The 144,179-nt window shown below is 38.2% G+C and overlaps 1 protein-coding gene and 1 non-coding gene across 2 annotated transcripts; one reads left to right on the top strand and one right to left on the bottom strand.

Moving 5' to 3' along the window:
* Positions 1–35,731: 35,731 nt before the first annotated feature.
* On the top strand, positions 35,732–133,762 carry DKK2 (dickkopf WNT signaling pathway inhibitor 2). The gene is made up of 4 exons (XM_049786955.1): positions 35,732–35,953; positions 127,648–127,798; positions 129,057–129,212; positions 133,025–133,762. Exons 1-4 carry the CDS (start codon positions 35,732–35,734, stop codon positions 133,273–133,275), a joined length of 780 nt encoding a protein of 259 aa, XP_049642912.1. The 3' UTR covers positions 133,276–133,762.
* LOC126028931 (small nucleolar RNA U3) lies at positions 99,678–99,889 on the bottom strand. The gene has a single exon (XR_007502605.1). It is a non-coding gene; the product is annotated as a small nucleolar RNA U3 (small nucleolar RNA).
* Positions 133,763–144,179: the final 10,417 nt, after the last annotated feature.

Below are 144,179 nucleotides of genomic sequence, written 5' to 3'. Positions count from 1 at the left end.
CACATATATCTTTTGAATATTTCATGTATATTTTCTTTAATGGTGTAACTCTCTCTATATTCTTCTACCATGATGTTTCTATCCACTTTCATCTTGTCTTTTCTTTGTAAGCTGTTCAATAAGGATTGTTGGTGGAACTGTCCCTCAGTTTGATGCCTATGATTGAACTATGTCATGGAAATTGCTGGTCTTGTTTCTATGGCCTCCAGATGCACCAATAACGCTTCATGGCATTGATCCTTCTTTGCATAGACACATTAAAATAGGAAAACACTATACCTACAGATAAGTTCTTATCTAATAAATCTCAGTACAATGTACCTTACACCCTGAACATTGATAGAATGACCTGGCACAGGCCTCAGAGGAATGGGCATCCTCCATTCACGCCAGAACCAGGCAAGCTATCTACGAAACATCCAAGGTCTTTTATAGCAACAGCTGGAAGCAGTCCTCTACCAGGAAAGACACTACCAAGGGTCTGACATCGACCTCCTAAAAAGAGACTTCCGATTACACTGAGAAGACTTGACAACAACAATGACCTGCTCTACAGGACATGGTTCTCTCTAGTGCCCCTTAAGTGTGAGATGAAACGAGAGGATGCTCTGCACCATCCTGACTGCAATATGGGATATGCAGACTCCAGGACCTTTAATACAGAAGCATGATACCAACAACAGAGACTATGTGAGGAATGAAGGTGTATTGCCACTACAGACGATGACTTGAATTGGACAAACTAGTTTGCCTGGAGCCTAGAGTCAGTCCTGTGCCAGGAAACTTCAGGGGTAGGGTCTCCTTGTATTTAGACCATAATTTTTCTTTCCATGTCTCTTATATTTTGGTGGGCCTATGCAAACAAATGCCACTCTAACACCATTTATTACTACTTTCCCTTGACTCCAATCCTTAAGAAAAACAACCCACTAAAACTTTTGAGGTTAACTTAAACTAGTAAGCATGTGCATGGAACAAGATAAATGTACTTTGCCCTCAATGTTTAAGGAGTTACATAAGTCTAATCTCTTTGGATTATATTGTGTGCTGCTAAGAAATAGTATGTAATACAACTGGGGATTTGAGGGACAAATTAATTGTATTGTACATGGGTTCAGTTTTGTTTTTCTTAATTTTCTTTGGTTGAAAGATCAAGGCTGGGATATCATCGATGGGACTACCGAGAATTCTGCTTATGGGTGATTGGGCTTCCACTGTAACTTTACCCTGTCCTCTCTCTTTGCATCAAAAAAAAAAAAGAATAACATAATGTAATGTATTGACAGCTAGGGATGTGACTCAGGTAGAGTATATATGCCTTTCATAAGGAGGATCTTGAATTCAGTCATGGTACTGTAAAAAAGAATGATTGGACCAAATAAAGTTTTTTTGCAGCTAATAAAAAAAAATAAAAATAAAAATAAAAAATTTAAATAAAAAAGAGGAAAAACATGTGGTATCTATACACAATGGAATACTTCATGGCAGTCAGAAATGATACAATCAGACTTTGAGGCCACGTGGATGAACATCTTATGTTAAACGAAGTAAGCCAGAAGATGAAAGATAAACACAGGATGATAGCACTGTTATGAAGCACATAGAACATACACCATATATACAACTAATACTCAATGATCAAATAACAGGGTTTAACTGTGTAGAAACTTCAAACACTGTAACAGTCAACATATACTGGGGAGTAGTGCCCAAATCACATGAAAGAGGAGCAACACAAACTCTTGACTACACATTATACCATAAAGAAATTAGCAACAGCAAAAACAGCAGCGTGGAGAGAACAGGGATGTAATCAGCCCTTTACTACAAAGGCCCATAATAATCTCTTAGGGATCCTATACAGGATTACAGGTAAAAATTATCATGGGAAATTACTGACTCCAATGGAAGCATTTCAAAATAATATGATTTGATGCCTTGATCTTACTATATCTAAAATAACTTCTCAGCTTTTCTGTCCACAGGCGTTCTTGGATACAAAGGGTGGACAAACCAAGATGCCATCTTGGGCTCAGTAACACGAGATACCATACCCAACTTGCACTACAAGAATGTCCCAAGAAAACACTTTAACATACACTTTATCTCTAAGTTATTCCTTCTTCTAGGATTTGAAGCATGTGACCAGTCAGACCACTGAAGCAGCAACTGTGACCTACAGAGTTATACTACAGGGTATACTCATTGAACATATTCAAGCAAACTAACATTCCTTTGCTCTTCCATCCTCTCCTCTCACTTTTTTCTCTTCTTTTTCTTTTAATTATTTGCTTTTTTCTCCTTTTCTGCCCCTTCCATGTACTTCCCCCTATACCCCTGTTAGAAATATGACTATCCCTTCACCCCTCAATCCCATCCAGATTTCCCACCTTATTAAAACTCTTCACCCTCTGTTCTTAATCTATTAGGCATCAACACTGGCCCCCTACCCCAACGAACCAGTATCCAGCACCAAAAGAAGGGACACCCACTCAAACCCATACCTCATCCCCGGCAAGAAAAGACAACCAACACCCCTGCATACTCACGTGGTGGGGCCCTTCTTACCAACTCTTCCTAACACGGACTGTTGCTTGATACCTACTTAGCTCTAAAAGGACTCCCAATGCAAGAACTCTACCCAACACTCCCTGCCACAATCTTTTGCCAATCAAGAAGGTCAGGGTGTGTGATGAAAAGGCACCCGGGAACCCACACCCCACAAGAAAATTTCAAAAGACAATGGGGAAACCTATAGTTCCACCATAAGTTTAAGCCCTGTATAACACTACCTCTTTACCTGCTTTCCCAAAATATAAGGTAGTCTCCTGCATCACTTTGTTCCTTTAATTACCTTTTTATTTCATTTTTTTAAATTTTTATTAAAATATTTTTTTCTTTATATATATGGGGGCACATATATTTTTATCTCTATTTTTATCTTTTGTGGGTGGGTGACTTGCTTCTGTTTTCTTATCTTTTCACCCCCAAGTGCACCGGCAATATAATGTAGCACCATCTCACCCTGCAAAGGCACACTAAAAAGGGGGGTAAGGTTATGTTTAAAAACAGGCTCTTATCTACTAGGGATAAAAACTCATACTTTTTTTTTTTACAACACAGGGGCATCTTCCACCTTGAATATATGTCATGTGGACTCAACTTAGACCCCAGTTGATTAGATGCTGACCAGTCCAGCCTGAAACCCTGGATCCCAGGCATAGAAATGACACAGTTCTTCACAACAGCTACAGGAACCAAATCCCATCTGGGACATCCTTAATACTGCTCAAACACCAACATGGCCGAGCTCTAATAAGATATCCAGACAACTAGGAAATTGGGAACAAATTGACCTAATAGTAGGTTACCCTTCTTCACCAGCTAACAATGAGACAAAATAAGAAGACTTGTCACCCTTTGGTCTGTGCAAAAGCCAAGATCACGATCTACAGATGACTGACTGATAGAACCATGACTGGGCAGTATGTATCCTGGGACCAAGAAAAAAACACTAGTCTAGGGTTTGACCTACGACCTGCATAACAACCATGATCTCTAATTCCAGAGGTATGACCGAGACAGTAGCAACTGAATGGGTCTTCTGGTAACATAACAAAAGATGCTATCCCAGGCTCCAGCCTAGGATCAGCACAAGGACCAAGACCACCAAGACCACAAAAGACAGATTATAATGACACTAAGGGAACAGAACTTCTAGAACCACAAAGAAAGACTTCACCATAAGTTCCATCCTTGACATGTGCAGAGACGGAGACCTCTAGATGCAGAGTCCTGATTTTACCACCCAGGATGGAGCAGAAGTCTCCCATACACCACAAAAGCACCAATGGGAGAGTAAATGAACTAGAAAGAAGTCTATAGTTGATTCCATGACAATATACTCCAAGGGTGGAGAAACCCTGTATCTCTTAGCCCAAGGAAATTCTTTTTCGAATGACTCCAATGTTTACTGTGCCTATGCCGGAGGGGGGGGGGGGAGAGACAAAAAGCACAAAATAATTTTTTATCTATCTAGCTTTTGTTGATTTCTTTGATTTGGTGTGGATATTGAACTGGTTGTCTCTATTTTTATTTATTTATTTTTTATTTTTTATTTTTTTATTTTCTCTTCTGTTTTGTGCTCTGTCATGTTTTTTCTCAAGTCCATGGCAAGTATGTGGTGCCTATCTTTATTGATGTAGTGCTCACTGGATATTTTATTTGGTACTTCTTTTTATACTGATGTGCTGTTCCACCTTCTTTTTCCCCTTCATCTCTCAAACCTAGGATGAGAGCCTCTAAAAGGACTCCACCCATTTTTGGCATATTTGATTTTTACCCCATTTTATTACTTTTCTCTTTTTCAAACAAAACCACATAATCTTAACTATCTAGTCCCACCTCCCAGTTAGAGGGGGATATAATGGAGGTACCATGACCAAACAGTTAAAAGATCACTAAGTATTAAGCTAGGCACAGAGGGAACCACTCATTCTAGAAGCCCCAGAGGTGAAGGTGGAGGTTATGGGAGGCAGGACGGGAGCAGAGGTGGAGGGAGACAACTCGGTGGTGGGAATTCCCCTGATTCAATATAAATATGTACCTAAAATATTGCTGTGAACGATATGTAAGCCACTATGACTAAAATAAAAAATTATAATAAAAACAACAAATTTTGTGCATGAGAGCATTACTGATAATATAACCACAGAATAACAGTAAAAATGAAGAAAATAAAGCATCAAAACAAAAAATCAACACAGAAAATACAAAGTTAAGTTTAAATGATTATATAAAAGATATCTTTTTAATTTTGGGGGAAGAAGTAGAAAGGCTAATTTCTGGGGATGTCTTAAAGATATAATTATCATGATTTGTTGAATGGTACAGCTGAGATGTAAGGAAAAGAATCTTTAGAATTTTAAATTTTGAGTAAATAAAATGATTAAGAAATCAATTAGAACAGAACTGGAGAGATAGTAACAGCATTAATGCAGTCTTGCTTGGTGCTGATCTGGTTCAATTCCCAGATCTTCCTAGAGTGTCTTGAGCAGAGTCAGGTGTGGCCCATAAAATCAAAAACATAAAAGGTATGATTTTTATTAACTTTATATTTATATTTAATAATGCTTTGTCTTCAGATTCACTAAGAAAATACAAGTATACTAAACTGTACATACACAGAGTTTCCAAGTATAGACAGTGGTGTGCCAGGTAAGCACCTTCACCCATATACCCATGATCCCAGTTTAACCCCTAAAACCATATGACTCTTTTCCAAAATGACAAAAAACAAGAAGATACCCCTGGAAAATATTAGTAAGCTTCTTATAGGAATGCAGAAACCAAAGACAAAAGGTAAAAATATAAAATATTTTAATAGCACCAAAAGGGCATATTTTAAACTGTAGTCGTGTACATGTGTGCTTACATGAAGTAGTATTAAAAATTTAACTCAAATTAAACTATAAAGCAAATATCAGACTTGGGATGGGAGCAATGGTGCAGCAGTAGAGCCTAGCACGCAGCTGATCTAGGACAGACCGAGGTTCGATCCCTTGGTGTCCCATATGATCCCCAAAGCCAGGAGTGATTTCTGAGCATCAAGCCAGGAGTGTCAGGAATGTCACCAGGTGTGGCCCAAAAACAAACAAACAAACAAAAAAGAAAATATCAACATCTATGGAAAGATAAATAAATGCACACATTCTACATTTCTTGACAGTTTAGGAAAACATAAATTTTATCCCCTTTCACGTAGACATTCTGAAATATATTCCAAATGATTTAAATGACACTTTTCATCAGAATTTTAAGTTATTAGCTGAAAATAGTATAAAAGGTTCATAAGAAAAAATATATATTGTGTTGCTATCACATTTGTGACTCTGTTTAAATACTGATTTAAGAATTGATCAGTACATGGCCTGGTACTGAGTTCTCTGTATTAATCTAGATGGTAATGCAGGGGTCATTCCTGGCTCTGTACTCAGGGGACCATTCAGAATGCTGGGGATGAAATCCAAGTCAGCCACATGCAAAATGAAAGCCTACTTGTGTATTATTTCTTCAGCCTCTGTATATAGCCTTAGAACCAATACTGAATATATGTTCTGTGACATATAAAAGACATATAATATGACACATAGAATAACCTTTTTATGTGATGATTATGTGAATTTAAAACATAAAAGCACAAGATTCCCTTTGCTTTCTATGCTCACCACATTCCCTCCTCAGGTAACACAACTGTGTGGGGGTCATATGACTGGAACTGTACTGTTATGGTTTCTAGGTGACCTAGAAACTGGCCTCACTATTTTAATAAATTTTCTTATATATGAATCCACATTGACATAGTGTTTACATACTATGCAATCAATAAACAGCTATTAAATTCCAGCAAAGATAGATGCTTTATTTTCATGACTTTCACCTCCTTGTCTAGAACATCATCACAATACGATTTAAGGATATACTAAGACACACATTGGAAGTTGATGTTTATTAGAGGAGAAGGTAGTCAGAGATATGTGGAATGTTATGAATTATGAGAAACACACTACTTTATGAAGGATTCAGACCAGAACTGTGAAAGAGAGTTAAAAAAGAGCATGTATAACAAAAGGATCTTCCTTTTAGGTGAAGCATTAAGTTCACAAATTTCAGTCTATGATTATAAAGAAGTACATGTTGATACTGGACCATAAAGATATCAAAATCTCTAAGTGGAAACAAATATTTGGGGAAAAAATGTAACAGAATTATTTAAAGAGGAAAAAAAGCACTAGAAAAAACCCAAAATGTTGAGTTTGAAAGTAGAGTCAAAACAATTGAGGTATTTTATATCAGACCTGAATTCATAAGGTACACAGAGGAAAACCTAGGCACAACTCTCCATGGCAGTAAAGCTAAGACATACTCAAAGATGAAATTCCACTGACCAAGCAAGCGGAGCAAATATAAACAAACAGGACCACATTAAACTAAGATCATCTGTGCCTAAAAGAAGACAATGACCAGGATATAAATACAATCCATGAAATGGGAGAAATTATTTACCTAGATGCATCTGATAAGGGGCGACTATCCAAGATATATAAGCATTAGTAGAACTTTTTATTTATTTTATTTTAAATTTTATTTATTGAAACCATTATGATTTACAAAGTCCTTCCTAGTTGGTTTTCAAACATACAGTGAATCTGGGCCAATCCCGCCACCAGTGTCAACCACCCTTTCACAATGTTCCCCAAGTGCATCCCATACCACCGCTTCTGCCCCCAGCCTGCCAGTATAACAGGCCCATTCTAAGTTTAGATTGTTAAAGTTTAGGTCTCTGGATTCCATTGTTGTTGCCATTGCATTGCATATTTAGTTCATCCCCTTTTATTTTTAGCACTACAAATGTACCTGAGACTGCATGTACAATGACCCCATTTTTTCATATTTGTGCTTCCACTCATTTTCCTTTCATCTCTTCTCTATACTCTGGGGCCAAGGGTATTCTAGAAAACTTTTATTTAGAACATTCCATTTTTCCATGCACTTATTCTAAATATCACATATAAATGATATGATTCTTTTTAATCAATATTTTATTTAAATACCTTAATTACAAACATTATTGTGCTTGGGATTCAGTCATGTGAAAACACACCCCTTAACCAGGGCAACATTCCATCACCAATGTCCCGAATCTCCCTCCACCCACACCCACACCCGCCTGTACTCTAGACAGGCTTTCTACTTCCCTCATTCATTCACATTGTTAAAGTAGTTCTTAATGTAGTTATTTCTCTAATTGCACTCATCACTCTTCGTGGTGAGATTCATGTAGTGAGCTGAAACTTCCACCCGTACTCTCTTTAGTCTCTGAAAATTATTTCAAGAATGTCTTTTATTTTTCTTAAAACCCATAGATGAGTGAGACTATTCTGCATCTATCGCTCTCCCTCTGACTTATTTCACTCAGCTTGATAGATTCCATGTATATTCATTTATAGGAAAATTTCATGGCTTCCTCTCTCCTGACGGCTGCATAATATTCCATTGTGTATATGTACCACAGTTTCTTTAGCAATTTATCCGTTGCAAGGCATCTTGGTTGTTTCCAGAGTCTGGCTATTGTAAATAGTGCTAAAATGAATATAGGTGTGAGAAGGGATTTTTGTATTGTATTTTTTGTTCCTAGGGTATATCCCTAGGAGTGGTATAGCTGGATCATATGTTAGCTCAATTTCCAGTTTTTGGAGGAATCTCCATATCGCTTTCCATAAAGGTTGGACTAGATGGCATTCCCACTGACACTGAATAACTGTTCCTTTCTCTTCACATCCCCATCAGCACTACTTATTGCCATTCTTTATGATGTGTGCCAATCTCTGTGGCATGAGATGGTACCTCACAGTTGTTTTGATTTGCATCTCCCTGATGATTAGTGATGTGGAGCATTATTTATCTGCCTTTTGGCCATTTGTATTTCTTTTTTGTCAAAGTGTCTGTTCGTTTCTTCTCCCCAATTTATGATGGGGTTAGATGTTTTATTTTTCTTTTTAAGTTCTGACAGCGAATTGTATAACTTAGATATTAGCCCCTTATCTGGTGGGTATTGGGTGAATAGTTTCTCCCACTCAGTGGATGGCTCTTGTATTCTGGGCACTGTTTCCATTGTGGTACAGAAGCTTCCCAGCTTAAAATATTCTCATCTGTTTATCTCTGCTTCACTTGTTAGGAGAGTGCAGTTTCCTCCTTGAAGATGTCTTTAGTCTCAATGTCATGGAGTGTTTTACATATGTGTTGTTCTATATTTATTATAGTTCTGGGTCTGATTTCAAGGTCTTTAATCCATTTGGATTTAACCTTTTTTCATGATGTTAGCTGGGGGGGTCTCAGTTCACATTTTTGCGAGTGGCTAGCCAGTTGCGCCAATACCACTTGTTGAAGAGGCTTTTCCTGCTCCATTTATGATTTATTGCTCCTTTATCAAAACTTAGGTGATTGTATGTCTGGGGAACATTCTATGAGTATTCAAGCCTATTCCATTGATCTGAGAGTCTATCTTTATTCTAATATCATGCTGTTTTGATAACTATTGCTTTGTAATAGAGTTTATAGTTTGGGAACGTTATGCCTCCCATCTTCCTTTTCCCAAGGATTGCTTTAGCTACCCGAGGGTGTTTATTGTTCCAGATGAATTTCAAAAGTGTTTGATCCACCTCTTTGAAAAATGCCATAGGTATCTTTAGAGCAGTGGTCCTCAAACTATGGCCCGCGGGCCAAATATTGTATTTGTATCTGTTTTGTTTCTTCATTGCAAAATAAGATATATGCAGTGTGCATAAGAATTCGTTCATAAGTTTTGTTTTTACTATAGTCAGACCCTCCAATGGTCTGAGGGACAGTGAACTGGCCCCCTGTTGAAAAAGTTTGAGGACCCCTGCTTTAGAGGAATCACATTAAGTAGTTGTTGGAGGCCTGACCCTCATAGGATGTATTGAAAGCTTAAGAAATAGTTGAATTAAGCAAATATAAATAAATAGTTAAAATATAGGTTATGATAAAAAGAAAAAAGCATAAGAGAGAAAAATAAAGAAAAAATAATTTTAAAAAATTGGGCCAGTGCCTTGGAGAGGAAGGTTTTCCAATATCTAGGCACTTTATCAATTGCAGGGGTGAACTTTGCTACATGAAGCTTTCAGGGTTAGACTGTGGCTAGAGAATTTTAGGATAAGCATAATTTTCATGTCTCAAGTACTAAGCAATATGGTAGCAAGCACTATAAGAGGTGCCTACCCTTTATAGTATCATCTGCATTGAGGGTCTTGTGCATCGAGGTTCCTTTCCTAAAAAGAATCTGAAAGCATGGGATTTTTGATATAACAGTAACATATGTTGAATTAAAGAAGAAGAAAGAAAAAAAGGAATGATGCAGAAGGAAAATAGAAAAAAGAAAAAAGTGAAGATAATGAAAAGGGATAATAGTAATTTGCATAAATGAGTGGGATGTGTAACAGAAGTCTGTGGTGCACAGTTGTCTGTTCCAGTGGTCTCAATGGTCATATGCTTTAGGCCCTAATAGAAGACATAGTCAAAAGGAAATGGGTAAATTGGAATATTTTATTAAGACATTGTCATAATGAGCACTGTATATGGTATCTAGTATGATTGAGTACCGGGTTGCAAAATTAGGCTGTCCACCCTATATCTTCAAGAATCCCTGTGGACAAAGAAGTGGAGTTAAGTCACTTGCTTTATCTACAGATGGCACTGGTTCAATTCCTGCCACTGTGAAATGATCTCTGAGCCCTAGTAATGAGTAAGTAGCCCCAAAACAGAGAAAAGTTAAAATGCATGTATTTTATCTAGTTTGTCATTTACTTACACGGAGCTCTATATTTCTTATTTATTCAGTATAAAACTCCATCCTCTTTGGAAAAAAATAGTGAGCAGTGTCAAAGTATGTGTACAGTGCTGATTTTGACCCTCTTCATCTGGGATCCTAAGTATCAACGGGTGTGACTCACACCACCCCTCCCCCAAAAGTCTAGGCTATACTTTGAGATTATGTTGACTTTAAATGACATCTATTGACTCTTGATAGCTGCTGGTTTCATCATGTTCCAATGCTAATCAGGGTGGGATTAAAAAAAAGTGAAGCAGAGAACGAACATTTGTTATTGATTATGAGTATGTGTCAGATATGTGTGTGGGAAGAAGGGAGGGTGAATTGGGTGTAGTTGTGTGATTTATTAATAAGAAACAGTTTAATGCAAGAGATCTCTAAAGCTTGGCTAATTCTGAAGCCAAAACCCACACATTCTTCACTTTCCCCAGCTTTCGAACCAGTCCCCACACTCAGCACAGGAACTGGAACATGATTCTTTGAAAGCAAAGCCAATGTTTAAGAAAAAACCTGAAATTGAGCTTACAGCACTACATATAGAAGTCATACAGGATGTTATTTTAAACTCATGCAGAAACGTCAGTTCATTTGATATCTTTGTTACATGCAGGTCTGGAGAAGTCATGTTATACACATTTTTGTTTTACATATACTGCTATAGGTAATTTTCAACTGGTGGGGGAAGTTTCATTCCTCAAAGAGAATCTTTACTTGGAGCTTGGTAAAAGGAACACAGTATGATATTTATTTCCTTCCTTTAAGACAAAATGTATATTGAAAATCTATGGAGGGGTCATGGAAGGAAGATTATTTTTTCTTTTGGTTTGGGTGAATCACAAAGCAGCAATGATTATGTAATATAAACATCTTTCTCGTTATATTAATATACTCACTTCCTCTCCTCTGTACATGTCAAAGATTCAAACACAGGTTGAGCCAGAGATATGCACAATGCTCAAGGTCCACAGACCTGACAGTTTGAATTTTCTCTTTTTGCTTTATTGATAGTTTTATCTGACTACTTCTTGACCATTAAATCAGATATTAATTTGTTACCTTCTACTGATTAGCAGCATATGAAAGGGAAAAGGAGAAGTGAAGTTTGGGGAGGGTGTTGTTTATTTTGGGGCCATATCTGGCAACACTCAGGGGTTATTTCTGGCTCTGCACTCAGGAATCACATCTGGCAGGTTCAGGGAACCTTATGGGATGCCAGGGATCATACCCAGCAAGGCCATATGCAAGGCAAAAACACACTACCTGCTATACTATTGCTTCAGCCCCAGTGGAAAGTGAAATTTTTGTTGTTCTTGTTGTTTTGGTTTTTGTGCCACTCAGTGATGCTCAGGGGTTACTCCTGACTATGCATTTAGAAATTGCTCCTGGCTTGGGGGACCATATGGGATGCCGAGGATCAAACCAAGGTCTGTCCTGGGTCAGCCAGGTACAAGGAAAAAGCCCTACCACTGCACTATCACCCTGGCCCAGGGAAGTGAATTTTTATATGAGCTATATATACCCATGTGCAGAGTACTCTGGAAATTATACATCTGTTTTGTATTAAATAAATTAAAATTAACTAAAGTTTTATCTCTGCAGATATATAGAGCACATTTTGGATACAACAGTAGATAAAGTAATCCTTGAGCATTCCCTTGGAGCATTTTCAAAGGAAAATAAACAAAGACATTAATAAGTTTACATATAAAGAATAGAATTAAGAAAGACACTAAGCAGCATTCATGGCTGGTCCACACAGCCTTCCAAAGTGGCTTCACCACTTAAAATTTGACTTTGTCTAAGTGAAAGCTTAAATAGCACACCATGGAAGTTTGAGTCTTCATTTCACAAAATGCTTAAAGACTTCATGTTAAGAGTGTTATAAAGGGGCCGGGAAGGTGGCGCTAGAGATAAGGTGTCTGCCTTGTAAGCGCTAGCCAAGGAAGGGACCGTGGTTCGATCCCCCGGCGTCCCATATGGTCCCCCCAAGCCAGGGGCAATTTCTGAGCACTTAGCCAGGAGTAACCCCTGAGCGTCAAACGGGTGTGGCCCAAAAACCAAAAAAAAAAAAATAGAGTGTTATAAAACATGAAATTGTAAATTATTCCTTTGTATTAAATATTTATATTCTTATAGAAGAGACAATATAATGGCTCCAGATGCAAACACTGTGAAATTCTGGGATTTGACCAGAGGCTAGTCATGGAATCATAGGTACCTGCTGTCCCTGCAGGGTGACACTGACATTAAAGTAAATAAGATGTCCCTGGATTGCAGAACTCAAACCATGTTAAGGAAACAGTGACTGATAAGTATTTAGAAGAAAGAAAATGTGTCAAAATAAATATCTTTCCTCTTTTCTTGATAGGAAGCAAGTTGTTTTGAGGGTTTTCTTGGAATTGGAAAATAGTAGAGAGGAATGTTTTCATGTTTCACAGCATATTTTGTATTCTTGCAGGTTAAAAGAGGCAAACAATTGTCCACATCTAGGCAGGGCTGGGCAGCTCCAACACCATGCTGGGCAGTGACCTATTTAGAAATCAGTCTGTCTCCTGAATTTAGGTTCTCCAGCTCCCCACTAAATCTGGTGCCTATTTAGTCATAAGGTTTCTGAGAACTAGGCAAGGACTCAGGGAAGAAGCTGGCAGGTAGGCACAGGGTCAGTCTCAGCCCAAATGGCAGCTGTTTTGCAGAAAAAGGAAAGGCAGAACTGGGGCCAGAGAGAAAGCAGGTGGGAGAGTGCTTGCCTTTGACTTGAACTACTGGGCTTTTATCCCTGGTATCCTAGATTGTCCCCAAGAATTACCAGGAGTGATTACTGTGTGGCAGAGCCAGGGGAAACCCTGAGCATTGCCAGATGTGACCCAAAAACAAACCAAAAAAGAAACCAGAACTTACACTCAGAATTCCTTGGTCACCTTGCTTCAGACTAATTTGCAGAAAACGTCTCCTGTATTTTCTTTCTTCTCTTTCTCATTGAATTTAATCTTTTGCTTTTGTGAGTCTTATGAAGATTTGAAAATTTATTTTCATCTATAAACTGAAGATAGTTAATTCCACTTGCTAGGAAGTGGTAAACATCTATTGAAAGAATGTTTCTGTCATACCATGAAATGCCTGGTACAGACATTCCATGTGAGAGCATCAGGTCAGAGTCAGGCTGTCTCTGTGTACTTGGGAATATTCTGGTGCACATTAAGTTTCCTAACCTGTAGAAATGTGATCCTGGCATACTCTATGCTTTTCTAGGGTGGTGATAAGTAGTTGTCCTTCTAATCTGAGAGCCTCCCAGTGGGAGAGCAGTGTTTGGGCCAGTTAGTAGCCCACAGGCCTGCCCTGACCCTTGAAAATAGGTACTCTTAAACCAACATATTTTACAGGGCTAGGGGCTAGGGTGCAAGAAAACTGTGTGGATAACTGGAGAAGACACAGAGGAAATAGTAAATTTGATTTAAATAAATTTCTATAAATGCCCTGGTTATTAAGATTGTTTGAGTTCTGGCCTCCTCTAATTATCACGACTCTGACCCTTGGCCTTTCCTTATTTTCAGCCAAGAAATCAAGTAAAACTTTGCCAAGATGATTCTTTTTTATTTTTCCAAACCAGCATTGAGAAAGATGTTGTGAAGATTCTGTAATTCTCCACAGACTGCCCCTCCTACCCCGAGACTACAGAGGGACTAGGTCAGACCTGTACTTGCCCACTGTGACTGTGGAGATATATCATATATGTTTCTCTCCTCTGACCTCCCCACCCCCTCAGCCTGGTACCAGATTCCTGGCTGTCTGGGTGAGTCAGTGCTGTGGAACCTTGGACCCTGATCATTCTTATGTGGCAGTTACATACTAAAATGAATGTTTGAATTTTCCTCTTTCTCTTACTTTTGTTTTACATGAATAAAGTTATATGTGAAACATGTCTGCAAGTCCTTTTTCATGTGTTCACTATGTGGCAAGGACGCACTTTTGAAGGCCTATTTTTAAGTGAAATTGGTATTTTTTATTCTTTTTAAACTCTTGGTATTAAGGGGCTTGTGCTTCAAATGTAGCTTTTAGTTCCCATTTAAAAAATTTCCTGCCTGTTCTACATTTTCTGATGTTTTCCTACTGAGTGCACTGAAGTTACTTTTTCTGAAATCACTATGGGTTCTATTCAGTGGATTAACTAGAGATTATTTCAGGGGATTCTTAATTTCTTACTAGTCATTAAAGAGGTTAATAAACTTTTTGTGTGTAGGCTCTGAAAATTTTCAACTTTATGCCACCAAGAAAATGCAAACTGAGAGCGCAGATAATGAAGAGAATGTGTTTGACAAGAAAGATAAATTTGAAGTTCTTTCAGTCTAGTTACCTCTATAATCTTTCTATCTTGAACACTGTTGAACACTGTTGAATACTGTCTCCCTTGTCTTATTCATTCTGTGCTTTCATCTTCTGAACTAAGTTACTCAATGCCTTGTCAGTACACCTTAAAGCAGAGATTATTTCAATGTCCCATTTCACTAATCAGATCCTAGCCTAGATTTTTTTTGCTTTAGTTTAGAAAATTTTTATGTCCTAATGTATAAATATATTCAGTTTGCTATGGTTCTTAATTCCTCTGTTTTAGAAAATATTATCTCTATAAATATCAGTATGTTTTAAATTATTTTAATGTCTTGAGATTTTATATCCACTGAAATATCAGAAAGTGCTTCATTTTTTCTAGTTGATAGGCCAATCCTGATGTCTTTACATTTCCTTTTCCTCCTTGAATTTTTCCAGTACAATGAACATTTCTAAACAATTATCAGAGTAAGTTTAATGTCTGGTTTATTTCTAACATCTTTGTTCAGTTTAAGCATATGCTTACATTACATACCAGTGACAACCAGAAAGGTCATACTGTCAGTTTTCATTTTTGAAAGACATACTTTAAAATGTTCAGTGAACCTCTTAAGATAGTAATACATCAGTTAACTCGATACAAAGCAAAATTATTTGTACTTAAAGAAATATAAATGTGCTTAAAGGAACATAAATTAAAGTATAAATGATTTCAATCATTTTGATTTGCCAGTGCTCTTACATTAGTTTACCTTGTTAGATTTACAATATTTCTGTGGTAAATGAACTATTTTTATATTACTTTCTGACAAAGAATATTTAATCACTTCAAAGTCAGCCACCCTACTCGCATCATCTCTACAAAACTTCACTATAAACTAGAAGAAGCTTTCACATCAAGTGGCAGTGAACCCAGAGATCCTCTAAGCGACCTGCTCCTAAAGGGGCCCAAGTTCTTGGGATCTGAAATATAGAATGATCAAACTCAATGCCTGGGCCAATCAGGAAAAGTCAAAGTCCCTGAATGAAGCGGATTCAACAGGAATACGGACCTAGTCATTAAGCAAAATTTTAGCCTTCAAAGAAAGTGGGACTTACAAGTAAATCAAGAGAATAAAATGGATTATAGTTCCATTTCACATCAAATTATCAAATCTGAAATATGTGAGCAGTTTTTATACATCCTAAGATAAAAATTAACTTTTCCAAGTTAACATATAATTTCTTATAGAAAATCATAAGCACCTTTTCCCATAATACTTTTTTCCTGCCTGCTAATGATTCATCAGTACATTCTCAAAGATTTCCTCTTTCACCTCATCGAATGCTAGTATATTTTAAATTTTGAAATTGATTTTAGTGGAAAGTACACTAACCATAACAAACCATAACTGCTAACCATAACAAATTTTCTGGTTTTCCCTAAATTAAAATTTCTGGGTAGTTTTATTTAGTCCAGTCTCATAATATTTTATGTATTAGTACTTTTTTGATAGTGAAAACACCCCAACAATAAAATGGTCTGATCTTAGGGAAAATTTTCTGAGTCTCATAATAGGAATCTCTAATCTCAGTTGTAAGGCATAGTTCAAATCCTTGTTAGTAATCTATTACTGTGGGAAACCATATTCTTCGACATGTCCTCTTTTGTGTCCTCTTTTGTGTTACAGTTTGTCAAGAAGAGACTACCTCAGTCCTCCTGGCACTAAGGATCTGCTTGAGAGGCTGGGGAAAGAATTATCTCCTGAATTGCACAAGTCTCAGGTATGGCTTCACAGGAGGTAAGAGTGGAAAACTGAGGGGTGCTTGTAACTCCACAGCAGAAAACCAAGAAGTTTACTTTGAAGGAGAAGGGCAGGTGGCACTGACAGGTCTAAGCAAAGATAACTTAAAATTTACACATTGGCTGCTTCTGTTCATTCTGAACTCCTGTGATCACTTGAATTACATATTTGTATTTTATTGATCACTAATTTATGTGGTCAAGGGTGGGTAAACAGTAGTTATATTGTTTGTTTATAACGTGTCTACCTAGACATTATTCTGCTCTGATAGTATAGTGTTTCACACATGGGATTCAACAATCAAAACCACCATCTCCCCACTCAGTGGCATGATCAAAATGCCCCAAGATGACCTCTTTGTATAAGGGGCGCCCTCCCATGATGGGAGAGTTGTACCCTTTTTTGTGACTTCATTGAGTCTTGTGGTTTTTCAATCTGAAGTTCACACACATGTCCCTCAGAGCAATTGTATCGTAAGGCACTTAGGGATAATGACTAGTATTGAAGCAGTTTGCAAGTAGGGCAGAGTCTAAAGAAAATGAAATAATAGGTGGTTTTGTTGTCAGAGAATCAAAGATTCACTTGGTTTAACATCACAATTTTTCTTATGTTTCTCTTCCAGGAGTAATATTCATAAATAAAATAGTGATTATTTATGCTCTGCACAGTCTTGTCATTCTTTAACTTCAGTGGAAAAATTGATTATAGGAAGAAAAGATTTAAAAATCATAGAATTTTTTTTCAAGATGTTAAAGGAGGTTAAGGACTTTAGGTGCCTAACAAGGAAAAAGATATGCTAGCTACCCAGTGTTTTAACTATGAGTTAATCAAAAAACATATTTATTACAATTTGAGATCATGAATAATTAAGTACAAAAACAATCTTTTATTGAAGTGATTTGCTGATAAATATAATTAATTTTATATTTAATACCTTTTATGTGCCAGGTGTTAATGTAGGTATGACAGCTACATACAAACGAGACCAAAAGGCCTCACCTATACTAAGAAACAGGAGGACTCACTGTTCATTTATACATATATAGAACTGATAGAGACTACACAGTTACAAGGACCATGCACAAATTATATATGGAGTAAGTTAATAGAAGTAATGCAAGATATATTGCGAAGTTTTCAAGTCTAGATTAGAGGAATGAAATTTGGGCAAAGGCTGGGAAAGACTGAAAGAATGAGCTGTGAGCAGATACCAGCCACTGAGAAGTTTATAGGTGGAACCTGTCTGGGTATGAACCACAGCAGTAAAGGTGCTGTGTTAAGATTGATTAACAAGAGAGAGAAAATAAAAGAAATATGTCAAAATATGAACTCATTAAAATTAGTTATAACCTTAGAAGTTCTGTTTTGATATTGCATTAACAATGCAATATATATTATATTACCATATATTATAACATATTATGTGTTATACCCTAATTATATCACTTACTCCATAGTTTAAATTTCTTCAATTTAGAGTTGCAACATTAGGATCTTTTTTTATTTTAGAACAATATTCTTTAAAATGTGCTCTCCTCGTGATATAAGGTGTTGAGCTGTTCTATGTGACTCAGTGGAATCACAGCTGACTATACAAATAAAAGTGGGTAACTGCAAACAATCTCCCTCTAGTGTCCAGGAAGAAAGTGTGAACCTTTCTTGAGTGTAGTTTGGTGGAAACAACTTAAGTCAAGGGAGGGAGTTCACTTGGGGCCACACCCAGTACATTCAAGGGTAACTCCTAGAAGTGCTGTGGGACTATATGAGATGCTAGGGATCTAATCTGGGTTGACCTTGATGCACGCACAGCAAATGCCCTGCCCACTGGCATATCTCTCTGGCCCAGGGATTTTTTTATAAATATATTTATACATAAAATGTCTTGTATAATTTTTTGGACCAGAGTGATGGTACAGCAGTAGGGTGTTCTCATTGCATGATGCTGATCTAGGACAGACGGCGGTTGAATCTCCGGCGTCCCATAAGGGGGTCCCCCAAACCAGGAGCGATTTCTGAATGCATAGCCAGGAGTAACCCCTGAACGTCACAGGGTGTGGCCCAAAAACCAAAAAAATAAGTCTTGTATAATTTTTGTCCCACCATTTTTCTCAGCCTAGTCTCTAATTATAGAAACACAGTTTATAACTTCTTCAAGACAAAGTGAATATTTAGAGTATAGCATAACAATTTGCTTACTGTTTGCTGAGTTAAACACAGAAATCAGGACTGTGGAAGGAAACCACATGCTGATGCTCCCAGGTCAGAGTTTCTCCATTATTAGTTTCTTTGACTGGTGAGTCTGAGAAATGATGGTGTCCTCCTCATTTTACAATGAATTTTAGGTGTTGTGAAAGGGAAGAGCCCATGCTTTGCATCCCAGGTGTGGCCTCAAAACAACAAAAATGTGTACTTTATTTTAAAACCAGATATTTTTGCCCCTCAAAATCCCTAGATTTTGAGTTCCTGCTCAGGGTTAATTAGATGTTATTACTTTAGTTTTATCTTTCAACTCAAATATAAACAATATTTATAATTACATAACTAAAATAGAAATACAATTTTTTAAAATAGAGCTGCAAATTCTAAGTCTTTTGTAATAAAATGATAAGTTATCCTTTCACCTAACACTGTTTCTAGTCTGAAAAACTTGTGCACACGCCCACCCTGTATTTTCCTGCACTTTGACTAGGAGGTTGTGCACCTGCTGCTTCTCTACCCTGCTATCATCATTTTATCAGAACTACATCTCTTCTCTCCACCAATCTCTCACCAGAGAAAGACAATACCCCTACCCAAGGATGAGCTTGCCACTTTTATCAAGAATACACATAGATTTAGAGGACTATTTGTATTGCTAATTCCAAGCATCCCAGGATGAGCTTGTTGGCCTGATTGGGCCAGGAACTGGCCAGGGGTGCAGACTGGGGAGTAGCCTGACCTTCAGGAGGCCTGACTTACAGGATTCACAATTTAGAACTTGCCTATCCCACATCAGGAGACAGGAAGCAAGTCCAATCTCCTGTTCACGAAGTGTCCACTCTGTGGCAGGCATCACTGTCAAATCTCCCTCCAGCTGAAAACTCTCCTCCAGAGGTGCTTCATTTGCACCTAAGTTGTCCCTCAGACCTCCTCACCTCAACTCTGTTTTTCTGGCTTATACAGTTGTGCTATGCTGCCTTGCACTGGAGTCCCTTAAAGCACAGTGAGCCAGGACACAGTGTCTAAAGTGTTAAGAGTGAAATAAAATAAGACTGTCAATCTGCAATGTTTGGTGGGAAAAAAAATCAAAACACGCTTGTTCTAGGTTCACCTCTCAGGCAGGCCAGTTTGAGGCAGTGGCACCAAAGCCAGCTAGTCACTGAAAATATGTCTAAGGCTAATTCCTTGTGACACCATGAAAAGAGAATGGAAGCCATGGGCTCTGTCTAGCTTTTTGGGCCACACTTGGTGGTTCTCAGGGCTTACTCCTGGCTCTGATCTCAGGATCTCAGGATCAATCCTGCAGAAAATTGGGGACAAAATGGGATTCTGGGACTGGACCTGGGTTAGCCACATGCAAAGCAAGCACCCTACCCATTTTGCTATGGCTTTGGCCCCTAAGAATGACAACACTGGGGCTTTAACAGAGTGTAGTAGAATATTAAATGCTATAATTAATATGCATGATATTGTCCCAAAGTCAAACTAGCTTATCTAACAAGTTTTTCCTTAAACTTAGTTGTTGTCACTTCTATTTATAAAAATTTAAACCCATATATAAATCAGTTTTTATATAAAATATATTTTATATATAATATATAAGTATATATTATATAAATATAAAAACCTATATATAAACATATAAAAATAGAGATTAAATATAATGCATTTATGTAGGACACTCAGCTTCAATAGTTATAATTCATGATCAGTTAAGTAGTTCACATACCAAATTAAGTAGGTTTCACATACCAAATAACTCACCCTATTCCTTGACTATTTTGAAGCAAATCTCAAAGACTCATCTTGCAAATATTCAAGGACATTTCTTTAAAAGAGATACTTTAATTTGGGCCTTATTGTCTTTCAGAGTAATAATAACTGTATAACATCTAAATAGTAATATTTAAAATATTACTATTAAAAGAAACTTTTCATTTAATATTAGGATAGGGTACAATATATATTGTCTCCCCACCATATGTAAAGATTCACTTAAAGTTATCAGTTAGAATGATCTCCTCATAAGTATTTTAACATTTTGTGGTTGTTCAAAAAGAAAATAATATCTGCTATACTTCGTAGATTATATGATAGAATATCTGCTAGACATATACATTCGAGATGATATGTTCACTTGGCTAAACAGGTTAAAGAGTTGGACTATGTTAAGCATAACTATTTACAAGAACTTTCAACTAAATTTGTAAATGGATGATCACCTCATTTGCACACATAGAGAAGGAGTATCAGGTAATCTATGGATGTTAAAAATATCCCTGGCATTGCAAGTGGCTGCAGCCTGACCATTGGCTATGGCTTTTGAGACCAACCCCACCCAAAAGCATCTGCAGAAGCTATGTGATAGGAGGTGATCTCGCAATACCCAAAGAGGGTGGAGCCAGAGGAGCCCAGCTGCTCCACTTTGCTCCACGGACACACACATGTCCTAGTTTATGAACCCTAGCACAATATGTGGAGAACATCACACTAAGGTGTGACAGTGGGGGGGAAATGCAGGCCAACCCCATGCATAGAAAATGAAGATGGCAGCTCTGATGGCAGCTCTGATGACCCGAAGAGTGCCAACCATATATTTAACCTCTCAGGTAAGGAGTTTAGAGACAAATATGAAGGATATTCATAGAAGTCAAAGAAAGGATAGATTATGCTGAAAAGTCCACAAATAAGAATCAAGAAGAAATAAAAATAGAAATAAGAAAATTCCAAACTAAAATAAGGGGACTGAAAAACATGCCAGGCAAAATGAAAACCTCACTGGAAAGCTTCTTCCACAGAGTAACAGCAGCTGAGGACAGAGGTACACAACAACTCTATAGAACAAAAGAGAATGGAAAAGAACCTTAAAAAATCAGCTCAGTTGTGGATGATAAATATAGGCCTCTGTAACTAGAGATCTTGGTATTTGCACAGGTCATAGGACAAAGTCTAGGATAGAGTCTTTCTTTATGATTCTAGAAATTCTGTTCCATTATTGTTGTTGTAATCAATCTTCTGTAATAAGTGGTCTTGGTTTTTGCTCAGATCCTCTGCCGAAGCCTAGGTATAGAGTCTTCATTATGGTTCTGGAAGTTCTACTCAGTCTCAGGTGTCAAAGTCGGACCTCTGGAATTAGAGATCTTTTTTTTTTTTTTTTGTGGTTTTTGGGTCACACCCGGCAGTGCTCAGGGGTTACTCCTGGCTCCATGCTCAGAAATTGCTCCTGGCAGGCACGGGGGACCATATGGGATGCTGGGATTCGAACCGATGACCTCTTGACTGAAAGGCAAACGCCTTACCTCCATGCTATCTCTCCAGCCCCTGGAATTAGAGATCTTGAATTTTGTACAAGTCTGAGGCTAAAGCCTAGGATAGGGTCTTTCTTATTGGTCCCAGGATAAGTTCTGCCAAGTCATGGTTGTCAAAATCAGTCTTCTGTAGTTAGCGCTCTTGGTTTTTGCACAGATCAAAGGACAACATGTCTTCTGATTTCATCTTACCGTTACGTGTTGAGATAGAACAACCTGCTCTTAGATCAAATTGATGCCATTTTCTCGTTGTCAGAATGTCTTATCAAAACTGGTGCAGGTTGGTGCCAGAGTGGCATTAGGAATTTCCCACGGGGAGTTTGGTTCCTGGTGTTGCAGGGAACTATATTGGTTCTACTTCTGGGGTCTGGGGTTCAAGATCTCTAGTTACAGAGGCTGATTTTATCATCCACAACTGAACGGAAAGTTTCCTGGCACCATAAAAAAGACCTTAGGGTGTAGTAATGAGCATGTACAGAGCCAGTAGTTGTTCCCATGGCAGTATGCTTTAAGGGTGGAGAATCTCTGAATCTCTTAGGCCAAGGGAATTTTCTTTCTTATTTTCCTAATACTTACTGTGCCTATGCAAAAAAGGGGGGTGGGGCAGGGAGCACAAAACCTTGCCACACCAGAATGCCTCCCTTTTTTTTGTTTGTTTTTTTTTTCTTTTTCTCTTTTTCCTTCCTCTTATTTGTTCTTTCTATTCTTCCTTTTTCACTCTTGTGGCTATTATTTGTTGATTTGGTTTTTTGTTGTTGTTGCTGGGTGCTTTTTATTCTTTTGGTAGTTACTGTCTTTTCTTTATTTAAAAAATGTTGCTTGTTGTTTTTTTATGTTATGTTTTTCTTTCTTCTTCTTCTTTTTGTCTTCTAAGAGCAGAACCACACAATTTGAATCATCTTGTTCTGCCTCATGAATTGAGGGGGCAAATAAAAACTAGTGGTACTGGGACTAAACAGTCATGCGAACATTGAGTGGAAATAAAAAATGATCAGACTTAAACAAACCCAAAGACAACAGAAATATAATTGATACCCCATCTACAACAAGCTATACACAGAGGGAAACAGTTACACTAGCACTCTGGGGAGCAAAGGAGGGAGGTATGGGACACATGCTGGGAAAAGTGGTGGAGGGAGGACAACCCTGGTGGTGGGAATGGCCCTGATTAATTGTCACTATCTACCTCAAATATTACTGTGAAAGATTTGTTATTCACTTTTTGTCACAATAAAAATTATTTTAGAAAATTCTTAGGAATATTTTTAATAAAAAATATGTAATTTCCAATTACATAAATACAAACTTATGTAACAAACATATGTAATAAACAAATCTATTATTCTGATTATGCTACTAAATGACCATCTGTTTCTCCCACATCAAGTTGTGTTAATAAAATCTATATGGCATTATGTTATGAATAAAAAAGATCAGGCAATGTAAAAAAATTCTCAAAGAATGTAAACAGATTAAAATAAAAATCTTTAGGGGCCGGAGAGATAACACAGATGTAGGATGTTTGCCTTGCATGAAGCTGACCCAGGACATATCCAGGATCGATTGCCGTCATCTCATATATTCCCCCAGCCTGCCAGGAGCGAATGTTGGGCACAAAGCCAGAAGTAACCCCTAAGCAATGCCAGGTGTGGCCCACAAGTACATTTTTGTAAATTAAAATAAAAATCTTTGATAAACTCAAAAGAAACAATGTAACAATCATTGGAGGCCCAGAATCCCAGCAAGAAACTCTCCAAGAAGAATCAACAGTCAAGGACATCATTACAGAGAAACTCCCAGAGCTAAAGATGGCATGCAACCAAATCCTGCTTACCTGAAGATTACCAGCTAAAAGAGACTCAAAGAAAAGCAGTCCAAGATACATCCTAGTTCAGTGACAAATCCCAGATAGAAATAAAATACTGAAAGCAGTAAAATCAAAAAAGGAAAATACATTCCAAGGAGCATCCTTAAGATTAACAGCAAACTTGTAACAAGAAACCCTCAAGGCCAGAAGGCAGTGGTGGGTAATAATGATAATCCTCAATGAAATGAATACTGCATCCAGCCAGACTCACTTTCAGGTTTGAATGAAGTATAAATAGCTTAATAGATAAAGAACAGCTCAGAAACTTTACAGATTCAAAACCAGCCTTTAAAGAAAAACTGAAAGTTCTTTAAAATAAAACAAATCAGGGGCCAGAGCGATGGCACAAGTGGTAGGGTATTTGCCTTGTATGTGCTAGCCTAGGATGGATCGTGACTTAATCCCTCAGCATCCCATATGATTCCCCAAGCCAGGAGCTATTTTCTGAGCACATAGCCAGAAGTAACCCCTGAGTGTCACCGGGTATGGCCCAAAAACCAAACCAAAACAAAACAAAACTTCTAAAATAAAACAGACCAAAATATACACCAAGCTTCTACAAAAAGATGACATCAAATCCTAATAAAATTATATCTCTCAACATCAATGAACTAAATGAACCAATTAAGAGACACAGAGTGGCAAAATGGATCAAAAAGATGAATCCAACATTCTGCTGCCTCCAAGAAACACATCTGAATAGTCAGAACAAACACAGACTCAGAATCAAAGGTTGCAGGACAATCATTCAACAAACAACTCCCTTAAAAAAGCTGGAGTGGCCAAATTAATATCAGATGAAACAAACTTTAGACTTAGAAAAGTTATAAGGAACAAAGATGGACATTTCATAATAATCAAGTGATATGTGCAACAGGAAGAAATCATACTCCTAAACATATACACAGCCAATAAGGAACCAAAAATATTTTAAAAATTATTAACAAATTTAAAAGAAGACTTTTATAGTAACACATAATAGTGGGACCTGCCACCTCTTGATAGGTCAACCAAGATGAAACCTAACAAGAGTATACTATCTCTGAAAGTAGAAATAGAAGAAAGTGGATATATAAGTATATATATATATGTATATATATATGTGTGTGTGTGTATGTATATATATATATATATATATATATATATATATATATATATATATAGTTCTCCATCATTGGAAAACTGAATACACTTTCTTCTCCAATGCATATGGATCATTTTCGAGGATAGATTGCATGCCAGCTCATAAAACATAATCTCATAAAATCAAAGGGATAGAAATTGTACAGACTACTTTCTCAGATCACAATGCACTGAAATTATAAGTGAGCTACAAAGGAAAACAGAAGAAAAACTTTAAAACCTGAAAATTAAACAGCTCACTACTGAACAACCAGTGGATCAGAGAGGAAATCAAAGAGGAAATCAAAAAATTCCTGGAAACAAATGCAAATTAAGACACAAATTATCAGAATTTGGGGAAGAAAGCAAAGGAGTTACTAAGAGAAACATTTACAGCTTTGGAAGCATACCTCAGGAAGGAAGAAGGAACCTACATAAAGTTACATAAGTTAATGACACAAATTATAAATTTAGAAAATGATCAAAAAAAAGAGAAACCAATTATAGGAAAGCAGAAAAAATAACAATTTTTAGAGCAGAAATTAATGAAGTTGAAATCCATAAGCAATTTGAAAGATTGATGAAAAAACAGTTCTTTGAAAAATAAACAAGATTGATAAACCACTGGCAAAACTCACAAAGGGAGAGAGAGAAACTTGATAAATCAGATTAGATATGAAAAGTAGGATATTACTACAGACAAAACAGAGTTTCAAAAGATAATCAGAGAATACTCTGAGAAACTCTATGCCACAAAACATGAGAATCTAGAAGAAATGGATAAATTCTTGTACTCTTATAATCTTTCAAGGTTGAATCAGGTTGATCTAAGATATCTAAACAAGCACATCACTATTCAGAGAAAAAAACAAACAAACCAAAAAGCTCAGGCCCAGATGAATTCACTGACAAATTCTTTAAAATCCTTTAAAGAGGAACTACTACCAATTTTTCAGGATCTTTCAGGAAATTGAAGAAAAAGAAACACTTCCAAATAGTTTCTATGAAGCTAATATTATCCTGATACCAAAACGCGACAAAGATGCTCCAAAAGAAAGAAACTACAGACAAATATCTATGATAAACAGAAATGCAAATATCCTTAACAAAATACTGGCAAATAGGATCCAATGCCTTAGCAAGAAGGCCATAAACCATGACCAAATAGGTTTCATTCCAGGAATGCAAGGATGGTTTAATGTAAGTCAAGTCAAGTAAGGTAAGTCAATCAACATAATATACCATATCAACAAAAAGAAAAAAAAAACTATATGATCATAGCAATAAATATGGATAAAGTAATCAATAAGGTCCAACACCTATTCAAGATAAAAACTCCCAACTAGATGGGAAGAGAAGAAAAATTTCTCAACATAGTCAAGGACATCAACCACAAGCCAATGGTAAATATTCTCAATGGGGATAAACTAGAAACCTTTCCTCTGAAATTTGATACAAGACAATGCTGCCCCCTCTCACCACTTCTATTCAACATAGTACTGGATGCATTTGCCATAGTGATTGGGCAAGAAAAATATATCAAGGGCATCTAGGTAGGAAAGTCAGAGGTCAAGCTCTCATTGTTACAGGTAACATAATACTATATTTAGAAAACCCTAAAGACTCTACCAAAAAGCTTTTAGAAAAATAGATTCATATAACAATGTGGCTGGCCACAAAATTAACACACAAAAATCGATGGCCTTTTTATACACTAATAATGATAGGAAAGAAATGGACATTAAGAAAGCAACTCCATTCAATTAGTGTCACACAAACTCTAATACCCTGGAGTCAACTTAACTAAAGACATGAAGACCTATACAAAGAAAACTACAAAACACTGCTTCAAGAAATAAAAAATGACAAAGGAAATGAAGACACATGCTCTGTTAATTAACATCATTCAAATGGCAATCCTCCCCCAAACATTGTACAGATTTAATGCAATTCCTCTATGGATACCCATGGCATTCTTTAAAATAGTAGACCAAATCTTCTGAAATTTATTTGGAAAAATAAACACCCATGAATGGCTAGAGCAACCTTTGGGAAAAGGAATATGGGAGGCATCACTTTCCCTAGCTTTAAATTGTCCTACAAATCAATAGTAATTAAAACACCATGGTATTAGAATAAAAACAGACTCTCAGATTAGTGGAATAGACTTAAATATTCAGAGAATGTTTCCCAGACAGAATATCAATTAGTCTTTGATAAAGGAGCAATACAAAATAGAGAAAGGACAGCCTCTTCAACAATGGGTGCTGTGACAACTGGTTAGCCACATGCAAAAAAAAGAGAACTCAGATCTCCATTTAGCACAATGCACAAAGATCAAATCTAATTGAATTAAATACCTTGATATCAGACCCGCAACCATAAGGTATATAGAAGAACATTTAAATAAAACACTCCCTGACATCGAGACTAAAGGCATCTTCAAGGAGGAAACAGTACTGTTCAAATAAGTGGACGTGTAGTTAAACAGATGGGACTATATTAAGCTGAGAAACTTCTGCACCTCAAAGAAAATAGTGACAAGGATACAAAGGCCTTGCACAGAACAGAAGAAACTATTTACTCAATACCCATCAGATAAGGGGCTAATAACTAAGATATACATGGTACTAACAGAACTTAACAAGAGAAAAAGACAGCTATCCTCATCAAAAAATGGGGAGAGTAAATGAACAGACACTTCCTTAAAGAAGAAATACAAAAGGTGCATGAAAAAATGCTCCACATCTGTAATTATCAGGGAGATGCAAATCAAAATATCTTTGAGGTACCATCTCACACCACAGTAACTGGCACACATCACAAATAACAAGAACAATCAGTGCTGGAGGGGATGTGGGGAGTAAAAAATTCTCATTCACTGCTAGTAAGAATGCCTTCTAGTTCAGCCTTTATGGAAAACAATATGGACATTTCTCAAAAACACTGGAAATTGAGCTCCTATTTGATGCAGCCATACTACTAATAGGGATATGCCCTAGGCACACAAAAACACAATACAAAAATACATTCTGCACACATATAATCATTGCAGCGCTATTTACAATAGCCAGAAGCTGGAAACAACCCAGATGCCCGGCAACAGATGTGTGGCTAAGCTGTGTAATAACACAATGGAATACTATGCAGCCACCAGGATAAATGAAGTCATGAAATTTTCCTATACATGGTTGGGCATGGAAACTATTATGGTGAGTGAAATAAATCAGAAGGAGAAAGACACAAAATAGTTTCACTCATCTCTGGGTTTAAGAAAAATAAAAGTAATAATAATAGTATCCAGAGACAATAGCAATTGAGGCTGGAAGGTCCCGCCCACAGTATGAAGCTAACCACAAAGTTCAGTTAGAGAAATAACTACACTGACAACTATCAGGACAGTGGAATTGAATGAGAAAAATAGAATGCCTGTTTGAGTGCAGGTGGGGATGGGAAATGTGGGGTGCTGGTTGTGGGAATGTGGTATTGGTGAGGGGGTTGTCCTTTTTTATATAACTAAAACCCAACTACAAACATGTTTGTGATTACAGTGCTTAAATACATATATTAAAAGAAAAGAAACTCTCCTGGGCATCAATGCTACATTTGAGGGGGAAATGAGAAATATATTCATATTATAGAATTAAGGAGAGTTTAATTTTGATTAATTCTATTTACATGCTAAGACCATAATTACATAATAATTTCATATCTAATAAATTTGTGTACTATGTTGGTGTTGAAGAACAAATTGACTCTATTTTAGAATATAAGTGTTGCTATGTTTTAGGGCATGTTGTAATCTTTAGACATACACAAATTTGCACACATTTTTTACATTAATATCTAATGTAGTATTTTGTGGATAGAAAGATAACCAAAATTACTAAAGTAAATTTGAGCTTGTTTTAACTCAGAGTTTTAATAATTTAAAAAACTAATTAGTCAAATTTTTGTATGTTAAAAGTGATTTCATTAGCAGAGTGTGATATCAGATATTCCTCTTTTTTCTACATATTTATTACTTCCTTGAATTAATTAAAGTTATTTAAGTTTCAAGTGATTATTAATTTACTAAGTAAATTGAACAAATCAAATTAAATGAATGAACAAATTAAATTAGTAACAGAATAAGTTGCTATATCACTTCCTTAGATCTATGAGTTCATTTTTGTATCAGATACTCCTGTATTTTATTGTTTCCATCTTCCACTAAGAAAGTACTGTTGTTAAATGTAGAAATGACCTTATCTTCTTGGTGAATAGTTTACACACTATTTTTGTTCCTGGGCCTAGTGGGATCTTGATGATTACATTCAGATTTAGACAACAAGGTTCTGGATCTTACAGGATTCACACAGAAGATAGAGGAAGTTAGGGTCATTAATACAGGCAGAGGCAAAATGGTAGCTGGAAAAATCAAAACAAAGTGTTAGATTTCATCTCCCACATTAAGTTTAGGAGCTCTGGTAGCCTGTGCAAAAATATTACTTTCTCCAAGTTTGTATCCTCTAGAAATCTATATGTAATGGGCAGATTAATAACGTAAAGTGTTTTTTCTTGGGTTCTACAAAGGAAAGATTGTTGGATACTGCTAAGTGACCAATTCTATTTTTCTCAATCACATTCCACATATTTCTTCTGGGAGTGGGAGGCTGGGTCCATACCTGCTGTGCTCAGGACTTACTCTTGACTCAGTGCTCAGGAATCATCCTGACAGGCTTGAGGGACAGATGGAACACAGAGATTGGACTCTAGGTCAGCTATGTGCCAAGCAAGTACTCTTTCTGCTGTGTCATAGCATCAGCCCTGCAGTCCATTTGTTGCCATTACCTGGCATCAGTGACAGCAAATGATAGTCTGCTGCATGGGAGCAGTTTCTTGTTTAGTGTTAGTGTAAAATTGGGCTGAAGGTTGTTCTAAAGGCCTGGACTAAGAGATAAAAGAGTCAACACATCAGAAGAAAAGTACTATATGAGCCTTCAGAATACTTAAGTAAGCACTAATTGGTTATGGCCATGTATTCAAACTTCATTACCTGTAAAATTCCTAAAGTTGACTGTAATTTAATTGACTTTTCATAGTTCACACTATTTTGGAGCAGGGGAGCCTTTTCCTGCACTATGTAAAGTCAGAATCTATTACAACCTACATCCCATTACCAACTCAACTCAGTTCTAATTGTGTCTACTTGAGAAATGAACTTTTTGTTTCAAATAGTTTTAACTAAACATAATGACATTTTTCCAGGAGGTGCAGAGATAAGATTTAGGTTAAGATGTTTTGCTGTGTATGTCATCAGGTTAGATCCCTGGCATCACATATGATTTACATATGAATGTCTAAGCACAGAACTGAGTAAGCCATGAGCATTTCTAGAGATGACCCACAAATTGAAAATGAAAAGTTTTGCTTTTTAAATTTTTAGTATGTGGCATAGTTTTAAATGCAAAACAAATTTTTTTCTTTTGGTTTTGGGCCACACCTGGTGGTACTCAGGGGTTACTCCTGGCTCTGGGCTCAGGGATCACTCCTGGCAGTCTCAGAGATATTATCAGATGCTGGAAATTGAACCTGGATCAGCATGCAATGCAAGGCAAATGCCCTATATATACTATTGGTCTGGCCCATAAAATGGATTTTATACTATTTTTTGTCATCAGTTCAGAGACCTGACCCAGAACATACATGACTTGACTAGGTGCCATAGGTTAGCTTCATTTTTTATCCTTAATGTAATTCATTTTTAGTTCCTATTTTGGTTGCTTCTGCCAGATTTTTTAAGTTTCCCCAGTTGAGTAATTCTTGTTTTGGATATAGTCAGCAATAACAACAGAGTAGAAATAGTACATCTTATTGTTACATCTATAAGATGTTTAAAACATTCCAACACCCTCAAATTAAGAGAGCAAGCAAAATAGGCATTACAAATATGCGTGCTAGAGCTTTCTAGAATGAGGTGCTGTCAACATGCAATGACTTTAATTTCCTAGTGGGATTCCTCTAGAACCCTGGAGAAAGAACAGAGTTGCTCATCAAGATTTCTTGCAGTGACCTTTACTGAAGAATCAAATATTTCTTCTTTTATTATCAAGTACATTTCTGTTTCAAAAACGAATTTAGAAACAGTTTTCCAGAGTACAGCAGAGAGAGTCGTCCTGTCACTTTGAAGAACATGAATAGGACCAGCAGAAATTGTACACCAGGAAGGTCTGGTGTTAAGAACATTGGCATGGGGCCAGAGCAGTGGTGCAAGGAGTAAGGGCGCACGGCTCCCCCAAAACAACAACAACAACAACAACAAGAAAGGAACAAGAAAGGCAGTTGTGTCTGATTTCAGTTTCACCCAAGGCTATTTACATGCATAAGAAACAGTACAAGTATATCTAAATTTCTGGCTATATTATTTGCACACTTTTTTTTTTGTTTTGGTTTTTGGGTCACACCCGGCAGCACTCAGGGGTTACTCCTGGCTCCACGTTCAGAAATCACTCCTGGCAGACTCAGGGGACCATATGGGATGCTGGGATTCGAACCACCATCCTTCTGCATGCAAGGCAAATGCCTTACTGCTGTGCTATTTCTCCGGCCCCTATTTGCACACTTTTTATTACTTGGGCTCAGGTTCTGGTAACATTCCAGTTAGTGATTAATTCTCTTTCATCTGGCAGGTACTGAGAAAAGAATTAATGCATCACTGATTATAAAATAAGGCATTGGCCAGACAATTACTATGTTTCTGATTGATTTTTCTTGTGTGTTTCTGTGTGGTGCACAGAACAGTGAATATATGCCTCAAGTCTAAGGAGACTTTTATCTCTCTGACTAACCCATGTCTATGGGATCAATGCTGAGGAGATGTTTAAAATTATGGCAAGGGATAAATAGTAGAAATAATTTTTCATATCAAGAAATAAAGCCTTTCGCAGCTAGAGCAGTGACACAGTGGTAGGGCGTTTGCCTTGCACATGGCTGGCCTAGGATGGACTGCTGTTCGATCCCCTGGCTTCCCATATGGTCCCCCAAGCCAGGAGCAATTTGTGAGTGCATAGCCAGGAGTAACCCATGAGAATCACCAGGTGTGACCCCCCAAAATAATAATAAAGCATTTTTAATACCAGTAATAACTTTATTTTTATTTTTTTTGGTTTTTTGGGGTCACACCTGGTGACGCTCAGAGGTGACTCACAAACTCACTAAGCACTCACAAACCACTCCTGGTTTGGGGGACCATATGGAATCCCGGGGATCAAACCAGGTCCATCCTGCATTGGCAAGCAAGGCAAATGCCCTAGTGCTGTGCTATCGCTTCGGCCCCCTAACTTAATATTTTTGACAAATTATTTAAGAATGCAGGTGATACTTGGTACTCTTGCTCAATTGGCTGAGAACAAAAACATGAAACTTTCAGGTGGTCAAATATTTTTGGAGAATGACTGGGCAAGAAAATTAGATGACCTGATTTAACAAGGAGAGGACAGTCCCAACAGCTGCTCCTAAAGCCTTCAGCATCATCACAAGATAAAGATCCTTCTTGTTCTTACTAATGACCCCCACTGGTACAATTTCTTTAAGCTAATCTTCATTTTTAGGAATCTTCTCCGTTTTTAATTCCAAAGCAAAGGTGTGATTTAGGAGGTGAGAAAAGAACCCAGGAGGTTGTTAATGCTTTTATTCCCAGTTCAATGGATTTGGAAACTGCAAATCCCGTGGCAGCAACAGAGCCCAGCAGAATTCAGTAGTGGATGAGAACAGTAAAGCTTGTAGTAAATACTCTCAACAGGGGCTAGAGGCTGATTTCAATGAGGCAAGTCTCAGGTCTTGACACTGGACTGCAATGCTGTCCCAGGAGGCATCAAAGCTTACAAATATGTGGGTGTATTTGTACAGAGACCTATACAAACTATTGGAGGAAGTGGCTTCTCAAGCAGGGAGTGAGAAAATGGGAAGAAAAGAGTAAGGTGATGAGATGGAAGGAATAGGGGATTCAGAAGCAATGGATTCCAAGCAGTCATGCATAGCATTTACCGTACTCCCTCCTGGAAGTGTTGCTTTGGTATATTTTCTCCTTAAAAAGCTATTGTCACTTTTTTTTTCTCTTCTTTTCTTTTCTTTCTTTATGTGCTCTGCCATGTTTCTTATCTCAAGACCCTGGTGTTTTTTTTTTCTTTTCTTTTTTTCTTTTCTTTTTTTTTTTTTTTTTTGTGGTGCTTATCGTTATTGTTGGAGTCCTCACTGGATATTTGACACTTCTTTTTGTACTGGCGGAGTGTTTCACCTTCCTTTTCTCCTTCGTCTCTCAAACCGATGATGAGAGCCTCTAGAAGAATTCCGCTTATTTTCGGCGTATTAGACTTTTACCCCAGTTTATTACTTTTCTCTTCTTCAAACAAAACCACGTAACTTGAACTACTTAGTCCTGCCCCCCCAGTTAGAGGGGGAAATAAGGGAGGCACCAGGACCAAACAGGTGAAGACTACTAAGTAGTAGGCTAGGTATAGAGGGGACCACATATTCTGGCAGCCCTGGCGGTGAGGGAAGAGCATATGGGAGGTAGGACAAAAACGGAGGTGTAGGGAGGACAAATTGGTGATGGAAATCCCCCCTGATTTTATGTAAATATGTACCTAAAATATTATTGTCAACAATATGTAGGCCACTATGATCAAAATAAAAATTATATTAAAAAAAGCTATTGTCAAAGGCATAATCTATTTTCTTTGTAGAGTATGGAATTTCTATTTCAGACATCGCAAGATTATGACAGTGACCCAAAGAGCATGTTTGTGTGCATTAGTGTGTCCTGCATCATATAGACTTGTGTACTGGTGGTTGTACCTGTTTCTGACAGTCTTACAGAGAACATTTGAATCATAAATTATATTAAGTTTTACCTCCTGTGCTCGCCTAAGATACAGTTCTGTATGTTTTCGCATTTGCTTCCATTGTGACCTTCACTTTATATAGACCGAAGGGTGTTCGAAGTGAAGAAAAACAGCAGTTGCATTTGCTGAAGAGTCTGATGGTCAGAGATAAGTAAGCCCTGGCAAAGTCACAGCACCGAACCTGCAGTCACCGCATAGTCCTGCTCAGCTCCCCTGGAAACCCATCTCCGGGCATTGTTTTTAAGAATCACAAATAATGAATCTCCCTAATCTAAGGTAGATAAATCGAAAGGAAGATAGATATGGCAGCTAATTCAAGTTTTAATTCACTCAGGCTGTGTATTAACAAGCAAATGATGATGAATAGTGGCTGAGAAGCCTTGGCTAACTTTCGTGCCAGAAAGAGGGATTTACAGATGGAGCAGAGGAATACTCAAAGCTGATGTTTGAAGGGGGAATCCCGCTGTGCATGCTTACTTTGGGCCCCTGAGTCCAGGGGAATGAAGAGATGCTCTGCTTCAGGGTGCCTGGACGGGCATGCTGGGGACCTGGAAGGTGGAGAGCAGACAGCAGAGACCCAGGCGCCCAGTTCCTGCAGAGCTGCTGACTTCTCGGAGCCCTGGCAAAGCCCTGAAGAATGTTGGAAACGCAGCAACCTCAAAGCACCCCTCACTTTGGAAACTTAACTCAAGTTGCCAAAGCTCCCCCAAGTGAAGAGTCCGTCTCCAGAACTTTCCCTTTCATGCCCTGCCGCTGGCGCCACCCAGCGCCTCGCGGTGCCCATCACGCCCTCGGTGCTGCCTGGAGGCGCGTGGGCGCTCGGAAGCGCAGGTAGGAGAGCCCAGGCTTCTCGGAGGCGGGAAGGTGAAGAAAGCGAGACTGACAGGGGCCCCTTCCCCGCTCTTCCCTGACAAGGTCTCCCCGGGACTGCGGGGCTAGCGCTGGCGCGGTCGGAGCGATGGGAGAACACCGGGCGGCTACGTTCGGAGTGGACCCGGGGAACCACTGGACGCATGAGGGGACGTGCGTGTCGGTATCTTTGACCGGGAGTTTGGCGAGGCCCCAAGCGCAAAGAGCGAAATGTGTCCGGGGCAGAGAACAGGAGCACCTGCCCCATCGCAGAGACCTCCTTGGGGTGTTGGGGACCCTAACACTCGGCACCGCTTCGCATCCCCTCCGCTCGGGTCTGCTGCGCGGAGCTCCGTCCTCCTGCGGGCCGGGCCGGGCCGGGCAGGACTCGCCGGCCTCTCCCCTGGCCGCTTCGCCCGGGCAAGTGGCCCGCACAAGGGGCAGAAGCGGGAGCGGATCCCGGGGAGCAGTGGCGAGGGAAGGGGGATGTTTGCACGCTGTCGCTCAGGAATTGGGGGCGGAGGAAAAGCCCCGCGGTGGGAAGCTATAAAAAGCATCGGGCGCGCGGAGGGGCTGGAGCCCAGGCCGGTGCCAGAGGGCGCGGGGCTGTGAGTGCGGTGCGGCCGCTCCCGGGCTCAGCCCCCAATTCCTGAGCTCAGTCCCGCTCGAGAGCTCAGTCCCGCTCCCCCAATTCGAGCTCAGTCCCGCTCGAGAGCGCAGGAGGGCTGAGGGTGGGAGGCGGCAGCAGCGCGCAGAAGCTGCTCCGCGGAGCCCGTTCCCCCGCCCGGCACGCCTTCTTGGCGGGGGCTTGGCCTTGATTGCTTCAGCCTGCGAACTGCCCAGACGAGGATCAGCCTGGAAGACGCGCTCCAGGTCGGAGGCACGCGTTCCCACGGCGCTGGGGCCCCCGACCCGAGGGTGCCAAGCCTGCCCGCCCCTGCGCCCGAGCGAGGGGTCCCTCGGCGGAGACCACCTGCCAGGCGATGGCGACGTGGCCGCGGGGCAAGGATTCCTGCCGCTGCCTGGTGCTGCTGGCGGCCCTGCTGCTGGCCGAGAGCGCGCAGCTGGGCAGCGCTCGGGCCAAACTTAACTCCATCAAGTCCTCCCTCGGCGGGGAGACGCCTGCCCAAGCTGCCAACCGATCTGCTGGCATTTACCCTGGACTGGCTTTCGGCGGCAGTAAGAAGGGCAAACACCTGGGGCAGGTAGGCACCCCCGTCCCCGTCCCCGTGCTGATTGAAGTGTTAGGCTGGGAGACTGGCACAGCTCCGGGGCGGGTGATTGCTGGTCCCGGGCCCCTGACCCTCGCTTCAGGACCTGCCCTGGATCTGGCTCAGGGTTCCCTCCCCGCGACACTGAACACTGAACTCGCAGCGACTTCTGTGCACTAGTAAGCGTTGCAGGCATATGTGATCTCACAGCCCTAACTCTGAAAGGCCGTTGCCTCCTTTCTGAAAACAGGGAAGTGGAGGCACAGCATGAGGAGTGTGAGCAGAGGAGCAGGTTCCAGTCTGGGCCATCCCAGTCCCCAGGGCTGTCCCCTTTGAATGTGCTTGATGACTGCTAGCTTTCCCATTTGAGAGAAGCTAGGTCCCAGGCAGAGAAATTGCTTAGGCGCCCATTTGTCACCCATCCACCAAATTGCTCATTCAGGAAGCTAAATGACGAAGTGACAGTGACTGTGGCAGGGAAAATGGGAGCAGCATTAGCAAACGGGACACTGGGGATATTCGTGGGAAGAAAAATATGCAAGTGGCTGTGTCCCAGAATGACAGGCGGGCACAAAACAGCCAGGAGGGGGCCCAGAACCTCTACGGGAGACCAGCATCAGTCAAGCTGGCCATAGTACAGCACCCCACACTCCTGTCCACCCAGGTGCCTCTCCTGGCCTCACAGCAGTGTTCTGGGGTGTCTCTGAGCTGCTTCTTGCTTCTGCAGTTGTCCTTCCAGCTCTGGGTGGCTCTCTGGCTCTTCCGCGAGACTGGCAGGGCTTTGCCCCCTACTGCTCTTCTGGAGAACAGCTTTATTGCATAGAAAACTTCCTGGGCTTTGAAATAACCAACAATTAAAATATCTCCCCCCCCCCCCAAATAAAAATACAAGGAATAAGAAAAGGAGTGCGAAGGCAAGGAAGATTTGCGATCTGTGTAAAGGAGATACCGTGTGCAGTAGTTTTTGTCCTTATTCTGGGAAATCGTCTGATGTTGCATGAGGAAGGGCCAATGATTCTCTAACAGATTCATCATGAGATGAAGCAAAGTGTACGCTATGGATATTCTCAGTCCAAACATCAGGCTTTTTCCTAATGCTCTTCAGTTTCTACCTTCACAATTGTTTGAGAGCTTCAAGGGCAGAGAACTGGACCCAACCATCTTTCAAGGCTCTTTTGCATTCCAACACCTGATGTTCCACAGCGTCCTTTATGCCAGCACTCTTTACTTGTCATGGGGTACCAATGTATATCTTACATTGAGGGATGTGCCCCAGAACCAAATCAGCTGGGTGAGACATTATTATCAGCATATGAATGAGTAGGAAATATGTCTTTCGGTCTAGTTTATAAATATTCACTCTTTTAAAAGGTTACAACTCTGCATGGCTTTAAAATTTTTTATTCACTGTAAAAATGAGATAAATTTATTTTATAAAATAATCATATAATCAGTGCTCAGGGGCCATGCAGTCAGTGCCAAGGATCAAACCCTGGGACACTAAGAATGCATAAAGGTTATCCAGCCCTCAAATTGGTTTTATTATGCTCCCAATCACCCATTAGTCCTGGGAAATACTCATTTCTGTTTAGTAGTACTAGACCCTTACATTTTGAGACTGGGTTTGTGAAAAAGAAGGGGAGAGAGCGAGCATAATAAGTGTCATATTAGCTGGAAAATGGACGGTTACTTTTTATGTTTTCTGGCTTCTCATTTGTTTAGAAGTTGATCTAAAACGATTTGTAAAGAAACGATTCTTTGAATGTTTACAGCTCTCTATCTTTCCCACTAGCTTACGTACGCAACGGTTATTTTTTAAATAATGAGTTGGAAATTAGAAGTTCAAGGGAAGATGCCATTTACTTTATGACAAAATCTATCGATGTGAATTGGCAGAGCTGAACCCGCAAAATAGAAAATATGATAGTTTGAAAAGATTGGAAGTGCCAACTGGTCCAATTGAATAAGTATCTAGTATGGCATGAATGTCTGATTTGTGCCTTCTTATCCTAGATTGATGAACTAGTAACGAAGAATATAACTTCAAACAGATATTTTGGTATTTAATCTTACGTGAAATTTCATTATTTGTCCATTTGTTCTTATTTATTTTCAGGATAGAGAATTTACATTAAGATGTATCTTTGCAGAAGAAATTATCTTTAATCAATACTTTATTGATCTATGAAAATGAGACTAAATAAGCCCTACATTTATCTTGATTTCCCATAGTATGATTTCACTGGCACAAAACATTACTCAAAACTTTTCTTGTTCTCTCAGAAAAGTAGATTATTTATACATCATTCCTAGTCAAGGTATCTTAGACTTTGGGAAAGATTTAAAGGGCCCCAGGAAAAAACAACACTGTGGTATTATCATTCTAGTATTTTGGTTTGGTCTTAAAGACAATTATTTGTTTTGATGGAAGCTGATACTGAAAATTGAGTATAACAGAAATCAGGTGGTTCCAACAAAATAAGATCTTGCTGATTATTCTCATTCAAATTTAACTAGACTTTTGTAGCTTTTGCAAGGGTTTTGTACTTATTTTGTAGCTATTACAAATGGATTTTTAAGTAATAATCTCTCTCTAGATATATAAGTATACATGAAAATGGAAATTAAACTTTAGGATGTTATAATATTATACTACTATATATACACAAATTATATGACCAAACGAATGACATTTCCAGACTACTGTAAATTTTTAAGCTAGAAATACTTTTAAACAGACTTCAGTACTATGTGAATATTTATATTCGGATTAAGTGTACTATTTGTACCTCTGGAGTTTGAGATTATCAATATTTATGGACTACCTTAATGCATGTTTTAAAATTGACAATTAATAAAATCAATTTACTCTTGCAATTCACAGCTATTTATTTTAACAAGAAGGTTTTTGGTTTTGTTTTATAGTTGCTATTTTTCTTCCTTACTCCTAGTCTTTTGAGAGATGATTTGAATGTGGTGATTGGGATTTTGAAATATTTCAAAAAGTTCTAATAGTGGGGAATCATAATATTTTAAAGTTAGATAAATATCCTGGCACTTATTTCTAATTTACTCCATAGTTTTCTAACGTAACTTGGACATGAAGACGATAGTGGTTTGGAGAAGTTAATGTTAGGAGAAAGCTTGAAATACGATGAAACAAGCTGAAGGAACCCAGTCCGTTAGGGAATGCTGTTATTTGTACAACACTTTTTTGTTTAATAAAAATGCTGTATCTATTTTCATACATGCTCAAGAAAATGCTTGTTGAAATTATTTATAAACATGTTTTCTGGAAGTGGTTATTTTACTGCCTGAAATAATTTCTGACTGTTTTAAACCCCAGCTTTCCCTTACTATAGACCAACGGATGCTAAAAGTAATTAGGAAAGCAAATAATTTTGAAAACTAAGTTATACAAAGTAAAAAGAATTTGAAGCAATCTGCACTAAATTTTCTTTTCTTTCACTGTGAATTAGAGCAAACTAATATTTAATTCAAGGACAAGGTTACCTAGTGAAATAGGAAAGTAGTTGAATGATAATCTAACTATAATCATTCATCATTTTACTTTCGTCTAAGAGGACAGAGAGTAAGGGACAGGTGACAAACACATTCCATCTGTCTCCAATCCTGCTGTGTCTTCAGCAGTGGAAAGGGAAAAGAACCGGGGGCAGGAAAGTGCCTCTGCTGCGCTTCTTTCGGGAGAGCATCCCAGCTGCTAACCCCCCCCCCCCACCCACAAGTCGCATTTCAGAATATTTAATAATGCCATATTTTTTTTACCTTCTTTTCGAGCTGTGCATCCTTTGCTATTGATTTAACCTTACTTCTGTATGATTTCCTGATGGTCTTTAACTCACTTTACTTGTGATCTTTCTAGTCACTTGTTCTTATTAAAAAAAGAAAATAAAGCTTCTCCTAATCAATTACCTGTTTATTGAAGATGCAAAATATTTGTGCATGCCTGTATCTCTTACATCAGTTAAAAAATAAAAAAGAAAGCTCAAAAGAGAACTAATTTAAAATATTAATAGATTTTTCATTGTGTTAAGTAGGGTTCAGGGCCAGAGAGATTACAGGCAGCTAGCTGTTCACTGAATTGATTCCCTGAATCCATACTTACAGTTTCCAAAGAGCCACCAGGTATGAAAAAATATTATCTGTGCATAAAATGCATATTGATAGTAAGGTCTTACTATTTAAATAAAATAGAAGTTTAATTTTCTCTTCCTCATTTGTTCACTCTAGCTAGTAAGGAGAAACTATATTTTTCATTAACAATTTTTTTAGAAATGAAAAGTAAGCTATTTTCTTAAAGAAGTCAGTGCTATAAAACTGAGGAGATATTTTACATAGAGACATCTTCCAAAGAAATTTAAATATATAAAACTAGTTTACAAACAGAGCTGAAAAAGTGACTTTCCAGTGAGCTCTGGGTCAGTGCCCACTTGTCTGACCCAGGCTCCTGAGGCGAAGCGGTGAGCACCACCAGCATATGTCAGAGTTTCTCAGGGCACCGCACCATGAATATTCCTTTTGGTCATGATACATTCAATCAGAAACCTTTAAGGCAGAGGGGATTTAAATATTTCTAAAGGTTATTTATCTTGGGGGGGGGTGCTGGTTTGGGCCACACCCGTTGACACTCAGGGGTTACTCCTGGCTATGTGCTCAGAAATCACGCCTGGCTTGGGGGGGGGGGGGTGGCATATGGGACGCTGAGGATTGAACCATGGTCCGTCCAAGGCTAGTGCTTCCAAGGCTAGTGTTTCCTTACCTTTAGCACCACTGCTCCGGCCCCTAAAAGTTACATTTTAACTCAAATAATTATTTATTCCATAGCCAACACCTGTATAAACATTATATTTTAAGGAACATAAAGTTAGTTATGTTAAGATATATTATCTAAGGACATAACACTAGTTAAACTATATTATCTGTGTATCCCAAATAATACATGGAGAACTAAAAACCAGCAAAAGCATAGGAGTTGTTTGAAAAAGTTACATATCCTTCTGCCATAATTAGATATCAGGGATAAACATGCATCAGATATTCTATCAAATACACTACAGCATCTGACTAGTTGATTCCATTTTATATTGAGAACATTTCATAATCAAACAGCAACTTTATTGCCCCATCCTATCTAAAACACACAAAAATCAGTGAGCTCATAGGGAAATTTCATGGAAACTACAAGCATTACAAGGTCTTGGCAGAGAGTACAGCAGGTAAGGCACTTTCTTCCCTTGCTCACTGAAGACTTGTGTTCGGTCTACAGCACCTAATCTTGGTCCCCCAGGGCTCACCAGGAGCGGAGCGATCACTGAGCATTCCTGGGTTTGCCTTCCCCCCAAAATATTACAATTAGGAGTGATTTATCTCATAGGTGTGCCCTATCTCAACATGTTCTAAAAGACAGTAGCTCTCATGTTATGCCTGCTTTGGTGTGCACACAGAAATGAAAGACTGGAAAGAGTGGGAGATTTCTTTTTCCCTGAGTGGGGAGAGCCCAGTCCACATGAACCTGCCCTGAAGGGTTTTGCCCTGCTACTTACTCTTGCAAACATCTCCCAGCAGGGGAGGATTTTCCCTACTTACTTGTACCTTGGTCAGCCCTTTGGAGTCATTCTTCTTGTTGTTCCTTTAAATAAGTGATGAAAGATGTGATAGAAGCTTTCCTGAGACACTGAGAAACCCACAGTTGTATAAGTCACACAGCAGAGTACATAAAGTGGAAACTGGAGGCTGGAATGTTTTGGGAGAGGGCTGCTCCCCTTGCATATGCGGAGTTGACTGGACAGAGGGAACCTGAGACCTTCCATTTACTCCTCCTGCTTTTCTAATGACACATGTAACTCAAGGGTCACGAACATCTACAGCTGAACCAAGGCTTTCTGGCTTCAGGTCCTGCCAGCTGCTGGCCTGAGAAGTGGCAAAGGCCAGCTCAGGAGAGGATGGGAATCTGCTTTTAACCTTCCTAGGACCAGGGAATTCACTATCAGTACATAGGAAAAACACACACACACAAACACACACACACACACACACACACACACTGAGAGAGAGAGAAACACAGAAAGAAAGAAACACAGAGAGAGAGGAGAGAGAGAGAGAGAGAGAGAGAGAGAGAGAGAAAGAGAGAGGGGGGAGAGAGAGAGAGAGAGAGAGAGAGAGAGAGAGAGAGAGAGAGAGAGAGAGAGAGAGAGAGAGAGAGAGAGAGAGAGAGGAGATCAGGCCTACTCTTGCCCTTTTCCACAAACTTCCTCCCACTAGAGGAAAAGACACTGGAGTGAGCCTCCACTGGAGTGAGCCTCTCTCCTCAGTCAGCTAAGTCTGCCAGGCTTGCTCTTGCATTTCTGACCTGCAGCTCCTTCTGCTGCCTTTTCAGGTCACACCTTCACTCCCAACTCTACTTCTGCCTATCAGAGCTCAATCCTGGCTGCTATGTGTAGCTTAAACTCTCTGAGAAGTTGCTTTCTCTCTGGCCCCACTAGTGACTCCTGTAAAGTAGAATATGGGTAAGAGCAGCAGTAGTAATAGTGCTCGTGTTCCTGTACCAGAAAGGAGGAGTCCAAGAGAGTATGCAGAATACCAATCACTGCTCTGTTCCTACACAGCACACGAGCTGCCCCTTCCCTGCCAGCCAGGCAAGGCTACTCTAACGCAGGTGGCAGCTCTGAAGGAAGCAAAACATCTTAATTCCAGCAAGGCCAGACTGGGCCTATGAGCACATCAGCTAGCATGATATCACCGAGATTCTTGAATGGATATTGAGAGAGTAAATTGGCATATTTTTAAATGTTAATATCATTAAAATATTTATTTATTAAAATGTATGAAATAAGATTTGTGTCACAAATATAATAATTTTTAAAATTTTATTTTGTTGAAACAACTGTTATCTACAGATTCCTTCATAGTTGAATTTCAGATGTACAATGAGTCAGGGTCCTTTCCACCACAGGTGTCAAACTCCCTCCACCACTGGACCCAGAGTGCATCCTATACCATCACCCATTTACCCCTGGTCTGCCAGTGTAACAGTGTATTTAGATTGTTAAAGTTTGGGTCCCTTGATTCTATTATTGTTGACTTTGGCTTGGTTATTTAGTTCTGTCCTTATTTATTTCCCTACCAATCCATCAGAAACAACTTTGACCCTGGCCCCCAGCTTTTCTTTATTCCATTCTTCTTAATTTTATTTAAAAATATGCAAGAATATGTGATAAAAAAGTAATCCATGTCCCAAAGTTCTGAAAAAAGTTGGGAGCCCCAAATTTAAAAGATAATAGATAAAAATACAATCAAAAGGTATGTATATCCTTTGTTTTATTTATTTATTTATTTTTGCATAGGCACAGCAAAATGTGGGGAAAATAGAAAGGAAAATGTTTGGGCCCAAAGCAGGGAGTCTGTACCCTTGAAGCATCCTGGCATAAGACCAACTACAGACTCTGAGCATATTAAATGGTCTAATCCCCAAGTTTTTATCTGTGGTCTCGGTAAAAGTACTTCACAATCAGGGTTCTTGCAGTTAGGTTTCTGTAGTTAGTGATCCTGCATTTTGTACAGATTCCATGTTGAAGTCAGGGTGACATGGAGCATCTTCTGGTTTCATCTTACCATTAGGTGACAATGCAGATAACCCTGCCCTGAAAACAGGTTGTTGCTGTTACCAAGTTGTCGGGGAATTCATACAATTTCAACTCTGGAGCAAGTCGATACCAAGGCATCATTAGGAACTTCCTTGGTAGAAGTCCAATTCCTGGTGCTGGTATAGAAAACTGTGCTGGTTCCATAGATGGAATCCAAGTTTCAGGGGTGAATGGTCATGTCGTATCTTCTGAAATCAAAACCAAATCTTTATAACAAGTGTGCAGGTTATAAGGCCCCACTGCAATATAAAATGTATGTGTTCCTATCCCTATTAGATAAGAATTTGTTTGCACATGTTAGACCTCCCACATTAATGTACCTATGCAAAAAGAAACAACGCCACATGATACAACTGGTGCATGTGGGGGTAAAAATAACATGCTAAACAATCCCGATAACATGGTTCTAACACAAACTCAGAACACAAGATAAACTTATCAACTAGAATTTTATGCTAAATATATCCAAATAAAGAAATGAGGAAAACTGCTGCTACATAAGTCGACAGTTGAAAAGCTGACCCAGGTGGAATGAGTCAGAATGCTTAAAAGAAAATAAAGGCGGCAAGTCAGATGTTAAGATTTTTCATTTGCTAGGCCAATCATCTATGGGGAGGGTAAATGTTACTGGGTTAGATTGTGTATAAAGCATTCTTAAAAGCAATCATAGTTTTCAAGTCTAGAAAACTAAGGATATGGCAATGGGCACAATGTAAGAGAAGTCTACACCATAAAGAATCATCTAGAGGGCTTGAGCATTCAGGTTGCTTTCCTAAAAACAAACTTAAATCATGAGCATTATGGCATAATGGTAAACTACTTAAAATTAAAAAAGAATTACAATAACATACTCAATGAATGAACTCTGTAGCATGAGTTTATGGCATGCAGTTTCATATTCCATCGTTATTTATGAACATAAATATTAGAATATATTAGCATGCATAATCATGTAGAAAATGAATAGATTAGAATTTTTGTCAAGACATCTTAATATGCACTGTCTTCTGTGTTTCATATAGTGTAGCATTGCAAAGTGAAATGAAGGTGACCAACTATACCTCCTATTACCACTGTGGACCAAGAGGTCAAGGAGTTATACACATAGTAAAATTAAGACATTAAAACTTCTTATAGTGTGGGGCCAGCGAGGGTGGCGCTAGAGGTAAGGTGTCTGCCTTGCAAGTGCTAGCCAAGGAAGGACCGTGGTTCGACCCCCCCGGCATCCCATATGGTCCCCCAAGCCAGGGGCGATTTCTGAGCACTTAGCCAGAAGTAACCCCTGAGCATCAAATGGGTGTGGCCTGAAAACAAAAACAAACAAACAAACTTCTTATAGTGAGCACTGTAGTGGAAGTTCTTAGCTTCCAAATATATTCTGTTTTTATCTGTGGATAAAAGTATTATCACATTTTATACACACACACACACACACACACACATATACACACACACACTCATATAAAGAGCACTTGATTGAACACCTGCTCAATCTAAATAGCTATATCCATTGTTGATGTTGAAGTATAGAAGAGAATACAAGACTGTGTTTCTTTTCTTCCACTCAGTTGCTTCTTTTCTTCTCACTAAACTCTGGGGCTAATGGTTTTTCGGACAGCTATCAATTAGACTATTGTGTTGCTTCTTGTAGGTATTCTAAATGTCACGTATAAGTGATATCATTCTGTATTTATCCTTTTTTATGGATTACTTCATTTAGCATGATATCTTTAAGTTCCATCCACTTTGCTGCAAAATATATGATAGCACCATTCCTTACAGCTATGTAGTATTCCACTGTATACATGTACCACAAATTCATTATTCTCTTATCTGTTGTTGGACATCTAGCTTGATTCCAACTCTTAGCTATTGTACTGAGTGCTGCAATAAATAGTGGTATGCATATATTCTCTTCTTGGTATGGGGGACATAACTGGCTATTATAATTTGTTTTAGAGTTAAATTCACTTTTATGTAGAAAGTGCCGTTGAAGGTGTAAATGTCTGAGTTAGAAAACATTTAGAAATAAACATGGTGTTTTTTTCAATACACAATGGCTAAGTATCAAGTGTTACAAAGACTCATCAGATCTTTCTTTTTTCTGAATCTCCCTGATTATTAATGATATAGAGACTTTTTATTTGTCTTTTACCATATGTAATTCTTCCTTGAAGAAGTTTCTGTTCACCCATTTGTATCCATTTTGATAGAGTTTTTTGACCCTATGAATCAAGAAATAGATGAGAAACTGTGCCTTATGCACAGACAAGGTCATGTCTAGTAAGGATGGGTCACAAGGCAGCTAGAAGTATCCAGAGAGACTAAACCACTGTCTGGGCAGTTCTGAGGCCAATGACTCCATATTGACACCAAAAGAAACCCTTGGGTAGAGGTTGTTTCTTATTGCTTTTGTTGGAAGTCTTGTCAAGAGCATTGTAGTTGTGTATTCAAACACAAGAGTGATGAAAAGTTCTTTTCTGAAAGAAAACCAACATTAATCTTGAATTTCTTTTGGATGAGTTTTTTTCTGTTCTGGGGATAGGTCCAAGAGAGGGTCAAATGGCATCTCAATTTTGAGTTTAGTAAGAACCCTCCATACTGTTTTCCATAGGGGTTGGACCCCCTACTAGTAGAGGAGAGTTCCTTTCTCACCGCATTCTCGTAAATTGGCATCTTCTTAAAGAAATTAAGCAAATAGCACATCACTAAGTAACTGTTGAAATTATACATAAGCAAGGGTGCACCAGACATTTAATAATAAAATCTTCCTACAAAGAGCTCCTAGCATGGCAGTATTAGCAATTTTACCTCACAAACCAAGTAATAGAACATGCTAGTCTCTGCTGCTGCAGTAGTACTGCTACTCCAATATGCTATGCAGTGAGATATTCCTTGCATAAGAGGGGTCTCTCTCCTCAACTCTGCCAAGCACTAAATTCCATCCTCTTCCCAGGACCAGCAGCCCATCATTTGGTGCCATTTACTGCCTCTTCTGTGTTATTTGCATTCTATTTGTCAGAATCGGGTGCTTTGGAAATACTTTAATGATGTTAAATTGGGAGTTAAAGTCACAGCATTTATGATTCATCCAAATTTCTCCAATACTGGAAATGAACAATTACCAGTAATGTTTATAGCCAGGATTGAGCAGGTACTTTCTCTTCTCTACCCTTTCCAGATGTATCATTTAAAATCACTTAAAATAACTCAGGTTTACAAGCTCTTTCTCTTTCATAAACATCTATACCCTGTGAAATCTGGCTCCACAGGCTTTGTGTTGTCTTGTTTTTAGGAATCTGATGTGCTTTTTTAATTTTAGCTTAGAGTCCACTCCACAGAACTTATTCCTTGTTTGTGTGACATTGTGACATATTTCTGTTCTCCCTCTGGCCTGTCTTCTACCTATTCCTGCTGATTTCCCTGCCCACAAAGCTGGGTACTGCCCAGTTTCTCCTTGGTTCTTCTCTTCTTTCTTTTACACTTTCTTCCCAATATCTATTGAACTTTTGAACATGTCGCATGCAGAGACATCTGTCTTTAGACTTACTATAACAAGATCTTCTTACATACAAATTATTTTTATGCCTGTGTTCAAATTGTCAGGAGTTAGAAGACCAAGTATCTGGTTTCTGGTAGTGAGAGGCTGTGGCCGTAAAATCCCTCTCTGACAGCCCACTTGTCCCCGACCCTGGCAGTCTGATCGCCGATGGGGAAGAATAAAAGCTGAAGAGTCCTAGCCGAGATGGAGGATTTTGTTTCTTGATTGAATTGGATTTTGAATTGTCTTCTTTCCAGTGAAATCCTATGTAGAGCTATGGGATGATCAATTTCTATTATTAATCCTCAAAAGATATTCTATTTATGTCTTAATGTGCAGTGTCCTCATAGTTTGAACTATGCACTATGTAGTTTGGGGGATCTCTATTTACCTGCCATTTTGTTAATGTTCATCTTTACTAGTAAGAGCCACTTTAACATTTACTATTAACCTGATAAGCTCTTAAACATGCTTAAATATGTAAAAATACTTGTTTAGATGAGTTGTTACTGTTTGATGGGGAACTTTATGGAAAGAATCTTTCTCATCTATAAATTTCAAGAACAGACAAAGCAAGCAAAGTTCAAACTAGGAGAAGTAAATCATCTAGTTTAAACTTGTTCATTTCACATATGAAAAGACAAAATCGGAGTCTTTTCCTGATCTGTCCGACGACTACTTTCAAATAATCAAACATAATCTTTTATGGGCTGGAGTGACATTACAGTGGTTAGAGCACTTGCCTTGCATGCAACCGACTGGAGTAAAATCTCGGTGAAGTGCCTGGAGTAAATACTGGCACTGTCAGGTACATTTTCCTGCACCCCTCCCCCAAACACCAAAAAAAACAACAAACAGAAAAGCAATGCTTTCTATTGACTATGTTATGAAAATTAACATGAAGTAAATGTCTTATAAGACAAGTGGTATGAGGTACTCTTTTCCAGCTTTCAATTTGTGTAATCCAAAACATGTTCACAAAGAATAAAATGTCATGATGACAACTTGTATTAGTAAGATTTAAAGGATATTAACTGAAAGAAGTGGCTTTGGCTATATCGCCCTTTCTCACTTTTTCATTCTCAATACTGTAATATTTGTAAGATGTCTGGTGGGGGTCTGGCAATCAGGAAAGGTAGGATGCAGAAAGGGTTAGGTTAGACTGCTGGGACAGATTGCTTGACCTTTCTCAATGCATTAGAAGAGTGAGACCCCTCTGACAGCACTCAAGATGCATTTGACACTGCTAGCTACTCAATATATACTCTCCCAAGGAAGTCTGAGATAATGTCTAAAGGATGGTCAAAAAGTGAGACATGTTTTAGTTCTTTTGGCACCTCTGTTCCTCTTTTTTTTCTTCTCCTTCCTCCCCAAGCCTTGTTCTTGGAGGTGAGAAGCACATCTGCATCAGATTCACTGAGGGTGTCCTTTCTGGGGAGATTTCTCCTGTGATCTTCCTTTCTGTGTCCTTTCTGTGTCCCTTCTGTGTCCCTTCTGCACACCTCTATGTGTGGAGGTACTCAGCGAGTTCTCAGTCTCTGGAACAAGTAGCCACATTTTGTTTTTAGACTTAGACAACTTGAGCATTTCTCACTGGAAACTGCTTGCTCTATTAGTCATATGCCTGACCAGGCCAGTTCCCAAGGGTGCTAGTGGAAGCAGCTGTCAGTTCCAGAGCACAAAGGGGCAGTTGACAACATTGCTCTCAGGGCCAGTAGCTCATTTGTGAGAACTCTGTAGCCTGGATGAATCATTTTACATCTTACAGTCACAGTTTCTTTATCAGTAAATGAGGTAATAGTTATAGTCCTACCCTTTCTTTTTGAAAAATGTAAATATCTCTTCCTTTAAAATCAACAGTATGTCGTTTGACTTGCACACAGTTGACTTGGGACAAACCGTGATTTGATCCCCCAGCATCCCATATGGTCCCCCCAAGCTAGGAGCAATTTTTGAGTGCATAGCCAGGAGTAACCCCTGAGCGTCACCGGGTGTGGCCCAAAATCCAAAATAAATACAGAAATAGTGAATAAATAAAATAGTTATATGTTGACTTATGAAAAATAAAAGACCTTTCTATTCTGAATATATGAGGTGTGGGTGTGGCCCAAATCCAAAATAAATACAGAAATAGTGAATAAATAAAATAGTTATATGTTGACTTATGAAAAATAAAAGACCTTTCTATTCTGAATATATGAGGGCCACATCTAATTTAATGGAATTAATCCAATAAATCAATCACATGTATTGAATGACTTCAACTGATTAATATAGTTGGATTTTATGATTTTAAAATAATTATTTTTGTTGAGGGCCACACTTGGTTTTCAGATTTCAGTGTTGAGGGCCCCAGACCTCCAGGCAAAGTATACTCACTCTGCTCAGCTTCAATTCACTCTGATTAACTGTGGCACTTTTACAACAGGTAGACGTACTGAAAGTAGAAGGCATATGCTTTGGTGTTTAGGGAAAATTTTTTGGCTTATTTTCACTTTCATGGATTTATTTTTGTATGTGTGTGTTTGTTTCTTTCTTGTGTTTAGGCCCTACCTAGCTGCACACAGGGGTTGCTCCTGGCTCTGTGCTCAGAAATCACACCTGGCAGACTTGGGGGATCATATGGGATGCTGGGGATTGAAACCAGGTCAGCCACATACAAAGAACATGCCCTACTCACTGTGCTATCACTCAGGTCCAACATCAATTGGTTTTAAAAAGAAGATCCTAAAATCAAGATAGGAGATTAAGTACTAAGGTGCTGACTGGTCTTGTATGGAGATGATCCAGGTTCCATCCAGCACTTCATAGGGTCCCCAAGTACCATTAGGTGGGTCCCTGAGTACAGAGCCATGAGGCTGCCATAAGCACAGCCAATGTGACCACAAAGCAAAGCAATACTTAGAAAGGTAAGTGCCTCTAATAGTACTTCAGTATTTCTGATTAAAACTTTTACCCTAAAATTTTAGAACATAATCTACTCTTACATGCTGTTGAAATATCTCTTCTAAAACATATACGTAAAGCCTGTGCCATTTTATTCTATCATTTAAGAGGTTGACTATCCTTCATTTGTTTGTAAACCCTCTGGAGAGGCTGGAGAGATAGTTCTGAGGAAAATTTGCTTGTCTTGCATCCTGCTGTCCCTGGTTTCAGTTCCAGCCTGAGCTCTGCTATGGGTTACCCCAAACAGAACATTTTAGAGGGATGTTACAGGGTCTCAATAATAGAAACTATAATTTTAAAATTCTGAAACTAAACTTAAGGATCACATTTTGAGAACACAGATTCTAGAGTTCAGAAGGCACAGAAACAGGCTCCATGACTGGAATTACTGCTGGACAGGGAAGCACTTCTGCAAACAGAAAACACACTTGGCCTTCCTGAGGTAGCACAGGAACATCTTCCAATTTTAGTTTAAACTAGAAACAACCCCTGCTTTCCATCTTCCTTACTGCTTTTTCCCCTCAGGGGAAATACTGCAGGGTTTGGGAGAGTTACTCTCTACAGTCCTGGACATGAAGCTGGATCTCACTGGCAAGTGTGAACCCTGCACCCCAGCCCTTTGCTGTCTTTCCTGCAGCCCTGCACTCCGTTAAGCTCTATTTCAGATTTTGATTCTTTATCCACACCCATTTCTGTACTTCATATATTATCATTGTCTCCTTGACTTGCATTGTTGTCAATTCCGAGTGAGCTATAGTACAGGCTATTACAAGAGATTGAAACTCTCCCAGTCATTGTCCATCCAAACTCCAGAATGCACTTTCTGTGGTCAAACCTGATCAGAGGTGCCTGAGCGATAGATAGTACAACAGGTACCCAGGTACCCAGATGACCTAGATTCAATCCCTGAACCTTATAAGGTTCCGCAAGTCACTCAGAGAGAGGATCAGAGCTAAGGGTACAATAGGAGAGGCAGCAAAAGGCAGCAGGAACAGAGGGTCCAGTAATTCAGCAGTGACCATCCAGCAGGAGGAGTCAGGCCATATATACCCCTGGGCCAACTGCCCCCAATGGCAGTAATAAGGGGCCCCTCCTAACTGATGTCTTAACTCTTGAAGGGACAAAACCCTTTATGGCTGACTAGGGGCCATAAGAGTCTCTATTCCTTGATAAATATTTAAGATTAAAATTATATCATTTTTTTCTCTTTTGATGTCACTCGAAACATTGTTTTTCCAAATCAGCCCTACAAAACTTTTTTCCATTGAGATGATCATTTAGATATTGTGACTGAGGCTGACTTCAAAAGTAGTTTATATGGATTTTTCCTTTTGGACCATACTGTGTGCACACTGGCAATCACCCCTTTCAGAATGCATGGCTCTGTGTGCTTTGCATACAACTAGCCAGCACCCCATCGAAGGACAAGATGCAGAGAAACATGATGCTTCTGAAACATGGTGTTCCTGAAAACAGTGGCATAAGTTCTCCAAGCCATTTGGAGCTTGTTCTAGTTATAGGCTCATCAATGTTGGTAGATGTAAGGTAGACAGACATTCTGTCAAGTGTGAAACCTTCGAATTAAAAGAGGTCACTAGCCTGTAATGAAAATCTGATTGAGAATTCTGCAGTATGGTCGTCTCAGAGAAGTACTGAAGGGGTAGCTAATGAGTCCACTTCAGTGGTTCCTCCCCCACTCCCAAAGCGTGCTCTCATTGAGAGAAGAGCAAGGACAGATTGTTTCCAATCTGGTGGCACACTGCACTTGGATTTCCCTTTGTTGGGTGAAATGCACTGGGACCAGAAAGGGAACTCAAAAGTTAGGTTTTTAATGTAAACTATATCTGATTAAATGTTTAGAGAAAGGTTGAATTTAATAAGCATGTTTTTATAATGATTAAAATTCATACAATGCTTCCAAAAGCTCTTTGGAAACCTTGCCTATTTGCTATTTGCCTACTTGCCTTCTTGGTCTCTTTCCAACACTCTTCAGAAGGAAGTGATATTTTCTCTCCCACCACCCTGCCCGGTCTGAATACATCTTTTTTATTTATTATTTATTTATTTACTTTAAGGACACATTGGTGGCAGGAAATGTGCACTGGTGAAGGGTGGTATATATTGTATGACTGAAACAATCATAAACAATTTTGTAACCACGGTGCTTAAATAATTACAAAAAAAACATTTATTCAATTTATAAATGAAAAGTTGTAACTTGGGATATAATGTAAATGTATGAAATCAAAGTGCTTAAATAAAGATATTATTAAAATATAAAAAAGAAGGAAGTGACATTTTAACAAGATAGTTGTTTTTAAACTTATATGTCCAATGGGTCATGACTACACCAGCTGCAATACACTGAATAAACTGTAGCTCTGCTGAGTCTTCATGTTCAGAACACAAGTGACCAATATGCCTGTCATATGCTGTAACCATTCCTGTGATTAATTATAAATTGTACTGCATTGCTTTTTGTGACCTTTATTGTTAGAAAATTTAAACTTTTGGCCCAAAAGAGAAATTATATTTGACAACCTGACACTTATAATGTTAAGATAGGAAGATACAATTGTGATCTTAGTGGACAGTGGAGAAAAATTATGTACCCTATTTTCCAGCATATAAGACAATTTTTGAAACAAAAATAAGTCAACTGAAATCAGGGGTCATCTTATACGCTGAGTATATCCTGAATAACGTTTCGATATGCCACTGAACAAAAATCGTTTGGATATTGCCACGAAACGAATTTTCCAACTCGATCCTGCACCAATCACTGCAAGGCTGCTCGGACCGCCTCCCTAACTCAGCCAATCCAAGCAGGTTTTTATGCATGCCAATGAGACAATGTTCTGGACTCAAGTCTCCACTGTCAAAAGCCTGCTCAGATGGGCCAGAGTCAGAGAGGACGTCTATGACAGTAGAACCTTTGAACCTTTGCTTGTTGTGATTGACTCACTGTGGTACATACAGTTGCAGCAGAGGAATGTTGTAAACTTTGCCAAGGAACACAATAACTGTGCTTCGGCAAGACAATATGAAGTAACAGAAAAGATGGTCTGAGACTGTAAAATTAGGGTGTCGTCTTATATGCCCATTCATCTTACACTCTGGAAAATATGGTAGCCCAAGTTTTAACAGTAATTCCGAGTTTTGTAGAAGTTGACATTTTAAATATAGACTTCAAACCTCACTTCCTCACTTCCTCACTTCCTCCCTCCCTCCCTGCCTTCCTCCCTTCCTCTTTCCCTCCCCCCTCCCTCCCTCCCTCTCTCCCTCCCCCCCTTGTTTCCTTCCTCCTGGACATCTCTGGCTCTACCTGATTCAATTTACCTGATTTCAGAAGTCTGTGTCTGTCAGAGCCAAACTTGGACTTCTTACACATACCTGAAATGTGTTCCAGCACTTCAACTGACTTTCTACACATAGACGTACTTTAAAATAGAATATAGAAAATGTTGTGATGGTGGGGAAAATATGTTCTGAAATTTCCAGAACTATAGAAATCATCATGTGTCATTATAATGACTTGAAAATTATGTTCTGCAGTTAAGATGCCTGAAAGGAAAAGGAAACATATCAGTGGAAACTATTCATGCTCAGAGAAAATTATGTCATCCAAGTCATCCAAGTCATTATCATCGCCCATCCAAGAGTAATGTCATGATACTCAAGGTGGTATCACTGTTCCTTTTCAAGAGGTATATTCCTAGCCACACCTAATAGTAAAATAACAATAGAATATAAGACCAATAGCATTTGTTGAGAATATACTTGATGTCTGAACTTTGTTATCTCACCTTAGTCCTATATTAGATACTGTCATATGTAGAGTGCTCTCTAGGTCCATGAGGGAGGCATGAAGGAGGATACTAGAAGAGTTACCATGTATACAATAAATAAGTCCAATAGTTGGCATCCACTGTTCATGATGATTGGTTAAAAAACTAATGGCTTTCTTATTATATTTTTCACATATGAAAATTTTATATTAGTTTTTTATTTTATTTTATTTTTTGGTTTTTGGACTGCACTCGGTGACATTCAGGAGTTACTCCTGGCTATGTGCTCATAAATCACTCCTGGCTTGGGAGACCATATGGGATGCTAGGGATCAAACCAACTCCATCCTGGATCAGCCATGTGCAAGGCAAACACTCTGCTGTGCTATCGCTCCAACCCCTATTTTTTTATTTTAAAAATGAATGAGTTAGTTTGAGGCCTTTATTAACCCAACTTTTATACTTTACATGTACACATAGAAGCATTAAAGTTCTTGTTCCAGGAATGAGGAGACAATTAAAGAAAAAATGATCATTTAAAATATTCGAATTACAAATTGCTACTAAAACAGAACAGATGATTAAACATAGACTTAAAAAACAGTAAGTGTGAACTTCAGCTTCCCAAACTGCAAGGAAGTGAGTTTTTATTCTTCTAGATGTTAATTTTAGTGAAGGCAAATGGCAACTAATGGGTCAGTAGATTGTAGATTGTAATCATGAATTTTCTGCCAGATTAACAATCATGATGTAACAAATGCCTGCTGGTCCCTGCTCAGAGCCAGTGACAGTAATATAAAGCACGTCTGCAATAGGCACATGCTGAACACCTGGAATTCTGGGAGTCACAGTCATACTTCATCAGTCAGCAGAATGAAAAGCCAAATGCCAATAGGAAGGAGAACTTCTGAGGCAATTCTTTTGGAGGGAGCAAGAGACCCTACTTGTCATCTCTGAGACATAAGCCTTTAATCCCCTATTCCTAAAATTGTTCCTTTTAAAATGGGAGAAATACTAAGGATGTCACAATGAGCTGTGGGCTTTCTCTTGAAAGACTCCCATCCTTCAAACCCATCTTCAGCAAGGAAGTGGACTTGTCATATGTGACATCATGTGGAGAGCAGATGCCTCCCCCACTCGCCTAGCTGGCTCACAAGTGGTCAGCATGGGCCCTTCTTAGACTTCACCACTGGGAAGGAAGATGGCTTTGCTGGCTTTTAGCGACACCACAGATATGGGCCTCACAATACATCGCTGGCAAAGTAATGGTCCTCAGCTCACTGTTTCACGAGGACAGAGGTTACAGAGAGTCTGGACTAAGTTTGTATTTTGATTTGCTCATTTATATACAACAAGTTATTCCTTTCACATGTATGAGTTCTGGATATTTCTCAAAAAAATAAGGAAGTTACTCTGAGGGGAAAGAATCTATCCTGAAGAACAAGGCTTAAAGTTCTTCTAATCATTGGATTAAAGGGCCAGGCAGTCACATTTTTGTCTTTAAGAGCTTAAAAATAAAAGGAAAATTAGATAAATCCATTAAAATTTTAACATTAGAAAAAATTGCTGTGAAAATATTTTAATATAGGCCATAATTTTTATAGAATAATTTCAATCTCACCAAAAATATCTTTGCAGAGTCCAGCTGTTTAAAGATTTATTCCTTCCTCCCTCCCTTCCTCTCCTCCCTCCTTTCCTTCCTCCCTCCCTTCTTTCCTTCCTCCCTCCCTCCTTTTCTTCCTCCCTTGTTTCCTTCCTCCTTCCCTCCCTCCTTCTCTTGTTTCTTTCTTCTTGCCTTCCTCCCTTCTTTCCTCCCTCCCTCCCTTCCTTTCTCCTTTCATTCTTCATTCTCTTTTTCTTTCTTTCTTTCTTTCTTTTTTCTTTCTTCTTCTCTTCTTTCCTTCTTCTTTTTCTTTCTTTCTTTCTTCTTTCTTTCTTTTCTTTCTTTCTTTCTTTCTTTCTCTTTCTCTTTCTTCCTTCCTTCCTTCCTCTTCCTTCCTCTTCTTTCTTTCTTTCTTTCTTTCTTTCTTTCTTTTCTTTCTTTCTTTCTTTCTTCTTCTCTTTCTTTCTTCTTTCTTTCTTTCTTTCTTTCTTTCTTTCTTTCTTTTTTCTTTCTTTCTTTCTTTCTTTCTTCTTTCTTCCTTCCTTCCATCCTTCCTTCCTTTCTTACTTCTTTCTATTTTCTTTCTTACTTTCTCTCTTTCTCTTTCTCTCTTTCTTTCTTTTTTCTCTTTCTTTCTTTCTTTCTTCTTTCTTTCTTTCTTTCTTTTCTGAAATTTCCCATACTTTTCCTTCTTTATAACAGCTGCCCTTGACAACTGTTTATAATGTGTATGGATAGGTAAAAAATTAACAGTTGTGGGACTGAAAGAGATACAACTTTAAGCTATGGAGTTTTCCTTGTCTTTATTTTTCCCCTAGTTTCTGAGGTACATTCAGCAAAGCTAAGGGAATCATATGGAGTGCAGGGGGCTGAACCTGTTATCTGCATGCAAGACAAGTGCCCTATCCAGTGTGCTCTCTCTCTGTAGCCCCCACCATTATCTCTTATGTTTAATGCTTCTTCCTCCTGCCCCCTTGTCTCTTTTTAATAACATTTTGAAATTATCCCTCCTTTAAAAATTCCTTCTCTTGACTAAGTACACTAGGTCTGGGGAATGTGGATAGAGAATGTGGACACAGAGCACAGGTTTTGAAATTTTGGTGGTGGCAATGTTGGTAACCATATACCAAGACCATAAATTTCAACACCAGTTCAAGCACATTATTCTAACTATATTATATTTTAAAAATTAATTAAAGTATACTCATCTTAATTCAAATATACAGTGTCCAGGCATTTTAATTTTCTTTATCAATCATAATATGAGAGATATTCTGGTTTCCAATAAGTGAAGGTTTATATAATACAGACATACTGATTTTGTACTATATCACTGAACACAGTATATAGTTAAATATTTAGAGAAACAGGTACAGCCAAGAAATAAAAGTTCTTAAAATAAATCTAGATTAATTATTTCTTAAGAAAATGTGCTGATATAGACCTCAGTTATAATGGTTAGTTCTTTCAGTTATAATTGCCTCTTATGCTACTGGACATCTTTATGCAGAACTGCCCTCTGGAACTTCAGTAACAAATTCAAGAGTCTATTTATAGAGTCAGTATAACTGAGCAAATAGCTGACCAAAATCCACTAAAAAGCCTACTCAGTTGATGGTAAATTCACTTCTCAAACTTTTCAACCTTTAACTCATCTGTCCAATCCATCTCCCCCCAATTATGTTGAGCCCATAGAAAAGTGTCTGTTCTCTTTTTAAACTATATCAAATAGAGGCATCTCTACCAAGGTTTGTGGCTTTGCAGTAGCTCACAGAAAATGACTTAGACCAAAGCATATCCCTCCCCTAAAATATAGTTTGGTATACTAAGGTCAGAGAGATAAGAGCTGGCCTTGTACACAAGCTACTTAAGTGTGATCATTGGTACTCTCTCTGGTCTCCTAATTCCTGCCAGGAGTGATCTCTGAATGCAGAATGAGGAGTAATCCCTGAATACTAGCAGGTATGATCTCAAAACACTCAAATGAGGAGTCAGAATGATAGCCCAGTGGGTAAGTCATTTGCCTTGCATACAGGGTTGACCCAGATTTGATTCCTAGTACCCCATATGGTCCCTTGAACCTTCCAGGAGTGATCCCTGCATCTCTGAGAACCATTAGGAAATATTTTCAATCCTATACCTAGTAATAAAATTCAGAAAAATATTTTTGTTCACCAGACTCTGTATAAAAGAGGCTACAATAACACCATTTTAAGTATTAAAAAAAATAAATCTTTTAAATTTGGTGTTGTATTCTGAACCTCACATTTTCAGTGTTGACTGGGTGAAGGAGACAAACCAGGGTACAGAAGAAAACTGAACCAATCTCAGATGTCACCCCTGACACAGTACCCTGACCTGCCACTATCCTTCCATTGGTCTTGGAATAGGTGGGTCAGGTTAGCTGTACTTGATGCAGCACCTAGATTTTGTCTTTATAAAAGCATGTTTAGCTTTAAAGTAATCTCTTCTATAAAATATGGTTTGATCCAACTGCTTTAGAAGTTTCTAAGATATTATTAGATAGAAATAAAATTACATATAAATAAGAATAGTGACGTTTTTCACTAGTCTCAATACTGAAGTGGCATAAATATTGGATACAATTTATTTTTACCACATTTAAAAATATTGCCAATTGTTTCACTGGGAATGCTTCCAAACTTATCTGCCCTGGGGCTCCTTGCTTTTAAAGTAGAAAGCAATTTTTGTTTTTTGGTTTTTGGGTCACACCTGGCAGTGCTCAGGGGTTACTCCTGGCTCTATGCTCAGAAATCGCTCCTGGCAGGCACGGGGGACCATATGGGATGCCGGGATTCGAACCACCGTCCTTCCGCATGCAAGGCAAACGCCTTACCACTGTGCTATCTCTCCGGCCTCCCTAAAGCAAATATTTTTAACAGTAGTAAAATAGATTTGACTTCCTTTAAAATCTGTGTTTAAACTTTCTCTTCAGCAACATTATTCATATAATAAGTCATACTTTGCCTTTACATTTGGAAAGTTTTATTAAAATGATTTATGTTACCTAAACGGACAGTTTTATCTGGTTTGCAATTTCACATGAGGAGAAAACTAGAAATTCCCTATTGAACTTATTAAATAGAAAACTGCTTTAAGCTAAGCTTCTCAGTATTCAATTTTAGTTGTTAGCATGTTCTTAGGGTTCTTGAAGAAATTAGAAAAAGTCAGAAAGAAATTTTTTCTTAAGAAAAAATATGGTCTGCTGCTCTTTTTTTTAATATTTTATTTTATTTATTTTTTCTGTCTTTTTTTATTTAATCAACTTTATTACATACATGATTGTATTTGGGTTTCAGTCATGTAAAGAACACCACCCTTCACCAGTGCAACATTCCCATCACCAATGTCCCAAATCTCCCTCCTCCCCACCCAACCCCCGCCTGTACTCTAGATAGGCTTTCTATTTCCCTCGTACATTCTCATTATTAGAATAGTTCAAAACATAGTTATTTCTCTAACTAAACTCATCCCTGTTTGCAGTGAGCTTCATGAGGTAAGCTGTAACTTCCAGCATTTTTCTCTTTTGTGCCTGAAAATTATTATTGCAAAAATGTCTTTCATTTTTCTTAAAACCCATAGATGAGTGAGACCATTCTGTGTCTTTCTCTCTCTCTCTCTCTGACTTATTTCATTCAGCATAATAGATTCCATGTACATCCATGTATAGGAAAATTTCATTTTATTTTTTTAATTTTTTATTTAAACAACTTTATTACATACATGATTGTGTTTGGGTTTCAGTCATGTAAAGAACACCACCCTTCACCAGTGCAACATTCCCATCACCAATGTCCCAAATGTCCCTCCTCCCCACCCAACCCCCGCCTGTACTCTAGACAGGCTTTCTATTTCCCTCATACATTCTCATTATTAGGATAGTTCAAAACGTAGTCATTTCTCTAAATAAACTCATTCCTTTTTGTGGTGAGCTTCATGAGGTGAGCTGTAACTCCCAGCTCTTTTCTCTTTTGTGTCTGAAAGTTATTATCGCAAGAATGTCTTTCCTTTTTCTTAAAACCCATAGATGAGTGAGACCATTCTGCGTCTTTCTCTCTCTGTGTGGGACTTATTTCACTCAGCATAATAAATTCCATGTACATCCATGTATAGGAAAATTTCATTTTATTTTTTTAATTTTTTATTTAAACAACTTTATTACATACATGATTGTGTTTGGGTTTCAGTCATGTAAAGAACACCACCCTTCACCAGTGCAACATTCCCATCACCAATGTCCCAAATGTCCCTCCTCCCCACCCAACCCCCGCCTGTACTCTAGACAGGCTCTCTATTTCCCTCATACATTCTCATTATTAGGATAGTTCAAAACGTAGTCATTTCCTAAATAAACTCATTCCTTTTTGTGGTGAGCTTCATGAGGTGAGCTGTAACTCCCAGCTCTTTTCTCTTTTGTGTCTGAAAGTTATTATCACAAGAATGTCTTTCATTTTTCTTAAAACCCATAGATGAGTGAGACCATTCTGCGTCTTTCTCTCTCTCTGTGTGACTTATTTCACTCAGCATAATAGATTCCATGTACATCCATGTATAGGAAAATTTCATGACTTCATCTCTCCTGACAGCTGCATAATATTTCATTGTGTATATGTACCACAGTTTCTTTAGCCATTCATCTGTAAAAGGGTATCTTGGCTGTTTCCAGAGTCTTGCTATGGTAAATAGTGCTGCAATGAATATAGGTATAAGGAAGGGATTTTTGTATTGTATTTTTGTGCTCTTAGGGTATATTCCTAGGAGTGGTATACCCACCAGACAAAGGGCTAATCTCCAAAATATTCAAGGCACTGACAGAAATTTACAAGAAAAAATCATCTAATCCCATCAAAAAATGAGAAGAAATGGACAGACACTTTGACAAAGAAGAAATACAAATGGCCAAAAGGCACATAAAAAATGCTCCAAATCACTAATCTTCAGTGAGATGCAAATCAAAACAACTATGAGGTACCACCTCACACCCCCAGAGATTGGCACAGATCACAAAGAATGAGAACAAGCAGTGTTGGCGGGGATGTGGAGAGAAAGGAACTCTTATCCACTGCTGGTGGGAATGCCATTATTTTTTTTAATATTTTAATAATTTTTATTTTGACAAAAGTGGATTACAAATCATTCACAGTAGTATTTCAGGTACATAGTGACATTGAATCAGGGGCATTCCCACCACCAATGTTGTCCTCCCTCCACCCCTGTTCCCAGCATGATCCCATATCACTCCTCCTTTGACTCCTGGGCTGCTAGTACAAGTGTTCACTTCTGTGTCTAGACTGTTATAGATTGGGTATCCTTTCTGTTGTAGTTGGCTTTGGATTTGGTGTTCAAATCTGATCATTTTTTATTTCCACTCAATGTTCATACAGCTGTTTGGTCTTGGTGCCCTCCATTATTTCCCCCTAAATTTGAGAGGCAGAACAAGAAGGTTCAAGTTTTGTGTTTCTGTTTGAAGGTAAGAGGAAAAAAAAAAGAAAAAACAAGAAGAGAAAAGAATAAAAAGGGGGGGCAAAAATTTAAGCAAGCAAAATAAACTGGGAGGGGTCCTTCTAGAGACTATAAATCTCATTTTAAGAAAAGGAAAAAGGAATAAAAACATAAAAATAATACAAGAAAAATAAAACCCAAAATAAAACAAAACAAAAACAAACAAACAAACAAAAATCTGAGAAGAACCACAGCAATACTGACAACATCCGAACACTAACCACGATGTGGTCTGTTCTTATTATTAGTCATTATTCAAAATACATACCTATGAATGTATGTAAAGATGCATGTTTTCCTTTAAAAATGTCCGTGAGGAAGGACTATGTTGTGTTTTTCTTTGCACTAGAATAGAAAAGCAATGTTTTGACTTGTTAATTGAATAACTTTCCTTTCTCCCTTCCTCCATTTGTTTACCAGAAAATCTACTAAATAAACTGTGGTTATGAAACTTTACAAATATTTTCTTTGAAATAAAAAAGTGACCATATTGCTTGTAGAAAATTCAACTCATGATATTTGTTACCACAATCAGATTGGATTTAAAAAATGAAGTCACAAAATTTGCTTATACTTGGATGGATTTGGAGAATATTGTGTTGAATGAAATAAATAAGAGGAAGAGAGATTTAAGCATAGTATAGTCTCACTTATATGTGGGATTTAAGAAAAAATAAAAGACAGCATAATAATAACACCCAGAGATAATAGAGATTAGAGTTGGAAGGACAAGCCCATGATACGCTTATCTCAAGAGTGATAAGTACAGTTAGATAAATAACTACACTAAGAGCTAACATGACAACTATAGAGAAATACAATGCCTGTCTTGAAGACAGGCAGGGGGTGGGGGGGTTATGGAATGAGGGAACAATGGTGGGGGGAAAGTTGCACTGGTGAAAGGGTTTGTGCATTTTATGGCTGAAATCCAATTACAAACATGTTTGTAACCATTGTACTTAAATAAATAAATTCTTAAAAAAGAAAGTCTGAATAAATGCATGTACATTTTCTTTTTTTTTCCCTTTTTTTATTTAAACACCTTGATTACTTACATGATTGTGTTTGGGTTTCAGTCATGTAAAGAACACCACCCATCACCAGCGCAACATTCCCATCACCAATGTCCCAAATCTCCCTCCTCCCAACCCAACCCCCGCCTGTAATCTAGACAGGCTCTCTATTTCCCTCATACATTCTCATTATTAGGATAGTTCAAAACGTAGTTATTTCTCTAATTAAACTCATCCCTGTTTGCGGTGAGCTTCATGAGGTGAGCTGTAACTTCAGCTCTTTTCTCTTTTGTGTCTGAAAGTTATTATTGCAAGAATGTCTTTCATTTTTCTTAAAACCCATATTTTTTAAAGTCCATAATGAATCAAAGGATTTCAAAAGTCATAAAGTATGAAGGGATTTATATAGTTTATATAGTAGCTCATGCTGCAACTTCACCTTTAAGAAATCACCAATAGGGGCCTGAGCAATTGCACAGCAGAGGGCACTTGCCTTGCATATAATTTACTCAAATTTAATCCCAGATACCCATATGGGTCCCCAAGCCTGGCCAGGAACCCTTGAGCCTGGAGTCAGGAAGCCCCAATCACTGCAGAGTGTGGCCACCAAACAAAACTAAGAAACTACTAATGAGGTTGGAGGATAGAACAGTGGGCATGATACTTGCCTTGCCTTTTGCTGATCTGGGTTGGAATGCCAGCACCACATATGGTCCTCAGAGAACCACTAGATAATTTCCTTGAGCATAAAGCCAAGAGTAGGCACCCGGAATGTGGCTCCCAAACAAACAAACAAAAAGAAATAAATTACTATCTGTTTAGTTGTCGTGTATTTATAGAAGAATATCTCTAACTATATGGAAAAGCTAAAAAAAATATTACTTTCTTTTTAAACTGCCTGACTAAAGTCACATTTTCATTATTTTATGCAAAACAACATATGGTAAGATATTAAGTGCAGAAATACAAAATCTAGGTACCTTCTTCTAAATCCGACATTGAAGAGATTTTTCAGAAAAACATGAAACAATGTGATATTTCTAATTGCATTTTCACCTGCTTTTGAAGTTATTTTTTAAGAATTTAGTAGCACTCACTTTGAAATAAAACAATAATATTTTAAAGTTTTGACCTTTCAGATATAAATATAAACAATATGATGTTGATGGGACCTTCATATCTTGGGAAATTAAAACAATGGAGGTGTTTAAGATCATTTTGTGGGTAGGGGCTTACACATGGCTGTGCTCAGGGATTACTCCTGCCTTTGCATTCTGGGATCATGCCTTGAGTTGTTCAGGGAACAACACAGAGCACTGAGAACTGAACTTGAGTTGACTGTGTGCAAGGCAATGGCTCAACCTAAAGGGATCTCTCTAGCACTGACTTGTTAGAAGTCTAACGGGGCCTTAAGGCTATACATTTTATTATATTCAAGTTCTTTTAATTTTTTAAACTTTTTAACTGAAACCTAACTACAGACATGTTTATAACCATGGTGCTGAAACAAAGGCACTATTATAAGAAAAGAAATTACAACAAAAAAGAAATACAAATGGCCAAAAGGCACATGAAAAAATGCTCCACATCACTAATCATCAGGGAGATGCAAATCAAAACAACTATGAGGTACCATCTTACACAGAGATTGGCACACATCAAAAAGAATGAGAGCTAGCAGTGCTGGCAGGGATGTGGAGAGAAAGGAACTCTCTTTCACTGCTGGTGGGATTGCTGTCTAGTCCAACCTTTATGGAAAGCGATATGGAGATTCCTCCAAAAACTGGAAATTGAGCTCTCATATGATCCAGCTATACCACTCTTAGGGATGTACCCTAGGAACACAGAAATACAATACAAAAATCCCTTCCTTACACCTACATTCATTGCAGCACTATTTACCATTGCCAGACTCTGGAAACAACTAAAATGCCTTACAACAGATGAATGGGTAAAGAAACTGTGGTACATATACACAATGGAAATAATGCAGTTGTCAGAAGAGATGAAGTCATGAAATTTTCCTATACCTGGGTGTACATGGAATATATTATGCTGAGTGAAATAAGTCAGAGGAAGAGAGAAAGAGGCAGAATAGTCTCACTCATATATGGGTTTTTAAGAAAAATGAAAGATATTCTTGCAATAATTTTCAGAGACAAAAGAGAGGAGGGCTGAAAGTTCCAGCTCACTTTATGAATCTCACCACAAAAAGTGATGAGTGTAGTTAGAGAAATAACTACATTGAGAACTATTCTAACAATGAGAGTCAATGAGGGAAGTAGAAAGCCTGTCTAGAGTAGAGGCTGGGGTGGAATGAGGAGGAGGGAGATTTGGGACATTGGTAATGGTAATGTTGCACTGGTGAAGGGGGGTGTTCTTTACATGACTGAAACCCAACCATAATCATGTTTGTAATCAAGGTGTTTAAATAAAGATATTAATTTAAAAAGTTTTTCTGACAAATATATATAGGTAATACTGATGCAGCTGCATAGTATTCCATTATGTTTATATAATACACCTTTATATTTCTTCTGTCATTGAACACAGAAATTGATTCCATATTCTAGCCATTATGCTGTTATTACAATGGTGTGCTTTTGTTTTAAAACTATTTTCAAAATGATTAAGATTTATACTTCTGCTAGTTATATGTATAGTTATAAGCCTACATAGGGGACATATATTTTTGTTTGGCAGTGACATATTTCTTAATTTACACTATTAATAAGTACTGCTAATATAAATAACTTTAACTTGTATTTCTGTAATAACAAAATACTAAATGTATCTTCCTACGTTTATTAGTAATAGACGTTTCTATTCCATTAAATGTCCGCATTCATATCTTTTGCCCACTGAAGAATTCTTTAAGATAGCTTGTGTTATTTTTACTGACTTGTAACAACTCTTTACATAATTTTATAATAATAAAATGGCAAATAAGTTCAAAAAATAAATCTTCAGTCCATTTTCCTTTTTTCTTCTCTTCTTTTTCTTCTTTCTCTTATTCTTCCTCCTCCTCTTCTTCTACTTCTTCCTCTTCTTTTTCTTTCTCTTCTTAATTTTCTTCTTCCTCTTCCCTTTCTTCCACTTTTCTTTATTCTTTTTCTTCTTTCTCCTCTTCTTCCTCTTGTTTTTCTTCTTCCTCTTCCCTTTCTTCCTCTTTTCTTTTCTTTATTCTCTTTTTTCTTCTTTCTTCTCTTCTTCCTCTTCTTTTTCTTCTTCCTCTTCCTCTTCTTCTGCCATTTCTTCCTCTTCTTTTTCTTCATTTTCCTCTTCTTTCTCCTTTTTTCTTTTTCCTCTTCTTCCTCCTCCTCCTCTTTTTCTTTTCTTCCTCTTATTTATTTTTTTCTTCTTATTCTTCCCCCCTTCTTCCTCCTCTTCTTCATCTTTTTCATCTTACTCCTCTTCCTCTTCTCACACTTCCTCCAACTCTTCTTAATATTCTCTTACTGAGTCTCTGGGACTCCAATGATTCCTATGTTCTTTCTGTTCAGTTTATCAAAGACTTCTATTTTCATCTGTTCACATTTTTTAGTAGTTTATTCATTGTTTGATGATTTACTTTAAGGTTCTTTTCTAATCTCTTCTTCTGTATGAAGTTGTTCTGCATCACATCCTCTAGCTCACTGACCCGGTCCTTACCTGTTGTTACTCCCTTGGAAAGGCTTTCCATTGAGGTTTTCATTTCAGCTACTGAGTTTTTCAAAACTGTTGTTTGAGTTTAGAGTTTTCTGAGTTCTATCATTGTGGTCTGTTCAGCTCGATCTATGCTTGCTTTGAGTTCTTTGAGCATCCTCCATATTCATACTCTAAACTCCTTATTTGAGAGGCTTTTCAGGTTATCTTCATTCTCTATGCGTGTTGTCATGCATTGTTTCCCATTGCAACACTTGTTTACTGGTTTTTATTATGTGCTGTGCTGGGGTTCATGGGCTCAGCGCTCCCCTGGCTTCACCTTATTGGGTGGGGCCCTTACCGGATTTGGACCCTGGAGATTGTGTTCAATGGAGTCTTTTTGGCTACCTGGGGTAGAAAAGCAGACAAGGAGCAAAGCAGCAGTCTTTTAGAATGGCTCTCGTGCCCAATCATGTGGCAGGGATCAGTACCCACCTTATTGGCTGGGGCCCTTATCGGGTTTGGGCCCTGGAGATTGTGTTCAATGGCTTCTACTTGGCTGTCTTGTGCAGAAAAGCAGACAGAGAGCAAGGCAGCAGTCTTTTATAATGGTTCTTCTGTGCCCAATCACCGGCAGGGATCAGCATCCATCATATTGGGTGGGGCCCTTACTGGATTTGGGCCCTGAAGATTGTGTTCTATGGCGTCTTCTTGGCTGTCTTGTGCAGAAAAGCCTATATTTAAGTTTTAAATTCAAGTTTTACATTAAAATGTCTCTCTTTACTAGATGAGTGAGTAGAAAAGTTCTGAAACTTTCAAAATTTTTCTCTTCTTCTTCCTCCTTCCCCTCTTTCAGCTCTGCTAGGTGTTGAGTGTAACATGGATTCAACCTGTGCTTCTTCATGCAATGCTAATGACCATATTTTAGCTTTGATGCAAGATATTTAATTTATCTTACTAAAATTAGCCCCAAATTTATTAACAGATATTGATTGAGAACCTTCATTGTGAAAAAATACTATTCCATAACTGATACTATGTACACACACACGTACTCTGGAATAGTTCTTGTCACAATGAAGGTTCTCAATATGTGTGTGTGGCTATATGTGTGTTTGTGTGTGTCCCTTCCCTTAGAATAAAAATGTTTACTCTATTTAAAGAAAATGTATTACATAGTTGAAATAGTTGACCATAAAACATTTGTTTCCAGATAATTGAGAGCGAAGCTATTGAAAAAGAAAGAAAGTAAAAGAGAAAAAAACAATAGAAGGTTTTAAAATTAAAAGAAAGAAAAAAAGTATATTAGCAAGCACATTTGTAAAAAGTATTGCATCTTCAATTAAATCATTAATACAATGGCAGAAGATTTAGTAAGCTCTTATTGTTAGCTTCCCATTCTGTTAAATCGGTGTTTCTGAAGTTTGATCAGATTGGTCCCTGAAGTGAATCATGCAGGGGTGATGAGGCAGGACCATTGGAAAATGGTGATTCTGGGTGTTGGAGGCAGCAGAAATGGCTTTGTCAGGGTGGGGACAGCAGAGTTTTCTGCTGTTGGAGATTTTATGTAATGTTTCACTGACTCTTCAGTTCTTGGCTTATGTGAAAGGCATATTGTCCAAGTTTATTTGCACAAAAACAATTATTATTGCCTTGGAATTATTGTTGGCAGATCAAGAGTTCCCTGTATAATACACAAAGTTTTTTTCTGGGATGAAGACTTTATAAGATTCCCCCAAATGGTAGGATAGATATTTAATACTGGATTTAGCTAAAATCACTAAGAATAAAAGATTCTCAGAGAGCACAGTTCCTTAGTTATTCTAATAGTGAAAGAGAAATGGAAGCATTATATATGTGTACTGTTAATGACTCTAATATTTACTTTTTAATGAGAGCTTTGGGGAAGGGATCTGTTCAGACAGCTGCAAAACACAGTTTGTGAGTGGAAGCCTGTGGTCCCATTTAGGTCTCTGCCTACCCTTTCCCCACACATGGCAGGGTGTGGCCCCAAACCAAAGATAGAAAGATCATTGGTAGCTACAATGAGAGGAAATCACTAGTCATTTTACAGTTTTGAGCTGATGACTTTATCTGGGTACCCAGGAATGACGTTCTGATCTCACCAGAAGGTGATCTGAATAGATCCTTACTGCTGCTCTCCCATGAGAGCTGGCAAATCTAACAAATGGCAGTGTGCATAGGGATCTTTAGAGGACAGAAATCCTGAGAGACAAATGTTAGGGACTGAGGATCTGCCACCTGGGGCTAAATTTTTCTCTGCAAAGCCAGAGAATTCTGTAACTCCAATCTCACAGAATTACAGAGATTTACAAATAGATGAGAAAGTACTAATTTAAAGGGAAAAAAAAAACTGTTAGCCAAAGAGCCTGGAATTGCTGTGTGTGTGTGTGTGTGTGTGTGTGTGTGTGTGTGTGTGTGTGTGTGTGTGTGTGTGTGTGTGTGTAACAAAATGCCTGAGTCTTCTTTGATGTTGATTCCAGAATATCCCTCCCAATGCTATGTCAAAGTGAGGGCTTGCATATTTTATTGAAGTGACTTAGTAGAAAAATATTGCTGTCCCTTTGCCCTCCCCCAGCTGCAAGTCGGCTTGCTGAGGCATGATTTCATAAATTTATTTTGAAATAAAATTTTATTTTTCCTTTGCTCTACACCCCTTCCAGCTGCAAACTCCTCTCCAGCTTTATGCAACAATTAATAAAAATAAGAGCCCATCCTTTCTCCTCTACCATCCCAGCTGCACATTTCTATCTCTTTGTTTTTTTTTTCAGGGTTTCGTTTGTTTGTAGAAACATTTCATAAATGTGGAACAGTTCAGACTCTCTGGTACTTCTGTGCAAACCTACTCTGTCTGTTTCCTGACTCAGTGGTTCAGATTGTTGGACAATGCCTTCATCAAGTGCAGTATTATTTTTAAGTGTCACTATTTTAATCTTATTTTTGAATTCTTAAGTTTTAAACAGACTAATGAAACATTAGACAACGAAGAGCATGATTTTAAATATGTTGAAATTAAGTGGCACATTTATCTCTTTGTGCTTGAAGAAAATAGCTCACATCTTGATTAGATGCTTTACTAGGTCATTTATTATCCCTCCTTAGTTAAAAATATAAGCACTTAAATTTGAATGAAGATTTAGCTATAGAGAAGACGAATTTGGTTATACTTTGATATTCTAGGAGTTGCTTATTTTCATTTATTTTTGCAAACTGTATTTGTTCTCTGATTAAAAACCATTACATGTTCAAGAGTCAAGAATTGATACTTTTGACATATAATTGTTTTTATTTTGTTTTATTCCTACATTCTCTTGAATATCTCTGCTCAATAAAATAAAAATCTACAAAACCTTTTCTCTCTTGGTTTTTGGTCCACATCTGGCTGTGCTCAACAGACAATTTGTGGTCCTGGGACTAAACCAGGGTCAACTGTATCCAAGTCAAAGCCCTACTGCTTTATTATCTCTCTGTCCCCCAAACCTAGGAGACTTTTGTGTTATTATAACAACTCTACTTCTTATAGAATCCTTTGTCTATTTGGGCAAATGAATATATTCCAAATTAGACATTAAGCAATCTTAAGTGTCTTCTTTTCCCGCCTTCACCTGGATAGACATACTTATCTATAGATTTTACTGAACTCAAATTAAATCAACTCTCCCAGATGTTTCAGCAGCACCCTGTTTTTACTCACTTTTGGACAAATAGGTGCTACTTTTCTAAATGTTTTTAATCAGTTTTACTCTCCTTTACTCTCCATTTCCCCCCAAACTGAAAGGCAAATATTTTCCACCTGGTATCTGTCAAATTAACAGACTCAGTGTATATATACAGCTAGTGAATAATGGTCACTGAGTTATAGATCTCAGGTTTTATAATACCTCCCAACTCTTCAATATGACTTTGTTGCTTTTTTAATAATAATTTTTATTTCGACCAAAAAGTGAATAACAAATCTTTCACAGTAATATTTAAGGTACATAGTGACAATGAATCAGAGCCATTCCCACCACCAGTGTTGTCCTCTCTCCACCCCTTTTCCCAGTCTGTGTCCCATAATTCCCTCCTTTTCTCCCCTCCTCCCAGTGCTAGTATAACTTTTCCCCTCTATGTGAAGCTTCTTGTAGATAGGGTATCGATACTGTTGTTGGCTTTAGGTTTGGTGTTTAAGTCTGATCATTTTTTAATTTCACTTAGTGTTCATATTACGATAGAGACTTTACGATTCTAGGCTGTTTGGTCCTGGTACCATTCATTTTTATTTTCCCCCTCAATTCCTGAGGCAGAGCAAGATGATTCAAATTGTGTGGTTCTTCTTGTTCTTCTTGAAGAAGACAAAAACAATAACAAAACAAACAAACAAAAAACAAAAACAGAACCAAAATAAAAAACAGTTAAAAAAAGACAGTAACTATCAAAATAAAAAAAGCACCCAGCAGCATATATATATATATATCAGCAAGTAATAATCCCAAGAGTGAAAAAGAAAAAAAAAGGGAAGAACAAAGAAAGTTAAAAAAAAATGGAGTGTTGGAGTGGCAATGTTTTGTGTTCCTCCCACCACCACCCCCTTTTTTTTGCATTGGCACAGTAAGTATTGGGGAAGTAAGGAAAGGAATTCCCTTGTCCTAAGAAATTCAGGGTTTCTCTGCTCCTGAAGCATACTGTCATGGGAACAACTAATGACTCCATACATGATCAATACCACACCTTAAGGTCTTTTTTGTGGAGCCAGGAAACCTTCCGCTCAGGCCTCTGTAGCTAGAGACCTTGGTATTTGCACAGGTCATATGACAAGGTCTAGGATAGAGACTTTACAATTCTAGAAGTTCTGTTCTATCATTGTTGTAGTCAGTCTTCTGTAATAACTGGTCTTGTTTTTTTGCTCAGATCCTAGGCTGAAGCCTAAAATAGTCTTCATTATGGTTCCAGAAATTATGCTCAGTCTCAGTTGTCAAAGTCAGATATCTGTAATTAGAGATCTTGATTTTTGTACAAGTCCAAGGCTAAATCCTAGGGTAGGGTTTTTCTTATTGGTCCCAGGATAAGTTCTGCCCAGTCATGGTTGTCAAAGTCAATCTTCTGTAGTTAGCACTTTTGGTTTTTGCACAGATTAAAGGACAACATGTCTTCTGATTTCTTACTGTTAGATAAGGTGATAGGACAACCTGCTCTTAGATCAAGTCACTGTCATTTCCTCGTTGTCAGGATGTCATATCAGAACTGGCACAAGTTGGTGCCACAGCAGTGTTAGAAATTTTCGTGGGAAGATTGGTTCCTGGTGTTGTTGTTGCAGGGAACAAGTGTTCATGTTTTGACAAAAAAAATGCTTGTAATGTGAGCACCAAACTGTTAACCTTTTGACAATTTAATTTTAATTTTTAATATTTACTTTTAGCTCATGTGTTATATGAAGTTGCAAGTTCAGGGTAACTATGCAAATACCTGTAAACTCATGAAGGGAAAGGTGATCAGACAAGGAAGCTTTCTTGAAAGACTCTGAACATCTCCACAGACTTGTGGAAAACAGTGGAAGGCTCAAGGAGAGACTACATTCACAGTAAATCATTTTAGGATCTAGGTTTCTTTTATTTTTTGTCTTGATGTCATCATCATAAACTTAATGACCTCAATAGGCAGAAAATGCTTACAGTACAGATACAACTTCTGTCTGGTCTTTACGAAGTTATGTTAAAAATCCACATCTACTACAGTTTGATAGAGCTGTAGACTTTTTATAGTAAATTTTTAAAGCTCTATTAGAAGAACATTTTTGAATATGTAGAATAAATATCAACTGATTTATAATTGGAACTTTGGTCTAATTTACCTGACAGAATTTCTTGGGAAGACATCATTAAGAATATTAGTTCAGGTTTGTTGAAAACAATTTGTTTTTATTCACAACTGAAATTGTCACTAGAATTGTGAATTGGCCGAGCCAGTAGACATAGTCAAGTGAAAATTGCATCCCTCTAAACACTTCATCACATGACTCAAGACATCACACCTCACAACATCAGAAACACTCGGAACTGAGTGATTCAACATCACACTTACAAACCCAAATCCTCCACTACTCAGACTACTGACTGGAATCCTAAGTTTAATAGAAGTAGTTATGTGCCATAAATTCTTACCAAATCATTTAGTATTATGACTATAAATTACACCAAAGCAGGTGGTTCCATCAACTGTAAATTTGATCACTGCTTTAAGGAATACTAATAAATTAAATAGGAAACATGCCAACTGAGTTGTCCTATTTTTCCGCATTAAAAGTTCAGTCTAAAAGTTAAATTTTGGGCTGGAGCAATAGCTCCTACAGAAGGTAGGATGTTTGCATTGCATGCAGCTGACTTGAGACTGACCTGGGTTTGATCCCCCAAATCCCATATGGTCCCCAGAGCCTGCAAAAAGTGATTTCAGTGATGAGCCCTCAGCAGCACCAGGTGTGGTCAAAGTTAAAATTTAACTGGTATAGATTTTTAAATTTTAATGTGCAAACAAATCACTTGGGATCAAATGATAATACAGACTCTGATTTAGCAAGTTTGAGATGGGGGTCTAGCAAGTTTGCATATTAACTAGGTCCCAGATGCTTTGACAAGGCCAGTTTGAAACCAGTGAGCTGTACTATGATGAGATTGTCATGATAATCTCAATGGTAGGAAAAGAAGGTTAATATGTAGGCTAATAAGTGAGGTGTTTGTTCTTAACCATCGATGGGGTTTTTCTGTATTCTTTTTCATCAGCACTACCAAGGAACAGAACTTCAGGGCAGTTATACCAGGCTTTGGCTGGTTATGGGCTCCATGATGGCAGAGGACCACATGGGAGCTAAGGGTTCATTGGGGTGCTAGGGGAGACATAGCATAAGCACTTTGATTAGGTCTAAAATACTAAAGAAAATACCTTAGCTGTGACATCAGGGAAGCACCAGTAAATGTCTGCAGTAGTCCCCAGACCTGTCATGGGAAGAAACACTGTGCATGTGAAGCTCTTCAGTTTCCCTCATGGGAAAACCATGTGAAGAGGAAGACAGTGTTCCTCAAGCTTCGAATCACTCAAGGTTACCAACAACCTGCAGAAGCTCAGCGAGAAGCCAGGAAAGACTTGCCTTGGTGCACAAGGAGAAGCACCTTCCCACTTGACTACCCTGTGAAGCAATAAATTTCTAGGGAACATGAGCAAGGAAGTTTCTTACTCCTAGATATGGTGCCATGGATTATTGTACCCTGTCAATCATTAATGGGATCCATCTAATTTACTTACTTTTGGTTTTTTTAATTGAGGTTTATAACTTTACAATACTGTTGATGATGGTTTCCTATGTAACTAATTCAGAAAAATGAGAGAATGCTGATGAAACTCAAATGATCCACTCAGGTTCACATCATGTGTGTAGTGGACATCTGGGATTCTATAACCTGCACTTCAGAGCATTATGCTATTCTGTTTCAAGATTACATGGACCCAAATGCCTGGGACAAGAAATTAGAGTGAGATATATTTTGAATTTTTATATTAATTTTAAGGCATTTAAAATACTGGCTTTCAACACCATACTCAGTGATGACTGTTTATCTCTTCCATTTTTCTTTTCTCCCTCCCTCTCATTTTTGGCAACAGAATTATTGAGCCAGCAAAGCAGAAGCATGTGAAGCCCTCCAGCAGATAAACATTTTCCATTCACATTTTGAAGTGAATAAAAAAGCCAAATAAAAGAACCCAAATGGCAAACACTGTAAAGCTATTCCTTCATAAAAATAAATTTTTGGTGAAGAGGTATTTCATTTGGAAATTAGATCCAGCTTCTGCTTACAGGAAAAGCAAGTAGAAAGCAGAAACAAGCAGTGGGTCAACTAACTATGTGGCCACATAGCAAAGTGTCCTACAATTAAAACATGGGAACTTGTAGGATTGGATCAATTTGTTTGTGCATCAGTGTACTATGAAATTAAAAATTGGGAAGATATAGTGTTTTGTAGCTTCTTCTGAGTTATTTAATTCATGCCATATTTCTTCCATAGTACATAGTTTTGAGATTGAAGGTTTTTTTGAAGATGGAAAAGCTATTCCATACCAAGTGCAAAAAATTAAGAGCAGAATAAGAGTTTTGTGACTTTTAATATTTCACTTTTTGCTTATCTCTGACTATGAGTATTTATTTATTCTGGTCAGCAGAAAGCAGTTAAGTTTTACAGAGCTGAGGTGTGTGGTTAAGGTAACAAATTCATGATAAAACTTTCTATTCCAAAGACATATCTATTGCAAATTTGCAGTTTCTTTTTCTTCATTATTACATAAATTATATTTAATAAAAAATGTCTCTCATGAAAAATAAATTGTCTTATTCGGATTTATAGAAACACTCATTTTTTGTTTCTACTACATACTCAGTATCCTAGAGATACAAGTCAGATCTCTAGCACTAGAAACCCTAACACCTGCTATCAGCTGGGATGAGAGGGCAGAATTGAGATGAGGCACTATTCTAGTTTGGAACTAAGAGCTTAAAATAATTTTAAAATCCTCACAACATTCAGTACTAGTTGCTCTAAACCCATATTCAATTGCTTTCAAAATTATTTCCTTAATTTATTTGTAAAAGTACATATGCCATTGTATTAGAGTTATTAAATAATTTTAAAAAAAACTTACAGGTAAGACCACAGATTACTATCAAATCTTTATAATATATCACAAATTAGGGGGCTGTTGTGTGGGTAGATGAATGGAGGTGGGAAAAGGCTGAGGGGTATCTCTTTCTTTCACCTTCATCCTCTTCCTTTCTGGTGGTCAATGACAGCAGATAGGCCTCAGCTCCACACTCTGAGTGTATGCAACTTGTGTAGATGCCACAGTCTCACTCAGGCTGCATGTTTTTATGTTGAGTCAATTTTGGGTTTTGTGTTGAATTCATTTTTAACAGTAAGAAGAATCCTATCCTTATTAAGTTCACAGATGCAAAATCAGGAAATACTGAAAGGTCGACTTTAAGACAAGACAAACCAAGAGACACACCAAATTTATACACAACGATGACATTAAATCCCATGACAATCATCTCCCTCAATGTCAATGGACTAAATGCACCAATTAAGATACACAGAGTGGCTAAATGGATCAGAAAAATGAATCCAACCTTCTGTTGCCTACAAGAAATGCACCTGAATAGTCAGAACATAGACTCAAAATCAAAGGCTGGAGGAAAATCATCCAAGCAAACAACACCCTTAAAAAAGCTTGGGTGGATATATTAATATCAGATGGCACAAACTTTAGACTCAGAAAAGTTTTAATGGACAAAGATGGACACTTCGTAATAATCAAGGGATATGTGCAACAGGAAGAAATCGCTCTCCTAAACATATATAGCACTCAATGAGAGACCAGAAAAAATATAATACAATTATAGACAAATTTGAAAGAGGACATCAATCATAACACAATAAATGTGGAAGACCTCAACACGGCACTGTCAACACTTGATACGTCAACAAGACTGAAACACAACAAAAATACACTAGCCCTAAGGGAAAAAATGGAAGAAAGAGGCCTATTAGATATATAGGACATTCTCTCCCCAGAACCCTGGATGCACATTCTTCTGCAACGTACATGGATCATTCTCCAGGATAGACCACATGCTGGCACATAAAACATATCTGCATAAAATAAAGAGAATACCCTGCTGGAGAGACTGTCCAGATGCAGAGAAAGCATTTGATAAGGTACAACATCCATTCTTGATAAAAAAAAAACTCTCAGCAAGATAGAAATGAAGGAACCTTCTTCAATATAGTCAAGGCCATCTACCATAAGCCAAGATAATACTTAAAAAAACTTTCTATAAAGATTAGGAAAGAAAAAGATATCAAGGAAATCCAGATAGGAAAGGAAGGAGTCAAGTTCTCACTGTTTGCAGATCACATACTATACTTAGAAAACCCTAAAGGCTCTATCAAAAACCTTTTAGAAACAATAAATGCATAGAGCAATGTGATAGGCTATAAAATGAACACAAAGAAATCAATGGCCTTTTTATACACCAATAACAATAGGGAAGAAATAGACATTAAGACAACAATCCCAATCACCTTGGACCTATACAAAGAAAACTATAAAACCCTGATCAACAAATAATAGAAGACACCCTGCTCTTGGATTGGCAGGATTAACATCATTAAAATGGCAATACTCACCAAGAATTGTACAGATTTAATGCGATTTCTCTAAAAATACCCATGATATTCTTCAAAAAAGTGGATCAAACACTTCTGAAATTCATTTGGAACAATAAACACCCATGAATAAATAAAGCAATCTTTGGAAAAGGGAATATGGGAGGCATAACTTTCCCCAGCTTTAAACTGTACTACAAAGCAATAGCTATCAAAACAGCATGGTATTGGAATAAAGACAGATACTCAGATCAGTGAAATAGGCTTGAGTACTCGGAGAATGTTTCCCAGACATACAGTCACCTAAAATAAAGACAGACACTCAGATCAGTGGAATAGGCTTGAGTACTCGGAGAATGTTTCCCAGACATACAGTAATCTAATCTTTTTTATAAAGGAGCAAGAAATCCTAAATAGAAAGCCTCTTCAATAAGTGGTGTTGGTACAACTGGTTAGCGACTTGCAAAAATGAGAATTTAGACCCCCAGCTATCTCATGTACAAAGGTAAAATCCAAATGGATTAAAGACCTTGATATCAGACCTGAAACCAAAAGGTATATAGAACAACACGTAGGTAAGACATTCCATGACATTGAGACTAAAGGCATCTTTAAGGAGGAGACAACACTCTCCAAACAAATGGAAGCAGAAATAGACAGATGGGACTACATTAAGTTGAGAAGCTTCTGCACCTCGAAGAAAATAGTGCCCAGAATACAAGAGCCACCCTCTGAGTGGGAGAAACTATTCTCCCAATACCCATCAGATAAGGGTCTAATATCCAAAATATACACAGCACTGACAGAACTTTACAAGAAAAAATTATCTCACCCCATCAAAAAATCTGGAGAAGAAATGAACAGTCAAATTGACAAAAAAGAAATACAAATGGCTAAAAGGCACATGAAAAAATGCTTCACATCACTAATCATCAGGGAGATGCAAATCAAAACAACTATGAGATACCATCTCATACCACAGAGATTGGCACACATTGCAAAGAATGATAACAAGCAGTACTGGCAGGGATGTGGAGAGAAAGGAATTCTTATTCACTACTGGTGGGAATGCTGTCTAGGCCAACCTTTATGGAAAGTGATATGGAGATTCCTCCAAAAGCTGGAAATAGAACTCCTATCCGATCCAGCTATACCACTCCTAGGGATATACCCTAGGAACACAAAAATACAATACAAAAATCCCTTCTTCACACCTCTATTCATTGCAGTGCTGTTTACAATAGCCATACTCTGGAAACAGCCTAGAGGCCCCTCAATAGATGAATGGCAAAAACAAAACAAAACAAAACAAACAAAAAAAAACAAAAAACTGTGGTATATATATACAATGTAATAGTATGCAGCAATCAGAAGAGATGAAGTCATGAAATTTTTCTATACGTGGACGTATATGGAATCTATTATGCTGAGTGAAATAAGTCAGAGGGAGAGAGATAGGCACAGAATGGTCTCATTCATCTATATGTTTTAAGAAAAATAAAAGACATTTGTGCAATGATTCTCAGAGACAAAAGAGAGGAGGACCGAAAGGTCCAGCTCACAACATGAAGCTCACCACAGAGAGTGATGTGTGCAGTTAGAGAAATAATTACACTAAGAACCATCATAACAAAATGTGACTGAAGTAGAAAGCCTGTCTAGAGGACTGGCCGGTTTGGGTGGGAGGAGGGAGACTTGGGACATTGGTGATGGGAATGTTGCACTGGCTGTTTTTTTTAATAAATATATATATATATATATATATATATCACGAATAAAAAATAAGTTAAAATAAAGAATGTATCTGATAAAAAAGAAGAAATGACATGTAGAAAATGTGACATAAAGAAATGTGACACAATTGAAGTCTATCCAGCTACAAAACAAACAAAAAAGTAATAAAAAATAAATAAATAAAAATAAGTAAATGTGTTAAAGTGAGTTAATTAATTAATTAATGTCATATATAAAAAAAGAAATACTTAAATAGATATGTATTCATGTATCCATTTAAATATTTTACAAATTTTCATTATAAAGGAGGGTTTTATATATTAAAAGCATTCTTAAAACCTCCCGATTCTGACTCAGGCCTGGGGGTGGGGGGAGGTTCCACAGGTTCATAATGAGTCTCATAAAATTCCTGTGTCACTAGAAAAATGAAGTGATTTATTTAAGAACACCTAAGTTTATCTGGGAACTCAAAATATCAATTAAGGCTTTTCTTATTCCAAAATTTATCTGTTTCCTAAAACCCAATTCTTGCTCTCCTCACCCCAAGAAATTGAAAGCAGATAATTCTTAATACATGGGTATTAAAACAGTTATTCCCCCATTTTAAATATTTAGTTTTTTAAAGATCTTCACATGATATTAAGAAAAATATCATTTCCAAAATTACATATTTGAAATATGTAAAACTACACTAAAATAATATTTAATGTGAAGAACTTACGCAGTCTACAAGTAGTATAGATAGACTTGATTTGTTTTTTGTGGGGGGGTGTTTGGATCACAAACTGCGGTACTCAGGGATCAGTGATCAATGCCAATAATGCTTGGGGGAATCATAGGCAGTACTGGGGATGGGAGTAGGGTAAAACTCATGAAAGGTAAGTGCCTTACCCCATATATTAACTTTCTGACTTCAAATAAACTGATTAATTTTTTTAAACAAAACCTATGGCAATTTTCCTAAATAGTTAAAAGTATTTGTAGATAGCTCTTTGTAAGAAAATTTGACAAGAAATTTCATAAGCTTGTTTGGGGACGTATAACTGATATTCTATAGAACTATTCTTTTTACATTAAAATGCTCTGGAAATTTTTATTTTAAATCATAACAATTTCAATAATTTCAATTTTTTATTATCACTACTGAGTTGAAGGAGATTCATCTGCTATAGTTGGAGAAAAGATTTAGGGGTTTTCCTCATGGAACAGAAGCAGGAACCTATGTCCCATGTCTCTGCATAACCAAAAGCTCCACAGGGTGGGTAGATAAGTAATAGTACAATTTACACAGTCTTATTCCAAAAGAAAATTCTAGCAGAATTCCTTATATGTAAGCCAGAGGGAAAGCTATCATATTTAAGACTAAATTCGAAGGGACTAGAAAAATCCAGTAGATTAAAAAATACGAATCATTTAACATGTAGAAAAACATCATGCCTTGATAACTGGGGAGAAATGAGAGTCCCTTATCATGGATATTTCCAGCTCTTAATGCCAACTGGTTAGATTTTCCTGCTTCACCTACTTACATGCTCACAAGATGAGTATTTCATATGCCAAAGCAGCTCTAGATCATCCTGTTATTTGAACAGTCCCAACGACTGTAAGGCTGTAATTCTAGAAACAGAAGTTTGATATTAAACATCTCCACATGTTGTCCATTATTTCCTGCAGAAGAAAACAATAGTTGGGTAAGATTTCTCTTTAATGGAATCCATTTTTACCAAATAGGTACATTTTGTCAGATGTTATTTGGTAGACTGTAAATAAAATGAGGACAAGAATGATGACTATTAAAAAGTTATTAGTAACTAACACGCAGACCTGAATATTATTTTAAACACCCGAGTCTTGAAGATTTTTGTATTTTATTTGTATTTTAGGAATTTTCTCACAGTTTATCAATTTAATATGCTAATTTTAATATGTTAATGTTAATTTTGATTAAACTGACAAGTTTTTCATTTAATATGGCAAAGGAGAAATTCAACTCTAAGTAAATTGAGAAATATAACCTTTGAGTTTATGGACTGCTGAGTAGACCTCAGATAACTTGTTGATATTCTCAATGATTTACTATATTTCAGGGAAAACTGAACCAATTTGGAGATTGATATTACATGTCCGAAGAATAATCTATTCCCTTGGCGGGTTGCGGGAGCTGCGGGTGGCCTTCTCTTCTAACCCTAAAGAGAAAGGTGTAGGTGCTTTGCCTTGGACACTCGTCTGCTGTGTTTTGGCTGGCTTTCAGCAGGGAAAAGGCCTACGACCTACTGCCATCCACCATCTAGTGTCTAAGGGCACAAGTCTTGCCTGCCGCCCTCCCAGGAGCGAACACCAAAAAAGTCAGCCGCTGGCTGGTTCTTGCCTTCGGGAACCCTCCTCGGTCCCCAACCTCCATCCCCGCCTAAGGCCGTGGTCGCCCGGGCTTCTTCAGAAGCACCGTTGCCATCGTGAATAGTTTGCCTCTGTCAACCAAGAAGCTTGGGGCCAGGGTCAGGACCCCCTGTCCGCAGGGAGAGAAATGGAGTCGATCCCTCCACGGTGCCTCCCTGAGCTGTGGGTTCTGCACCGGGAACTCGAACCCCACACTTTAGAAAAAAAGAAGAATCTATTCCCACAAACAGTTAAAAAAAAATCCCTCCCAATTTTAGAGAATAATTAAATTTTTAAATATAGAAAATCTAGTAATATTCTAATTTTGATAAGGAGTTTATTCATTTGATTACTCACTTTCTAGCCAGTTATTGAAAGCATATTAGGTATTTTATGATATTACTACAACTCATACCTAGAAGTTGAGAATATAGAAAGAGCTTATGTTTATGACTAGTGTGATGGGAATAGTTCTTATTTGTAGGGTAAGAAAGAATTGTGACAAATGTGTAAGCAATACAGAAATTCAATGTGAGTGAGAGATCTGTTTATGTTAAAATGTCTCTAGGATTGGGCTGGAGTAATAGTACAGTGGTTAGAGTGCTTGCCTTTCATATAACCAATCTAGGTTTAATCACTGGAATACTGAGTTTTTAGGTGTGATCCTTGAGTGTAGAACATTAGAGTTACCCTGAGTATAGCTGGGTGTAGCTCAAAAAACAGGAATGAAAATTCTGTAAAAGTATTGCAGAGGTAATGTCCTCCTACCAAATGTGTAGGAGGATATCAAAACTTTGATGTTGAAACTTTCCAGCCTTCTCACGCCACTTGCTTTTTTTAATTATGTGCCATTTGATAATACTAAAATTAAAATTAGGTTATCAAATTCAACCTATGCCTTCAAAAAACTAGTAAAGTTAGATATCAGAAAGACACTTGTCAATAAAACCAGAAAACCACCAACTGATTGTATTACTGTCATCAGCTTAGTATGTGAAGCTCATCACCTAACTTCATCCTTTATCTGTGTCAGAGAGTAACTGAAGTGGAGACTTCTCAAGTTCTAGCAACATCTACATCATATTTTAGTTTACTTTACAATTCTAGAACTTTATTCAGAAACCTTTCTTGGTAGCATAATAAAAGGATATTCTGTCTGTAAAAGTACCCCACAAGATGTATCTAAGTTTATACATTTTCCTTGGATATCATATTATATATACACATATATATATTTAAACCTGATCCATAAATCATTGTGGGTGGGGCCAAATTTATATCTAAATTCTCATAGGTTTATGGCTTTAAAGACACATGACAAATATATGCTTTATCTCTATATAGTTTATTCAAATTTCATGAGGTTTTTGTTGGGGGGGTTGGGCCACGTCTGATGATGCTCAGGGGTTACTACTGGCTATGTACTCAGAAATCACTCCTGGTTTGGAGACAATATGGGATGAAGGGAATCGAACTACAGTCCGTCCTAGGTTAGCTCATGTAAGAAAAACGCCCTACTGCTTTTTTTGTTTGTTTCCATTTCTTCAGGGCTATTGTTCACTGACATGATCTCAGTACTACATAATTCAACATCTTAATTTACTAACCCAATAACTGACCCTAGGATCTATACTCACATGGACAAATCAAAAATATAGAAATGAAAATAATTTTGTATTTCTTGTGGAGAGAAAGATACATGGGACCTTGAAAATATACCCAAGAGTAAGTTGTGTTCTTTCCTAAGTGTTTCTAGTTATAAAAATTCCAATTGGTGAATTTATATTTTAAATATTTTGCAAGTAAAATGTGAAATCATTCTGGTCTCTGAAGAGCCAGTAGTGCAGAGCATACATTTGCACTGTGAGATTCAGAGGTCTCAGATAGGTTAGCAACAACCCAGAGTTCAAGCCAAATTATGTCACTGATGAGAGGATGGCATGGGAACTTCCTAGGAAAGAGGTGATGAAACAGTGTCTACTGTAGTTTCCACAAACCACAAAATTCTCTTTAAGTTTCTCAAATTCAGCTGCTTTAACCACCAGCTACGGTTGCAGTGCCTGATATTCGGCTGCAGGCTTTCTTCCCATTTCCAAGTTAATATCTTTGTTTTGAGTTGGTCTGGGGAAGTTCCTTTGTGGGTCAGCCACAACATTTTCATTAACTCACACAAATTCCCCATCTTGAGGCTCCTGCTTTCCCCTGCCCAAACAGGATAGATAATGTTGACACTGTTGTGTAAAACATCTAAAATGAAAATTATTTTCCCACAGCTTCCGACCACATAACCTTTATAGCTAAGTGGATGCATAGTCAAACTTTAATGCAGACAAAACTGTGCTTGCACCCAGATTAATTCTGTAACTGCTCACAGTTTATGGCATAAAAAGTTAGGGAGGGAAAACAGGCATCTCTAGGGTCTCTGACAACCAGGACCTGACACAGGAATCATGTGCAACCAAAACAGATACCAGCCAGCTAATGGAAGGTCAGACAGCAAGTATTCCTCCTCCAAGTGTCATTACACATTTTGATCTGACCAAAAATGGTCCTATGTAACCAACCATGACATCTGAACTCCTCTAAAACTGAAAATAGGCCAAGTGACATTGGCATGAAAAGCAAATCAGAATCAGGCAGACCTGAGTCTGTAAATTGGTACCTTCCCATCTACATACCTGTTTCCCCATCTGCAAGTAACAGACACCTGTCAGTTAAGATGGAACTGTACAGAAGTAAACTCTGCAAGGCTTGTATGGTGGTATTCTTTGTTTTTGCTGTGCTGAGACTAAAACCAGGGCTTCACATGTGTGACAAGTATGCAACTTTTGTTGCATTTCTCTTCAAATTTGTTCTGTATTTGGGGCTTGGTCAGGTTCTGCACTCAGGGAGCCATACATGATGCTAGAATAGAACTGGATGACACGTCTGCAAAGCAAGTTCCTAAACCCTGTCCTATCTGGCCCTTTTTAAATAGGAATTTCTGTTGTCAAATATCATGGTAGCAGAACATGGTAGAGAAAGAACACATTTCACTACCTCAGAGCATGAGCCATGGGGACCTTTACAAGGCAGCCTGGCTATTCTGGGGCACCACAAGCACACAGGAGGAGGCTCAGTCAGGTTCCATCCTGGATTCTTTCTACTCATAGTGCAGGTGCCCCCAGAGAGTACAAAGGACTCTGTTGGGTTCTGTGTCCCCTTCTTGTCCGAGGAAGGACAGGAGAGAAAACTCTATAAGCACAGACCAAGAGGTAGACTAATTCTTCTTTACAGGGGTTAGGATACCTATATGGCCTCTCAGTTGTTCAAGGGTCACAGAAGACTGTGATGGTTGACCTGTGAGATTACTTGGATCATGCTAGGGGCCCTTTAGGACTGTGCCCAGCGATGCTCAAGAGACCAGATGGTATCAGGCTGTGCATGCAGGCCTGGGCCTTCACTCCTTGACTATCTGAGGCTGCATTCTTAAATACATCAAGTGCTCTACTAAGGAAAGTGCCGACAGAAGAGAAAGAGGTGGACAATTTGACATACTTCAGAGTTGATAATGACTATCAAGGGGATGTGGCTTAACCATCAGCAGAGCAGGCACTGGGCCCTGAATCTGGCTGGCCTATATGTCCCTCCACCCCTGAAAGAAAAGCACCTCTCAGTGAGACCCTGAGCATTCCTGCAGCACAGGGCCTGAGCAGCTGTGCAACCTCTGGCCAGAGCACCCAACTGTAAGTGGTGCCATGTCCCCAAACACTATTTGGGAGCATCCCCAAACACTTGCCAAGAAATATCTAACCTACATCATTAAAATGTGCTCAGTACACAAAATAACAACACATTTTTATAACAACAAATCTTTAGAAAAAAACGTATAATCCATTTTATTCTTAAAGCATGAGCTTTTCAAGAGTATACTTCACGCGCTCGCGTGCGCGCGCGCGCACACACACACACACACACACACACACACACACACACTTATAGCTGTCCTTTGGATTTTCCTAAGGGAAATTCGCTATCTTAGAGATATGCAGAAAATAAAATAAATAGTAATTATGTCCCAAATAGTTAGCATGAAGTTATTTAATTCAAAGTCTGCCTTTCCTATTCAAACATAAGCCAACAATAAATCCCACGCCATCTATTTTAGTTATGGTAAATCATAGTCGTATGTGGTCATGATTATGGCTAATTGTGGGATTAAAGGATTTAATTTTAAAGTATGAATGAAATACACTCTTGTTGACATTTATGCATGACAGTCTGTGACAACATGGGAAGAACCAACAACTATGTGATATAAGTCCCCTACAGAAAGAATAATAAAGAACATTGAAATCAAGGCTTTTGATTTAGTGCTGGGCCTGATGACTCTGAAAGTCTGTGGCGGCTCTGGAGCTAGAACTTGCATCTGCTTCATATTAGATATGCTCTGAGCTCCTCACATGTGCAGTATGGTGGAGTTGTGTCTGAGATTCTCTGGTCAGAGAATATAGAATACTGATCTAGACTTTTGATGTATGGAGGAATATATTGGATGGTAAAACTGTGTTTCCCCAGTAAAACAGTTCATCTACATTGAATAAATAAAATAATAATAAATGGAATCTAACTAGCAAGAAGCTGAAAACTGCTGATGGAATGCATGGTGGTTTAAAAGAGAGTTTTTTTTAAAAACAACTTTGGCCTTCCCTCCCCAACAGAGTCTACTATTAGGACTATGCAATTAATAATGGCAAAACAAGGCCCAAAAGAATCAGGGCAGGATTTCCCACTGATGATCTAGGAAGGTGAAGTCCTTTTGCACCTGTAACTGAACAGAGATCGCCCTCTGCAGCCTGGGTACATAGTGAGAAATCCCTACTGTCAAATATTGCAGGGACTCTCTTTAAAAGTGATAGAGGTTCCAGCAAGATATGCAGGTAAGAAGGTGTTCGCCTTGCATGAGGCTAACCTGGGTTACATCCCTGACACTGCACAATACACCAAGAACCAATGGAAACAGGGACCGCTGGGAGCAGCCCCAGTTTTGACTCATTCCCACTCTAAAAGAGTTGAAGAAAATTACAAGTTGTGTCATTAGTTTTTATATTTATTGGGGGGGGACACACCTGGTGACACTCCATGGTTACTCCTGACTAAGTGCTCAGAAATTGCTCCTGGCTTAGGGGACCATATGGGACTCCGGGGGATTGAACCAAGGTCTGTCCTAGGTTATCATGTGCAAGGCAAATGCCCTGCCACCTACACCACCGCTCGGGCCCCAAGTTGTGTCATTTAATTCATTTAATTTATTTTTAATTTTTGGACTTTAGTCTCTAATGTTGGTGCAGAGGAGAGTTGTGAAAGTGGTCAGTGCCAGGACCCTCTGGGAAATTTTGTTGACTCTGCATTTCTCTTTCCTAAAGTCCTTCTACCAGCAAATGGATCTGGATCTTGATATTTTTTAAATTTTTTTAAATTTATTTAAAGAAAATGTATCACTAAGTTGACATAATTGGTCATGATACATTGGTATCAGGATGACAGAAAGCAAAGTTATTAAGAAATAGAAAGAGACTAGAGAATTAAAAATATGAAAAAGTAAGGGGAGAGAGTTCATTAGCAGTTATATTTGTGAAAATTTTTGTATCACCAATAAAGTTGTTAATACCATAGCCGAAGGCTTAGTATGATCTCTTTATTTTTCTTTAGAGATGGGAGATAAACTAAAAAAAAAAAGGTGTGTGTGTGTGTGTGTGTGTGTGTGTGTGTGTGTGTGTGTGTGTGTGCCAGTTGTTGTTTGCATAGGCACAGTAAAATATAGAAGAAATTGGAAAGAAAGACCTTTGGCCTAAAAACCAGAAAGATCTTACCTTGAAGTATTTTGGGATAAGACCAACTCAAGGGTCCAGGCAGACTCAGTTGACCAATCCCCTAGTCCTTGATATTTTTACTTGACTCTTGGGTTGGACACGATAGTGCATTCAACTCTCCACCTTTCCCCTTTGGAGTCATCATACTAGGCTGTAGAGCCACAAAGAGGGGCAATGTAGAGAGACCTGGGAGCTTCCAGTTACCCTGATCATTTGTATTGTAGGTCTGAACATGCAACTTAGTGAGGAGCCTTTTTTTCTTCCTCTTTTAAAATAAAACAGTAACTTTTTTGAGACAACTGTAGATTTCTATGCTATTATACATTAGTAGAAATAGTTTGTTTGTTTTGCCTAGCCTCCCCCAGGAGCAGGTAAAGTTTAAAAAAACAAAATTAAAATATTATGCCCAGAATAATGACATAAACTCACAGAACATTTCCATTCTTCTGGGAACTTTAAATTTAGTTTTAAGAGTAGCAGTTACTTTTATCTCACTCTTATTCTTTCATTTGATAATGTTCTGTACATGGAGTCATTTAGGATTGGCTGTCCTGACTCAATATTTCTATAGAAATTCACATGGTTTAACAGTACTATCATTTATATCACTATGCAGTATTCCATGGAAATGCAATATCATGGAATATTTAACCATGCATCTGCTTGTAAAACACTTGGGGAATACACCAATAGATCCTATTTTCCAAATTCTAAGATTTGGAGTCTTAAAAATAAAACTTCTCCAGATACTTCCATACTAGAATGTCTAACATTTTTTACATAGAGCCAAAGGTTTAATAATTAGCGAGGTGCTTACTAGCAGAGTTGATGGATAAAATAGCAAGCAGTCTTAGCATACATGGAATTTCATGCACCACTGAAAAGGAAGATCATTCTGGTTCATGATACAGCCTGGAAAAACTTGAAAACATATCAAGTGAAATAAGCCAGACACAAAAGGACACATACTTATACAAACTACCTAGATGGGCAATTTATAGGAAGATAAGGTAGAAGAAAGGCCATCAAAAAGTAAGAAGGACAAGATATAGAGAGCTCTATTGTAATAAGAGTGTTATCTGGTAGAGGACAAAGAACATATTCTGGAAGAGATAGTAGCAATGGCTGCATAATGTCATAAATATATGTAATGCCACTGAATTGTACACTTAGAATGGTATATTTGATGATAGATAAATTACCATAATTAGAAAAAATGAATAGTGCTTCTGCATAAATTTTGTATAAACAACTCATTTCTTTTGGATAAATACTAGATTACAATTTCTGAGTTGCAGAATAGTTGCATAATTGTCTTTTTAATTTTGTTTTCTGGGTCACCCCATACTGTGCTCAGGTTCTGTACTCAGGAATCACACCTAGTCAATTCAGGATTCCATATGGAGAATTGAGCCTGGTTCTGTCACATTGCAAGGCAAGCACCCTACTTGCTGTACTATTGCTCTGGCCTCTTATCTTTTTTAAAATGCTAAACTGTTTCTCCAGATGTCCTGCCATTTTAAGTTCTTATTGCATAGTCAGATCAGGATTTCTCAGTTAGAGGCCATGTAAACCTCTTGTGGGCCCTCAGGCTATTCCCAGGTGAAATTAAATATCATAAATGAGGGGGCTATTGGCACAGGATTAGTGGGTTATAGGAAGAAAAAACCTGTTGAAAGAGAATCATAGAAAAAATGTTGAGGAAACCTAGCCTAAGTGATTTATTTTCTCTGCATCATCACCATTTGCTGTTATTTTATAAATTAGTCATATCAATAGGTGCATAATTATATAATTGCTTAATTTGCATTTTCTTAATAGTTTTTCCCTCTCTATGTCTTATTTATGTCTCAAATTTACTTTGGGTGAGAAGTATAGCTATTGCATGGGCCCATTTGCAGTGTTGGGGACTGAACCAGACATAACCAGACAAGCATCTTAATTCCTATATTCCCTCTCTAATCCTTAGGCCTAATTTATAATCAGATTATTTGCTGCTGTGCCACTACTTTGACATTTTTACAGGCTCCCTAAACTAGTTTTTTTTATTATTGTTTTTGTTTTTGTTTTCAAAGATGTATGTGGTTTGCAAATGTCTAATCTTTTATACAAGAAGTCAAGTCCTAGACCCTCAATTATTTTTCTTTAGTTTTTTGGTCACATTTGGTGATGCTCAGGGTTTTCACCTGGCTGTGCTCCGAAATTACTCCTGTCTCAAGGACCATATTGCCAGGTATTGAACCAGGTTGGTCATGTGCATTGGTCATGTGCAAGACAAGTGCTCTACCTGCTATACTAAAACTTCAGCCTCTTTCTTTCCCTGAAGTTTTGACTTGAGTTTTTGTGTAAAGTATGAAATTTGAATCAGACTTCTTGTTCTAACAGATAGTGCAGAGCACAGATGCTTTTGGAGAACAGTGCTGACTCTGTCTGGTGTGTCACACTCTTAGTGGAGCAGGTGATGATGGCTCTCACCAGTGTCATTGTCCACTGGCAATGTAGAGCTCAAAATAGGCAAGCCGTCAGTCGGTGATATGTCATAGACTGGGTATTTAAGGTGCACACAGAAACACTTAACTAATTATGTTTTCCCCCATAGTTATTGAATCTAAATGACATTTAAAATGTAAGATACTATATGACTTACACAAGATTGCAGGATGCTTCCAGTATTCCTTTAGTCTTTCTTTTAGTCTGAGTAGATGTGAAAAAGTGGGGAAAATATAAAGTTTGGGGTCAGATGATATTGCCTCCAAATACTAAATCTTGGTGTTGGCTTTTTGTTGTTGGAACTTTTGTTGGCCTTTATTTTCAATTCCCCAGACAGCATGTAGATCTTAATGATCACTTTTAATGGGATCATCAAGAGATCATCTCATTTTAAATGAGAAAAATAAATGCACATATACCAATGTGATTCATAGAATCTATAACATGCTCACACCCAAGTTCTCTGACAAGTGTCCTTTCTCTTGTGCTCTTTGCAGAAATTAACAACACAAAGTCAGTTTCACTCACTGTAACACAGAAACCTTTGAATGTTTTCTTATTGGATTAGATGCTCTCCATATAAGAACACACTAGATTCTTAAATATATTTGTTAACAGAGAGTTTGTGACTGTTCTAAGAAGTTTATACATTTCGTTTTGAGTTCTTACATTAATAATATTCCACCTGGCAGATGCCAATGTATGCATTTTCAAGTGCTTCTAAGAACCATAAGGGAAAGAGTATCATTTTGTGTATATAATTTGAAAACAAGGACACATACTTTGCAAGGAGACCCAACCTACCCTCATGGTGTATTTCCAGTACTGTGTTTTGTGATTAACAGGAAGTCAAGAAACTTAACTGACTTTCTTTTTGAGAACTTTTATTGCTCAACAGAGAGACACTGGTCAGCACAGAGTCTCTCTTCTCTGACCCCAGCAATTACCGAGAGGATCTAAATGGTAAAGCTTTGTCCAGCAAGTGCAAAAGGGAGGGTTCTGCTGTCTGAATTTGGAATAAACTTGAATATTGTATTTTGTATTTGCTCATTTATGTAAAGAACATGGTTGAAAGGAGAGTGTGTGTAGTGGAAGATGAAATGAAGATGATGAAAACCCTGTAACTTGTAATGTGTGAGAAATGATTAGTGAATTCTATCTGAAGTAATCAGATTGCATTTAAAAACTTGTAATAAAAAGGTATTAGAATTTTCTATCATAATTCTACAGCATTATGGCATCCTTAAATCCTCATACGGTGGATATAGACCATAAGGTCCATTTGCAAGGTCCTTACATCCTCAGCAGCATCACAAATAGATACTCCGTTACAAAGGATTTCAGTAACTAAAAGAAAGTACTGTCAGGTTGCTACATCTGGATTATTTTCAGGGGCGGAAAATAAAATAATGAAGATGTCAACTGGGCCACCCACTGCAAAATGTGGGAAACTGAAAGAGCCAAGAGACCTCTAATGAGTATTTATGCTAAGGACTCTGCATATAAACTACTTCCAGACTGATGTGGTGCCAAGTTTAGAGAATTAAGTCTTCCATTGGCTTTTGCTGATCAGCAGCCAAGACATCTAGGAACAAAGGAGGGGTTTCCTTATTAAACATTTCAAGAATATTACTTTGATGCCAGAAGAATGCAAAGAATGGATAAAAAATGTAAATATATGTAGCACTGTAGAATAAATAGTAACAGCATCTTTCTTAGGCTAGATTTGGGGTAATTTTACGTAGATAAGACATCATTTTTATAATTCTTTATTACATAAAATAATATTTATGTCTTTGTCCTACATTACATGTATATCCTTGCTTTTCATTTTATGTTCTTGGGGTCAAGAGTTGCTCTATCCCTTGTAATATGCCATTAATCTCCTGATCCTCCTATAATAAAAATGTAATAATTTAATAATTATTTTGAAATAGATTAAATTAACACAGTTACAGTTGCTTTAACAACAGAAAATACAAAAAGAAACAATATGAATGATCTATAAATAATAGTAGCTACTGCTGAGAACCTGACCCTGACAAGTGCTCTGAGAATATCACTTATACCATCTAACTAAATTTTTCTGAGTAATTATAATAGAAACAAATAATTAATCCTTTCCAAATGGACTAAAAATGCCTATTAGAGATTATAAGGTGGGCATGGTCAGGTGCCACCCCTATCCCTAAAGTAAATGTAGTATTTTTCTAATTTTACTTTATAGAAACAAATGTTATCTACAGATTCCTTCATAGTTGAATTTCAGATATACAATGAGTCAGGGTCCTTCCCACCACAAGAGTCAAACTCCCTCCACCAGTGGACCCAGAGTGCATCCTATACCACCACCCTTTGCCACTGGCCTGCCAGTGTAACAGGCCCCTTTGAGTTTAGATTGTTAAAGTTTAGGTCCCTTGATTCTATTATTGTGACTTTGGCTTGGATATTTAGTTTTGTCCTTATTTATTTCTCCACCAATGCATCCAAGACCACTTAGTCCCTGGCCCCCAGCCTTTCTTTATTCCTTTCTTCTTAGTTTTATAGAAAAATGTGGGAATATGTGGTAAAGTAATCTGTGTCCAAAAGTTTTATGAAAAAGGTGAGAGTCCCAATTTAAAAGATGAGATAAAAATATACAATAAGTAATAAAAAGATGTGTGCATTGCATTTTTGTTGTTGCTGTTGTTTGTTGTCTTGGTTTTTGTTTTGTTTTGAATAGGCACAGCAAAATATGGGGAAAATAGAAATAAAATATGTTTGGCCTAAAAACAGGGAGTCTTTACTCTCGAAGCATCCTGTCATAAAACCAACTACAGAATTCAGGCATACTAAATTCTTTAATCCCAAAGTCTTTTTCTGAGGTACCAGTAAAAGCTCCCAAAATCACAGTTCTTGCAGTCAGGTTTCTGTTGTTAGAGATCCTGGTTTTTGTACAGATCCTATGTTGAAGTCAGGGTGGCATGGGACATCTTCTGGTTTCATCTCACCATTATGTAGCAAAGCAAAGAACCCTGCCCTGAAAGCAGGTTGTGGCTATTACCAAATCATCAGGGTGTCATATGAACCCACACTGGAGCAAGTTTATGCCAGAGCAGCATAAACTTCAACTTCCTGTTGAAGTCCGATTCCTGCTGTGGGTGTAGAAAACCATGTTGGTTCCATAAATGAAATCCAAAGTTCAGAGGTGAATGGCCTATGTCCTATCTTCTGAAGTCTAAACTAAGTCATTATAACAAGGGTGCAGGATGTAAGGCTCCACTGCAATATAAAATCTATGTGTTCCTATCCCTATTAGATAAGAACTGGTTTGAACAAGTGAGACTCCCCCATATTAATGTGCCTATGCACATTAAAGGAACAATGTCACATGGTACTACTGGTGCATATGGGGATAAAATAGCAAGCTAAACAATCCTGAGAATCTGGTTCTAACATAAACTCAGAACTCAAGAGAAACTTATCTACTAGAATTTCCTACTAAATATATCCTCCCCCAAAAAAGGAATGGGAAACACTGCCACTACATAAGAAGTTAAAAAATAAGAGTTATACATATTAAGAAAATAAGTAAATGCAGTATTAACAGTAACTTCAAGACTGTGAAGCATGTCCAGTTTGGAGACAGAAATCATAATTCTACTCCAGTTCTGGGAGAAATGGGAAGAATACATGTATGCCCACGCATGTACTAACCTCCTGGAGAAAGCTAGCATAACAAGAGTTTCTGTCACCTTAAGCTACTTTACTACTATCAACAACAAGAATTAAGCTTCCAGATAAAGAGAAGTTCTTGGGAATTCTGATCCCCAGCAGATGAAATTGGTATTTACTCTAGAGACCTGCAACTTCTGCATCTCTACAAGGTCTCACCCTCCATGTTCCTTAAGCTGCCCCCTCTCCTTTCCTCCTATACAATATTTTAACTGGATACATACAAGACACTTAAGAAAGTCTCACCAGGGCACCATCACCATCTGTTCTCAGATAGCAGTTTTAAACCTTTTTAGCCATAGATCATACTGGTCCACAGACCATCACTGAAATCTACTGTTTTAAGCCCATGATTTCCCTTCTTCATTTTTCTGTAATGACTTAAATTACTACCTGCATCACGACAAGCATGGTCATCTTTAGCTACAAACTTTGGTCATCTCTGTAGTCTACTGGGTCATCTCTTCACCATGGTATTTTCAGTCACAGGTACTTTACAGAAACCATTTCATTTTCTGGAACTTTTGCCTTCAGTTTTCTTTTCCGTTAGATAGTTAACCTACTGAGAACCCTGTAAAATTAGCTCATCTTTCATTTCTTTGGACAAATTTTCTCTGCTGTCATCTGTGTAGTGGGCTGTTGCTTTGTGTTTCTATAGGACTGACTGTACCCTATTTTCAGCCAAAGCCTGTCATGTCTATTTGTGACTCAACTCCACTGGCCCACACGCCCCCTAGAGCAATTCCTGTGCTTGACCTACCATGAGGCAGTGCTGCCAACACAGTCCCAGACCTGCAATAAATCCCATTTTTAGTACTTAGTATCTAAGTGAACTAGAGAATGAAAGACTGAATCCAGTGAGGATTTCACTGTCAAAAACTCTTGTCCCATGAATGATTATCAAGCTTTCAAAAAGCAGTTACTTTAAAGTTAAAGAATAAAATATGTGTATCCAATAATAAGCAAATAATTCTCTGAAGACAGCTCCTCATGCCCAACTTTCTTCTCCATGTATGCTCTTAGTAAACATAAACCTAGGGCTAAAAAGCCTGGTAGTTCTGAGGCAGCCTCCCGAGACTTATGACTTCCAGACTCTTCATTAAAATGCATATTGCTTAAAGAAAGAACCCAGAGGCTTACATACGCACTTTCAAACATGACTATTTGTGAACAACGGTCAAGACATTTAGTTTACTTCCTAACAAATGAGATTTAAATAAAAAACACACGTATATTTTTGGAAAAATTAGACTTGTAGGAGAGTTTACTAATAATGAGAACCACCCGGAAATTGCTTAGGTTGGTATTTAGTATATTTTTTTGAATTGTGAAGCAGTACTTTATTTTTTTAATATTTTTATTTAAGCACCGTGATTACAAATTTTATTGTAGTTGGGTTTCAATCATATAAAGAATACCCCCCTTCACCAGTGCAACAATCCCATCACTAATGTCCCAAGATTAGCATAAGGCCACATAAATTTTTTGCCTATTTTTCATTTTCTACACAAATTCCATTCATAAAGATTAAATGCTTTTTTGTTTGTGTGGTTGGTTTTTGGATTTTTGGCCACACCCGGTGTCGTTCAGGGGTTACTCCTGGCTATGAGCTCAGAATCGCCCCTGGCTTGGGGAACCATAAGGGATTCCAGGGGATTGAACTGTAGTCTGTCCTGGTTAGCATGTGCAAGGCAGATGACTTATTGCTTGCACCACTGTTCCGGCCTCGATAAAATGCTTTTTGAAGAAACATTGAGTCCCAAAGTTTAGAACCTCATTATTCTTCAGTAGATTCTATGTCTTCAGATCTAACATTTTAATAGGTAATGTTTTGTGGTTGTTTGGTGGGTACACTCAGTGGCACTCAGATTTGCACTTTGCTCAGGGATCAATGCTGGTGATGATCAGGGTAACATGGGATTCTGGGAATAGAAACTTGATTGGCTACAGCAAAGCACACTACCCACTTTATATTTCTCAGGTTATATCTGTTTCTTTGACTGAGTTAACAAGCATTAATTATCCTTGACATATTGTAAAAGTCCAAACATATTCTTTATACTGCATTTTAAATGCCATTTTAGAGACCAGAGTGATAGCATAGCAGATAAGGCATTTGCCTTACATACAGCTGACCCGGATTCTATCTCTGGCATCCCATATGGTCCCCTGAGACTGTAGGAGTAACTTCTGAGCACAGAGGAATCCCTGAGTGCCACCAGGCATGACCAAAAAATGGTATTTTATTTTTCAAAATTAGTTTTAAATCGCAAATTATTCAATGTATCAGTTTCTTCACTGAATTTCTAATAAAATCAAGAATTCTTAGTGACATTAGTAGTCTGTGGAGGTAAATAAAAATAATTACATAAACTATCAAACGTAAAGTAGCAAGGCACAAAGTTTGTTAGAGTAAGTAAAATATGTACAGAAATATAAGAATGAGTGGAAAGAAATGATTTCTTCTTTTATCTAGGCTGGTGTTCATGACTTTTGTGTTAGGGTTTTAAGACAAACCAGTAAAGAGTCGGAGAGATAGCACAGCAATAGGGCATTATTTGCCTTGCACACAGCTGACCTGGGACGAACCCGGGTTCAATCCCTGGCATTCCATATGGTCCTCTGAGCCTGTCAGGAGTGATTTTCTGAGTGCAAAGCCAAGAGTAACCCCTAAGCACCACAGGTGTGGCCCCAAAACAAAACAAAGACAAACCAGTAGAAAGATATTGATACAGCTTTCTCTGCTGTCTGTTTTTCTGCCTCTACTCATCCATGCATACGACTTCTTTAGACCTTTCTTTTGTGGTGGCAGGGCCTCCTTTTCGGAATGATATTTAAATAAAATAACAAAATTAAAAGCAGCACCAATTACATTAAAATATGATTAATCAATTTGTGATTTAACAATATATATTTATATAGTAAATAAAAGAATTAGCTGTAGGTTTAGTAATTACTATGTCACAAATAGTTTTTTTTTTGTTTTTGTTTTTGTTTTTTTTTTGGTTTTTGGGCCACACCCGGCAGTGCTCAGGGGTTACTCCTGGCTGTCTGCTCAGAAATAGCTCCTGGCAGGCACGGGGGACCATATGGGACACCGGGATTTGAATTAACCACCTTTGGTCCTGGATAGGCTGCTTGCAAGGCAAACGCTGCTGTGCTATCTCTCCAGGCCCTCACAAATAGTTTTGACTACTAACACTATTTTGAAATTTTTTTGTCAAATACAGTTATTTGAAATTTTTATTTTTCAAATACAAATATTTGAAATAACTGTAATGTGATATGATCATAATCTATGATTTCAATTATTGACATAAATACAAATAATTAATACTATGATCTTTGATTTCAGTCATTCATATGGTCACAATATATGAATAAATGAGACTTAAAATAAAAACAACTATGAATAAAGCAAGTTACATATTATTTATTTTTATAAAATTTGAAAAGTTTTGAACTTTTCTTAAAATATAGCCGCATTTTGTTTAAGTTTATTTTTGGACCACAACCAGAAATTCACAGAGATTACTTCTAGTTCTGCATTTAGGAATCACTCCTGTCGGTGCTCAGGGAAACACATGGGAACCTGGGACTGAACCTGGAAAGCAAGGCAAACACAGCTCTGCAATATCATCTCTTCAGCCCCAAATTATGACCTTTTTTCAGAATAAAATTATTTACAGGAATTCTATAAACTGGGAGTATAGATCCCATTTAAAATGTGTCTTAAGAAACATTTAAAAATATAGGCATATGGAATTAAGTAGACTTCCCAGATAAGTGAAAATATTTACATAAAGAGAAAGTTGTAATTTCCTTGCAATGAGTTAGTATGACAACCCAGCCCTTTGGTTTGGAGACCAATTTCTAGAGTCCCTTGGAAAGAAGGATGAGATCAATGGAAACCATAGATTTATATGAGGCAATCAGCTCCTCATAAAAGCAGTTTAATGTAACAAATTCTTGTGATGTGGAGACTAGGGATATTTCATTCCTAATCCATGAGGAAAATGCTTTTTTATGTTTGGAGTATTTTCCTACACAAATAAAATCTTTTTTTAGACATCTTGTGATTTTTAGAAAATTGGATATAGTAATTGGTCTTCTATATTTGGCTTGACTAAATATTGCCTGCTTGACATGAAAAACTAGTAAAAAAAGAAATTTAATTCCTTAGTAATTACTGTAGTAACCTTCTAGTACTTTCTGTACTTAAAAATGGCAAGAAAAAGTAAAACTGAATCTATTCAACATGAAGGCAATATTTGAATTAAATCTCAGAAGTAGAAACGTATAATCAAACACACTTTTTTACTTTCTTAGTTAATTTATGAAACTGCCCTATAAAATGTTGTTATACATATATCCATTATTTTCTATTTCCTTCCCACAGCCTAAATGTGCTCTGTACAGTGAAATCATTTACTGTGTGGGGGTTGTGGTGGAGGGAGGCATGACGACTTAAATTATAGATGGAACAGCCATGCCCTTGTTTCTTGAATACACATGTAAACCTGTGATTCACAGGTAACTTTCAATTATAATTTATATATGCAATGTACCCTGAAAGATCAGTGAAGTCTATCCCAAAAAAATAGAAACTGCAAAATTATATTTGCAGTGCAGACGATATGAATTAAATATGTAGGTTCTTTCACTTAAATACAATTAATCAGCTAAATTTTAAGCAGGTTTTTTGTTTGTTTTTTGGGCCATACACACTGAGGGGTTACTCCTGGCTATCAGCTCAGAAAGCGCTCCTGGCTAGAGGTACCATATGGGACACCAGGGATCAAACCAGATCCATCCTGGATCTGCCACGTGCAAGGCAAACGCCCCACTACTGTGCTATAGCTCAAGCCTCAGCAGGTTTTTTGTTTTGTTTTGATTTGTTTTGTCTCTTAAAGAAATGCTGAAAATAGTGCACCATCAAGATATATCAGTTCTCTTAGTACTTGAATTATCTTTACAGTCCAGACCTTCCATACTGTTTAGTGAATTTGCATAAAAAGTAGGTTTTGAATGGATTATAATAAGCACCTTATTGGATGGCTGCAGAGGAGTTTCTAAATACCGGTGGTGAATGATGATATGTGGTGCAGTAAGGAAGGGGAAAGGTAGTTCCAGGAGCAGAAGAGGGAGTCCCACCTACACAGCCAGACTTGAGGAGTGACCTAGAGGGCCGAGTAAGCAGTGCTGCCAATCAGTACTTGTAGGCGGTCTTTGGTTATTCTGCAGTTAATAAAATAGCCAGTCAGTACTTGTAGGCATCTTTGGTCATTGTGCAGTCAACCAATAGTGAGTGTACTATGAGAAATGTTTTCTTCCCGGTTTTTTTTTTCTTCTGAGTTCTGTTTGATTAGGCCAAGCAGGAACATTTGGCCTCCCTAGAATTTGTATTTGTTTCTATTTTGTTATTTGTGGGGGGGGGGGGGGGAGATGGTGGTGTAAAGGCTACTCCGGATGTCTAAGGGTAACTCCCAGAAACATCAAGTATGGCCGTGGGGACAGAATAAGTTAGTACTCAGACCTGCTAAGTGTTCGGGCTCATGGTACCCCAAGTGCTGGGGGGCGGCCAGGGACACCCCTGGGGTTGAAGCAGCAGGCCTCGCCCTCACCCTCTGAGCCTTGTCCTTTCTGCTGGCCCAGCTTTAGGTGTGAAGGAAGAGTTGTTACGGATTCCTCAATGCTGTTTGAGGACTGTTAGCTGTGATTCCAGGAGATTCCACCCTTGAGAGAGTGGTGGATGTTCTCTGTAGCCCTGAAAAACCTCCCAGGAGCAGGGAGTGAGTCAGTGAGTCTGGTTTCTTCAGTTTTCCTTTTGGTTGGGGGAGCAATGGCTTTGTGTTTGAGGGTTTAGTCTTAGGTCTGTGCTCAAGGATCATCCCTGAGCTGCTAGAGGGACAGTTTGCAGTGCCAGGGCATGAACCTTGTGCATGCAAAGTCTTCTAATTTGAGCTGCTTCTCCAATAGCAGTGAGTTGGCATCAAGAACATCTTTGCCTCTTTCTTTCACCGAGCTGCAGCTAAAGGCCTTCTACCTTTCTGACTTCGGAAGGGCAGGGAGGGAAACATGGATGAAGAAGCTGCCAGATTCCAGAGGATGGGGGAGTGTTAAAAAAGAATGACACTTGCTAAACTTCCAATGAGAGCTATGATTCACAAAGATCATTAATTTAAGCATGTGGCACATGGTGTCTTGTTTATTATTATTTTATTTGTGAACAGAACCATTTCTGCTGAGGAGACATGGGAAGCAGCTGCGCTATAGGGCTTCCCAGGCATCTTCAATTAGAGCAAAGTGATGCTTTAATTATTTCTATTCCACTCTCTCCAGACAGGCCTTCTCCTTAAAAAGGGTACTCTTCCACAACATGAGTTACCAAATTTCAGCCACATAGAAAATTTTGTTCTCATATCTGATGTAATCTATTCTCTGAAATAACAGCTAGTTTGCTGAAGACTAAATATATCTCAATTCCTGTGCAACTGGAACAGCCATCTCTCTCTGGTAAAAATAAACATGTAGGGGGCCAGAGTAATAGCACAGTGGGTAGGGTGTTTGCTATGCACATGGCTGACGTGGGCTCAAATTCCAGCATCCCATATGGTCCCCGAGCCCACTGGGAGTTATTTCTAAGTGCAGAGCCAGGAGTAACTACTGAGTATCACATGGTATGGCCCCCAAACAAACAAAAAAACAACAATCCATAGTGTACTTTAACATACAATCGTATTTGACCCCTCACCAATGTAAAAATAAATAAAACAGTCGTTAATATTGCACTCGTTCATTTGTGGAAACTAAAGCTTGGCTGACAATGGGCAAGAGATGATACCTAGACCAAGCTCTGACCCTACATATCCTTACCACAGCAGGACTTTCATACCAAAGGACCATTATTTCAAGAATTTAAAATAAACTTGAATAAAATCAAAAAATAAATTAGTATACAGTTAAGGTCTAGAGTATAAAACACTTGATAACTGGAAAAGTAGGAAGATGCACGACATATTCACAAGTTCTGTTCTTTATTTTTTGGAGGATATATTTAAGGGCCACATTTGTGGTGTTAAAAGCTTACTCCAGGCTTACTCAGATTACTCAGGAATCACTCATGGACATGCTTGGGGGACCATATGCTTTGCCAGGCATTTTGATGCCTGGTAAAACATATGGTCCTCCAAGTGCTAATGGCCAAAACCATCCCTGTCTTAACCCCTTGTTAAGTACTCACGTTCTTTTTATGTGGAGTAAACTTTGGCACTAGAGAGAATTCCAGTCACCTCTTTGTATTGGTGCTATAAATGTGTGTGTTATTGCCATAGAGAAAGGTGATGCTCCAATACTCTTCCAGTAGAAAGCACAGTGATGGGAATACTCTCTCTTAAGTCAGTTGCACTGGAAACAGCCTCTCAAATCTTAGAGTAACATCTGGCATTCTTAAAATTAACAGCTGGTTGTCACAGGAAAAATGGAATGAGGATTGGAAACAAATGGGAATGCCACAAAATAAAAGAAGGTACAGCAAGAAATAAATAGCAGGAAAGTTTCTGCAAGTTGTGAAAAATGTAACAGAAATATTAAAATAATAATAATGTCCTTATTAAATCTGTATTTTTTTTTAATTTTTAATTTCACTCAGACTGCATCCTCTCCCTCTACCCCTTCCAAAGGAAGGGAAGAATGATCATCAGTGTCAAGAGGCAGTCGCAGAAGCGACACCTAGAGCCAACTTCACACTCAGGAGAGGACGCTCTGACTCCTCCTCGTGGCTTCAGTTGCTCTCACAATCAGAGAACTTCTCTAGTCACATACTATAGAAATTATCCTTGAAAGTATAGTCTTTAAGTTTGTAATTTTAAATAAGAAAATGAAACTGGAGAGACAATACCATGATAAAGGTGCTAGCCTTGCATGTACCTCACCTGATTTTGATCCTGGGCACCCATCATGGCCCTCTCTAAGAGTCTCTGAGTGCAGAGTCAGGAATAAAGCCATTGCAGGTATGAGCCCATTACAAGTATAAGCACATTAAAGGTATGAACACCCTCTAACCCTCCAGAACACACACACACACACACACACACACACACACACACACGGCAAAAATGGTGGGTAGGTAAAAGGTCAGATTAAATTTGGGGGAATTTGAACTGATAAACCAAACTGTTTTGGGAGTCTGCAATCTGGACAATTAATTTGTTTAGTTAAATCTCTGGTCATGCATGAAGTTTAAAGGGCTAAAGATGAAAATGTGCTCAGGCCTTCAACTACAAGTGCCTGACTTGTGACTTAATTTTGTCATGAAATTAGCATATTATCATTTTTAAAAGATTTAAGGTTAATTTTTGTGAATATTTATTTTGAGAATATCACTGACCCTCATGCCAACATTCCTTTACTTTCTTTCTTTCTTTTTCTTTCTTTCTTTCTTTCTTTCTTTCTTTCTTTCTTTCTTTCTTTCTTTCTTTCTTTCTTTCTTTCTTTCTTTCTTTCTTTCTTTCTCTCTTTCTTTCTTTTTTTCTTTCTTTCTTTCTTTCTCTCTTTCTTTTTTTCTTTCTCTCTCTCTTTCTTTCTTTCTTTTTCTCTCTCTTTCTTTCTCTCTTCCTTCCTTCCTTCCTTCCTTCCTTCCTTCCTTCCTTCCTTCCTTCCTTCCTTCCTTCCTTTCTTTCTTTCTTTCTTTCTTTCTCTTGCTTTTCTTATAATTTTTTTATTTAAACACCATGATAACAAACATAATTGCAATTGGGTTTCAGTCATAACAAGAACACCCCCCTTCACCGTGAAACCTTCCTATCACCAATGTCCCCATCTCTTCCCTTCCTCACTCCACTAACACCCCCCCCCCCGCCTGTATTTGAGACAGGCTTTCTACATCCCTCACTCCAGTACTGACATTGTTATGATAGTTCACAGTGTAGTTATTTTTCTAACTGCACTCACCACTCTTGGTGGTGAGCTTCATATCTTGAGCCTGTCCATCCGGCTCTTATCTCTGGGAATTATTTCAATGTCTTTCATTTTTCTTAAAACCCATAGATGAGTGAGACTATTCTGTGTCTCTCTCCTTCTAATTTCACTCAGCATAATAAATTCCATGTACATTCATGTACAGGAAAATTTCATGACTTCATCTCTCCTGACTGCTGCATAATATTCCATTGTATATATGTACCACAGTTTCTTTAGCCGTTCATCTGTTGAAGGGCCTCTTGGTTGTTTCCAAAGTCTGGCTATTGTAAATAGTGCTGCAATGAATATAGGTGTGAGGAAGTGATTTTTGTATTGTGTTTTTTTATTTCCTAGGGTATATCCCTAGGAGTGGAGTTGCTGGATCAAATTGGAGCTCAATTTCCAGTTTTATGAGAAATCTTCATATTGTTTTCCATAAGGACTAGACTAGACAGCAGCATAAATGAGATCCTTTTTCCCACATCCCCACCAGTACTGATTATTCTTGTTCTTTGTGATGTGTACCATCTCCATGAGATGAGATTGTACCTAATCATTGTTTTAATTTGCATCTTCCTGATGATTAGTAATGTGGAGCTATTTCTTCATGTATCTTTTGGCCATTTGTATTTTTTCTTTGAGAAACTGTTCATTTCTTCTCCACAATTTTGATGGGGTTAAATGTTTGTGTTGAGTACTGTCAGTAACTTGTATATCTTTGAAATTAGCCCCTTATCTGATGGATATTGGGTGAATAGATTCTCCCATAATGTGTGTTGCTTTTGTATCCTAAGCATTATTTCCTTTGAGGTTCAGAAGCTTCTCAGCTTAAAATAGTCCCATTTATGTAGCTATGCTTTTAATTGTTTTGAAAGTGCTGCTTCTTCCTTGAAAATACCTTTCGTTTCAGTGTCACAGAGTTTTTACCTACGTGTTGTTCTATATACCTATGGTTTCAAGTATGATATCAAGGTCTTCAATCCATTTGCATTTAACCTTTGTGCAGGGTATTAGATAGAGATTTGAGCTCATTGTTTTGCAAGTGGCTGACCAGTTGTCCCAACATCACTTGATGAAGAGGCTTTCCTTGCTCCATTTTGCATATATTGCCCCTTTATTAAAGATTAATTGATTGAATATCTGTAGAGCATTTTCTGAATACTCTATTCCATTCCACTGATCTAAAATTTTGTCATTATTCCAATACCATGCTGTTTTAATGACTATAGTTTTGTAGTAAAGTTTAAAGTTGGGGAAAGTGATGCCTCCCATATTCCTTTTCTCAAGTGTGGCTCTAGCTATCCGCGGGTGCTTATAGTTCCAGATAAATTTCAAAAGTGTTTTATCCACTTCTTTGAAGAGTGTCATGGGTATCCTTAGAGAGATTGTATTAAATCTGTACAATGCCTTAGGAAGTATTCCAATTTTAATGTTGTTAATCTTGCCAATCCATGAGCAGTGTATGTGTCTTCATTTCCGTGTGTCCGCTTTTATTTCTTGAAGCAGAGTTTTGTAGTTTTCTTTGTATAAATCCTTCATATCTTTAGATGTTGACTCCAAGATATTTGAGTTTGTGGGGAACTAATGTTAGTGCAATTGTTTTTTTGATGTCCATTTCTTCTCTATCATTATTGCTGTATAAGAAGACCATTGATTTTTTCATGTTAATTTGTAGTCTGCCACTTTGCTATATGAATCTATTGTTTCTAGAGCTTTCTGGCAGAATCTTTAGAGTTTTCTAAATATAGTATCATGTCAGCTGCAAACAGTAAGAACTTGACATTGTCCTTTGCTATCTTGATGTCATTGATATCTTTTTTTTGCCTAATCACTATGGCAAAAAAATTCCAGCACTATGTTGAATAGGATGGTGAGAGAGAGCAACCTTGTCTTGTACCAGATTTTAGAGGAAATATTTTAGTTTATCCAATTGAGAATAAAATTTGGCATTGACTGGAAATATAACTTCCATATGATCCAGCTATTCCACTTCTAGGGATATAATCTAGGAACACAAAAATACAATTCAAAAATCCCTTTCTAACACCTATATTCATTGCAGCGCTATTTACTATGTCAAGACTTTGGAAACAATCAAGATGCCACTGAACAGATAAATGACTAAAGAAACTGTGGTACATATACACAATGAAATATTATGCAGCCATCAGGAGAGATGAAGTCATGAAATTTTCCTATATGTGGCTATACATGGAATCTATTATGTTGAGTGAAATAAGTCAGAGGGAAAGAGACACAGAATAGTCTCACTCATCTATGGATATTAAGAAAAGTTAGAAATATTACTGTAATAAGGCCTAGAGACAACAGAGTTAAGGGATGGAAGGGTCAGAAGAACCAGTTCACAATTTGAAGCTCGCCACAAAGAGTAATGAATGCTGTTAGGGAAATAACTACACTAACAACTAGCATGACAATGTTAAAGAATGAGAGAAGTAGAATGCCTGTCATGAAGACAGACAGGGGTGAGGGAGGGGACATTGGTGGTGGGAATGTTGCACTGGTGAAGGAGGGTATTCTGTTTATGACTAAAAAACAATTACAAACATGCTTGTGATCATGGTGCTTAAATAAAAATTCATAAAAATATTTGGCATTGGCTTGAGGGGATGGCTTGACTATATTGAAAAAGTTCCTTCCATTCCCATATTTTTTTGGTTTTTGGGTCACACCCAGCAGTGCTCAGGGGTTACTCCTGGCTCTACACTCAGAAATCACCCCCAGCAGGCTCAAGGGACCATATGGGATGCCAGGATTCAAACCACCATCCTTCTGCATGCAAGGTAAATGCCTTACCACTGTGCTATTTCTCCGGCCCCCCTTCCATTCCCATCTTGATGAGAGTTTTTATCCAGAATCGGTGCTGGGCCTTATCAAATGCTTTCTCTGCATCTATTGATATGATCATATGCTTTTTCTTTTTGTTGATATGGTATATTATGTTGATTGATTTATGTATGTTAAACCATCGTTGCATTCCTAGAATAAATCCTACTTGGTCATGGTGTATGACATTCTTGATGTGGCATTGTATCCTATATGCCAGAATTTTGTTGAGGATCTTTACATCTATGTTCATCAGGGATATTGGCCTGTAGTTTTCTTTTTTTGCAGCATCTCTGTCTGGTTTTGTTATTAAGGTGATATTATCTTTGTAAAAACTATTTGGGAGTGTTCCTGATTTTTCAATTTTATGAAATTGAAAGACCTTGAAGAGGATTGGTAGAAGTTCCTCGTGAAAGGTTTGAAAGAATTTGTTAGTGAATCTATCTGAGCCTGAGCTTTGGTTTTTGGGAAGACTCTTATTTATTTATTTATTTATTTATTTATATTTGGTTTTTGGATTATACCCAGCAGCGCTCAGGGGTTACACCTGGCTCTATACTCAGAAATTGTTCTTGGAAGGCTTGGGGAACCATATGGGATTCCAGGATTCAAACCACCATCCTTCTGCATGCAAGGCAAATGCCCTACCTCCATGCTATCTCTCTAGCCCCTGTTTTTGGGAAGACTCATGAAGACCATTTTAATTTTGTCAGTAGTGATGGGTCTGTTTAGACATGTTAGGTCACCTTGGTTCAACCATGGAAGATTATAAGAATCCAAGAATTTATCTACTTCCAGTTTTTCATGTTTTGTGGCATAGAGTTTCTCAAAGTAGTCTCTGATTACCCCTTGAATCTCTGCAGTATCTGTGGTAATCTTCCCATTTTCATTCATAATCTGGTTTATTAAATTTCTCTCTCCGTTTCTTTGTGTTTTGATAGTGGTTTATCAATCTTGTTTATTTTTCAAAGAACCAACTTTTGCTTTCATTAATATTTTAGATTGTTTTTGCATTTTCACATCATTAATTTCTGCTCTAAGCATGGTTAGTTCTTTCTGCCTATTTACTTTTGATTTCTTTTGCTGATCTTTTTCTAATTTTAGAAGCTGTTTCATTAAGTTTTTTATATAGGCCCCTTCTTCCTTTCTAATGTGTACTTTCACAATTTTTCCTCTTAGTACTGCTTTGGCTGTGTCCCATATATTCTGAATTTTTGTGTCCTCACTGTCATTTGTTTCCAGAAATATTTTTATATCTTTTTTAATTTTCAATTTTAATATTTTTATTTAAATGCCTTGATTACAAATATGATTGTAGTTGGATTTTATTCATATAAAGAACACCCACCTTCACCAGTGCAACATTCCCATTACCAGTATACTAAATCTCCCTCCTCACCATCCCCCTGTCTGTATTTGAGGCAGGTTTTCTAACATCCCTTATTCATTCACATTATTATGATAATTTTCAGTATAGTTATTTCTCTAACTGCACTCACCATTTTTGTGGTGAGATTTATATCGTGAGCTGAACCTTCCAGCCCTCCTCTCTTTTGTCTCTGAAAATTATTGCAAAAAATGTCTTCTATTTTTCTTAAAGCCCATAGATGAGTGAGACTATTCTGTGTCTAGTATGCTGAGTGAAATAAGTTAGAGGGAGAGAGAGAGATTGATTTTCTTTTTGATTTCATCTCTGACCCATTGGTTGTTCAGTAGTGAGGTATTTAGTTTCCAGTTGTTAAAGTTTTTCTCTTGTGTTTCTTTGTAGTTCACTTTTAATTTCCATGCTTTATGACCAGAAAATGTAGCTTATACAATTTCTTGAGTCCATGGAGATATATTTTATGGGCCAGTATGTGATCTATCCTGGAGAATGACCCATATGCATTGGAGAAGAATGTGTCCTCTCTATATGTTTATCTACTAGTCCACTTTCTTCCATTTCTCCTTTCAGAGCTAATATGTTTCATGGATTTCAACCTGGTATTGAGGGGTGTCAAGGCACTGTTGAGATCTCACACTATTATTGTGTTGCTTTTGATATCTTCTTTCATGTTTGTCAACAGTTGTGTTAAATATTTTGCAACTCCATCATTGGGTTCATATATGTTTAGGAGTGTGATTTCTTCTTGTTGTACATATCCCTTGATTAGTACAAAATGACCAGCTTTGTCCCTTGTAACTTTTCTGAGTCTAAAGTGTGTTTCATCTAATACTAAGATGGCCACTCCAGCATTTTTTAAGGATGTTGTTTGCTTGGATAATTTTCCTTCAGCCTTTGATTTTGAATCTATGCTTGTTCTGATTATTCAGACATGTTTCTTGAAGGCAGAAAATGTTGGATTCAGAGTTTTGATACACTGTGTTTCTTTTTCTTTTCTTTCTTTCTTTTTTTTTTTTTTTTTTTTTTGGTTTTTGGGCCACACCCGGCATTGCTCAGGGGTTACTCCTGGCTGTCTGCTCAGAAATAGCTCCTGGCAGGCACAGGGGACCATATGGGACACTGAGATTCGAACCAACCATCTTTGGTCCTGGATTGGCTGCTTGCAAGGCAAACACCGCTGTGCTATCTCTCCGGGCCCCCATTTTGTTTCTTAAAAGTAGCATTTAGTCCATTAATGTTGAGAGAGATAATTGTCATGGGATTTAATGTCATCTTTGTGTAGAATTTTGGTGTATCTGTTGATTTTTCTTTCCTTAAAGTTGATTCTTCAGTTTTTCTTTCAGGGCTGGATTTGAGTCTGTAAAGTTTCTGAGCCGTTGTTTATCCATGAAGCCAGGTATACTTCCCTCAAACCTGAAAGTGAAGCATTTATTTTATTGAGTTTTGTCACTATATCCCACCACTGCCTTCTGACCTTGATGGTTTCTTGTGACAGGTATGCTGTAAATCTTAAGGATGCTCCTTTGAATGTAATTTCTCTTTTTGATCTTGCTGCTTTCAATATTGTATCCCTATCTGTGAGATTTGTCATTGTGACTAGGATGTGTCTTGAGGTGCTTTTTATTGGGTCTTTTGTATCTGGTAGTCTTCTGGCAGGCAGGATTTGATTGCATGTATTCTTTAGCTCTGGGAGTTTCTCTGTAATGATGTCCTTGACTGTTGATTCTTCCTGGAGATTTTCTTCCTGGATTTCTGGGACTCCAATGATTCTTATGTTCTTTCTGTTAAACTTGTCAAAAATTTCTCTTTTCATCTGTTCACAATATTTGAGTATTTTTCCATTGTCTGATTATTTGCTTTAAGGTTTATTTCCAATCTCTTCTGCTGTATAGAGTTGTTATGCATCTCATCTTCCAGCTCACTTATTTTGTCCTCAGCTGCTGTTACTCTGTTGGAGAGGCTTTCCATATAGTGTTTCATTTCATCTACCAAGTTTTTCAGTCCTGTTATTTTAATTTGGAGTTTTCTGATTTTTATCTTTTTGGTCTTATCAGATAGATCTATGCTTCTTTGAGTTCTAGGAACATCCTCCATATTTCTATTCTAAACTCCTTATCTGAGAGGCTAATGAAATGGTCGTTATTTTGGGGGTTATCAGAGCTGTCATATTCATTCTCTATGCATGCTGCTGTCCTGCATTGTTTCCATAATTGCCATGGTTTTAGTATGGTTCTTACTACATGTTATAATGGGGTTCATGTTCTAGAAGATGTGCATGGCTGTGGAGCAAAGCGAATCAGTAGCACTCTTCTGGCTCCACCCTTTTGACAGAGACAAGCCTACCTGTGTGCTGAGCACTTGAGAGTTTTTCTTTTGCTGGGGTCTTCTTTGGCTGTCACACTCCGGAACAGGAAGCCAGGTGTCTACTTCAGTTTCTCAACTGTGTGGAGGATGAAGAAGAGCTGGCAGTGTTTGCATTTGAGCCAGAGGATGTGAACATGTAGCTCTCAGGAGGTGGGAATGGGAAAGATCCACAGTTACAGGCATGACTACTATTAAAATATCATCTACACAAGACAGTCCAAATCCAAGAAACAGAGAATTCTGGAAAAATTCTACATAAGACAAGAGACCAAGGCTGGGACTAAAGGACCGGCTCACAATTTGAGGCTCACCACAAAGATTAGTGAACTCTGTTAGGAAAATAACTACACTAACAACTTACATGATAATGTTAAAGAATGAGAGAAGTAGAATGCCTGTCATGAATACAGCAGTGGTGAGGGAGGAGGAGGCATTGGTGATGGGAGTGTTGCACTGGTGATGGGGGGGTTCTGTTTATAGCTGAAACCCAACTACAAACATGCTTGTAATCATTGTGCTTAAATATTTATATTTAAAATATAGAAAAGAAAGATAAGAGTGATGCAAACTCACTTCAGACAAAAGGTAGAGCCAGAAGAAGAGTGGAGAATGACATACCCAAGGATAACCAATCCTCTGAACTGAACCATGGCAGGTTAAGAGTTACCAATAGGAACCATAAACTTCATTAAGGGATAAATCAGTGCCCAGAATAGGACCATCCATGTGGAGTCTATTCTTTCAAGACATTTGCCATAGTCAGTGATTGTGATTTTAATTAGCAATTTGTGCAAGGGAAAAAAACATTGCTGGTGGGTGAAGAGAAATAAATACAAAACCCCAGATTATTCTAAGTAAACCTTCAAGGCTCAGACTTAGAAAAACAACTTATTTATTGATCAGTGCAAACTTTTACAAAACAAAGAAAAGTTATTAGTGTGGGGAAAATCAACAGAAACTTTACAGACAGGAACTTTTTACTGTTGGAAGGGTAAATTTATGTTTCTGCAATCTATATATGTTTTCATCTATTGAGTCTCTAATATGTTTGCAATGAACTTAATTACATTTCAGTGAGGACGGAGGCTATAAGTACACTTCATACACATCTGGTGGGTATCATAAATATCATCAACAGAGGAAATAAAGTGAAGGAGAGGGGGAAGCCCATAGTGGGGACCTCTCACTCCTGGGAGTCCCAGTGATAAGCAGACCCTTGAGAAAACCTGAAGGAGAAAAAGGTATGGGTCTTTCAGTTCTCTAGAAACTGCCCCTCATAGATGAAGAGAAAACTAATTAAGGACCTCAATTCAGGGAGTCCAGGAATAATTGCAAGGGAGCTAGTGTATGAATGGTGAGTTGCCAGGTAAGAACTAGTGGGTGCAGGTCAAACTGAAGGGGCCCAGGCACTCAACAGTGGACAATTCTTAGGATGGATGGAAATTTCATTGTGAAGTCCAGCTAACAGATGCTGCTTTTAAATGATAAAGTATAGGAGTAAGCAGGAAGAGAGGAAAGGGGGTGAAGCTGAGAGAAATTCAGATGGAAAAGAAGCTAGAGTGAAAAAAACTGAAAATGAAGCAAAATGGATTTGATAATGGAGCTCAAGTAGGAGAGATCATGAGAAACCCTGGGTGGCTAAGGTGTGGCCTGAATACCTTCCATCATAAACTTGCTGTCTACTGAGATGGGAAGGCATCTGTGTGAAAGAAGTCAAATTGCATTTGTAATATTTTCAGGAGATCTCTAAAAGCTCACTCCTCCTTACATAAATTTTCACAGAACATCTGTATCTACTGTGACTGTTTGGACATTTTTTTCTGTTTGAAATTAAACTGTTGAAAAATTTGTATTTCAAGACATTTTACACCAAGCAGGAGCTTCATACAAATTAAGCTCTTGCCATACACATGGTACCTGCTAAAAACACAGTAAATATGAGCTATTCTTAGAGTGTTTTTGATGCCAGCCTGTGTTAACTATGTTGATGTGATTCCCTGTGTTATCAAGTATTCAGTCTAGACAGCTAGTTTGCTCTACTTGGATGGAAACAAACAATAAAAAGGTCATGTTTCATTTCTTTGATGCAAAAGGAAAGTAAATTAATGACAAATGGCTCTGAGAAATTAGTACAAACTATTCATAAGTTGCAATGTGAGATAAATGCATTATGAGATAAAAGAAAACCAAAACAAAGCTTTGTTTACTGGTGTATTTTACTGCCTAAGTAGATGGGCAGAAACCCTGTGCCAATGCCAACTACATGTGCTACCTGATAGCAGGACTTTGGCAGAAAAGATAGCTTTCAGTTGTTTGGGTTAAAATGTTTGTTCTTGGGTTAAAATTTCTTCTTTGGTTTCTGATTCAAAAACCAATTATATATAGAATTTATATATTTTTTCTTTTTTCATTAAGACAAAAAGTTAAATAAATAAAAGACTTTTTAACTGCTTTGTTGTTCAGTGGAGACCTATAGTTCCTTTCTTCCCTGCTCAAGCAGGACTGTATTGTGATTTTATGTATCAGGTAAAAATAAAGTCTTAGCTCTCTGACCAGAGCCTTCATCATTTCAGCCAAGGTCAAAAGGAGAACAGATGCCCACCCACATACAGAGCTGAAGCCTAATGTACATAATTCAAAGCACCTGGCATCCTGCTCTGCAGGTGTCTGTAACACCTCCCTTCACTGGAAAATGGTTTCCCGGTGTTTAATTTAGTCACAGTGTCACCTTTTAGAGGAGGAAATCTCTGACATCAAAGGAAGGGAGAAGATTAAAGCATCCCAGCACTTTTTAGAAACAAGACTTGCAGTTCTACCATTAACTCTCCTCCACTCTTCATCTAGCCTCCTCCGAGTGACCAGGAAGCCAATGAGTCTGGCAGGCAGATGTTGGCTCTATTACAAGTTGTCATTTAGACAAATGTATGCACATGGGCGGGGGTGGGACCAAAAAAGTAGTTTGGGTTTAAGGCGAAAATACTGGCATCAACTCATGCAGAGATGCAAAGGATGAAGGAGTGACCTGCTCAGTGCTCGTAAAACATAGTCAGCCTAGGGTCTGGCAGAATCCTCAGGGTCAGGCAGCATTCCTGAGTTGAAGCTCTGTTTTCTGTGCCAGTCATGAATGTTCCTCACAACCATGCATTTAGAAGCAGCCATCTTACCTCAAACTACAAGTCTACTTTTTGTTTGTTTGTTTGGGCCACACCCGGTGACACTCAGGGGTTACTCCTGGCTATGCGATTAGAAATCGCCCCTGGCTTTGGGGGACCATATGGGACGCGAGGGATCAAACCAAGGTCTGTCCTAGGTCAGACTGTGCCCTACTGCTGTGTTATTGCTCCGGCCCCTGCAAGTCTACTTTTTTTTTTTTTTTTAAATGTATGGTTCCTTAACTGGACTGGAAAATCCTGATTAGAAAATCTGGGACAATCTACACCAAAATTTGGATTAACCTACACAGATATCAACAGAAACCCCAATAAATAAAGCTTTCACAGCAAGGACTCTGAGGAGAGCACTGAGGCCAATTAGGTTGGGATCCTCCCTTAGTAAGACAGAACCACTGTAGAGAACACATCCCTGCAGTTCAGGACTGCAACCCCACACATTCTTCAAGCTCCCAAACTAGACCTGTAGGTGACCCCAAGTGCTTGTTATTCAACCCCACAATCAACACCTAGGTCCTCTCTGACCAATATATATCCCTGTGCCTCCACACTCCGAACATCTGTAGCACTCAAACAGAATTGGGACATTAAAGAACTCAGAACTCACCACAAGGATCAAGACAAAGCCGTGCATGATTCCTACTATGAACAAGCTTATCAGACTTCAAAGCTGGGGCCAGAGCAACAGCACAGTGGTAGGACGCTTGTCTTGCACGTGGCTGACCCAGGACAAGCCTGGGTTCAATTCCTGGCATCCCAATGGTCCCCCAAGCCAAGAATGATTTCTGAGAGCATAGCCAGAAGTAACCCTTGAATGTCACTGGGTGTAGCGCCAAACCCCTATCCCCCCCCCCCAAAAAAAAAAAAGACTTCAAAGCTACAGTCCTAAGGGTGTTCACTGAGAAAGCTCTAAGGATGATCTAAGGAAGAAAGATTCTCAGGAAACTCCACATAGAAGTTAGAGAGCTAAATACATACAATAGACTGAACTGAAAAACACAACAGAGGAGGCTAATATAAGAACAGGAGCAGTCAAAAGTCAAATGAGTTGAGCCAAAGATAGAGTACAGGATGGGTTAAGGAGCTCGCCTTATGCACAGCTCACCCCAGTTTGATCCCTGGCATTGAATATGCACCAAGAGGATCTCTATATTTTCGTTTTGCTTATATACATATAATATGCAAACTAAAGTTATAAAACCATTATTTTACTATTATAAGTTTATAAAATGCATTTATTTTATTATTTAAGAAAAATGTAAGTATATAAAAATCTTCTAGTTACATTTCTAGAGCTCTTTATTGTTTGTGAAGTGAGGCTATACAGCAAATCAATGTGTTTTAAATTACCTAAATTTTTATTTTCTCCTTTTATGGGTTTCTGTTATTGTAAACAAATGTGTGTTAAAAAGTAAGAGCTGGGGACTGGAGAGATAGCACAGTGGTAGGGGGTTTGCCTTACACGCAGCTGATCCAAGACATGGTGGTGGTTTGAATCCTGACATCCATATTATCCCCTGTTCCTGCCAGGAGTGATTTCAGAGCACAGAGCCAGGAGTAACTCCTGAGCACCACCAGGTGTGACCCTGAAAAATAATTAATAATTCCTAAATAGCCAGTAGAATAGTTGAATACTTGTGATTGGGAAATTTATAAAGGAAAAATGATTACAATTAAAATTTGTATTTTGGGGGCCAGCGAGGTGGCGCTAGAGGTAAGGTGTCTACCTTGCAAGCGCTAGCCAAGGAAGGACCACGGTTCAATCCCCCGGTGTCCCATATGGTCCCCCCAAGCCAGGGGCAATTTCTGAGCGCTTAGCCAGGAGTAACCCCCGAGCATCAAATGGGTATGGCCCATAAAAAAAATAAAAAATAAAAAATAAAGGAAATAAAATTTGTATTTTGTATTAAAGGTCAACAATTAGTCTTAATTTGTCGGCAAAGTTATGCATCAATAAAGTGCCAGGCAAATTGTGAAATCATTTTGCAAATAGCACATGTGCAAAATATCTGCATTTTCCAGGAGCCTGTTATTTTCTGGGTCTCATGGAAGTCTGTGTAGTTTGTAGAGAAGCACTAGCATCTGTGGCATCTGTTTGCAGGAGGGAAACTTTGGCTTTCGAGATGACGAATTTAAGGATCCATGATGGGGCGGAGGTTATGTGGCAAGTAACTCAACTCCAGTGAGAAATGTGTAAAACTCCTCTTCAACCACACCCAGGTTATGCACCCAAATTCCCAGACAATTTTATATTATTTTCAATAAAGTCTGTCCTCAATGAAAACCATACAACTGTATCACTGGAAACATATTTTTGCCTTTGATTGGGGAGTCAACAGTGAGCTACTAGATAGAAAGACTTGGGTGTGTATTATCACCCCATTGCTGTATATTCCAATATGTTTACCTAGAAATGGGAAGATCTCCCTGAAGACATCACAAGGACAGAGCATACAGATGCGAACTGACTAAACTCTCTGGGATTCTGGAAACACATGTTGGCAGATCCTACAGTTAATTTGTTAACACTTAAGAAGTTCACTTCTTTTAAGATAAGTTTTATGTATTATTGCTATCAAAATATCAATGATTACTATAGTCAGGAATAAGATGAATTCTTTTGTAATTGCTGCATTCTATGAGACCATGTTTTATAATTTTTAATAAATTCTTTAAGAACTGTGGTTACAAATTGTTCATAGTTGAGTTTCAGTCATAGAATGTATGGGGCATTGGTAGTGGGCATGTTGCACTGGTGAAGATGGGTGTTCTTTATATGACTGAAACCCAACTACAAACATGTTTGTAACCATGGTGCTTAAATAAAGATATTATTTAAAAAATAAATAAACAATTAAAAAAGAATGTACACAACCCTTCACCAGTGTACTTTTTTCAGCAGCAATGTCCTGGGTTCCCCTCCATTCCACCCCCAAACCACCTGTCTCTGGGGCAGGCATTTTGCTTCCTTCTCTCTTTCTCGCTCTCTTTTTTTTTTTTGATGCTGTGGTTTGAACTGTTGATAGTTAAAGGGTACCATGCACGTCACTTTATTCCCTTTCAAAACCCAGTTCTTGTCCAGAGTGTTAAGTTCCAACTATCATCGTCACAGTGGACCTTACGAACAGTGCTCACTGCTTTTTGTTTCTTACCATGTACTGATCATCTTGTCCCTCATCATCACTATTGTCTCTAGATATTATTACCATGCTGCCTTTTATTTTTCTTATTCCACAAATGAGACCATATTTTAAAGTTTTAGTTTCTTTTTTAAAAGTTTCTCAGAGAGCAGGACTCAAATTCTTTTTGCAAATTCGCTGTTACTTATTATGTTTCTCTATAAGAAAGGCACTCTGATGTTCTTGGAATCATCATATTCAGGTTGTAAACAGATTTGAGTGCTCTATTAGTGAAAGTACAGCTCCAATTCTAATAGCAGTGGAATAAGCAGTCTTATTTTAAGGGCTCCTTCTTGGCTTTTCCAAACCATCCTCAGAATCTCAGGTCTAATTTGATCAGCATATGTTAGAACATGCTGTGCTCACTAAGGAAAGATGGGAGGCAGCACTTGACTTTGTGTTTTTGATCTGCCCTAAGACAAGTCTAGCTAGAACTAAGGTTGCAATATAAGTCTCTTCATCCTGTGTTAATATAGAAATGACTTGTTTGTGTGAATAAAGTTCTGGCAATCTCATTTCAGCCCAGGAAATGTTAGAAATTGCAAACCCATCCTATGCTACCTGCTGTGTCCAGGTGTGTCTTTCCTCTTCCTGCAGAATATGAAGGAAAGGGATACTCTAGAGTCTGGACTTAAGATTCAGTTTTGAAAAGTTAACCTTTTTAAAAAGAGTGAAATATTTAAACTCTAAACTCGGCTTGACTTAAACTATGTAGCAAATCTGACCTAGAAGGCAAAAATTCTTAATTCATGTCTCTATACCTATACAACAGATTTATATGTTATTCTAAAACAAATGTCAAATATAAACCTAATTTAAGCTGAATAAAATATCTTTAAAATTACTTTAATTTCCTAAATTGGGGAGTAGGGCCTAAACTTTTTTGGTTATAGTTCTTTTTTATTAATTTTTATTTTTAATTATGAGAACAAAGATGCAAAGAAAGGACAAGGTAAAGTTACACTGGAAGGACAATCACCCATAAACAGAATTCTCAGTAGTCCTATTGCTGATATCTTAACTTTGAACTGTCAGCCAAAGAACATTAAGAAAAATAAAACAGAGCCTATGTACAATTGCTTTGTCCCTCAAGTCCCCAGACAATAGTACATAATATTTCTTAGCAGCACACAAAGTAATCTAAAGACATAACACTTATGTAACTCCTTAAACATTGAAGGCAAAGTACTTTTTTACATTTCCATGCAGATGCATATTAGTTTAACTCAACCTCAAAAGTTTAAGTGGTTTGTTTCTCTTAAGGATTAGAGTCATAGGAGCACAGTAAAAACGGTGTTAGAGTGGCAATTATTGTTTGCATAGGCACACCAAAACATGAGGGACATGGAACGGAAAAGCTTTGGCCTAAATACAAGGAGACCCTACCCCTAAAGTTTCCTGGCATAAGACCAACTCTAGGCTCCAGGAAAACTAGTTTTTCCAATCCAGGTCATTGTCTGTAGTGCCAATACACTTTTATTTTTCACACAGTCTCTATTGTTGGTATCATGTTTCTGTATTAAAGATCCTGGAATCTGCATTTCCTATATTGCAGTCAGGATGGTGCAGAGTGTCCTTTCGTTTCACCTCACAATTAAAGGGCAATGCAGAGAACCCTGTCCTGTAAGCAGGTCGTTGTTGTTGTCAAGTCTTCTTAGTGTTAAGGGAAGGCTCTTTTGAGCAGGTCGATGTCAGAGCCATGGTAGTGTCTTCCTGGTAGAGGATTGCTTCCAGGTGTTGTTATAAAAAACCTTGGATGTTTCATAGATACCTTCCCTGGTTCAGGGGTGAATGGAGGATGCCCATTCTTCTGAGGCCTGTGCCAGGTCATTATATCAATGTTCAGGGTGTAAGGCCCCAATGCACTACGAGATTTGTGTGTTCCGATCTCTAATAGATAAGAACTTATTTGATTGTATAGTATTATCCCATTTTAATGTAGCTATGCAAACAAGGAACAATGCCACGTGACGTTGTCAGCTCATATGGGGATCATAAGAACAAGTCCAACAATCCCCATGACATGGTTCAATCATAAGCATTAAACTGAGGGACTCTTCCACCAAAATTCCTTATTGAACAGCTCACAAAGAGAAGACAAGATAAACAGTGGATAGAATCGTCACGGTAAAAGAATATTTAGAAAGAGTTATAGCTGTTAAAGAAAATACACAAGGACAGAATCTGTTGGAGAAGGAGGTCAGTCTTGGTGCCTAATAAATTAAAGAATTGAGGGTAAACAGGGTTAATTAAGGGGAAGATAACGAATCCAGATTGGGATATGAGGGAGTAGAAGGGGCTCTGTGTGGAGGAGGGAAAATATATCAGAGGAGTTATATACATTGTATAGATGAATTGTTTATGGTCAGGCGTGGCAGTCAGAGAGGACCACTGTATAGGAAGTCACCTCTACATATACACTATTTTAGAGACCTATTTGAATATTATCCAGCAAATCTAGGGAATTCCTTTTTTTTTTCCTACAACAGTCGAGAATTAAGAATATTTTTGGGTGCTGTTACAAAGTATTTATGTCGCGCAGGCACTTGCGCCCATGCGCTTTTAAAAATGAATAATAGTAAGAAGAGAAATCCTGAATGGGATCTTAGTCCCCTGGACTAAGTGGTCAGCCCGGGGGGGCTATGGCTAGCTGTCCTGCCCAGAGCCCCCAACATACCAGCTGAAGAGACACAAAAGAACTGGCATGTGGAGTCTTTCGGGTGCAGACCTGCCTCTGTAGTTTGTGGATGCATAGGGAGGAATTTCTCTCCCTCCCCACCGCCCAGGGCCCAATTAACCAGGCGTGACCCTGAAGACCCGCCTGGCATGGGGGGGATCTCAGTCCCTTGGACTAAGTGGTCAGCCCAGGGGTAGGGCCTAAATTTTAATGAAGGGAGTCATATAGGTATTTATAAAAACAATCGATGACAAAAATTGCTTCAGAAACTATATGTATGGTTTATATTTTTGGTAATAGTAAAAATGAAGTAAAACTAATTTAACATGGCTGAAGAGTGATCTTATGAACTCACTTTGCTTAGGATAAAAAGAAAGTTCAAGATAATTAAGTAGTGATGAATTTCTAGGGGACAAACACTTGGAAAAGACTAGGGAAAACACAGTTACATGCTAGTTCCTATGTTGCTATGACTGAGCTGTGTCAAGAAAGCTGAATTTCCTCATCTTTCATATACATAAATGTAAGATGCATAAAGAAGCCATTTAAGTTATTTGACCTTTGCTTTTTTGAAAATTATCTGAGAACATTATCAAATATGAACCACCAATGAGTCTAGAACTGTGCGCTAAAGAAAGCAGAGTTTAAAGTTCTAAATATGGAATGTTCCCAGGAGTAGTTAAAGCTTCCTACCAACAACTTTAATCCCTAAAGCCAACAGTGTATGGTTGCTTGGGCCCAGCAGTGCTGGGGATCATCAGATTAATCCTGGTGATGCTTGGGGGACCATTTGTTCAGTGCCATGGATCCAACATGGGGACTTCACACTATACTGCCCTTGACTTTGCTCTTCGTAAAGAACTCAAAGTCCTGAGCTATGTGATGATAAATGACTGCACTGGTTTTTTAAAATATGTTTCAAAAATCTAAACATTACCTATTCTGAAAGGTACTTATTGGCATGGCATTTTGTCAATTCCATAGTATAAATGCAACCAAATTTTGTTTATTATCATATTAAATGTGAAATGGTAACATATGAGGACATGAAACATGAAAGCTAAGGCCCATTATAATAGTTAAAAAGGCCATAAAATATTGTAAGTACCCACCATACGATGGTACAGATGGGCATATGGAATAACCCCAGACTGGAGACCAGCATGGAAGGTTTTCTGGAAGAGAAGTCACTTTTGACATTGTATACATGTGAACAGGAATCCTGACAGTGTAGTAATAAAGGAAAGTAATCTGGGCAGTAAAAAAATATGTTTGCAGAGGAGCAGTCAAGTGGGGACGTGATTGACAACACAGTGTATGTATTCCTATTATTTCCATTTACACCTTGATAATAGATGGTTAGTGTAGACATAATTCACAATACTAAAGCCAAATGTTTTTAGTCACCTATTCTGATACAGCTTCCTACTTTGGTTGAATGAAATAAACGAAACCAAATCTGTTTCGAATAGCATTCCATATTTAGTTCTAGAAATATTCTGCTGTTAGATGAGAAAGAAGTAATTTTGGGGGTACTAGGGGTCACACCTGACAATGCTCAGGGGATTATTCCTGGCAATACTCAGGGGATAATAGATAAAGTTGGGTATTGAACCTAGGTTTGAGGCATGCAAGGCAAACACCTTACCTGCAGTATTATTACTTTGCCTCCTGGGAAGGTTTTTTTTTTTTTTTTAAAGCACAGGATTACATAGGAAGTTGTACAAATACTCTGTTAACCATTTAGTTAATGAATTTCATTTCAGTTGTTTGCCAGTGTCCAGAGAGACAGTCTAGTACAGAGGGCACTTGTCTTGCATGCAGGTTTAATCCCCAGTATACCATATTGCCCTAGAGCACCTCCAAAATAATTCCTGGGCTCAGAGCCAGGAGTAATCCTTGAGCATTTCTAGGTGTGCCCCCAAACCAACACACATACACACACAGAACAAAATCCTCCAAACAATTCGCTTGCCCTGACTTTCTATTCTAATGAAAACAACATTCAAGTTTTATTGAGTACGACATACCGACTGTTAGGACTGGGGGACGCATTGCTTTCTTAGCTGTATTCTGCTCTTCTTTCTTACTGCTCCACCCCCATCTCACATTTTAAAGCTTGTATTTGCTGCAAAATCTTTGGAATGTGAGTCCAGACACAGCGGTGTTAAAAAGAGTACAATGCCAGTACATCTGGGGATCCTTAGTGATGAATGAGAGCCAAGGGAAGCAGCAGGAGAAACTCAGAGGTGCACACTGTGAAATGTGCCAATGGGATAGAGGAGAAGTGACATAAGCTCAGAGACATGATTCCATTTTTTTCATCTAGTAACAAATCATCTGACCTCTCTTGCACTATTGGGAATGTTCTGGTCACCACACCAAAGCAGATGTACTGGGTTGAGGGTGGTGTGGGGGACCAACGTCTTCAATGTGTTTTTCTTGGGATTACTAACACATTGAGTATGTCATCACAAGATGAACCATATTTCTGATACTGATATTTGAACACTAGGGTCACACAAACTAAGTGATCTATCATCTGGCTCATAATTTTCTGCATTTCCCATCCTTTGGAGAAGCATTTAAGTATAAATTTTAGATAGTAGATTATAAACCAATGAGTGATGTTTTTCTCTGTGCCATGTTCTATAGACATTAATTTCCTTTGCACTTGAATACTGACCTTTCTTCTTTCACTCAACAGAAATTTAATTAGCTTATGGGGGTAGGATACTGAAAAAGAATGTATGTATTGATAGATTTTATTTTAAATTTATTTTAATAAACAACATGTGGCCATATTATTGCTATCATCAGACACTAAAAGTACTATCCAACTTAAAACTTTTCAACAAAGTCATCTTGTAAATATCTGAAATAAGTGACTAGTGGTTGTGTCATCTCATCTGTCTACATCTCAGGTAACTAATCCACCCAGATGTTTTCACACTATCATTATTTTAGACACTTTGAGGCAGGTTCAAACTCTCTTGTGGTTTGTCTTGATATTTGGAATCCAGAAATGACATGAGAACTCTTCCAGGAGTGTTATTTGCATTAAGTGCAATGTGATATCTGCTGATCCTTATTAACTGAACATTCCAGATAAACACAGATGGAACACAGGCATTGACAGCAGAAAGCTTTGCCTGTTTTACAGGTGAGTTAGAAAATACCAGCTGGGATATCTAAGGAAGGGATCAAGCTGGTAAATAGGGATGATTCCATGATGCCTAGCTCTTAGTCACAAGATGTCTTTCTCCTTTCTCCTCCTGCACATATAATTGGCACCTGAGGCCTTCTGCATCTCAATAGTGTAGAATATCATGCTGAATTATAAGGTCTTCACACACTTAAAATTTTTCTCCAGATGATAGAGCCAGCAATAGAACAACAGGCACAGCTCTATTAAAACTGAGCCATCTCCCATCCTTTTTCAACAAAAGTTTTTATAGTAATTTTGATCTTTCTGGCTGTCATTTGAGTTGGCGTATTGTTCCCACTCTTCATGTAATGACTTGGGACTGACTTCATTAATCTTTGTTATTGCATTAAACACATTTGGAGGGAGGAAAATATCACCTGATATTTTAAGAGCTTTATAATTTCAAGGTAACATTTTCTATCTCAAGAAATATTTACACAATCAAAGTTTTGCTTATTTTGGTTCTTGAGCATAAAAGAAATGATGTTTGAGTAAAAATTATTCAGAAACATTCAAAATTCCTAATAATCATAAACAAAAAGTTCTATCCAAAGTATGTTGTTTCCAAATCTTTTGGGATGTTGCTGTTTGGATTTTAAATGGAATTTTTATTGGAAGAGAAAATCTGATGTTATATAAAGACTAAGAAACTATTAACAAAGCATCTTATCTCTTTATCTTGCTTGATATGGAAGATGAAGAGACCTTGTATACTAAAGATCCACAGGATACAAGATGCAAAAAAGTGAAAATATTCTCTCTGCCAATAAGCCATAATGCTATGTTATACTATGCTACATATAATATAATAGTATAGTATACACAATACTGCTCGAAGGTATGAAACTATCCAGTCATGAGTGTGTTGACAGTTCTGAGTCTATGCTATATTTCTACTAAGTTTAATGGTGCATTTGTCATGTGTTATTTTAACTTCTAAAATAGTTTTAGACAGTCACAACCCCTTAGCTAACTGACTAAGAAGTGATGATGAACCTTTATGGAAACATTATTATAGCCAGTGACTCTCCTGCTTAGACTCTAGTTGTCAAGAACCAAGTTCTTACCATGCTCCCCATCTCATGTAGAGAAAGTGCCTAAAACAAGAGCATTGAATCTCTGCCACAGTTTGCTGACTTAATCATGGTCCCAGAAAAATATTAAGAACACAGTTCCATAGAACACCTCCAATCCTATAGAACTTGACTTTCTGAAACTTCATAATAAGTGATATTCTTTCAAGAAGAGTGACTTTAGGGACTCTTTCTGACTCTGTATTCAGGATTGGATTCAAACTAGAGACAGTGAATACAAGGCAAGCACTTTAACTCTTGGAATCTCTTTGTGGCCCTGAAGAAGATATTTTTTAAAAAATCCTATGGGACTTTTTGCTGTGGACACCTCACGCAATGATACTCTCAGGGCCTCACAGATGCTCGTCACAGTCCAGACCTGCCTGCACTGTGCTTTTTTTCCTAAGTTTTAAAGTTAAAAAAGCAGGGAAACAATATTAAATGTAGGAATTATATTCATTTCTCAAAGAAGAAACTGAGACTCAGTTGTGTAATTTGTGAATAAATTGTGAAGGCATAATTCAAGTTGCTGTTTAAGCCCAAAATTCTTCCTACAGATTTCCTTTTAGAAAGTCATGAGCCCTGGCAAATGTATAAGGCTACATTTAAGATTTCATATAATAGAATTCAGTCCCAGTTTGGGGAACTCTGAAAACTTGTGTGGTTTCTTCCTCTGTTTTGGTTGGGCCAATACTGCATAACCTAGCACAGAATGACACAGGACTTTAGAATTACAGCCTGTGACAAAAAAGTGTTTAGAACATTCTGTAAAGTCACTTCCCGGGTGAAAATAAAATTGGGAAGTGTTTTATCCTATATCTTCCAAAGAAGAAAAAATTGGGTCAAAAGCAAAGCAAAAATAATTTCCAGGTAAATGCTTTGGTTTGGAATTACTAGGTACTCAGACCATCTGGGGTTATTTCTTCCCATGTTCACCCATTATCAATAGAAGTATAAGTTACAGTTGAAAATGTGGTTATGTTCCAATAGAAAATTTCCTTGAATCTCTTTTCTGCTAAATGACATATGGAGGAGAGGTCACACAATTCAGCTGTTGAAAAGTCAGTCTTAATTTCATAGAATCATTGTTTCTTAGGATTTGAATGAAGCTTCCTGAATACACTGAGAAAATTAGTAGACCCGCCTCTCAGGAATCCATCAGCCCTAGCTGATCAATCAGACAGTGTTCGTAGAAATTTACTCAGTTATAAACTTGCATGTCCCAAACTAAATGTCTCACAATCTAAACTTTAAAATAAGAATGCTTTCCAAAGTGTGAACAACATAAATTATTTTCAGGGATGTCATTTTAAGATCCTCTACTTCCTTTTCTTTGTTTTTATTTTTTTTTAACATTGTGCTAAAATATGCTTATTTTTATGCCATTTCACAGGGATGAGGAAGAGGCAAGACCATTATGCATTCCAAATCTTGATATCTAATGCATTAGTCAGAAATACAAAAAGCTCTCTTAGAAGACAGACTAAAAGATTTTGGACAATTCACTCTGAGCTAAAGATAGCTTTAATGGCCAATCAGGCACCCTAGCTATAAAAAATGGTGTATATTTTCTTGTCTTGCCATGATGTCTTTAAAAGTAAAACTTGGCTCAACTAGAAAGTTAGGATACAGAACTTCCAAAGGGTGTTTCTACCTTTTAAAAATTTACCTATTATTTTTTTAGATTATCTCTATTTTTCAAGAACAAAATAATCCTAGAAATATTTTTATTAATTTTAGGATAACTGAACAAAAAGTTATTTTAATGAGTCATGTGAAATTTGCAAAATGCAAAACATACTAAAAAGATAAAGCTTGTGATGAAAATATGTCAAATTGTGAAATAAATGTTTTCTAAATTATTTTGAGAGCCAGAGGAAAATATTTATACATTGCTAAACTACTTGTGTCTGTATCATAGCTGTTGTTTAATAAACAAATGCTAAATAATTACTATATTCTGAATGAAGACCCAAACATTTGCCTAAATGAATTCATGGGGGTATTCAGAGCATCATAAAAGTACCTGAAGTTTTCCCCTCAAATTTTATCTTGTCCTCCTGGATTGAACACAAATCTATGCATCCTCAAAGATGTATCTAGTCTGTTCTTACCCCCGGAGAGAGCAAAAGACAAAGAGAAAGATCAAGCTTCAGGGGCTCGGGATTGCAGCACCCAATGTGCTTTCCTCAGAGGGAGCCTCTGGGTCTGCTTCACCCACAGACGTAATTTTGGTATGAGAATCTGAAATGAGTACTTCAGAGGGTGGCATACCTGAGCTAGTCACCAAAATCTAGCTCAATCATGTGTAAATGAATCCTTTATCTGTTGTGATTTGTTTTTCCCAATGCCACTGCCAACCTTCTGCAGTGCTCAATAAGACTCAAGTCCTTTGCTGCTACTTCCTTTAAGGTTCCAACTGTTTCTTTTTCCCACAGCTAAATTCCCCTCCTTCTTCCCTGCAGTCGTTTGTCTGTCTGCCTGGCTCATAGTCCTGGCTCCAGAAAACTTCTGCGTTCGTTACAAACAGTGCTTGAGGGGACAAAGGATTGTCCCCACGAAAACAAAACTAGGCCTGTCTTGCAAGAATCTGGATGGGTGGCCATCCCACATGAACACTTGTGATGTTTCCTTCTTTGGAACGCCCCTCCCTCCCAATCATTGAACAGTGGCACTGTTTGCAGAAATCGGGAGCCCAAGGAAAACTTTAGTTGTGGCCAAAGTTCTCTGAAAAGTGATTTCTGCAAAACCTGGCACACTTTTTCTTTCATTCTTCTTAGGGACCAGATTACTTCCTTGTTATTGTATTTTCAAAATGAGCAAAAATTGAATAATAAGAATAAAATTAATCCTGATTCTAAAGAGAAAAGGAATATAGGCTTGTATTCCCATAATTTTGAATGTAATTGGGGGTGACAATTAGTTTAAATAGAAAGTAGTAAAATTTCATTTTGACTAGGCAGCAATTTAATTCTCATATTGGCATGGTAGACTTTTGCTGATAAGTCCAATTACATTGAGTTTAAGTGGATATAAAATCATTGTCAAGAGACAGATTCAGAAGACAGAGCCACTCTAGCATGGCTCTTGCCAACAGTATGTCTTTCACATAGTTGCCCCAGGAGAAAGAGAAGTGGCCAATGGATGATTCTTCTTTCTAAACAGAGAACTATTCACACATTTATCACAGTTTCTTCCTCTGAGTCTTGAGAACAGTGATCTGAACCTCAGCTCCTCAGCCACACAACACCAAGGTCATACTTGAAATAATTATTCCCCCTCTCTTGACTCCTTACTAAGCTTTCAAATTAGAACAGTGGAAGAGAGTTTTTAAAAATCCTTTATCCTAAAAAAAGAATTGTCCGTTTCTGATACTTTATTTTCAAGCTGTGTCCAATGTGTTCATGGGTTTTTAAAAATTCATGCCATGGTTGTAATGACAACTAGCACTCCTTTTTATGGAAACAGCTCTATTTTTAGGCTACAAAGGGGGTTGGGGCAAAATGTCTGGGTTTTGCCTAATGGTGAATATCCCTCAGACATTCTTGAGTTTCTTACTCAGTATCTGCTCTGAGTAGGTGTCTTGAATGAATTCCTCCCTGACTGAACGAAACCATGCTCTGAGTCCACAGATACCAGGGAAGCACAAGGCTGTTTCTGTTCAAAGAAAATAAACTAGGGGACTGAGACTCAATTTTTGTTTGTCACAAAACCAATTTCAAGTGGCACCCAGAGTCTTTGGAAGCCAAAGAAAATAGAGAACAAAGATTTTTCTCTGGCAGATCATTTTTGTTTGCTGTAATCAGGGCTTATTCCTGGCTCTGTGCTCAGGTATCACTCCTAGCATAGGAACAAATGCAGTGCTAGAGGTGGACCCAGCATTGGATGCATACAAGGGAAGTGCCGAACCCACTGTACTAGCTCTCTGTTTCCTGGAAGAGTCTCTGAATGGCACTTTTCAGCACCCCCCCTCCTTAGTGGCCTAACAGAAACCACCACCTCATCCTCAGGACCAGTAGGCCCATTGTCAGCATATATGATTTTCTCCCTCTCCCAGACACACTCAAGGGACTAATGGGGTGCGGGGTAACCCTTAAATTTGGGATGAAGTCATGACTAACTCTACTGAATAATAATGCAATTAACTGAAAAGATGAGAATGACTATCCATGAGTAATATATGTATTTTTCTCATGTTTTATATTGTCTGCCTAATAACCATGCTTAGAGAAACTTCCTAGATCAGCAGATTTCTGCTGGGGGACACTCAATAGCTGTCAAGGCATACAAAAAACATTATTGGTTTTCCCTAAAAGCTGTTTTTCACATCCTTTTTATTAAAAAGGACATATGTACAAGCGAATTATTGAATCCAGGAGTTTCATAAGCAAGCTCTGTGTTCAAATCTTGCTTTTCAACCCTTAAAACTTATTTTTCAAGTATCAACGAGTTCCTCTTAATATTTATGTGCTGGCATTGCAGTCTAAGTCAAAGTTCACATTAACGTTAATCTGACATTCAATAACATTCTGCATTCCTTTCTTCCTATTATTTCTCATTTATGCTAATTAAGATTATCCTATGCTTTAATTTGTCCCCTCTGAAAGTGCACTTTCTTCTGCAGGAGTGGGGATTTAACTGTGCATTTCTGTTATATCATCTGCAACCAAATTTTCCATTTTAAGTATTTTCCATTCAATTATTTCCATTTCCCATCAAATGAAAAAAAGAATGTGACATGTTATTCCACAATTTTCAGCATCAAGGAAATGCTACTTTTAGCAAACAACTTGCTTCCTACCATGTAGACATATTTTTTGTGAAAAGGAAGTAAATACTATTATATATTCAGAATCCCTTGAAAATCTGTGAGCTGTGAATTGCACGTGTTATTTTAGGTGGGACATGTTTATTTCTTTGTAAGAACATGTCCTATTTTAGAGGGAGAAAAAACACTTCAAATGTTTTTCGCAAAACAATTTGATGAAATAATTGTAAATGAATCAGAAACATGTGAATTGTATTTCAATTGAAATCAATGGATTTAAATAGGAAGACAGTTGGGCTGGAGGGAAGAGTGTGGCAAGGCAGGAAGTGAAATTTGTTTTGTTTTCATCAGATTTGTAGCCTTGAAAAATAGTCTAATACTCTGAATTCAATATTATTTAGATTCTCTCTTGGCTTACTGATGGAATTGATGGAGTTCCAAAATGAAAAAAATAAAATGCAAATTTTCCTGACGCTGATTGTATAAGAAAGCCATCAAATATTGACACTGTAAATGTCTTCATAGTCACTTTCGATTTCAAGACATAGTTTTGTATTGACTTCTTTAGAGAACAGTTTATTGTGATTCCAATATTTTTATATAGCACAATTTTGAATATACTATACTTTTCCCATAGAATGAATAAGTTTTCAGGCTCATGGTTCAACTTTGTATTGACTTCCTTTCTCTAACTAAAGATGGTCATATCCAGATAGAAAACACGCAGGGGCTAATGTCTTACCCATATGAAGGTGAGTGAGAGTGAGTGTATGAAAAGTAGAGTGTGTGAAAAGGAGAAAGAGAGTGAAGAAAAGAATACATTTCATCAAGAAAGAATTTAAATCACTAGTTATTAATCATAAATTTTACCCTTTATTTATTACACTTAAAAATCTATTGCTTCTTTAGACTTTTTGTAATTTTCACAATTAAAAAATAATCAGATATTATGGAAAGGGAGAAAATAAAATACTGAAATTAAATAAGCATACACAAAGCTCAAAAGTAAGTCTTCCCTATTAATGTATTTAAAAAACAAGTTTCATGTGTGGTGTTTGTGGGGAGCAGAGTAAGGATATTTTAGATTTACAAATCTCATTTTCTGAAAACAGGGGTATTCTAAATGGTCCAGTAATTTATAAGAGATGAAAATTACAGAACTAGAAAATATGTATATATGACACATCTATTTATCACATATAACAGTGTCTAACTAGCCAGCTGTTCCTATAACTCGATAGCGATTATAGGAAAAAATCTACTGTGTGTATGTGTGTTTGACCTACACCCAGGGCTGCAGTGTGGGGTCCTAAAACTGGCAGAGTGTGTGCCCCTGTCCTCGGAGCCATTCCCTGAGCCCAGAGCATGTGTCAGTCGGGCATCCATGCAGTTACCACACTTTCCTCTGACCGCTCACCCCCACTGCATCATGTTCCCCATCTGCAAATGAGGATACTGTGCCTGGCCCAACATGGATCCTTGTAGCAAAGTTACTGCCTCAAATTCTTAGAAAGTGCTTCTCTTACTTGCTCCTCACAGATAGGAGCAATGAGGAATCTTGTACTGGTGAGATTTGGGTTTGCTTCTAGCTCAATCCCCTCACTCCTTGTTCGATGGATAAAAAAGAGTAGGTAAACTGTTCCATTACGCTCCACATTATTTCATTTAGCTATTTCAATGATCTGATCTGCAAAGGCCCTTCATTATTGCATGGCCTAACTGATAATACAGTCTAATTTAACTGATAAGAGTCTAAATTCTAACTCCAAAGTTGAACTAATGACAACACAGGGGCTGTGCCAACTTCTCTGTCACCATCAACAATCAGTATTTCTCAGACCACCAGGTAAGTACGAGGCTCACAACATGATTCTAGTGGTGTGTCTTTCTTCAACACAGATGTACTGTGACTTATTCTTCATCGGGTTTGGCTACAACATCTGATGTTCTGCTTTTTCTATTTTGTGCCATTCCATGCCAGGCCTACCCTTGCAGCAGTGATAAGGAATGTGAAGTTGGGAGATACTGCCACAGTCCACATCAAGCATCATCATCCTGCATGGTGTGTCGAAGGAAAAAGAAGCGCTGCCATAGAGATGGCATGTGCTGTCCTGGTACTCGCTGCAATAATGGTAAAGAGAAGGGCCTTTGCTTTTCCAATAGGGTGCCTGGTAGCAATGAACTTATTCCTTAGTCAAATTCCCATTAGAAGCTGGCAGCCTGCAAAACTGGCTCATGGCTTAGAAATCTACCCTATTATTTGGAGGCAATTCTTCCTAAATCTTTGTCTCCTAGGATTCATTACCATCTGTATTTAATAATATGCTAATTCCAGAAATGGCTATATTTAAACTGCTAGATATGCTATTCCACCTGGTACTTAGTATAACACTTAATACCAGTGAAAGAGTTTGAGAAACTCCTGCAGTTTGATAGCATCTTAATAAACCTCTGCTCCATGCTCCTGCAAGTTCACTCCCTCTATTGCTCCCTGCAGAGTTGCTTTAAAGGCAAAGCACTGGGACACTCACACATTGAGAACAAACAAAAATTACCATAAGTGGCCAGAACCAGTGAGAAGAGTGAGAAGAGCACTTGCTATTTACCTTGCATTCTGCTGACCTTGGTCCAGTCATTGATATACTGTATGGTACCCCAGACCCCATCAGAAGTTATCCCTGAGCATCACTGGGTATGAAAAAAAATAAAAAAAACATGTACCATCAAACTTTTCATAAACATGACTGCACCCAAAGAAATGAAGTTATAGGATGACAATGAAGCATCGCATAAAACACACTAGGAAACACTAAGTAGTTGAGGATGTCTGAAATATTGCTTGTCTGACTCCTGGGCAGTGGTAGTTCTGTGGACAGGAGGGGACTGACACCATATACCATGGCAGGTGTTGGCAGCAGGGGGGGTATTGTGATACTCCTAACAAAGGTCCCCAGAGACTGTCTGGTGTCTGCTCAGATGGATATAAAATACCAGTCTCAGCAGTTTCACATATATTCACAAGTAAATGAAAGAATGCTGTTATTTATTCCTTTTTACTTTTTGATTTGGGGGCCAAACCTGATGCTGCTCAGGGGCTATTCCTGTCTCCATCCATGTATAGGAACCACTCTTGGTAATGCTTGGAGGACTTTATGGTGTGCTGAGAATGGAACTTAGGGGAGGGTTGGCTGCATGTAAGGCAAGCACCACCTGCTCTTCAGCCCTGAATGAAATTTCTAATCCTATTTTTGCTAAAGTCACTTCTTGTTCTTGAGTATAAGATTGAAATTTGGAGCCTGGGGCAAATTATTCAACACTATCTCAAGAGACTAGGAATAGTAGCTATTTATAGAAGTGAATGCATGAAAACATCTACCTAATTCTCTCCAGGCATCTGTATCCCAGTCACTGAAAGCATCTTAACAGCTCACATCCCAGCTCTGGATGGCACCCGGCACAGAGATCGAAACCATGGTCACTACTCGAACCACGACCTGGGGTGGCAGAACCTAGGAAGACCACATTCTAAGATGTCACACATAAAAGGTAGACTTATCTGTATGTTAGGGTTTATGTTTTAAAGCTATTCTTTCCATAGTTTTTGACTAAAAATACAAGGATAGTGTAATGGCAATATTTGAACTATATTTGTTATTAATTTTGAGGAAACGAAGTTTCTTATAACAAACTATTAGAAAATACATGAGAATTGGCTGGAGAGTCAATGCAGGGCTCAGGAGCCTGTCTTTCATGATGGTGAAATACCATTGTGATCCCTGGCAATGCAGATGGCCCCCAAAGCACAGAAATAGGAATTATTCCTGAGCACTGCCAAGTGGAAGGAAGGAAGGAAGGAAGGAAGGAAGGAAGGAAGGAAGGAAGGAAGGAAGGAAGGAAGGAAGGAAGGAAGGAAGGAAGGAAGGAAGGAAGGAAGGAAGGAAGGAAGGAAGGAAGGAAGGAAGGAAGGAAGGAAGGAAGGGAGGGAGGGAGGGAGGGAGGGAGGGAGGAAGGGAGGGAGGAAGGGAGAGAAGAAAGAAGGGAGAGAAGGAGGGAGGGAGGGAGGGAAGAAGGGAGGGAGGGAAGGAAGGAAGGGAGGGAGGGAGGGAGGGAAGGAAGGGAGGGAGGGAAGAAAGGAAGGGAGGGAGGGAAGGAAGGGAGGGAGGGAGGGAAGGAAGGGAGGGAGGGAAGGAAGGGAGGGAGGGAGGGAGGAAGGGAGAGAAGGAAGAAGGGAGGGAGGGAAGGAAGGGAGGGAGGGAAGGAAGGGGAGGAAGGGAGGGAGGGGATAGAGGGAGGGAAAGAAGGGAGGGAGGAAGGGGAGGGAGGGAAGGAAGGGAGGGAGGGAGGGGAGGGAGGGAAGGAAGGGAGGGAGGGAAGGAAGGGAGGGAGGGAAGGAAGGAAGGAAGGGAGGGAGGGAAGGAAGGGAGGGAAAGAAGGGAGGGAGGGGAGGGAGGGAGGGAAGGAAGGGAGGGAGGGAAGGAAGGGAGGGAGGGAAGGAAGGAAGGAAGAGAGGGAGGGAGGGAAGGAAGGGAGGGAGGGAAGGAAGGGAGGGAGGGAGGGAGGGAAGGAAGGGAGGGAGGGAGGGGAGGGAGGGAAGGAAGGGAGGGAGGGAAGGAAGGAAGAGAGGGAGGGAGGGAAGGAAGGGAGGGAGGGAAGGAAGGGAGGGAGGGGAGGGAGGGAGGGAAGGAAGGGAGGGAGGGAAGGGAGGGAGGGAGGGAGGGGAGGGAGGGAGGAAGAAAGGGAGGGAGGGAAGGGAGGGAGGGAGGGAGGGGAGGGATGGAGGGAAGGAAGGGAGGGAGGGAAGAAAGGGAGGGAAGGAAGGGAGGGAGGGAAGGGAGGGAAGGGAGGGAAGGAAGGGAGGGAGGGAGGGAAGGGAGGGAGGGAAGGAAGGGAGGGAGGGAGGGAAGGAAGGGAGGGAGGGAAGGAAGGGAGGGAGGGAAGGAAGGGAGGGAGGGAGGAAGGAAGGGAGGAAGAGAGGGAGGAATGAAGGAAGGAAGAAGGGAGGGAGGAAGGGAGGAAGGAAAGGAGAGAGGGAGGAAGGGAGAGAGAAAGGAAGGAAGGATAGTAGGGAGGGAGGAAGGGAGGGAGAAAGGAAGGAAGGAAGGAAGGAAGGAAGGAAGGAAGGAAGGAAGGAAGGAAGGAAGGAAGGAAGGAAGGAAGGAGAGGGAGGGAGGGAGGAAGGGAGGAAGGAAGGAAGGAAGGAAGGAAGAAATGAAGGGAGAGAGAGAAGAAGGAAAGGAGGGAGGGAGAGAGACAGGAAAGGAAGAGAAGAAAGGGAGGGAGGAAAGGGAGGGAGGGAAGGGAGAGAGGGGGGAGGAAAGAAGTATTAGCATTTACTTCTGGCTCTTATCATTGGACTCTTGCAATGCTGAGGATCAAACTGGGGTCAGCCATATGCAAAGCAAGTTCCTTATTTCTTTGCTATTTCTCTGGCTCCACAACAAAGACTTTTTTCAGAGACAGTGGCATACTTCTACTTGGATGTTCCTTGAGTAGAACTAGCCTGTGATCAAGAGTTTGACACTAAATTTGAATTTTACAATATATTAATGATTCTGAGAAGTCCAATTATTTGGAAAACTGGTTAATTTTTTAAAATAGTGCTTTTCCCTGTCTTGAATGGTAATGAAGCCATTGATTCACATTTTCATGTCTGCAGATCTAGTGTGTCATCCATCTATTCAGCCTATCTATTCAGTATGGATATTATTAAAACCATGGATTGTGCCAGAAATCCATGATACTGAAAGTTCTTCTTCCGTCACTCATTCTTTCCACTCACTAATAGTCTATGATCTTAACTTAATCTTCTATTTCTGTTCCACTGGTTTACCTATCTAATTATTCTACAAATCCTAATTTTATTTTAAAAATAACTGTGTCATAGAGTACAAATTTTATGTAAAAATTTATGTAAAAATGAGGGGGTCAATGCAATAACACAGTGGCTAGGTGATTTGCCTTACATATGGCCAACCTCAGATCATCTCTGGCATTCCACATAGTCCCCTGATCCTGCCAAGGAGTGATTTCTGAGCATAGATCCAGGACTAATCCCTGAGCGCCACTGAGTTCCCCCTCCAAGTGAGGGTGAATCTAACAATGAGGGGTATGATATGGCAGAGGTTGGGAGAGCTCTATGGCACACTAAGGATCAAACACAAGCCCCTGTATATAAAATACATGCTCCCCTACTGACATCTCTCCCATGCCTGTAGTTAATGCCATTTGCTGACAGCAGACTTGAAGTCTTCTGTCAATGAGTCTGAGTTCCATCCTCATTCTGCCATAAGCATAGCAGGTACAGATCACCCTTTACAACAGGGCAGGTGCCCTAGCTGAAGAAACAGATCTATTTGGCCTGCTTTGTAAACAGTGTTTTACTGGAACCCAGACTTGCCCATGTATCTAGGCATTATCTATGCTGCTTTTGTAAAACAACAAAATTGAGGATTTTACACCATTTAGCCTAAAAGGTATAAAATATATACATTGCTTAAATGTTTTTCTAACTGCATTTTATTTCTTTTATGGAAACCATGATGTTGGATGCTTTTAGCTCAGTTAATCCTTTTTATCTGAATCAAATCTCCAGATTTGTGCTTTTCTTATCCACATACTTTAGATGACTTGGGATCTCTTCCTGCCTCCACTTGACTTTGGCTGAGTGACTTGGCTCTGCTGGAGACTAGGAGGCAGAAGAAAAGCCACTGATCTCTCTGCCTCCACTGCTTCTGAACATGCTTCTGACAGAGCCTTATGTATCCTGGGGAGTTCAGCACCTACCAAATGGATGTGCTAAGATTAAATCTAAGATAGTGACTGCTATCTCTGATTTTGAATTTTTTGCTTCTTTGCGTCTGGTTCTTCTGCCAAGAGTGGTACTGGCTTTCTGTTCGTGATGCCTAACCACTGTTTTACTGGCTCCTTTCTGTATATCAAGGTTTTGACACCAAGTATCTTTTATTGGAATATTGGCACATTCACATTTTCTTGGCTAGACATAGAAAGTACCTCAGAATTTTTTTTGAATCAGTATTTTACTTCCAGGAAAGTAGTAGACAGGAATAACTATCTGCTTGCCTGTTAACCGATCTACTTATATTTTTATTTATCTAAAAATGATCAATAATGTGTCAGAAAAGCAAACAATGAGAGATATGAAATTCAGTATTCATCATAGTTGATACTTAGATGTCAAGTAAGTTTAGAAGGAGACCTATCTTGTGTAGCCAAAAGTTGTCATTCTATATGGTACATAATCAAAAGAGCATAAGTAATATATTTGATGCACTTGTGGCAACAATGTGAGCTGTTTTCTCAAGGACCCTGATCTTGTTTCTTGGCTATCGTTTCTGCAGGACACGAAGGCGATCCTTGCCTACGATCGTCAGACTGCATAGAAGGGTTCTGCTGTGCTCGTCATTTCTGGACCAAAATCTGCAAGCCGGTGCTCCTTCAAGGGGAAGTCTGTACCAAACAGCGCAAGAAGGGCTCCCATGGGTTGGAAATTTTCCAGCGATGTGACTGTGCAAAGGGTCTCTCTTGTAAAGTGTGGAAAGATGCCACCTACTCCTCCAAAGCCAGACTCCATGTGTGTCAAAAAATATGAGCACACTTGAGGGAAAGCGTCTCAAGCAGACTGTGAACCCATAAATTGAATGCATTAGAGCATGGTGAAAAATAAGAATTGGATCTCAGCAAAATGAATGAGATGAGGACTGTGATAAGAAGACAGACGAGATGGAGAAAAAAGAGGACTAAGGGATTTGAAAGGTTGACAAATAAGGGGAACCAACATGTTTCTATTATGCACCTATTCTGTAAACAATTCTGTACACAGATGTGAAGATGCAATCACTAATGGGAGAGTACAGAGTCCACATGACAGAACACACACCACACACCCCATTACTAGTGGAGAGCTTAGGCTGAACTAGTTCCTGCAGATTAGTTACTTTTTATAAAATTAGCCAAAAAGCCATATTACTGTTTTATAATTTAGCTTAATTAAAATATTGGTTGCATATAGAAGACTTTAAAACACAAAAACTCTAAAACACAAGGAGCTGTTACACAGGAAATTAATTTGGACACAATTTCTATTTCTCAATAAAAAGGAGAAAAAAACGCAGTCAATTTTCTAGATGATTTCAAAATATTTGCAGGTCTTTTGTCAAGGCCTATATAAATAAACTTGTTTTTTCTTAAACTGTTTATTTACATGTCTTAGTTTTTATATTTAATTTATAATGTCCTATAATAAGTATCAGTATAGTATTATAAGATTAAAAACTTGGTCCATTTAGACACTTAAATTTACACTGTCTCTTATTTGTGATTTCTTCCTTTAATACACATGATTTTATAATCTGTGCTTGCTGATTATGAATAGCATAGAGATTTTTCACTGATCAAAAGTTTTTACAAAGTCCAAAATAAATAGAAATACAACCAATACTAATAAGATAAATTATGTTTGAGGATTTGGCAATTCCTCAGTTTAGTTGCAGTAAAATGGTAAAGAAGCCTAATATTTATCTACTTTGAAAAAAACAGATAAAGGTTGTTGACAGTCATTTGAGTTATAGCTGTCCTGCAGTTTGTCAAGTATGCAAGTGCAGTTAATATGCAGACAGTGTGTCTGAAGAACAACTAACTCTTCCTATTCAAAGCACTAGTCCACACAACTGAGATGAAAGCTTTCTGTGGTATTTACTCTCTCAAATATGTGCTATGAATATGAATTCATTGTGGTCAAATCCATTGGATAAGTTAAATGATGCCAAAATATATTTATATTTATGAGTTTAAAGTCCTGAAATAATCTTACTATAAAGTGGTCTTATGAAACAGACCCCTACACCTCAAGGAGAATAATAATGTTTTCAAACAGCTTCTACTTGCTAATAATCCCATTTTTTCTGCTCCAATCTTTCTATGAATCAGCTGTTCTTTTGGGGGGTATTTTTTATAAGTGATATGTTTTGATGCAACTGTTAATATAAAACAATATGAATGGTATACATTAAAATATACAGATCACTTGAGGCCAGAGTACAATAAGTATGGTTCTTGCTTTGTATGAAGCTGGCCCAGATTTGATCCCTGTCATCCCAAATGATCCTCAGGTACTGCCAGAGATAATTTCTTAATACAGAGCCAGGAGTAATTCCTGAGCACTTCCAAGTGTGACCCCAAACCCCCAAAATAAAAAATATACAAATCACTTTTCTATAGAAACCACAGGTTCCAAGCTCTTTGAAGCCTTTCAACCACTTCTTCATATAATGCCTATAGCATAAAAAAAGATAACTTATAGTTGCTACTTTTTACCTTTATGGCTTACAAATCACTCCTTAAATTCTTCAGATTTCCCCAGTAGAAACTAAACAGCCTTCCTATTGTGAATTGTAGCTTCCCACACAGGTATTCATTTTCTCCATGTCTGGTGAAACAAAAATTATAAGCTAGTTCATCAAGAGCTAAAGTCTGTACAAACGGAATATTGTGAGGTGAAAATATCAAAATGGAACTGTACAGTCAAGCCTCTCATATAAAGCAATTATATTTACAGTCTGGTTTCTGCATTCTTTTCCTTCTGTACATCCCTTCAAAAATTATTTGAAGTAATTTATTTACAGGAAATGTTAATGAGATGTATTTTCTTATAAAGATATTTCTTACAGAAAGCATTGTAGCAGAATATATTTGCAGCTATTGACTGTAATTTAGAGGAAATGTATAATAAGATACAAAATATATTAAATTTTTTCACATCAAAAGTCAAATTCAAATTTCTTTGTGTTTTGGTGATGGGAAGAATCTTCATGAAAATGGGCTCTTGGCGTTCACTTGGACTTTGTCTGCTTTGGCAGTAATGCTTTGAGCCCACAGTTGAATGATTCAAGGCTTTTTACTATTATTGGAGGATGCTTCTTCCACAACAGAAGTTGTAGAAAGTCACACAGTGACTTTCCATTGCATCTTTCTGTAACCTTCTGTAGCATATCAGAATAGTTGTGTTCAGGGTGACTCTTGGCTTATTGACTGGCTTATTGACTAGAGGTCAGGGTCCAAACCCAGGCCTTGTATATGAAAAGGACATGTGTTCCAGCCTGTCAACTCATCTCTATGGCCCTTCACAAACTTTGATCAAAACAGTGAAGTCACCAGAAATATTTTCTAAAATCTTTGCGGATCAATCTTTCAATAGAATAGACAAGTCAGCATGCTAGGGAACTGAGCAGTCCATTTTCCTATGGCACAAAGAAACCGCAAAATATCCTTTTCTCTGTCTAGATACAGATTGAATTCCTGGCCTCACTGACTCCCACTAAGCTCATTGGTGCCTTTCAAGTCCTGAGAAGGGCTTTTCTCCATGCTCTCTGTATTAGTAAGGCTTAAAACCCAGGTTTCACTCATTATGAAATCAGGAATTGTGGTAAGAGCCCACATTGTAGTTGAGGGCTACAGGTAGGAAAGTGAAAAGAAATCATTCTGTGACTTACATAGTGGGATGGATCAAAGGTAGTCCTGCCATCTTAGAAAGCTAAAACTGCCTCTTAAGTAGGACAGTGGACAATGCCCAAGCATTGCTAAAGCAGTCCCCACATCACTGCAATGAGTCACTCGGGTGTATTCCTGAACTGTTGCCCATTTTCTCAAAATAAGAACACTTATGTTTCTTATTTACAGTGTATTTTTACTTTGTTTTATTATTTTTGGTTTGTGGGCCAGACCCAGATGTGTACAGGGTTTACTCCTGGCTCCATGATTATGGAATCCTCCAAGAGGGGCTTGGGGGAGACATATATGATTTTGGGGGTCAAATCCTGGGTAGCCACATGCAAGGCAAGCAACTCACCTACTCTACTAACTCTCTGGCCCTGATGTATCTGTATACTATAACAATTATATGGGTGATTTTTCTCTTTCTCACTGAGTTAAGATGATCTATGTAAAGATAAATTGTCCGAATTTCCTTTGAAATAAAGATAATACTCTATAGTTGCCTTGGACATTGAGGGGTGAATCAATCAGTAACACCATTCTCTACTTCTAAATTTAGGCTCTCTGAGGCAAAGGTTGAAAGGCAAGCATGCAAGCAGAAGAGAGACTAACGGGCTGGGGCCAGTGCTGTGTATGTGAAAAGCCTGGGATTGATTCAAGCACTGTATGCTCCTCTCACACAGTGACTGACTTTGTATCTGCAACGTTCCTACTTCAGAATGTGGCATGAATTGTTGGACAAAAGGACACTTACTGTATCATTCGCAGGTAGCCAATGGACAAAACCTCCTATTTATGAGCTGGCCCAGAGAGATTTGCATACAGATGAGCAGGACAGAATGAATAAAAGGGGGTGAAGGAAAAGAAAACATGAGGATGTATTTCTCATTCCAGAATCTCCTTAGAAATCCCCAAAACTGGGTAATTCATTCCACATGAAAGGGAGATTGAGGGGCTGAGTGAGAGAAAGATTATGCTGTCCATATTCAACACCAAGATTTAGAAATGATCCCTTTCCTTCCCAAGTCATCCCACTTGTCTATGACCAGGATATGCATGGACTTTTTTTGATGTTTTGTTTTGTTTTTGTTTTTTTGTGGCCAAACCTGGTGACTCTCAGTGATTACTCCTGGCTATATGCTCAGAAATCACTCCTGGCTTGGGGAACCATATGGGACACCAGGTGGTGGGGGTGGGGGTTTGAACCACGGTTTGTTCTAGACTCCAGGATACGCATGGACTTTTAACCAAACTCTGATCAGCTCTCACTTCAAAACAGAGATTCCTGGATAGGCATTCCTGCTGTGCAAGCCACCCTCTTAAAGATCTTCTCAGGAGCAGTGGTAGGCAATTTAGATCCACTTCCAGAAGATTAAAAACAGATAAATATTCCCTTAACCCTAAAATAAAATCATTCTCAGAATTAGGAAATAATACCCCATTCTCTGACCATTCCAAATTTAGTCTGTTGCCCTTTCCATTACAATTTGCAGAAGTCTACAGTTAGGTTCAATGATACTCTGGGATCCGAGAAGAATAAAAAGCACTAACTCATAAAATTCCAGCAAGACAGATTTTAATATAAATCCCCTTCCATTAAAAACATTCTTAGATGAAATGACAGCTATAGAATTTAAATTTCCTTCCACCTTAAATGCAACTTTAATTGGGAAATCAAAATTTTTTAAGTTTATTTTTTATCTCTCTCTTTAGAATAGGGAGTTTAAGGAACCTAAAATTTAAAACTCTGGGCTTGATGGTTATAATTTTGCTCCCTAATATTTAATTTTGCTTAGACACAGGTTTTATTTTTTTACACAGGTTTTCTTAATGCCTGCAACAAGATATTCCTTATACAACTATGGTCTGGACAGTGTCTCCTAGAAAAGAGAGCAGCACAAGGCCTCAGAGGTTTGAAATTTCTCCTATAGAGAAAAATCTTAAGTCAAGTATAGTGAGTTATAAGGACACAGGATTAAGTCAATGATGACACACTTAAAAAAAAAACAGCTACTATCTGGATCTTGTAACAGCTATTTTATGCAATCTAATACTAACAATACGTGAACTTGTAAAATATATATATATAGCAAAGATAGCTGGAAACAGTAATGGAAGGTGAAAGAAATTTTATTTTTGCTTTGCTAAAAATGTCAATGGTTCCTACAAACCTAGGTAAACTAAAATGTAAACACACTGTATTGCAATGGGAGTGAAACGACTGATCGGAGAAACATGGCAGTGAAAGGCATAAGTATAATGTGACTCCTAACACATTTCAAAAACAAGGTACAACTACAGGATTTTTCTCACTTCAGCACACTGGTCAAAAAAACAAGATTGTTACCTTCTCAAATAAGGAATGTCAATTGTTCTAAATGTTGCCTAGAATCCATGTCCAACAAGCTTAAACTTGGGGAAAATGTGAAGCTGTGAAGTTTATTAATCTGCCTTGATCTCCCACTGAAAATGCTCTTTCTTATGCACCCAGGAATAGTCAAGTAGTCTCAACATTAGCACTGCTTAGGTTTTGTCTGGATATAGATTCGATCTGTCCTTTCTTAAGGGATGTATGTATGTCCAGGGGGGTGTTTGTAACAGGCTGGTGTCACTCTTCTAAGTGATACAATTACTCATTCTCAGCACTTATTCTCCTTGTAGAAACTAATAGGCTGCATGTTTTAGAAAGGGGTACCTAGAACCCAGAAGACAATGTGTATATATATATATTTCTTAAGATACACATTTCTTAAGATATATATATATATATGTATATATATGTATATATATATATGTATATGTATATATATATATATATATATATATATCTTCACTCAGCACAATTCCCTTGGAGCAAGGTCTCATGTGATAAGAACTTTGTAGGAAAACAATGAAAGAAACCCAAATTATACTCACTATTTCTACATTACACAATAGTTAGGAGGCAGAAAACAACTAAACAACAACCCAATATATGCTGTCAGAGACAGAAGTAGTACTATGAAGAAAGAGAGGAAGGATAAAAGTACAGGTGGTAGAGATATAAACTACTTTAGATTCACTGTAAGTAAAGGACAAGTATGAGCAGAGACCTGTGAGAAACTAAAATTCTGGAGAAGATGAGCAAGAACGTTTGACTCTGGGAATTTAAGGACAAGATCAAGATGGGTTTTGACAGAAAGGAAGTAACTGGTTGATGGACAGAGCTGGATAAGATTGTGCAGAAATCTTTAGATTTCTATCCTAAGAGACATCTGAAAATGACTGAAACTTTGATCAGGGAAGCAGGAGAGGTACCCTCAAAGGATTGCCCAGGGTGTGTGTGTAGGACAGGAGAGGCCCCATAACCTGTCTGATACTCCGAATATGAGAGTCTTTGACTTAAGAGTCCCTGTCAGCAGAGCCTCTGGAATGGCTATGGGACAGGCAGTGAGAGAGGAAGGATGCAGGCTCGAATGAAATTTTTTCTTTTCATATCTCTTATGTGAGTGTGAACTTCTTTTTTTTTTTTTTTTAGTTTTTAGTTCACAAGGGTTACTCCTGGCTCTCCACTCAGAAATCGCTTCTGGCAGGCTCAGGGCACCATATGGGATGCCAGAATTCCAACCACCAACCTTCTACATGCAAGGCAAATGCGTTACTTTCATGCTATCTCTCCTGTGAGTGTGAACTTTCTATGACTGTCTCTCTCTTTGACTTATTTAACTCATTGTGATGCTCTCCATGTTTGTCCATGTATAAATGGTAGTTTAATTTTAAAAAAGTCTTTAGAAAAAAGAATGGAATCTTTTAAGCCTAGGATGTGAAACCTAGGATCATAACAATGCTGATAAAGAAAGGTTTAAAAATCTCTGCTGTAAGTATGAAGAAAGAATTGTCCTCAGCAAGATAACAATTTTGAAGAAAACTGTCTTTTGCTAACTTTTTCACAAACTACCTTTGAGAACATAAAAAAAAATCCATAGAAAAGACTGTATGTCCACAATATAGTGCTTGGGGAATGGGATCACTAGGAAGAGGAGACAGACAATGCAGAGAACAAAGGAGAACCCAGAAGAAAAGAAAGAGGGATCAGGGGGGGCTGGTCAGAATCTGGGCAGAGTGCGAGGGGCAGCTGGGACAAAAGATTTCTCAAGTCGGAGGCAGGAAATCCTATAAGTGATGATAAGTCTCAATGTTATATAGATGTAGAAGGATGCCAAGGAAAACTATGGGAAGAGAGTAGGTTTAGAAAATATTTTAGCAGAGTGTAGCTCAGGCAATGCTCCCATTGACACTGGCCCCATAAGCTGCTCAAGAGCAGACTGTCAAAGCAAGTCAGAGCTCTCCTTCAGTATTAGTAACCACAGTATATTATTATGCAAATTATGAAGAAATAGCAAATTCAAAGTAATTGAAATATTTCCATGAGAAATGCACTTGCCTTCATCTTCTCACACATACATCATGAATACCTCAGTATATAATTTTGTAAAATTCCCGGGGGGCTCAACATTCCTCATAATTGCCATGGACTTGTTTTATTTGCTCTACATCTTCCCATCTCACTGTGCCTGCTACACCAGTCATCATTCCTGCTTAATGGCTGCTTGGTCAACCTCCAGGGCCAAGAACAGTTGGAGAAAATCAGACCAGCCCATGCATATGGAGTATTCTCAGTCGCACTCAAGCTTTGCAGGAAGTCTTTGAAACTGCGAGCTTTTTAGCTCCCATTTCCTTCCTACCATGTCTACCACTCCCTTCAACTTTAACAGGATTCTCACCTGCCCCAATAGCTCTGGCTTCTGTGGAATGTCATTCTCACTAGCTTATTAACATAACAGTAAGATTCAGCAATATCTATGTGACTTCACAATGTCATTCAAGCTATTTAGATACATGTCCTATAACTTTTTTAGGATCCAATACAGGTATGGTGCCTTTTACAGTGACTGAGAGGAATACACACATGAATTTTTTAAACATGTTCCAAGGGATCTCAAATTATATTGTATAAAGCTCCCCATGCATTCTGGACTTCAATGGACACTGTTAAAAATGATGTTAGTTGTGGAGAAAAATGGGAATAAAATGCTTTTTCCCCTCAAGAGTGATAAAGGCAGCTTGGGGGCAGCTAGCATTTACATTGTAAGGCTATTATTTAAGACGCTAATGTAAGGATGACAACTTTTATGTTGCCTCAGAATCATATCATGTATGTGATTCCTCTTTATTCCTTATAATATGCTTGGAATTTCCCTGTTTTTGTAGTGTTCTCTATGACCATGTGCTAGTGTTGAAGCCACTAAGGGTCATGATCCATCTCATGCCTGACACAGACTTATAATGAAGAGCTGCAGGGAGCCTAGACCTGAGGCCTTAACCCTTCTCCTTAAGCACCTTTGTCCAAATGACGAGCTACTATGTGCCTTGCCCACCAGGACTCCTGGGTTGAAGACACAGACCTTCTTTACTGAACAGTTTTTTGCTCAAATATTTGTGGAGTATTTCCTAAAGCAATTTGCTTATTTTACACAAAAGCACAGTAACTTGATACTGGAACTAGGTTTTGAAGACCATCATTTTCTCTCCCAGCAGATCTGCATTCCTACTAACTTCTCAGGGGAAAAAAACCTATCTAGTTACTATTTTTTACAAGTACAACTTTCAACAATAACAGCTCACGATAAATAACACTGTACAGTTTATCAGGCTTACCAATATTACCAATAAATGGTTTATTATTAAAATTAGGAAAACAGAAAATAATTTTAAATTTTTTAACTTTATTATTATAATAGAAAGCAGAAATCGGGTTTTTCAAAGAAGAATATGGGGAACGTGTAACTAAAAGTAGCTTTGGTATGACTAGCAAACTAAAATAGCAAAATAGCCTCCAACCCACATAACATCCTACCATAGTACCATCACTCAGAACAAAAAATTTAAATCACCATTTCTTTGAAAAACATTGTATTTTTGGTTCACTCTGAGGACTTCAAGGGAAACTTCTCCTGTGCCTGTCTGCTGTGTTTCTGAATCCCTGAAGGTTTTCTCAAAGGCCTAGGGAGCACACCCCCCAAAAAACTGCATTTTGAAGCTGCCCAGTGAGTACATTCTGGCTGTGGGGGTCGCCGTCCAATAAGCTGAGCTGTCTGACCTTTGGAGGGAACGTTCCGCCCTGCTGTGCCTTTCTTCACTCTGAGGACTCTCGAGGCAGCAGAAGAGTGCTTTGTTTCGTGGCCGCGCACACTTTCTAACCAATGAACCCTACCACAACACGCAGAAAAAACCACACTACAAGTGTGACAATGGGGAAACCTCGGAGGCAAACACCATGCACAGAGAACAAAGACGAAAGCTCGGATGACCTAATAAATTCCAACCATCTGATTAACCTCTCGAATAAGGAACTTAAAATAGCAATATGGAAGATGTTTGAAGAACTCAAAGAAAGCATAGATCAATCTGAACAGAACACAAAGACAGAAATCAGAAAACTCCAAACTGAAATAACAGATCTGAAAAACACGGTAGTTCAACTGAAAACCTCAATGGATAGCCTTGCCAGCAGGGTATCATCAGCTGAGGAGAGAATCGGAGTACTGGAAGATGTGATGCAGAAAAACTCAACACAACAGAAGAAATAGGGAAAAGAACCTTAACACAAATGAACAGGCAATGGAAAAAGTACTCAAGGAATGCGAACAGATGAAAATAAAAGTATTTGATAAACTCAACAGAAATAACATAAGAATCATTGGAGTCCCAGAGACCAGGTAGGAGATCTCCAGGAAGAATCAACTGTCAAAGACATCATCAAAGAGATACTCCCAGAGTTAAAGACTACATGCAATCAAATCCTGCATGTCCAAAGAGTACCAGCTAAAAGAGACCCAAAGAAAAACACCCCAAGACACATCCTCGTTACAATGACAAATCCCATAGATAGAGATAGAATACTGAAAGCAGCAAGATCAAAAAGGGAAATTACATTCAAAGGAGCATCCCTAAGACTTACAGCAGACATGTCACAAGAAACTCTCAAGGCCAGAAGACAGTAGTGGGATATTGTGACAAGACTGAAGGAACTGAATGCCTCACTGAGAATACTGCACCCAGCCCGACTCACATTCAGGTTTGAAGAAAGAATACATAGCTTCATGGATAAACAACAGCTCAGAAACTTCACAGAAAAAAAATCAGCCTTAAAGGAAAAACTGATAGATCTACTTTAAGATAAGAGAGACCAACAAACACAGCAAACTTATCTACAAAGATGACATTAAATCCTATGACAATCATCTCCCTCAATGTCAATGGACTAAATTCACCAATTAAAAGACACAGAGTGGCAAAATGGGTCAAAAAGATGAATCCAACCTTCTGCTGCCTACAAGAAACACATGTGAATAGTCAGAACAAACATAGACTCAAAATCAAAGGCTGGAGGAAAATCATCCAATCAAACCACACTCTTAAAAAAGCTGGGGTGGTCATATTAATATCTGATGACACAAACTTTATACTCAGAAAAGTGGTAAGGACAAAGATGGAAACTATGTACTAATCAAGGGATATGTGCAACAGGAAGAAATCAGACTATTAAACATATATGCACCCAATGAGAGACCAGCAACTTATCAAATACAAATATTGACAAATCTGAAAAAAAAATAATACAATAATTGTGGGAAACCTCAACACAGCCCTATCAACACTTGATAGGTCAACCAGATTGAAACACAACAAAAACATACTAGCCCTGAAAAGAGTTATGGAAGAAAGAGGACTGGTAGATATATACAGGACACTCCATCCCAAAAAACCTGGATATACATTCTTCTCCAATGTACATGAGTCATTCTCCAGAACAGACTACATGCTGACATGTAAAACATACTTCCATAAAATCAAGAGGATAGAAATCTTGCAGGCTACCTTTGCTGACCACAGGCTCTGAAATTAGATGTGAACTACAAAGCCACACAGAAGAAAAACTTTAACAATTGGAAATTAAACACC

Source organism: Suncus etruscus, chromosome 14, assembly GCF_024139225.1.
Source record: "Suncus etruscus isolate mSunEtr1 chromosome 14, mSunEtr1.pri.cur, whole genome shotgun sequence".
Classification (NCBI taxonomy): Eukaryota; Metazoa; Chordata; class Mammalia; order Eulipotyphla; family Soricidae; genus Suncus; species Suncus etruscus.
This window is presented reverse-complemented; position numbering and strand designations above follow the sequence as displayed.

What these genes read in the sequence shown, in the direction of transcription:
- DKK2 (XM_049786955.1), top strand. Translation starts at nt 35,732, where the DNA reads ATGGCGACGTGGCCGCGGGGCAAGGATTCCTGCCGCTGCCTGGTGCTG. An exon ending in AGGGCAAACACCTGGGGCAG is followed by an intron (nt 35,954 to 127,647) that starts GTAGGCACCCCC and finishes ATTCCATGCCAG; the next exon opens with GCCTACCCTTGCAGCAGTGA. An exon ending in TAAGATGTCACACATAAAAG is followed by an intron (nt 129,213 to 133,024) that starts GTAGACTTATCT and finishes TCGTTTCTGCAG; the next exon opens with GACACGAAGGCGATCCTTGC.